The following is a 128632-nucleotide window of genomic DNA, read 5'->3' as shown; positions in this document are numbered from 1 at the left end:
TTTGTCTTTTGGAGGTTTGTAGAACACCCTCTAGCTCTATGTTGTAATCACTTTTAGGCTAGAACTTTGAGCCTCCTGCTCCAAAAGCCCTGGCCTCTGCCCTCTGAGCTAAAGGAAAATCTCCATTAGCTAACAGCAGCATATAGACCTATGACACACAGTTGAGTAGTCCCTGTTGCAGCCAGTAGATGTTAGTGGTGTATATGTGGTAACCCTGACCCTGGGACGAGCACAGGGGTGGGCAAACTTTTTGGGCTGAGTGCCACATCTGGGTATAGAAATTGTATGGCGGGCCATGAATGCTTACAAAATTGGGGTTGGGGTGTGGGAGGGGGGCGGTGAGGGCTCCGGCTGGGGGTGCAGGCTCTGGGGTGGGGCTGGGGATGAGGGGTTTGGGGTGCAGGAGGGTGCTCCACGCTGGGACTGAGGGGTTCGGAGGGTGGGAGGGGGATCAGGGCTGGGGCAGAGAGTTGGGGTGCAGGGGGTGGGTGGTGGCTCAGGGGTGCAGGCTCCAGGCGGTGCTTACCTCAAGCAGCTCCTGGTAGCAGCAGCATGTCCTGCTCTGGTTCCTATGCAGAGGCACGGCACTGGCCAGGCAGCTCAGTGCGCTGCCCTGTCCGCAGGTGCCACCCCTGCAGCTCCCAGCCAATGGGGCCGGGGCAGTGTGTGGAGCCCAATGGCTGCCCCTACACGTAGGAGCCGGAGAGGGGACATGCTGCTGTGTCCGGAAGCCACATGGAAAGCCCCTGAGTCCGACCCTGTTCCCCAGCGGGAGCTTGAGGGATGTATTAAAAATTCTGACGGGCCAGACAGGGCCCGCAGGCCATAGTTTGCCCACACCTGGACTAGCATGTGATGCAGCAGAACAGAATGCTGTCCTGGGGAGAGACAAACAGCCAATGAGGGCAACTGGAGCTGGAGAGCTGGGAAGGCACCCGAAGGGGGCAGTTGGAAAAAACCTGTTAGAGATGGAGAAGTCCTGCCTTGAGTGCAGGGGACTGGACTAGAAGACCTCTGCAGGTCCCTTCCAGTCCTACGATTCTATAGGAATCTAGATGCTGAGCTATCGGACGAACTGAAGTCTGGATAGGAGGTGAGGTCATAAAAGAACAGGAGAATGAAAGGAGGGGACTGGGAAGTGAAAAGGAGGAAAGCAGAAAAATAGGAAAGCCTTCAGGTCAGGAGAAGCAGAAACAAAAACAAACCAGGGTATGTGAGCAAACACTATTAGAGAAGGGAAGTAAAGGGAAATAAAATCTACAGATGTACCAGAGAGAGAGTATCAAGGAAAAAAAAACGGAAAGGAAATATAATTGGTGAAAAAGGGACTTGATCAGAGAGCCATGTTAGATTAAAACAGATCCTGAAATCAGTAAACAAGACGCCCACTTACAAAGGATCTAAAGCAGTGATTCTCAACCAGGGGCCCCTGGGGGCCGCCAGCAGGTTTCAGGGGGTCTGCCAAGCAAGGCCAGCATTAGACTTGCTGGGGCCCAGGGCAGAAAGCCGAAGCCCCACTGCATGGGGCTGAAGCCCAGGGCCCTGCGCCCTGCCACTCAGGGCTGAAGCCAAAGCTGAGTAACTTAGCCCCACTGTGGCACGGGGACCCGGCAGCTGCCCTGCTTGCTACCCCCGTTGTTGGTCCTGGCTTTTATATGTAGAATATATATGTATAATAGTTGTTGTGGCACACGTGGGCCGTGGAGTTTTTGTAGCAAGTTGGGTGGGCCTCAGAAAGCAAAAGGTTGAGAACCCCTGGTCTAAAGTGTATGAACAGAGAGAATGACCGAGTGAACAGCTATTGAAGAAACACTGTTCAAAGGTGCCTAATGGACAAGTGAGGGTCCACAAGGTGAAGAAACCCTGTTTGTGGATAAACTCGATGAAAAGAGGTACAGCCTCAGGAACATTGAATCTAAGGAGCACTTCAAGCCAAAGCAAGCAAAGAACAGGACAGCAAAGAGTGGAGCTGGACGTACAGCCCAGAAGAGGAAAAGTTGATTATTCGCTGAAGTGACACAGTATGTTGTTAAGTAATCTCCTTTGTTCTTGTTAATAGTGCATTTGGTATTAACGGCACAGAGTAAGGAAGAGTAGCATGTACGAGCTCCCAATGTGTTGGTAATCTATAGTTTATTATGATAAGGAGTGAGTACTTGGTAATATTCTATATTATTTATGCTCCTGGTACAGTATTTGAGTTTTCCCTTACAAAGTTCTAAAAAAACAAATTAAAAGGATCCCTTTTGTATTGGTTTGCCTCTGCCTCTCCTCACAGTTAGCAGAGCCTAGCCTAGCCAGGTCACCACAGTCCCTCCATAGTTACAGTGTGGATAATAATACTTGCTTTCTCCATAGATAGCAGAATAATGAGGGGAGTAGTTGAAGTGCGACAAGAAAGTGGAGGCAAAGGAGTAATTGGAGGAAGTGGTGGGGAGTCTGCATGGTTTGTCAAAGTCCCTTCCAGTGACAGAAAAGGTGCGGGTGGTCCCCTGTCTTCATTTTTCTGAATCAAGTTATTTTTTTGTCATGTCAGTGGGGACAGTGTTTTATGTAACATGTTCTGCATAATATCAGGAAAGGCCTCCACGCTTGTGAAACTAACCTGGCTCTTTTATTAAGAGAATTATTTACAGAGATGCCACATTTGCAACTAGTATTCCAGCCATGTGCACACAGACTGATTCCCTGGGGTCTCCTCCAAACTCTTCCCCCTTGCAACCTGTGCACCTCCCTCCAAGTTCCATGCAGGTTGTCACATCTCTCTTTTTTAATCGTTGTTGTGTCTGTTGTGCAAGCTTTGGCTGACTTGGGGAGTTCAGAGATTATTAGGACATAAACCACCCCAGGGGACATGGCCCTTAGTGACAGCCCATTGCAGTCTGGTAGTTCTCAGAGTCCTTCAAGTGTGACCCCCCGCCCTTCTTGTTCGTGTTCTCGCAGCTGGCGGAGTAGTTGCTGACTTCTGATGGGTGGCATCCTGTTGCTCCCCTGTAGTGCTCATGTTCCGTGTTTCTTCTGAATCTCCTACATCAGGCCAGCCGATGCTGAGGCTCTTTCTAAGTCCTCCTGGTCCTGACTTTGGCACCATCTGTCTGGGCATGCCGGCTGCCTGCCACTGCTCTGCAGTTCGGCTCCATCACTGTGCCGAGTCCGTAGCTACCTCATGTGACCTGTGTGCCGCTGCAGCTGAGACTGTTGCCTCTCGCCGTTGCGTTGTCTGGCTGTTTGATGGTTGGGCCCAGACCTGCTCAGCTATGGGTAGTGGCCTCCGGTTCTGGCTCCTTTGCTGTAGCAAATGCCTCCTTGCTTGGCATTAACTGTTTCTGTGTCCTGCCCATCATTTCTCCTTTGGGGGAATGGGCAGCGCAGGGGTGGAGCCTCGTGGGACAGGTGGCACAGGGGGCAGGGCCACGGGTCCGGCTCCAGCGGCTCCTCCATTTTTAAGGAGCTTCCGTGGTTCCTGCCTCCTCCTGTAGCACGTTAGGGCTGCGGCCTTGCTTAGGGTTGTTTTTACGCTTTCCGATGCCTGCTCTTGGGTCTCTCACCATTCCCACATTGCATCATTGCGTGTTAACTGTCTCCAGGGCTCACGGGCTTCTGACAGGTGCGCCCAGAGTCTGAAAAACTCGCCTGTCTAACTCGCTGGACTCCCTCCATAGTCTCGACTCTGATCATTTCCTTACTGCCTCTCAGTGTCTGGCCAGGTTTCAGAGTAACAGCCGTGTTAGTCTGTATTCGCAAAAAGAAAAGGAGTACTTGTGGCATCTTAGAGACTAACCAATTTATTTGAGCATGAGCTTTCGTGAGCTACAGCTCACTTCATCGGATGCAACTGGCCAGAGTCCTTCAGAGGACAACAGATGGCTGATGGAGGGCACCTCAGTTTGTTTCAGCTTGTTGGCATTCAGACTGGTACCCTGCTCCCGGCACCCATTTAGGAGCTGTCCCAGCTTGGTATCAAGGTCCTGGATTGCCTCTTCCTTGGCATCTTCTCCTACAATAAGAATGACAATCTTGGTTGTCCCTCTAGTGCTTGGCTCAGTTTATACTGAAACACCTCTGGGCCGGGCTGATGCCCACAGGTGTTTGTACCCAGCAGTACCTGCCAAAGGACGGGGCAAAGGGTGGCCGTGTGGCTGATCCAGCTCAATACACCAGCCGTCACAAACACTGACCACGTTTGCCTTGGCTAGATCGGGCAGCGTGTCCTCCATCCTTAACGGGCAGCGACTTCTTTTCAGTGCTCTGTGCAGATCCTCAGTTCTCACCGCTGCTGACCCTTTTGGTGCTAGGTTCCACAGGTGTAATGGTGCCTCTTCTTTGCAGGCTTGCCTGTTCCTTCTTCAGTGGGACCGGGGCTAATGGACCTCAGTGTTTCACTAGTCACATGGGCTGCACTTGGGGGTCTGTTTCTACTTTCAGCTTGCCCCCTCCTCGAAATATGCCATTATGTTCTGTGAGAATACCAGACAGGGCCCACAGTGACTATTGTCATGTTGTCAGATCCAGAGCATGTGCTGCCCTTGTGTCTTGGCAGCTATAACTTAAATGTACTTTGGAGCCCGGGGACTGGAACGTGGGTCTCCCATCTCCCCGGGAGAGCCCTAACCACTAAGCTAGAGGCAGATTCTCTCTGACCCCAGGTATAGTTCAGTATTTATACCCCGTGGAACTGCTTCGGGGGCAGGGAATTGAGCACAGCCACTGGATTGAGGCCCAAAGGCAATTTATGTGGGGGAGGAATGCCTAGTTTGTGAATCCCAGAGGCTTAGAGGTGAGCTAGGCACTGCCTTGTTGGGCGGTGCCAGGATGTAGGTGGCTGTGCACACACCCACCAGCTGAAATGGAGGAGCCTTGGGAACTTTAATGGCAGAAATTTAGGCACTCCCAGGGCTAGGTAGCAGCTGAGCAGGAATTTTGTGAATGCCTGAGGTTCTTAAAGGTTGGACGTAGGTACCTAAATATCTTTGTGAATGTAGCCCATGGCGTGATTATTAGAGGGGTGTTTGGGGCTCTTCAGTCTCCATAAAGACAATACTTTAGAAGGTCTTAGCCAAAGACAAATGCCAGCTCTGTTTGCAGCTACTGCTTAGTGGCGATGCCTCAAATAGGGGTGGCGGGGCAGACGCATTGATTCTTGGGCAGCAGATATCCCGACCTTGGTTCCTTCATCCTTCTCCACCCCCAGAGCATCATCCTCCAACCAGGCTGTCTTGCTTCTTGCACTTGGTGCAGTCAATAGCTTCTAACTGTTTGTTTATAGTGTCCCTGCATTGGCCTGGTATTCAGCACAGAGGTGTCTAGGATAAAAGTCTGTTTCCTAGGGCTGGCTGAGAGCCGTTTCCTGTACACACTTGTATTGTTCATATGCAGGAGAATTAAGACAATGAAAAGACTGAGTCATCCTTATTAGCTCTCAAGTTTAGTTGTAAATGACCCATGTCTATACTCTGTCTATACTTGAAGGAAAAGGGGTGTTCTAACCCAGGTTAAACTAATAATGATGTCAGACTTTTAACTTGAGTTAGCGGCTTGACTTAAAGCCTAAAGGCATTGTACAGGAGCGGCTAACCTGACAAAAGCCAAGTTGCTGTGTCTTCATTGCTATTTTAGCTCAGGTTATCTAACCCTAGATAACACCCTTTTTTTGCAGTGTAGACACGCTCAGTGGTGGGACTTCTAATGGGCCCCAATGATTGGAAGATGAGTTTGAAGTTGTAGTTTTTGCCTTCCTGAACCCACATAAGTCAAGTGGGCCGGTCTTGTGGTTAAAACCCTGGGTTGAGGTCAGGCAGTCTAGATTCAATTCCCTGCTCTGCCGCAAACTCCGTGGGGGACCTTGAACAAGTCCTTGAATCTCTGGGCTTAAGGCCAAGGTTACACTGGAAATGTATGTTTGTCAGGGGTGTGACTTGTTGTATATTGGCAAAAACCCTAGCATGGGATCTGCTAATGGAGATGCAGCTTATATCCCCACAAGAGTGCTTTTGCCAGAATAGCTTATTTCATTGGCCGCACTGATATAAGCTGTACCGGCAAAAGCACCCCGTTACCCGTATAAGCGGCATCTCCACTATAACGATATTAGCAACTCCGGCAAACCTTCTCTAGGCTTAAATTCCCCCTCTGTAAAAGGGGGATAATGACAGTTCTCTGCCTCCCAGGGATGTAGAGAAGATAAATCCACAAACAGCTGTACGCTGCCCAAGTCACAGCACCCTGGGCCGTGAGTATTTTCCACCTCGCATGGACGAGTTTACAGAAGGCCGCGACCATCTAACCACAAAGGAGTCTTAGGAATCAAGTCCCTGCTATTCAACCATTCCAATCACTGATTGAAAACAACATGCTGCCTCTTCTGTACATTTTCGTCTCTTTATCCTAGTGCGTAGTTACTTATTTATTAAGTTACACAGAGCCTTGCTAGCCACCAAGCTCTTTAAAGACTTAGGCCCAGTTCCTCAAAGGTATTTAGGCTCCCAACAGGAGTTAGGCACCCAAATACCTTTGGGGATCTGGGTCTTTCAGACTACACAGGGGTCACTTCATCATCTAAATGCAGCCATCCTGAAGTGGAAGTGTAGCAGTGCTGTCTATGCTTGCTGCTGCCTCAGTTTCCCCTCAGGTTGGATTCCCCCAAATGTTCCAGTCTTGTTTGGTTGCTGCAGTGACTTGGCTTTCCAGCTAAGTCATTAAGGGGGGAAAAAGCCAACCCCCTTCCAGGATATGCAAAACAAACACAGAAGAATCTCCCATCCCACATCTCAAGCTAGGCACAGACCCTCCTCCTTCCTAATGGTCAGTTGGTCTTTCTACCTGTCTGTCTAAGTTTTAGGCACTCTTCACCCCACTCTCTGGGTTCTGCTTTCCAGGCTCTGCTGCTGCTCAGTCTTGCTGCTGTGGGTCACACCTTGCTCTGTATTGAGCAGCAGCTTCCTGGAATCTTCCTACTCGCCTCTGGCTTGCTACAGGCTTCTGTTTTATCTCCCCTGCCAAGCCCTGCCTGCCATGTGGCCTTGTTCGCTTTCTCCACCTGGGGAGCTAAGCTAAGAGCTTTGCAGGTAGGGCTGGACCCATCTCCCCTTAAAGGGACAGTCACTCAGTGATAGGAGGGGAGCAGGCAACAAGCAAAGGCAAATAAAATTAGAGAAAGGCCCAGATCCTTAAAGGTGTTTAGGCGCCTAACTCCCATTTGTGATCTGGGCCGAATGTTTCCCGGCACGGACCCTGTCTTATGATCTGTTTTTACAGTGCCCCCACCCTGATGGGGGTTTCTGGGAGCCATCCCAATTCGAATAGCCCAGAAATAACTCTGCCGGACCCTTTGACCCAGCCACTTCAATCCAGAATGCATCTGCTGAAGAAAGCCAGACAGTCTTTGTATTAAAGGTGACCTGGCCAAACAAACAAACAAACAAAAACGGTTTGTGCCCTTTTTTATTGCTTCATGAGGGTTAAAGGCAGCCTGACTTTTATTTATTTATTTATTTCAAGGAAAAATAAGTTTCTGCCTGTCCCTCCCCACCCCCTTAAAAATCCAGGTCTTGTTTACCCTGGAAGTTTCGGTGGAAGACCAGAGAACAGGTAGGGTTAGAACATCAGCTGGGCTAAGGTTACAGAACTTGATTAACTGAGAGAGGAAATGATTCCCCCCACCCCCCCCCCCCGACTTTTTAAAACACTGCTTTTTGTTGTTAACAGAAAACACTTGGAAGAAAACACCTCTTTAAGTATGCAACACCCGCAACCTCTGTTATTAATACTGCAGGAAAGCTTAATGCTAGACAAAGGGGGATAGACTAAATGACCCCCTCCAACCCTACGATTCTAAGAACCCCAATCAAGGGTTTGAATTCCCATTGTGCTAGGGGCTGTACAGATAAATAAGAAAGGAGACAATCTGGGCCCCAGAGAGCTGACAATCTATAGTTCATACACACATTATGGTGCAAGGGCTGGAGAAAATGTCTTACAATAAGAGATTTAAAGAGCTCAAGCTGACTGAGAGGTGGCTTGAATATGGCGGTGGAGGAAGGTAGAACAAGACCCAATGGCTAGGAGCTGAAGCCAGACACATTCAGGGTTGAAATTGGGCCTAAACATTTACCAGTGAGGGAGAGTAACCACTGGAACAAACTCCCAAGAGAAGTGGTGGATTTTCCATCTCTTGAGTGTTTCAGATCAAGACTGGATGCCTTTCTGGAAGATGCTTTTGCCCAACACAGGTTGCTGGGCTCAATACAGGGGTAAGGGGCAAATTTAGTGGCCTGCGCTATACAGGAGGTCAGACTAGAAGATCTAATGATCCCTTCTGGCCTGAAACTCTGTGAATAGAGCACCTGGATTCAGGGCGGGAGAATGAGAGTACAATCAAGACAACAGATTTTAGCAAGCCAATGAAGTGCTGAAAACCCTCCTAGGCTGCATTGTCGCTAGAAATGGCTTCCAGACATTGGATTGTGTTAGTCTGCTAGACTGAAGAGACCGTGATGGAATATTTGTTCCCCATGTAGGTGCTGATAGATTAGGATCAAGTCTTCTCTTTGTTTAGCTAAGTAGATTGAGCTCCTTAAGTCTATCACTGCTAGGCAGGTTTTCTAACCCTTTGATCATCCCTGTGCCTCTTCTCTGACCCGTCTCCGATTTATCAACATCCTTCTTGAATGGTGGGCACCAGAACTGGACACAGGATCCCAGCAGCGGTCGCACCAGGGCCAAATACAGTACGCGAGATTCCCTCTGCTCCTACTTGGGATTCCTCTGTTTATGGAGCCAAGGATGGCAGTCCCACCCGCTCCCCTGGAGCCGTACTCGGGTGCTACCCTGAGCTGCCACCATGCTGCCTGGGCCACATTGCTGTTTTTAGGTATTAGCTTGAGCAGAGTGTAGACACTGGCACCGACTTTCCAAAGTACCAGGGGATGCTTGACCCCCAGCTGCCCTAGGCCCCACCCCCATTCCACCCCTTCGCTAAGGCCTCACCCAAGCCTTGCCTCTTCCTTCCCCGCTCCACCCCTGCCCCACCTCTTCCCGCCAGTTCCACCCCCTCCCCTAAGCGTGCCATGTCCTCACTCCTCCCCCCTCCCTCCCAGCTTCCTGCATGCCGCAAAACAGCTGATCGCGGTGGGTGGGAGCCGCGGGGAGGGAGGGGGAGCTACTGATCTGCGGGGCCTGCTGGTGGGCAGGAGGCACTGGGGGTGGGGTGGGAGGGCTGCCGCATTTTTTCCCCATGGGTGCTCCAGCTCTGGAGCACCCATGGAATATCAGTGCCTATAAATGTACCCTATAAGGCTTGTTTTCCACTCCTTTAATCATAGTCCTGGCTCTCCTCTGAGTCCATTCCAATTCTGATTAGACTTTGGTAGCCTTTTTGTTTGCAAAATCCACGATCGGGGCCTGACACAGGTAATTTACGTGTAGCTCTGTGTGTTTATAGAAATTCCGCCCCCCGAAGAAACGTTTCCCTGAAGGTTTTCAAACTTTCCTCGCCTGCTCTGGAACGAATCCCGAGCCACCTCTCCGGTCTCCAGGGTAATGATGTAATTATGTGGGTGTTTTTCAGAAGCGTGTTCAGTGCCCGGCAAAATGAAACTGTGCTGATCTATCGTGTTATGTCATTAGGATGCCCGTTATCTATATTAAGAATCTACATGAATAGTCACGACACATTTACACAGTGCACACTCGGCAGGAAGGTTTGCAGACCCCGCTGTCTCGCCGGAAGCCAAAAGCTGGAAGGCCTGGGGCTGGAACCATGACTCCCTCCCAGGTTTTCAACCAAAGCAGGATTTAAGTCCTGGCTCCACGGCTGATTCTGAACAACCCGCTAATCTGAGCTGAAAACCAGCATGGGGACTTTTTTTCTTGTGTAAGTGGGTACCTGCGTGTGAAAACTCTGATATTGTGCATTTCTCTATCCCCTTTCATCCAGGAATTTCCAGGCCCTGGCCTCTAGTCTCCCCTGCAACCTCCTCAGCAGGTTTAACCAGTTTAACTCAGCAGGTTTAACCAGTACTCACAGCACCAGAGCATAGGCGCCAACTCTGTGGGTGTTCCAAGGCTCAGCACCCACCAGCCACCCCCCGATCAGCTGTTCGGCGGTGGGTGGGAAGTGCTGTGGGGAGGGGGCGAGGTGGGGTCAGGGTCTTGAGGGAGGAGGTGCAGCGGGGATGGGAAGGGGTGGAGTGGCGGTGGGGCACCCACCCAGAAAGAAGAACATTGGTGCCTGTGCACCAGAGCCTTGTCTATATTAGGACACCGAGCAGGAGCATTGGTGGGAATCGTAGGTGCCAACTCCGTGGGACTGGCAGCCAGCTCCCCGCCAGTGCCTCCAGTCTGCCGGTGGCCCCACCACTCAACTCCTCCCCCTCCCTCCCAGCACTTCCCACCCACCACAATCAGCTGTTTCACGGCATGCTGGAGGCACTGGGAGGGAGGGGGAGGAGCGGGGATGGGGTGCACTCAGGGGAGGGAGAGGAAGAGGTGGGGAGGGGGCGGAGCATGGGTGGGAAGAAGTGGGGCTGGGGTGGGGGCTTACGGGAAGGGGTACAGTGGGGGCAGGCCTGGGGCTGAGCAGGCATTGAGCACCCCTGGGCAAAGGAAAAGGCCAGCGCTTATGGTGGAAATCTTTCTAAAATTCCTCCAACGTAGACACAGTGTAAAGGAACAAATATTATTTCCCTAAGATACACAGACACAGGCTTCCACTGCTCTGGAAGAAAGAGGAAGAGCCCTCAAAAAAGCTATAAAAGTTACCTTCCAGGCCATGGTGCCTAGCAGTTAGGGCACAGGGCTAGATATTGGGAACTGTGGGTTTGAATGCCCTGCCACCAGTCCAATGCGTGGCCTTCCCATCTTTGTGCCACACATTTCCATCTTTAAAATGGGGATAATACCTCTTAGCTCAGGAATCAAATCATGCGGTAACAGGGGGGGCCCCAAAATGCAGGACAAATACCTGACAACCTGCCCCCGAGTCCCAGCCGGTGGCGCAGCAGGGATCAGGCAGGCAGGCTGCCTGCATACCATGGCTGGTGGCCCCACGCTGCTCCCGGAAGCGGCCGGCTGCTGGCATGTCTCTGTGTGCCCCTGGCGGGCTGGGAGGAAGCAGCTCCGCCCCCGCCCTGAGCGCTGACTCTGCCGCTCCCATTGGCCAGGAATTGCAGCCAACGGGAACTGCGGGGGCGGCAGCCGTGCACAGAGACCTCCTTCTCCAACCCCCCCCGCAGGAGCCGCTGCTGGAGGGAGGGGTGTGCCAGTCGCTTTGGGAGCCATGCCACCCGAGATAAGTGCCATCCCCCTGCCTGCCTCCTGCACCCCAATCCCTTGCCCCAGCCCACAGCCTGCAGCCAGCACCCAAATTTCCTCCCAGAGCCCACTCTCCACACCCCTCCCGCACCCCAACACCCTGCCCCAATCAAGGTACCTTTTTTAATTTTCATTTATTTCCCATTACTTATAATGAGGAGGATGAAGAAAAAAAGAATGAAAAACAGGGGGGAGATAAGAGAGAATGTTGGGTCCCGAGGGGGCCCCCGACAATGAAGCTGTGCACAGGGCCCCACTAACTCGAAATCCGCCACTGTCTTCACTGCTGTAACATGGCTTGAAATTCTCAGATGAAAGATCAAGTGTGATTACTACCTAATATACCAGCTCCCTGCACGTGAGTCACAGCTACTGTCTTCGTTCCTGGGCTCCACTTTCAGCATTTGCTCCGGAAATCTTTTGTTTATAGCTGAAATAATGATTACTCCTAACATACACAAACAAGTGTTAGGACACTGTAGCTTTTTCCAGGACCAGCTATTTAAAGAGACCAGCTCTAGGAATGGCTTTTTCTTCTCAACTAGATCGTCTTCCACCTTGAGGGTCAGGCATTGAATAGCTGCTTGGCCCTTTTCTCCCATCAGTCACTGCTTCCTCAACCAAGCCCACCTCCTGGATGAATGGACAAGATCTAATCCACAAGAGGCAATGCTGTGTTGCAGGACCCGTTTCCATAAACTTGGCCATTTCTTCCGCAGCCTCCTCCTGCCCATCTGGACCAGGGCTGGCGGCTCGGACTCCCATTATAAAGGAGGCAAATCCCATCTTTATTTTCCTTTAACTAGAGCAATAGAGACTTTTCCTTTCCCTTTGCTCCCTGTAACCCACTCAACACTACCAAACCTGAGGTCTAGCAACTTTTCTTCTCCCAGCCTGGAGAAATCATTAAGGCCCACAGAGGAGTTAGCTGTCTAAATAATTTAGAACGTAAGAGTGGCCATATCAAGCCAGATCATGATCCATCTTGCCCAGTTTCTTGTCTCTGACAGTGTGCCGTACCAGAGTTTCAGGGGGAATGTACAGAATGGTAATTATGGAGCGATCCACCCATCTTCCTCTCCTGGCTTCTTGGCAGTCAGAGGGTTAGGGTCACCTCGAGCATGAGGTTGCGTTCCTGACCGTCTTGGCTAATAGCTACTAATGGACCTGTCCTCCATGAACGTATCCAGTTCTTTTTTTAACATAGTTGTACTTTTGGCCAAGCCAACATCCATTGGCAATGAGTTCCACAGGTTAGCTGTACATTGTGAAAAAGTATGTCCTCTTGTTTGTATTAAACATGCTGCCTATTAGTTTCTTTGGATGACCTCTAGTTTTTGTGTTGTAGGAAAGGATAAATATCACTTCTCTATCCACTTTCACCACACTACTCATAATTTTGTAGACCTCGTCATATCCCCCCTTTGTTATCTCTTTTCAAAGCTGATCAGCCCTAATCTTTTTAGTCTCTCCTCAAACGACCTTTGAAGATCTGGGCCCAGGGGTCCATCCAAGGGAACAACCTAAAGCCAGCATAACCTATTGGATAGGGTGATGGACCAGGAATCAAGAGTCACTTACTTTACCTCTGTTTCTTCTCCTACCCTTTGTCTGTCTTATCTGTTTAGATCATAAATTCTTCGAGACAGGGAGTCTCTCACTATGGTTTGATCTACATATAGATTTTGTCCCAGTATAACTATGAGAAGAATGGAAGACGTGTTGTGATCGGTGCAATCTATATGAGGATCGATCAAGGTGAAGGTGATAACTATGTCTATTAATGACAGGTTTCAGAGGAGCAGCCGTGTTAGTCTGTATTCACAAAAAGAAAAGGAGGACTTGTGGCACCTTAGAGACTAACCAATTTATTTGAGCATAAGCTTTTGTGAAGTGAGCTGTAGCTCACGAAAGCTTATGCTCAAATAAATTGGTCAGTCTCTAAGGTGCCACAAGTACTCCTTTTCTTTTTATGTCTATTAAGGATGTGATTTTTTTTTTTTAAACTTTGTTGTTTCGGGTTGGGCATAAGCATCACCATTCATTCAGGGTGAATGTAAAGAAGTGCCTGGAATAATAGTAAAGGAGGACTTGTGGCACCTTAGAGACTAACCAATTTATTTGAGCATAAGCTTTCGTGAGCTACAGCTCACTTCATCGGATGCATGTGTCTCCGCCCAAAACAAAAGGCAAATGCAAGGCTGCCTAGAAATGTGGGTGGCTTGATATCGTTTGGTCTCCTGAGCCCCTCTCTGGTGCTTTCTCCAGTAGGCCACACTGCCTCCATCTCCCCCCCACCCTGGGGTTCTGCTCTCTCTGGTGTCTCATTAATGTAAAACCTGCCCCAGTGCTAAATCTGGATCACACACACCTTCCCTGAGAGATGAGTCCTTCCTCAAATGAGCGGGGGGAGGAGGTTCCCTCACCTCACAGGACTTGAAAGGGAAGGGAGAAAAAGGTGTAGGGCCAGATGCAAAAGCTAAGAGGTCTGCAGTGGGCTATTACAACCCATAGTGCTAGGGCAGGGGTTCTCAAACTGGGGGTCATGACCCCTCAGGGGGTTGCGAGGTTATTATGGGGGGTTGTTGTGACCTGTCAGCCCCAGTGCATGCTGGAGCTGACAACCCCTGCCCTTTGGAGCTGGATGGCTGGAGAGCAGGGGCTGCTGGCTGGGCACTCAGCTCTGAAGTCAGCACTGCCCCCAGCAGCAGCGCAGAAGTAAGAGTGGCGTGGTATGGGGGATGTTGTCACTTTTTTCTGGGGGTTGTCACAGCCTGAAATATTTCCAAAGGGGGTCCCAGCAAAAAAAATTTGAGAAGCCCTGGATTATTGACAGGTTTCAGAGTAACAGCCATGTTAGTCTGTATTCGCAAAAAGAAAAGGAGGACTTGTGGCACCTTAGAGACTAACCAATTTATTTGAGCATAAGCTTTTGTGAGCTACAGCTCACTTCATCGGATGCATTCTGTGGAAAATACAGAAGATGTTTTTATACACACAAACCGTGAAAAAATGGGTGTTTATCACTACAAAAGGTTTTCTCTCCCCCCACCCCACTCTCCTACTGGTAATAGCTTATCTAAAGTGATCACTCTCTGGATTATTGAGTGATCCATCCCGTTAGCCAGTCCCAGCTTCTGGCAGTCAGAGGTTTAGGAATACCCTGAGCATGAGGTTGTGTCCCTCACCATCTTGGCTAATAGCCATTGATGGACCTATGCTCCAGGAACTTATCTTATTATTTTTTTAAACCACTTACACTTTGGGCCTTCACAACGTCCCCTGGCAATGAGTTCCACAGGTTTGCAGTGCGTTGAGTGAAGCACTTCCTTTTGTTTGTTTTAAACCTACTACCTGTTAATTTCATTGGGCGATCCCCTGGTTTGTGTATTATATGAAAGGGTAAATAACCCTTCCCTAGTCACTTTCTCCACACCATTCATGATTTTAGAGACCTCTATCATATCCCCCCTTAGTCGTCTCTTTTCTAAGTCGAACAGTCCCAGGCTTTTCAATCTCTTCTCACATGGAAGCTGTTCCATACCCCCCTAGTAATTTTTGTTGTCCTCTGTAGATTTTGAATTCGAATATATCTTTCTTGAGAGGGGGGTACCAGAACTGCACGCAGTAGTCAAGGTGTGGGTGTACCATGGCTTTATACAGTGGCATTATGAAATTTTCTGTTTCATAATTTAGCCCTTTCCTAATGGTTCCTCACATCCTGTTAGTTTTTTTGACTGCCGCTGCACAGCGAGCCGAGGCTTTCAGAGAACTAGCCATGAGGACTCCAAGATTTCTTCCTTGAGTGGTTACACAGCTAATTCAGACCCCCTCATTGTGTATGTAGAGCTGGAATGATGTTTTCCATGGGACCCTAAGCATGTGGCATGAGGGGTGCGTGGGGTGGGGAGGCATACATGGGTGTGGGGGAGCGCGTGTGGGGTGTGCATAGGTGTGGGGGGGTATTTGTGGGGGGTGTGCAGGGATGGAGTGGGGGGCATGTGTGGGGTGTGCACGGCAGTGGGGGAGTGTGCGTGGGGTGCACACGGGGGGGTGGGCAGGAATGGAGTGGGGGGGCACGTGTGGGGTGTGCACGGGGGGGGTGGGGGCAAGCGTGGGGGAATATGTGGGAGTCCTGGGCAATGGGGGAGAGGCGTGGGGCAGGCGCTGGGGTGCGGTCACGCATGGGGCTAGAGGGGCGTGCGTGAAGGGGGGGTCACGCGTGGGAGCGTGCGTGGGGCGGGAGGAGGGGTGTGGCCGCGCGTGGTGCAGCCAGCTCAGACCCGGCGGCCCCCCGCGCGCGCGCGCGCGCGCGCGCACCCCGGCCTCCCTCGCGTCGCGCGCACGCCGACGCGCCTCGCGCTGCCGGAGCCCGCGGCCCCGCCCCCTGCTGCCCGCCCGCCCGCCCGCGCGCGCCCGCCCGCTCGCTCGCTCCCGCGGCGGCGGAGTCTGAGGGGAGGAGGAAGGAGTCGCGGCAGCCGCCGCCATTACAGGCCGAGCCCGCCCCGAGAGGGACTCGCGCCCCCCCCTCCCCGCCAGCCGCCGCCGCCAGACCCCACCGCCGCCCGGGGAGAAACATGGCGCCGCCGCCGCCACCGCCCCCTCCCGCAGTCCCGGGCCGGACCCGCCGCCGCCAGGGTAGGTATCGCCCCCCCCCTTGCGCCGCCGGGAACAATGGGGCCGGGCCCCACCCCCTGCCGCGGCCTGAGGGGGGAGCCGCCCCCCCCCCCACCGTGGCATGTGGGGAGCGCCCCCCCCTTTCCTGGCATGGGGGGTGGGGAGGGACCCCACACCCACCCCGGCATGTGTGTGTGGGGGGAGCCTGGGGAGCGACCACCCCCCCCCACACACACCGTGGCTTTCGGGGGGGTAGAGAACAGGGAATGACCCCCCCCCCCATCCTCACCCTGCTGTGGGGAGCGGCCCCTTCTCCTGGCATGGGGCGGGGGGCGGGGAGAGTGACCCGCCCCCCTTTCTAGCCCCCTGGGGCCTGAGTGGGGAGGATGGAGCGTGGCTGTCCTCGTCTCTCAGGCCCCGGGAGTGGGGGGGAGGGGAGGGGGACACCCCCCCCGGTCATGGGGGCAGGCGGGCGGTGAACTGCCCCCCCGCCCCTCCACCTGGGCGCCTTGTGGCGCGGGGGGAGTGAGGAGCGGCCTCCTTCAGCCGCCGCCCCCCTGCTTAGCGTGGGGAAATGTGGCCTCGTGTCCTGACCCCCGACCAGGGGCCAGGAAGCAGCCCCCTAGCCCTCGTTGTGGCCCTCGGGGGGGGGGGTTAAATGGGGGAGCCCCCCAGGGCCAGGGAACATCGATCCTCTCACTTCCTTCTAGGTGGCTGTTGCGTCAGTCCCCACCCTCCTGCCAAGGGTTTTCTCCCATCCTTTTTCGCCTGTGTCAAGGGATAGCCCCCTCTCCTGTGCCAGCCGGAGGATGAGGAAGTATCTGTTTGCTGCCAGGGAATATTGTTCACTGTTCCCAGGGTTTTCTCCTAACACCCCTTTACCTCACTCCTCCCATGTCCTAGGGTGGTCTGCTCGACCCTCAGGGCCAGGAGATTTCAAGATCTGTCCCCCTCCTCAGGCACAGTGCTGCAGATTTTAGGCCTCGCCCTCTTTGCTTTGTGCTTTCTAGGGGAGGGGTCCAGAGTAAATTTACCCTCTCTCTTTCAATTATAAATAATTTCTCTGAGCCTGGGGAGGGGAAGGGAAGACCCCTCGTCCCCACAAAAAGAGACCTGATTTTTCCTCTCTTGGCTCCCAGTATCCCCATGCAGATGGAGAATTCTGATTTCCCAGTCGCTGGAATCTCTGGGTTTTGTGACTGGTACTGTAGAGACTCTCTCCTGTCATTTGCCATCGCTGCCCCTCTCCTGTTCATGTGTCTCTTCACGAGTTCGTCTGAGAGCTTGGCCACCTTCGAGCTTCACCCCATAAAATAAGTTTTGTGGTGGGTTAGCGTATGCAGTTGAATGACAAGTGATGGGCACCAGTTTGTCATACCTTCTGTTCTACTAGTCACTGCCCACCATCTCCTACAGAACAAGGGGTCTATCCAGTTCGAGGGCAAAATTTGAGGATCAGAGAGTCCCAGTTGTCTCAGTGAGCTTGTAGTATCCACAGTTAATTGGGAAGCATCAGGCACTAGCTGGTAAAGTGGGGCAGTTGTCCCAAAGGGATTGGAAACTGCAGCTTTAAATGCTTCTCTACATTAAAATAGAATAAATTGACTTTCTTGGAGGGTCATCTCTCTTTATCTGTCCGTTCAGTGCAGACACATATATCCATTTTAGCACATCCTTTGGGGGGTATCAAGCTGAATATGTTTGTAATAACCCTTCCCATAATCAGTTACTAAGGTCCAGTCCTGCTCATATTGAAGTCAACTGGAAACTTATTGACTTCTGTGGCAGCAGGATTGGACCACAGCTCTGAGGGAGCAGTTGTGTGAAGGGCTAGCAAGATTACACTTATCAACATTTGTTTTATCGTCTGCTACTTAGATTAGAAATCAAATCGTGTATGTGTGTATATAATCCTGTGTATCACTGATACATAGTCATGGAATAAAAACATTCCTGTGTGATGTAAATCAAAATAACTTCAGTGATCAGTAGGACAGTCATGAGTTTTTAATTCTAAATGGTGTCAAGGAACATTTAGAAAAGACTGTGAGACAGAAAACACAGTTTCTTTTAGCCAGTTAATTATAATCAGGAAGTTAATATGATCTGCAGTTTCTAAAAGGCCCTTTAGTTTCATTTGCACTCTAGGGCAGAGTTGTGCACCATTTTTGTCTCAGGAATTCAGGTTTATTCTCTTAAAGTGTGAGTCTGTGAGGTCTGAAAATATAGCTAAATGTGGCTTTCCGGAGTGTGGCAGTAAATATTTTCTTAGCATGGTGAACTAAAGGTTTGGACCTGTTTTTTTTGTTTTTTTGTTTTTTTTTACCATCATTCACATTCTTACTTGAAAAAGAAACATTTGTGTATGTTTTTGTGCTTCATTTACATAACAGAATGAGCAGACAGATTTACTAGGGAGCTGATTTTTTTCCCTACTTGCTTGAGCTGATAACTGATTTTGTAAAGACTGTGGGGTGCTGTGAGCTGACATTGAAGGAGGGAAATCAAAGCAAATGATATATTTATATCTGCTTTTGTTCATGTATTGATGGCTTCAAGAATCTGTGGTGGTAACATTTTCTGTGATAGTTACGTGTACCCGTTGGTGTAAGGTGGTGTGTTTTCTGCATAGATTCTGCATTTCTCATCACTGGAACCCCTTTAGTAGAGGTAAAGCTGGGTTAGTGAGGACATTCTATCCAAGGAGTAGGTGATGAAGGTGTGTTCCTAACCATTATTTCTGTGAAAGGAGCTGGGAATTACCAGACCTCTTTGAAAGGCAGCAATAGCCATGTTGATAATTTCTGGTTTTCCTGAATTGTAAAGCTGTTTAGTGTCACATTCTGATTTAAAGTTACTTTTATTTTTTCCAGTCTAGCTTGGACCTCACTTTGTAACACCCAAAGTGCTCAACTCCCAAAGGTGGTGTTGGATAATGAAGGGGGTGGCAGTTTATGTACAATACTGAATGTAAAGTTCTTGTTTTTAATCTGTGTTTTGGTTGCACAGTTCTTGTTTGCATTGAACAGGTGAAATAAAGCACAAACATGCCCTGTTTCATTTTTTTAAGTCATTCAAATGGAAATTAATTCATATTTGGGGGGGAAGGGAAATCCACACTTTTTTGCCTTTGTAATTAAGACTACACATTTTTAAAAAAGACTTAACTTTTCATGCTGAGTCATTGTTGACCCAGTGCTCCAATAGCAAAAATCTGAATGAATGGCTTGAATTACTGCAATTTGTTTCTATATCAATATTCCTGAAAGTGCACAGCCCTCCCTACTTTTTAATGATTATATTCGGAATGTTCATTCTGGAGTTTTGCACGCTTATTATGGAAGATATGTTTTACATTTCACTTGTTCTTCTGTAAACTTAGCAGCTTTCTGTTTCTTGATTATGGAGGGTGGTGGGATTATTGTCAACATTAACGTATTCTCTTGAGCTGTGTGTTAACAGAATTATTGCTTAAAATACTGTGCTCTTCCCATTCTGTTTTCTCCACATGCTACCTTTTGTTAAATTTGGATTCCTTTTCTCTAAATTATCAAGAAATGTTAAAACTACAACTGGCCCTGTTTACCCTAGGATTTTAAAATGTGTTATCTATAACATTTTGAAAACACAGCTTTTTCCTTGTGTATGTCTGGCCTTGGAGACTGCATTTGTAGTGTTGGGTGCACTCCATTGTAGGAACTTGTAGTATTAGGTTTTTTTTCTCAGTGGAAAGCGCAGTGTCTGTCCGGGGGGAAGGCATGGGGAGTTGAGTACAAGGGGAGATAATTTTTGGTAGCCAGAAGACAACACGTTGGACTTCAGACAACCAATCCGAGCACCAAGTTGAACTGCATTTTGAATACATGGCCACTATCCCAAAATACAAGTTGCCATATTGATGCAATCTTTATTTGGACTCTTCTGCAAAGTGAATATAGTGTATTCGGCAAGCATCAGGTCTCTGTGCAACAAAGAAGGGAATAAAATGAGGAGTACTTGTGGCTCCTTAGAGACTAACAAATTTGTTTGGGCATAAGCTTTTGTTTCCACTGCATGCATCCGATGAAGTGGGTTTTAGCCCACGAAAGCTTATGCCCAAATAAATTTGTTAATCTCTAGGGTGCCACAAGTACTCCTTGGTTTTTTTGTGCTGATACAGACTAACACGGCTACCACTCTGAAAGAGAAGAATGAATGTCCCGTCATATGCTCATACCCTGCATTCTAAAAGGCCTAAATGTTTTCCTGCTACAGTTGGTGGTTTGTTTCATATTATAAATTTTTCTGAACAGGCTGTAGTAATTTTTTTAATTTAAGACCTTCCAAAATCTTTTTCTTTAGATAAGCAGTACACCTCTCTAATCACTTGACAGTGTTCCTTTAAATATGAAGGATTATTTCTCCCTTTGGGGACACTGCAGTCATTTTACAGCATCAGATTTTCAGAGATACACTGTACAGTCCACAATATACACCATATCCTGAGTTATGTACTTTGAAAATTAGTCTAACTGATATATAAGTTGACCATGACCAAAACCAATAAGTTTCTTTGTTGCATATTAAAGCAGCATGTTGGAATTGTATTGATTGATTTTTAAATTTTGTTGTAATGACCCTCTAAGAAAACCTTAAAATCCCAGTTTTTCCTTCTCCATAGAAGGTCAATGATGTATAGTTTCATAATCTATTGGAACCTCTGCATGTACTGACACATGGCAGCTGTGTGAGTGATCACACTTTACAGGAATAAAACGAGAAAAATCATTACCATTAATTGCCATAGGCAATTAAAAAGACCTCTTGGTAATTGTTTACAAATGAAAGTGGATAATATGTTACATATGAGATTATTAGACTACCCTCAATGATTCCTAAATCAGGATTTTTAGACAAATAGGGGCTTTTATATCTAGGTAGTGATTTTATGCGGGATAGGATACCTAAATGGACTAGTGATAATTGGCATTTTAATCTGGCCAGATAGAGTTTGGAATGGATGCTTGCTTAGACGGTAGGTGGACTGCTGGCTGATGCTGCTATTGTGATGTAATTTTTAATGGCCTGGATTCATTGATTTATTTCTTTAGCCTGCTGACTGATGTGAGATTCAAGCACTGATTAGTCAGTAAAAGAATGCAAATGAACCCATTTGATAAATGTAAAAAAAAAAAAAACTGCTGTGAGGACTAGCAGTGGGCCTGTGAAATTGGCATTTGCCCAGTAAACAGTCATTGAATACAAATGCTTAGAAGGTGGTGGGTTTAGCTCCAGTGGCCAGTGAATTTGAGGTCTGCATGACTGAGGTTAGTGTCTTTGTCTTGTTTATGCCCAGATCAGTTTGCAGTGTGACAAGGTGATGTTTACCTTTGTCATATGTAATAGTTTGAAGTTTTATACAACAGTGTCCTCTGGGTTCTAATTCAAGGTCTGTCTTCTAGTGGCATATGGTACTGGAATGAGAAAAGTGTTGTAATAAATATGCTTACAGAACAGTATATGTTATTACTTGTACTTTGATTCTTGTGTTTGTTTTTCTCTGTCCTGATTTTTTTTTTTAAATTATTTTCTCCTGATCTGGATTATCCAAATTTTTGGTGGTTTCAATTTTTTGAGTCCATTGGAAGTTGTTGAAAATAAACTAAAATCTGATTTTTTTTGGCCTACCACAATCCAGAGTGCTTGTTATCAAATATGATGGTGCACATCTAGTGCCCTTGGTTATGCTATCACAGTTGCTTTTTTTTAAACCCCCCCCCACCCCCCCACTCCTCGAGGTGTAGTGTGTGGAAATATGTGCCTATGGATTTGTGAGCAAGATTAAGACCATAATCCAATCAAATGGCCTTAATCTCTGATATTTTGGTAAAGTACTCTTTTTAGCCATCGGGGTCATCCACATTCTTGATGAAACCATGATGATTCTTCATTTCCCCTTCTTTTATTGCTGCTGTCTCTTGGCCCTGCATCTCAGTTTCCATCTTTCTGCAAATAGCAGGACAGGATGACTACCCCCTCCCCCCCAATCCATCAGTGCTGCTCAATTGGCTGGAGGGGTCACAGTTTAGCAATGCTTTGCATATTCCTTTCTCTCCCCTCCCAGGAGCAGTCTGCTGCCTCTGAAGTGCTTCCAGCGTTTGTCTCTCACATAGCAGTGCAAAGCTGTTTTATTAGATCTTTGAGCCAGCCGTACTTATTTCTGACCCTTACCTGTCGCTTTTTTGCTGCTACCCTCTTAATCTTGATGACAATTTTCCAAGTGTTTTCTTAAGAGTTTTTTAATATCCTTTTGAATCCTCATCTGATTAGGATGAAATTTTAATATCAGTTTTGTCTGTCGACTATTTAATACATTGGCATTTGTTCTTCATAGTTGTAATGTGCCCTAATTTTAGTTATTTGTGAAAGGGTGAGGACAAAATGTGGTGACAGGAGATTGGAAGGAGTAAGGCTGTAATGGAACAGTTCACTAAAGATCTGACACCCTGGAATATTGCTCTTGATGCTGCTAGATCTAGTTTTTATTCTAATTTTTACGTCTTTTTTTTTGGGGTGCGTGTGTGTGGGGTGGGGGGGTTAATGTTACATTTCTATTTGCAAACAAAAGCCCTGCCTTCACATTTCTCTACTGTGATTGGCTCTGACTGCAGTCTGACATTTCACTCTTGATTATTAGAGAATTTTTCTCTTTCCTAATGAATGTATTCGATGGGCACCATGCATTCAGTAACTTGTCCCTTGGATCCCTGCTCTTTTAAACTCGTTAAGGATTTTCACATTTAATTGGTACCTGGTACTCATATTCTTCTTTTATCTTGCCTTTCAAAAGTTGGTTATACTTTTAAAGAAATTTTCCTTGCAGTCTGGGATTTCTAATTTTAGGACAGTGTCACCCAGGCTTTTCTTAGCTAATCAGTCACTGGTCCATTTATCTCAATTCCTTTGATGTGTCCAGTGTGATTTTAGAGCGGGCCTATAGTAGTGAAGCTGCGTTGGTCCACAGAGTTAATGCTCTTACATGGCTGTGGTTTCAGGGTAGGCTGTAGTAATGAAGCTGCGTTCCTCCTCTCTGCTAATGCTCTTACATGCACCGATAACAGGGCTGTATCTATAATTTCTTTTGGATATTTCAGAAGCCTTTGATATGCTGCTTTGACCATGACACTTTGTCAGCTTGCCTTGAATCCTATGTGCTGGTTACTGGGGATGCAACAGTGTGATCTAATATATAGGGGATAACAGGCAGTCTGGTAGCAGACTGAGGTGAAGCTGATCATCTTGGTAAAAATAGCAGACTGTTGTTTGAATTAAACAGTATATCGGGGTACAGGGGAAACTTACAAATTACTCATCTACCCAAGTATCAGGAAAACCAGTAAGTTGACTACCAAAAGTTGCTGCTGGGTAGTATATACTAGACTTTTGAGCTATGAACCTGGGATCTGTTATGCCTTATAATTTTATTTCTAACAATATTTTCAATGTATTCAGGTTTTAATTGTCCTCTTACAGATAACTGCTGGGGCCTTCTGCATTCTCTTTCACTTTACTTCTATGTACTATTCTGTAACCCTTGCCTGTCTTTCAGTTTACATGTTGCTGTGCGTTTAGTTCAAATCTTTGGTTCTAATAATGCTATGCCTGTTTTCCTGTTGTCATCAGACATGCGTAGAAATGTGAAAATTGCTCATTTCCAGTATAATGGTTGTGCTGTTTCAAGGTCTTGCCATTAGTTCTGGAAAAACCTCTTCCTATTGACAGTAACATTTTCGTGTCTTGGTCTCTTTACAAGATTCCTGTCTTCAGTAAACCCTTCCCACTTTGTATCTGAGTGTACCTTCGTCTTGGAAGCAGAGCTAGAATATATTGTCCTCTGTTGAAGCTGTGACCCAGACACACACACTGGTGTATCTTTCATTATTGATTATCAGGTAAATGGTCTAAAATTTGAAATGATACTGTTCTGTCCCACGCACATCAGGAGGTATATTTGAACTAAAATAGCTTATTTTAGGACTTGCTTTGCCATGCTGACCCCATTAACTTGTGACTTCAGACTTTCTTTGCTAGAGCGGAGAAACGGGTGTCTTGGGTCTCTGACTATCTTTCTGCCATGAGATGCACAGAATAGTTACAGTTGCTAGTTCAGAATAGTTACAGTTGCTAGTTCATTTTTATCATCTGTCCCAGGAGTGATCTTGAACTCTTATTCTAGTTGCAGGTAGAGGGGGAGAATGTGCTTTTTTTCTTCTATAAGGGCTTACTTCCCTTCCAGATACTTCCATTCACTTCAACAGGAGTTGGATCAGGCCCTAAGCTGTTAACACACAGAGCCTAATTCTGCTCCCTGCATACAGCGCTTTTGTTAGAATGCAGGGGAGTTCCACTTGCTGAGGAATTGCAGAATAGGGTAGGACCCGCAATAATTTGCTAAATATAATGCTTTTTTTTTCAAGGTGAGAGAGAGCTATCACTTAAGGAGGCAGAGGGTGTACCTATGGGTGGATGGCCAGATCAGATGCTGGGGACACCAGGTGATCTTCATGGTGACACCTTTCCCACAATTTCCCATAGCAGAACAGTAATACTTATGCTTTCATCTGTGCACTGACACACACTCCTTTTGAATATTAAAAGGGAAGTAACCTAGACAACCCTAGATATTACACTGGAAAAAAGGAACCAGATATATCAAAATCTATGCCTCTTCGTTTGATTATTTTATTTGTTAACCTTTGGAGTCTATTATATTTTTGAGCAAATATTAGACTATTGAATGCTTTAGGACAAATTAGATTGTCAGCTTGCTACGATTGAATCTCTAATGTTCATGTTGTAGAAGTATAAACATGTCATGGTAAACAGTAGATGTTTCAATAGTTTTTTCAATAGATGTTATAGTAAGGTATTTATCTGTTAAATTAATATTCGAGTAATGCAGGTAGTATCCTGTAGGTATTCTGACCTTACTTTGCTATAAAAGATGCTAGCTTTTAGGTCCCACAAAAACAGTCACAACAAGATAACTTAATACTAAGAGAGCCTGCAAAGGCCAATGAATTAAAAGTATTTGTTAAATTAACCTCTTTCCCTCTCTCCCCCTTTTGGACTTCTGGGTGTATAACGGTAAACAGAACATATGTGTTCTGATAGGCAGTAGTGTCCAGTGACGAGCTCATGTTCCGGATAACATCCCTTTCTAGACAGATGCTAAACTGGAGTTGAGGACATCAGTCAAGTGGTGTAAACAAATTATCTGCTTCTGTGTACATAGCTTGTTGGTGTCAGATTTGAAATGCCTGCATTTCTTGGAGACATAGTTTTGAATTCCATCGGGGTGACCATTTAGCTTCCCATATGTTTTGTGGGTTGGTTTTTTTTTGTGAAACCTGAATAACTAAGGTCCCATCAGTACTGGTGGACATTAAAGACTTTTTTTGGACTTTTTTTTGTAAGAGATGGGGTTGCCTCTGCCTTTTCTCCCTCTACTTCCAAATGTTGCTTTGTGTTGTGTGCACCTACTGGCTGCTGCTCTACACCACAAGGTGACTGTTTCAGTGCTGTTCATATATTTTTTAAAGAACTTTGGGATCTGTCAGGTTGAAAGGTGCTACGGAGAGGTTTCTCAAACATTTACAGAGTGGCATGTACTTTAATAGCATGTTTTCCTTCTCATTCACAGTCAAGCGGACCACTTCCCTTATGATTCAGGGTCACTTACTATCTCTGTAGAAAATTCAACAATTTTTTACATAAAACAAATTAGAAAAGTGATTAATACATTTTTAGTTTTTTTTTAATGAGATTTAGAATTTGAAATGAGGAAGAGAGGGCAACACAGGCTGACCGCCAACTCTTCAAGGGCTACCAATGGTCTGTGTGCCATACTTCGGAAACCTGTGCACTGTGGAATAATGTAGTATGGCTGTAAATGTGTTTTAAAGACCAGTATACTACGTAGGTTCCAAAGTCTCTTAGAAGGTTCTACTGAACTTTGATTTACTTTCTAATATTCCCAGAACCTCACCCAAAATCTTATTTAATTGATGTTCCCACAGATATAGCCTAAAATGAGCATGTGATCTGTAGTTCAGAAGTTGGTATCTCTCATGGTGGCAGCGGAAAAAACAGTCAATGGTGGACAGATACATGGAGTTATTGAAATTATCCTTCTATTTTGGACACAATGTAATCTCTGGTGTGGCTTGGCAGGCCTTTTAATTTTGTTTTCTTGATCTTCATATGGAATTGATATGTTAGGGTGAGTGTTCCTGTAGGCCTTGATTGGCGCAGAATTACACACACAATAGAGCAGCTCAGTGATGTACAAGACAAAATAAATCTACTAATAAAATTGTATACATCACTACTAAGTGTTCCCAAGTCTGAAGAGCAGCTTTTTTAGAAGTAAAGTTTGTCTATCCTGTTAAGTTTTAAGTAAGGATTCTTTGCTTGTGTATTGATCTGTGGGAATTTCAGTGACTAACAAAAACAGCACTCTAGACGTGTAGCAAATGGTGGTTAGATGTAGAAAGTGGCAGGTATGGTTATGAAGACTTCACACGTACTGGTGGAAAATATGGAATGTGCAAAGTCAAACTTTGCTTCCATTTGAAATAAGTGTTTCTACTTTCTTTCGAGCACTGTGAACAAACAGTAATCCCAAGGATTTGTATAAATTATCAGTAGGATAGTTGAGAGAAAGGGGATTCTCTCTCTCCTTCGGTGTTGAGTTCCTGGATTTATTCAGCCTCCAAGTTGGGGCAGGGACTGTAGAAGTCCTACAGGGAGTGAACATCCACAGTTAGGATGATTACCCTGATTTTGGCTGAACAGCAGTGTGCTGTGTACTGTTCAGAGCATGGTGGGAATTCCATCTGTTTACTGTCCGAGACTTCATCGCTCTCGTGCAACCAGATGCCTTTCTTGGCCACATGCACTCTAGAAAGTCAAATTCTGCTGTCTTTGACTGGTAGAGATCTGGAGTTACCCATAAGTTTGGTGATACTCTGAATTTACATTGGACAGAATTTTGTTCTTTCAGTTTGGGACCCCCATTGTATTTTCTCCTCTAAAACAAGTCTGAATTTACCTAAGCTAAATAGACGATAGAAGCAACTGAATGGTTTCAGACATTTGAAAAGAAGTTGAAACACTTATCATAAATCTATATCTAAGTTTTGTGGATAGCTCATAATGTGATGAGAGCTGGGGGCAGGGTTACAAGTGGTTTGTTCATAACGTATAGGGTTCTAATGACATCCCCCCACCTCTGGGGGGAGATATAGTTACAATCTTAACACTCAGATTTTTTCATTTGGGAATTCTTTACATAGAAATTTTTGTCTAATGTTAAAGTGAGGTGTTACAAAAGCCATGGCTTAAAGTAGCAGTTTTGTTTACATTGTGTAATGAGCATTGTCGCTCTTCTTCCTTATAATTTAAGGTGAATCAGGCTAGATTCAAATGCATCCCTATAAGAGATGAAGTAGGGGCTTTTCATGTAGCTGGTATAATTTGAAGTTTAATTTCTACAGTGCGTTTCTGTAAAAAGATTAACTGGCACTGAGAGGAGAGAAAGAATGGCTTTGAGGAGAAGGGGGGATGACAATAGGGTTCAGAAACATCAGAGTAGAGCAGAACATAAGTTTTGCTGTACAATGGTTTGCTTAAGTGTCCATAAGCCAGTCTGGAAGTCACAACCCAGATATGGTCAGGCTGTCAACTGGTATAATGGGAATTTCTGCATTATTTTACAAGCATCTATCTCTGGATCTTTGATACTAAAGCATAGTAACATTAGCAGATAAACTAATTTCGAGCTGCCACTTTTCAGTTTTGGTTTTGGGAAGCCCATTTTTATAAAACCTCTCATTTAAATAGATGCTGTGATTAAAGTTGAGCTAAATGAGCAAATAGACTGAGGTGAGAAATGGGTGGTAATCCCATTAAGCTTTAATTTTCTACTGCCGCATGTTCCCTTCCCTTAAAACCTCCATCTACCTTTAACATAAGCCATATCTCCACTGGGACTGAAACTTAGTTAACTATGTTTAACTCAGGTCCAACTAAATTGGTATTTAACACAGTATGACTGGCCAGCATGGATGAGGCTAAATTATTAGTATGACACTGTTTTCTTTTTTAAAAAACGTGATTCTTATGCAATTTTGCCTCATCCTTGCTGACTCATGAAAGCATGTTAGGAAATAGTTTGTTGAATTTTGCTTTAAACTTGAGTCATAGGTAGGAATCTTAAATCCAGTTTAAGGGAATATAGATAATGGAAAAGTTTCTAAGCTGAAACCAAATTAAAAAGTTAAAAATGCTTTTCTTCATTTTTGGTGAAATGGCAATACCAGAAGAGGGATACCACCCTCATAATGGAGAACTTCATGCTTAATCCTGAGAAGTAACTTGTTGGTTTGTGTTCTGAATCATTAGGTTTGAAATCCCTTATGCATTTTTAGAACACCTTGTGCCTGTAGGATACTCTAGTTACCCCAAACCCAGGGTAAACAAATCTGGAGGTGAAATAGCCGTTTTATTCCCTTCATCGTTCAAATGCAGGTACAACTCACTTGAATCAAAATTCTTGGAGCACATTCACTTATTCTGTGAGTCCAAGAAGCAACACTAACTTGAGCTTTTTGCTAGTCTGTAATCTTACAGACATCAAAGGCTTCCAAGAGGAGCTGATAGAGTGGTGAGTTTCACAAGACTCATTGTCCTGAGAGACTTCAGCATCAATATGGACACTCCCTCTGATATGATAAGTCCCAAAACTCCAGTCTGAACACTGCACCCTGGGTGTTTCTAATGTGTTTATAATTTTCTGTAAACTCATCATCAAGCCCTCCATGGGATTGGCCCAAGCTATTTGTGAGATCTCTACTCCCTTCACAAGAACACCCACAAGAATGATATGCCACTGCAGTAATGAAACTATCAGCCAGTAGGGAGAGGCTTGAGGGTATGGGAGACAGAATGTTCACAGGAGCTTTACCTGTGCTATGGAGCTCTTGCAAGTGATGACAATGACCAGAGAACTGGCCACTCGGACATAATTGCAAAATTCATGTCTTCAGTTAAGCTTTCCTTCAGTTTTCTCATACCTACGCATACAACACACTTATTCATGCAAACCTAAACAAGCAGAAAAACTCCAAACGAAATCTATAAACTAATCAAGCTACTTTTGCTTGCATTGTTTCTGTACTTAGCTCTTTGAGAGTTGCTTAGGTGCCACAGAGATGGGGACAATGCATTGTTGTTAACTGTTTTGCGTATAGTATAAATGTCCAAAGCTTTTGTGAATCCTGATATACTCTTGGCCAATGTCTTGTGGCCTGGGATTACTGAGTGTTTTTTTTAAATCCTTTTATCAGTTTCAAATTTGTTACGTTACAACTCTGTTTGGTATCCCCTTGTTCTTGTATTAGGAGGGTAAATGGAGTGTGTGATAAGCCTGTTAACCATTCGTTATTTTTTAAGAAGTGCTAAGATAAAATTTTCAAAAGCACGAAAGTTCTATGAGAGCTAAGCAAGATTTAAGCTCCTCAGTGCATGTCACTTTTGAAAATGGGACAAAGTCAGGCTCTTTAAAAAATGTTACCCCATATCTTTATATCTTTCGTCTACAGAAGTCTTTCTCTTCTGCTAATCACTTTTTGTGATCGCTCTCTGGACCTGTTCAGTTTCTGCTGAGTTCTTTTTGGAACAGGTGACCATAACTGAACGCAGTATGCAAGCCGAGGGAGTACCATTTGATTTATATAATGCAGTTATACCTCAAGTATTCTCCATTTCTTAACAGAAAGAAATGTTTGTTTGGTTTGTAACCATTGAGACTGTTATGTCCTATTCCCTTCCCCATCCTGTAGTCTCAAGGAAACCCTGATTCTCTAAAGTGAAATGTAACCCTGATAACTGAATACAAACTCCAGAAGTACTTGGGTGTTACTGTGATGGATATGTTAGCAATACCTAGCTTGGAGTAAATGTAATGTGTGCAAATGTCTTTCATGTTGTGTAGTTTTTAATGTGAAACGTAAGTGACAATTACACATTGGGGGCTGACCTCTGGGAGGGGCACTGACATACTTGTTTTTTACATTAATGCAAAACATGCCCTTCTAGTGACATAAGATACTGTTGAAATGAATCTCCTGCCTGAAAGTTTTGTTAGCTTTAGTGGCTTCTACCTTAAATATATTGCATCTAGTGGATTGTTTTCTTACAGCCTAAATGTTTGTTGCCTGTACTGATGAAAGCTTCAGAAGATTCTTTTTGTATGAAAGAAAATGTCTCTAGCCACTTGTCAATTGCTCAGTTCCTGTTCCTGCTAGCAGAGCTTTTCTGTAGCTCAGCTATTAAATTTATGGCTGTCGGTTCAGTAGCTAAAACCTGGTCATTATCTATGTGATTATAGTTGCAGGGGTCTTAAGTAATCATTAGGAACAATAGACTTACCTGTCTCCTTGAGGAACATCTTTGTCCTGTGAACAAACTGGTGGAGGTGCAGCTTCCAGATTGAGAGATACTGCTTAACTAGAGCCTGTTTTCTTCCCTTCAGAGAATTTTAATGACCCAGCCAGGGGAGGAGTCCAGGCCGCTTGGCTGTTGTCCGAGTATTCCACGATCTGAGTTGTGAGATATTATATGGCACTTAGATATCACAGTGATAGGGTCCTTAGAAATGCCTGAGATAGCTAGCTAGTAGCAGAATACCTCAAATTATTTGGTGGTGCTGTGACTTCTAAATGTTTAGGGCATGATTCTGCCACTCTTACATACCTTACCCTGCAATTAGTCCCATTAGAGTCAATGGGACACCTTGCAGTTAAATATTACTCAAAATGACTAAAAGTGGCAGAATGGGCTCTTCATTTTAAGTGTTCAGCTTGCTTGTTAGTATGTTTTGAAGTAGAAATCAGGGCTTCTGTTATCAGTTGCAAACAGCAGGTTCACTTACAATTTTTTTTTCAAAAGTCTAGAGTAAAGAATCTGAGTCTGTTGTGCAATCTGACATTTTATTTGGCAGCCATGTAGATGCAGACCCTTCAATAACAAGGTCATTTCTGAAGAATATTTAGGGGCTGAAAATTTGGGACGTTTTCTTGTTTGGTAATGCATATAGTTTTGCAGCAGCTTTGTTTAAAATGTAACTTTTGGTCTGTAATGGAAACAAAATTCTAATTTACTGTTACGTTAGATTGCAACACTGGACTTAGTGTGACTAGAGACTGGAACACTGCAAAGCTCTAGCTATTTGTACATTTTTCGATGCTGCGCATTGGAAGGTGTTTTTGTTTGTTTGTTGAGTTTTAGGGGAAGGCTTGATAGTTAAATGTATTTAATCCACTTAATGACAGGCCGGAATCCTTATATCCCTCCCCTTGTTTTCATAGCTCTGGAATGTGGACAGATGACTTCCAAAGTTCAGGTAATAATTTATAATGATGCTGCTAGCATGATTTAACAGGGTTTAACTTTTTTAAAAAAAATCCCTCAATATATGAGAATGGAAAACGAGATATGAAGTTTCAGTGTTTTCAAAGCACTTAATCAAGGTGACTTAACTGGTTCAAAAGCAGAACCAAGGTGAATTATTCATTCCTTAATGCTATGTTAATTTTAGGGTTCTTTTCATTTAAAACAACCACTTTGTTCAAAGGCAGCTAGGTTTATAATTAGATTTCATATCTTTTATACAAATTAAAACAATATTAACTGAGTAGATGTTGGGTGAAGTTCTGGTATTGGTGAAAGCCCCATTGCCTTGGTCATTAAAAATTATACTGCACAAAGTATTCTAGGTAATAGTCTTGTATGGGCCAGAGAGTGTGGGGCGAACAAGAGTCAATCTAGATGACTTAAGAGGTTTCTTTTATCTTTTTATTTCTATAATACTCATAACTGCCAAAAATATAATGAAGGTACTGTTCATTCATATCTGATAATGAAATCCATCAATAGATACTCGGAATTTGAAGGACTCTTCTTAAATTTCAGCTGTGTGTTGCCCCCGTAATAGCTTAATAAACTTTTAAAGTGAAAGTAGTTCAAAACTACACTAACATGTTTAAAGGCAAATAGAACAGGAGTGCTTTTGGTACCTTAGACTAACAGATTTATTTGAGCATAAGCTTTCGTGGGTTATAGCCCACTTCATCAGATGCATAGAATGGAACATATAGTAAGAAGATATATATACCTACAGAGAACATGAAAAGCTGGAACTTGCCATACCAACTCTAAGAGGCTAATTAATTAAGATGAGCTATTATCAGCAGGAGAAAAAAAACTTTTGTAGTGTTAATCAAGATGGCCCATTTCGGACAGTTGACAAGAAGGTGTGAGGATACTTAACATGGGGAAATAGATTCAATTTGTGTAATGACCCAGCCACTCCCAGTCTTTATTCAAGCCCAAGTTAATGGTATCTAGTTTGGAAATTAATTCAAGTTCAGCAGTTTCTCGTTGGAGTCTGCTTCTTATTATATGTTCCATTCTATGCATCTAATGAAGTGGGCTGTAGTCCACGAAAGCTTATGCTCAAATAATTTGTTAGTCTCTAAGGTGCCACAAGTACTCCTGTTCTTTTTGTGGATACAGACTAACACGGCTGCTACTCTGAAACCTGTCACTGTGTTTAAAGGCCTGGTTTTTGTGTTACTGTTTTCATGTTTAGCATGTACACAAGGGTTGAAAGCAACATGGCAGGGCTTGGTCATAGTTGTGCCCAAATATACAAAGATAACCTAATAGCATTGTGAGATGGGAAAAGTGGTTTTCTGCACTGGAGTGGGGCATCTGTGCCTCTTGGAAGCTGAGGCCACTGTAGAAGTACTGTGGCCAGCCACCCCTCTGTGAAGGCATTTTTGCTGTATAGGAAATAGCCTATTACTGTCTTGGTGTGTGGCTGTTGAAAGAGAAATTATATCAATACAGTCATTTTTAGACTGCTGATTAATTTTGTTCCTTTTGGAATATGATGGCTTTTGTGCAGAATTGCCTGTGCTTGTGTGCTTTTATTTGAAATTAGAGTTAACTCTTAATTCACTTTTGTCACTTTTTCCACTTCATATCTCCTGCAGTCTTTTAATAAAATTGGAACTAGTCAAACTCAGAGCTCAGGTTTTGGGTCCAGTAGAGGCTGGGAACACTGTGGAGGAAGCAAGGCTATGTTTTTTGGAGAAGGAAGTGCCTCCTTTCAATCTATAGCTGTACCACCAGTGCCCAGGCTGGGTACTGTGGGAATCAAGTACAGCCTAATGCAGACTTTGGGGAGGTGATATTGTATTAAATTGAGCTCCCATAGATTGCAATTGCAGGCTGATCTCCAACTTTGTCTAGCCAAAATCATTGAAAAGTGGTGTGTAAGCTCCAGCACCTAACCTGCTGACCTAGTAGGACCTTCACTAAGCTGTCATGGGAAAAGAGGGAAGGTTCGCTCATGGATTGGTAACTGGTTAAAAGATAGGAAACAAAGGGTAGGTATAAATGGTCAGTTTTCAGAATGGAGAGAGGTAAATGGTGGTGTCCCCTAGGGTCTGTACTGGGACCTGTCCTATTCAACATATTCATAAATGATCTGGAAAAAGGGGTAAACAGTGAGGTGGCAAAATTTGCAGATGATACAAAACTACTCAAGATAGTTAAGTCCCGGGCAGAGTGCAAAGAGCTACAAAAGGATCTCTCAAAACTGGGTGACTGGGCAACAAAATGGCAGATGAAATTCAGTGCTGATAAATGCAAAGCAATGCACACTGGAAAACATAATCCCAAGTATACATATAAAATGTTGGGGTCTAAATTAGCTGTTACCACTCAAGAAAGAGATCTTGGAGTCATTGTGGGTAGTTCTCTGAAAACATCCACCCAATGTGCATTGGCAGTCAAAAAAGTGAACAGAATGTTGGGCATCATTAAGAAAGGGAGAGATAATAAGCCAGAAAATATCATATTGCCTCTTTATAAATCCATGGTACGCCCACATCTTGAATACTGCGTGCAGATTTGGTTGCCCCATTTCAAAAAGGATATATTGGAATTCGAAAAGGTTCAGAAAAGGGCAACAAAAATTATTAGGGGTATGGAATGGCTTCTGTATGAGGAGAGATTAATAAAACTGGGACTTTTCAGCTTGGAAAAGAGACAACTAAGGGCGTCTATAAAATCATGACTGGTGTGGTGAAAGTAAATAAGGAAGTGTTGTTTACTCGTTCTCATAACACAAGAACTAGGGGTCACCAAATGAAATGAATAGGCAGCGGGTTTAAAACAAACAAAAGGAAGTATTTCGTCATATAACGCACAGTCAACCTGTGGAACTTCTTGCCAGAGGATGTTGTGAAGGCCAGGACTATAACAGGGTTCAAAAAATGACTGAGTTCATGGAGGATAGGTCCATCAATGGCTATTAGCCAGGATGGGCAGGGATGGTGTCCCGAGCCTCTGTTTGCCAGAAGCTGGGACTGGGTGATTGGGGGATGGATCACTTGATGATTACCGGTTCTGTTCATTCACTCTGAAGCACCTGACATTGCCATTGTTGGAAGACAGGATAGACGGACCTTTGGTCTGACCCTGTATGGCCATTCTTAAGTTCTTAAGTTTCAGGCAAGGGTATGACACAGCTTTGGGTGGTGGCACTGGACAACCGCTATGGATAAGATGAGAAACTTTGACAATCATACTACATTCTGTCTACTGTGGATCATAAGGAGTGCCTGCTTTCTGAATGACCATGCTGGGGTGGATGGAGCAGTAGTGAACTGCCTTCAGTCATTCCCTTCAGACTAATACCAAAGAACTGTGGTGGGCAGATGTCCCTTGTTTTGAAGGACCATTATGTGTGGAGTCCCACAGGATTGAGCCTGGGTCATTGCCCTTCCCCCACACTCATATTCATTGGGACCTCTCGAAGATGTGGGTGATGGCAAGGGCTCTAATGCACTAATATGCTGGTGACACCCAGCTGTACGTCTCCTTTTAGTGGACACACACTGCACTGTTACTACTCGGCTGCTGGCGGAAGAGGGAACTTTATTGATTGAGGAACAGAGCATCTGGGCAGTGTCCCAGCTACTAGTCTGAGACTTTGCAGCCGGCAAGGAAAAATTCCCTCTCTTCCTCCAAGAATCTATCAGGGAATACAGATCTGTGACTGACTTGGGAGTGCAGATGAGAGTCAGACTTTAAGGCCAGAAGGGACCACCAGATCATCTAATCTGACCTTTGGTATATCACAGGCCACCAACACCATCAAACACCTGAAATTAGACCAAAGCATTAGAGCCCTCAGGGAGACTTAAACTTCTGTGCCACAGGCAGCGAATAGAAGGAACCAAGGCACACCAATATCAAAACCTTTCTGCCTGTGTGTATGTGTGTGTGGGGGGGATAATGAGCAAGATCTGAGGAAATTGAACAGGGCTGTTGACTGACTAGACTACCACTTGTGGAGGGGGATTGAATGGCTCCAGGGAGGGACAGCGGTAGGGAACTAACTGCCTTACCTGGTGGGGGCTGCAGCATGTGTCCTTCAATTGCTCCTCCCCTATTGTCTTAGCGGGAGTCACCAGTGGGAAGGAAGCAAGCCCCAGACAGGTTTCAGAGTAGCAGCCGTGTTAGTCTGTATCTGCAAAAAGAAAAGGAGGACTTGTGGCACCTTAGAGACTAACAAATTTATTTGAGCATAAGTTTTTGTGAGCTATAGCTCACTTCATCGGATGCATGCAGTGGAAAATACAGCCCCAGACAGTGATCCCAGCTTGATGCTGCTTCAGATAATCAAAAAGCATCCACCCACTCGTGGTGTCCGTACACTACTGTTGAGAAGGAGTTGCCCGATCACTCCTTCAGGCTTGTAGCCCAGTCACTTGTGGGACAGTGTCTCCCTTCTGCTTCTCTTGAGATGGATCCCTGGAGGGAGTAATAGAACACTTGTTATCTGCTGCATGTTTGTTTGTGGTGCCCATGTAAACAAGAATGACCCTTGCTCTGTCTGCAATCAAAAACCCAGGGGTATGTGTATGAAAATGGTTGGTTGGTTAGTTTTGTTACTTTAAATTCATGTTTTAGTACATAAACCCTGTATTTTAATTGTGGCTTCAGGGTAGCATGTGGGGGAAGTTGGTAGACTTTAATTGGGTAGATGGCTGGCTATTGAGGTTTTGCAGATGCTGCTTTCCCCTCCAATATTTCAGTGATTTTTTTCACTTGCCTGTATTTAGTCTGGTGTCTGGATTAGAGCCTTAACTCTTCTTTTAAGTAATGTGTTATCTCTCAATGGGCTTTTCTTTGTAACATGAAAACTTAACCTTTCGTGCAGGAATGTATGCAGGACAGACAAATTTGTTCCATAAACTGCAAGTGCCATAATGAGCTGTTACATTCCACTGGGTCGCTAATCTGCAAACAAGATGTACCTAGTAGATGAGAGAGCAGCAGTTCTTTAAACTGTGTCTACATTAGACTTTGTTTCCTTTACATTTCCCACTGGGGCAGTTTTCGGGTACTAGTGCTTGTGTAGACCATCTGCTATCATTTTAACGTGTCATCTAATATTGCTCACAGTAGGTCTAGACTGGGGGTTCTCAACCTTTTTCTCTCTGAGGCGCCCCCTCCACCCAACATGCTATAAAAACTCCACGGCCCACCAATGTCACAACAACTGTTTTTCTGCATATAAAAGTCAGGGCCAGCATTACGGGGTAGCAAGCAAGGTGATTGCCGAGGGCCCCATGCCACAGGGGTCACCACAAAGCTAAGTTCCTCAGGCTTCGGCTTTGGATCCAGATGGTAGGGGCTGGGAGCCCTGGGCATCAGTCCCACACTGCGAGGCTTCAGCTTTCTGCCCTGGGCCCCAGCAAATCTAATACTGGCCCTGCTTGGCACCCCCCCTTAAACCTGCTCATGGCCCCTTAGTTGAGAACCAGTCGTCTAGACAACAAGGTGGCAGCAATGCCAGAAATCACCAGTGCCTTGTCTATGCAAGTTTTCCCACTCCTGCTACCTTTTGTGGTATTTGCGGTGAGAAATCTTGAGAGGTGGAAGGGTGGTGTGGGATCCATGATTATCTGTTGCATCACAAACCCATGTTTTTAGAAAAGTACATTAATGTGTATGTTATTGAAGACTGTGTGTTCTTTGAAACAGGGAATCTCTTCATCTACATGTTTGTGCTGCATTTAGCACACCAGGGACTTGATCCTGACTGGGCCTCTGAGCTACTGTAGCACAAAGCATATTAACTTTGAAATCCAGCACAGTGGTGGAGGTTGACTGAGTTTCTATCTAAAAGCTGGTCACTCTTTTTGTTACAGGCACAGAGTCCTTCAAAATTAAGGGTCAGATCTTCAGCTAGTGCAGAGGTTTTCAAACTTCATTGCGCTGTGACCCCCTTCTGACAACAAAATTTCTACATGACCCGCGTAGTGGGAGTGGGGCTGGAGCCTGAGCCTGCGTGGGGGTTGAGCTTGGGCTTCAGCCCTGCGTCTCAGCAAGTATAATGTTGGCACTGGCAACCCCATTAAAATGGGGTCCCGATCCACTTTGGGGTCCTGATCTACAGTTTGAGAACTGCTGAGCTAGTGTAAATCAGTGCAGTCTCCTTGACTTGAGTGAAGCTCACAGATTTACATCAGTTGAGAATCTGGCCCTAAAACTTTTACATCACAACCTAGGTAAATTTGTATAAATACCTTGACTAGACAATTGTAATAAATATATGTTTAAATGAGGTTTATTCTGTATTAACTACAGCAGTTTGAGTTCTGTGAGAAGGTGTATGTTTTATAACTACATAAAGGGTTAAATATGCTATGAGGAAGTTCAGAGACCAGAAAACTGTGAAACAAATGGACAAAAGCCAGGGGTATTAGTGTTGTCTTTGAATTTCCTCTCTTTTGTAGGTTAGAATCATAACCTTGAAGTTCTTTTCAATGCAGTGTATTGTCAGTGAAGTTAGTCGATGAGCAGGTTGTTAGGTACTCTTATCCCCTGTGAATAGAACCTGGCTGATGGGAAGGGCAGTTGTTGCTCTGTTTCTTAGTAACCTTTATGTGCAACATCAGGTGCATAAGATTTGTATGGTTTTCATAGTTTTCGTGAAACTGTTTAATTGTTCATATTGTTAATTCCATGGCTGCTGTAGCAATATGCCACAAACATGGTGTGTGTTAGATTAGGCACCTTGGGTGTTCTGTGAAGCTGAAGGTTGAGTGCCTCCAGGCACCCAAGCACATCAGTACCCTACCACTGCATATGTTGGTGTGCTTAATGTTGTTCCTTAATTTCAGAATTTTTGTAATACAACAACAACAACAAAATACTGGGTGTGTGTGAGAGTTGGCTTTCTATATATCTTTCTGCTGTGAAAGTGAGTTTATAGGGAGAAGGGTTAGAAATGCCTTTTCTCTATTTTGAGCCTATAGTTCACTGAACTGAATTATTTGAGTTCCTTGTCCTGCCTCCTGTTCCTTATTAGGAACATCTTGTGGCCTAAATGCTACTCATAACTTGCTTTCTGTTATAAATCAAAACGAAATAGGGATTAATGACAAGCTTCTAACTTAGTTTTTATGGCAGAAAATGAAAGTTGTTCTCTGGTCACTTATTGCCTGCTATTTAGCTGGGGTCCTGGGGAAGGGAGAAGGGAAAATAGAAACCTGCACTCACCCCCACCCCTCTCTTTGCCAGAGGAGATAGTATTACTTGAAAATGTAAAAAGATCAGGGTGGATAAAAATCAACAATTTTTTTTAAAAAATCACATTTTTTATTTAAATCGGATTTTTTTATAAAAAGCATGTTATCTAAAGATAGTTTTAATTAAGATACATTATAGCTCAAAGATATCTCCTAATGGAATAGGGATTATACATTTTAATTCTATAGTATGAGACAATATATTCTTGTAAGGTTTTTAAGAAAAGTTTTGTAAATGAATTCCAATAGTTCATGGATTAGGGACCCAATCTTATGGGGTTCCAGGGACTTCTGTATAGATTATTTAGGTTAATCTTTCTATCTACCCAATGGGATTCAGTGCTCAGTCTAGCAGATACCATCAGAGATGCTTAGTTTTGTAGTTCTCAAACTGTGGATTTCTCTCTCCAGAGATAACATGCTTGTTAACAGAAAAAATGTTTTAAAATAGATAATATATATAGGTGAGAAATAATAGACCTCAACCCTATTGTCCCTCTGCAAATTTGTGTACACAGAGTCAATCCCTTACCTCTCTCTAAAAGTGCAAAGTTTCAAAAAGTTCAATGAATAGAAGATTGTTGGGGGTGGAATAGATCTGGACAAGGAGAAGTCTGGAGATAAATGTGAGAAGGAAGGGACAGGCAGTAGAAACAAAAATGAAACTGTTTGAGCAGCATATTCCAGAAGTCTTGAGGTCTTTCTGAGTGTAACCTTCATTGATTTGAGATCTACCATACCATTCTCTCACTAGAAGGGAAAACCTATAATGGCAGCAGGCTGTAAAAGAGACCCAGTTTGGAAATAAGAACCATTCAAGGAATATATGTTTGCTGACGATGTTTTAAAGAAAGTCACACCAGTGAACTGGTGGAAGTCACTTAAGCACTTGAATTCAGAGACTGTTAAAGAAATAATCTCACTTTTAACAGCAGTAGCTTCTTCTGCCGGTGTAGAAAGAGTATTTTCTTCCTTTGGACTAATTCATTCCAAATTGAGAAATCGTGTGGGACCCAGCAGGAAAGCTTGTTTTTCTTTTCCAGATTATGAACAAACAGGAAAATGAAGGTGAGCACGACTGAGTTAGCTGCAGAAGCCAATATTTTAAGGTTTCAGAGTAACAGCCGTGTTAGTCTCTATCCGCAAAAAGAAAAGGGAGACTTGTGGCTCCTTAGAGACTAACAGATTTATTTGAGCATAAGCTTTAAGTTTCTCGTGTCGACCTGGCTCACTTAGGGTATGTCTACACTACATGCTGGATCGATGGCGGCGGGCAGCGATCGATTCAGCGGGGGTTGATTTATCGCGTCTAGTCTAGAGGCGATAAATCGACCCCCGAGCTCTCTCCTGTTGACTCCTGTTCGCCGCCGCCGCAAGAGGCGCAGGCAGACTCGACAGGGGAGTGGCAGCAGTCAACTCACCGCGGTGAAGACACCACGGTAAGTCGATCTAAGTACGTCGACTTCAACTACGTTATTCAAGTAGCTGAAGTTGAGTAACTTAGGTCGATTTCCCCCTACCCCCCCCAGTGTAGACCAGCCTTAGTTGATTTAATTTTTATTTTTTTTAAAAAATATATTTCGTTTAACTATTTTAGTTAAAAACAATTTTAGCAAAAACAAACCTCATTTTAAAAAACCTGAATGTTTAACTAAATTCAAAAATTCATATGCTTGTTCTGTTAAAATATTATGTTTGCTGTTGAAGAAAAAAATCCAGAATGCATAACATTGTTTTAGTTAAAACAATTTAAATGTCTGTCTGATGATGATCTCCTCCTAATACAGCATAGCAAGAAAATTCTCCAAAAATTAATGATTAATCTGTTGAATTGGAGATAGTTCACCTCCCAATGACTTCATAAGTATCCGCTTCAATTACCTTTGGTAAATGAAACAACCAAACAATCATTCATTTTCTGATATAGTTGTAAAACTAATCTGAAAAGTTTTCAAAATAAATCACTTTAAAAATGCACCTTCTAATAATGAAACCTACATCTGAGTTGTGAAGAATACTTATTAAGGTTATAACCAACAAGATTGCACTTTTATGTAGAAATTCATGATTAAATCGAGTCTTCCTGACTAGTGATTTAAATCGTGATTTAAATCAATTTGATTTGAATCAAATCCACCCTGAAAAAGATACACTTTATCAGGCTGTTCTGTGAGCTTCAATATATGTCCTCTTCAGAGTGAGGTGATAAGGTTTTTATCTTTAATGGCACCCTAGATTTAGACCACAAACTAAAATACATGTATCAACACAAGTTACAAATATATTTAAAACAATGTATTTTGAAAATCATTTCCTCATCTGTCGAGACCTGTGTTCAGGATTCTCTTGCTGACATCTCTCGTTTAGGGTAATAGACACAGCATCCTGCTCTGTTTTAGGTGTTAGTCATGATGTCAGCCCTTGCTACAGAGAGCCCTCTGAAAGCAGATTTGGGGCAAGTAAAAGTAAAGTGGTTTTTTTTAAAAAATGTTATATATTTACAATTGTAAGGCTACACGTGTATGTTAATGATCTTAGATCTTAAATAGGATTTGCAATGACTTCTCATCCCTGGGCTAGCAAAACTATGGTATAGGTGGCTAGAAAGAATGTCATAGTCGTTCTTGAACCTTTTAAAATCAACTTTTATGTAATTGCGCTTCTGAAATCCATGTTTTCATCTTCAGTGTATTAAAAATCTAATTTTCAAAGAATATGAAGTGGATCTGATTTTGTGGGGGAGAGAGAATGGCAGAGGTATTTGCCGTTTTTTTTACCTTCATTGTAATAAAGTATATATCTTATGATTTAGCCCTTATCTTTTTTCTTTTTTAAATTAGAATAATATAATTTTATTTGGAAACATCATTTGTGACATGTTTGCCTATTTGAAAATATTCTTCGGTATCAGAACTTTTTGCCAGAGTAAGAAGTGTTTATCTTATCAACTGTTTATTTTTGTAAAAGCAGGAGTATTAAATTTAAGGAAGTACTTAAGAAGTCACCATTGGAATTTGCTTTCATTCTCAGAACAACTTGCTTTTGGAAATGTTAATTTTATGACCAGCCTCTTTATTTCTGAATGCCTAAAAAATGAGATTTCTCAGTGAAAAATTAGCCCCTTTTTACAACTAGCAAGACAAAGGTGAAGAGTGGAATCCTGTTCTGGTTTCTGCATCTGTTACCAGGGAACAATCCAAATGCCTGGAGATTGGGTCATGTTTGCTGTATCAGTGAAGTTGGATTTGCTATATTAAGAACTGAGTTGGTTCAGGATAAATGATGAAGGAACACTCACGGTTGCCCTTCTTTTTGCTGTTGATTAAGGCTTAGTACATTCCTCCCTTTATTCATTTCAGATTTAAAACATGGCACTTAGCCAAATAATTTCTGAAATTGATCCTCACATACAGTTCTGAAACTTAGTTGTGTTGCTGACATTCTTTTGTGGAGTGGTAAGGAAGCGGACTTCTGTGCAGGCCTATAAGAGGAACCACAGTGATTTTTGTGGGGGAGGGTGGTCAGTGAGGGGGTGCTGCATAGCATGTGTGGCTTGTAGGCTGCAAGCATGCCCTTTGCCTAAGAATAGCCCGTCTGTTGCGTGAGATTAAGCATTTCAAATCCAGATGGTTAAAAGCTTAAATCAGTCTTTCCTAAGATACAAATGGCCCATTTCAGAGACTTTCTACACTTGGGCCACTGTGATGCAGTGAGAAAATTTACAACTCTGTGAGGAAATCCTTCCACACTGATGCACCTACAATATGTTCAGCATCAGTGTAATGGCATCCTTTAGTGCCATACTCAAGGGTCATTTGGAGTTTCCTTTATAAACTCTGATTTCCTACAGCATGTAATTATGCACATTACAGCTGGCATACAAACTGTCATTCCTTATTCCAAAAACACCCCTTAAATTGGGTTAATTTGTGATCAGTTTTAAAAAGAACGGTTAGGGAGGATATTTTTATATTAGTTTTGTATAAATACGCTATCCCGTATAACTTCATTTAGGGTGTAGGAATACAGAATCCAGTTCTACTATAACAGTGTGGGAGCAATACTTCAGCATTCAGTTTGAAGTAACTGTCAAGATTGACAAGTACCTTGTCCTTCCAGAAAGCTTGAAATGTGCCTGTATCAAAACTTGGGTCCAGGAAACTGATGGAATGCCTTTCTACTAAGAGTCTTATGACATAAAAATTAATATGTAGAAAAGTTCTAGGTGCAGGCTAGTAAAATCTTAATTGTCCAGCAACTCAGGACAAACAGACAATCCTGTCTTGACACGTGTAATGTAGTTACTTGTTGTTTACCTGCACTTACATTGTTGGGTGTGTTTAATGACTGACACATCTGATTTGGGGCTGTTATTGAGAACAAAGGCCCTACAATGTAGTTGTCCTTGTAAATTTTCCTGTTTGGTATAATTTGATTTGCCTGTCTGACCTGCCTCTTTGCTAAATTTTTCCTTTGGCTTAGCCCCACATATACTTTGAGGTGAGCACGCACAAAACACTATATGTTTCTCCAATCAGTGTAACCAGGATTTTAAAGATCATGTCCGCAGTTCCCAGGAGGGAGCGACATATGATGTAACAATTTTAAAAAGTTACCCTTTTTGGATACCAAATGCATGTATAATATAAAAATACAAATTTGGACAATAATGTGTAGCTTCAGATGAAGGTTTTTCAAAAGTGACTTGTGACTTTGAGTGCCTCAATTTTTGAGTGCCCAACTTGATGCTCTAAAGGGACCTGATTTTTCAGATGGTGGATACTCAGAACTCTGAAAATCAGGTCCTATAAGATGTACCTGAAATCAGTGATCACTCTTGAAAATCTTAGCCCAGTATATTATTGTTTGACCTAATTTATACCAGAAGTTATATAGAAAATGCAATGTTTCAGAGTAGCAGCCGTGTTAGTCTGTATCCGCAAAAAGGAAAGGAGGACTTGGGGCACCTTAGAGACTAACAAATTTATTTGAGCATAAGCTTTCGTGAGCTACAGCTCACTTCATCAGATGCATGCAATGTGACTGTTAATGGTGTTGACAAACTTTTGTAGCACTCCTTGTCAATCCAATACCTGTGCAAATCACTCAGGATGTTTCCTAGATTTCAGCAGTAACTTTAACATTTCGTATTTCCCCCTGTTCCCAAAGTTAGGGCATCTGGGGAGAGACAGGGAAACCACTGAGATGCCCAGATAAAGACTTAAGCTTACTGGAAACATTCTGTTCAGAGACAAATCTGCTTGCTTAATCTGTATTTTCTAGATTTCCCTTCTCTCTTGAACCTGAGGCCTGGGCTAAACATGAAGTTGCACCAGTTTATCTAAAAGTGTGTTTGTAAACTGATTTAGTTATCCCTGTGTGGATGCTCTCTTATGTTGATCTTCCTTGCATTGGTGAATTCATAGGCGTAAGCCAAAGCCATTTTAAACAGAATATGTTCACACAGGTTAAAAACACACCTTAAGGTAAACTGGCATAATTTAGGTAAACTGGCATACCTTGGGATCTTTGTTAGGTAGCTAGCTGAGCCAGATTTGTTCCCTACCTGAAGTTGACATTTTCAGAGACGTTAATTGGTGGAAATGTCAGAAGATTGACAAGGATTGGAAAATAAGCAGGTGTAGCAGATAAGCTCCTAGAGAGCCTCTTTACATGCATGTATTCTCATTAATAGATGAGAGGATTGCCCCCTTTCCCCCTGAAAATAACATTCAAGCAAAATTTTTCTGAACCAGTAATATGCTGAGCTTTTCTGGAGGTATCAGATCTTTAAATTTAATGTTAAGAGTAGCGGTTCAAAATAATAATAATAAAATTTGGACAGAACAGCAGCTCAGCAGAATAGTTTACATCATACAATACTATGGACTCTCATCTTTAAGAGTGAAGTATGGTACCTACAAATATAGAGATCTTCATCCCTCAGCCATATCCGGTCTTTGAGCAGCTAAAGATACTAAGGAGAAAATCTCCAGATTTGATCTCTAAGGATCCTGTCATCACTCCTGGTACCTGACTGCCACGGTGTATGTTCATTGCTTTTGTTGCTTTTAGATAATATAGCCTGGTGACTCAGCTAATTTTAACCACCTTTTAAAGAATTTGAATGTGCTTAAGATCAAGTGTTAAGATTGCCTTCTCAAACTCAAATGTACAATACCATTTTCAGATTTACGGCAGCCTTTGTCTATTGTGTAATTCAATCCAACTGAAGAACTTGCAAAACTGTATTATCCAGACATCAAAGCAAGGAAAATATTTTATACTAGCTGCATATCCAAAGTTCACACGGCTTGGCAACTGACACAGGCAACTGGCAACTTACTATGAAGACCAACAGTGTTACCAGTATACCAGTTATTTTTTCTGTCTCGTTTTAAAAAGCTTAACACATCAATATCATTCTGAGGTTTTTTTTTAAGCAACTCCCCTCTCTCACTTCTGCTATTTAAACATATCGCCATACTGAAAAATAGTGTAATTGGAACCGTTCCTTCATAAGGCATTAGTTTAAGAGGACTTCCTTGTTTTAGTATATAAATCTTGGTTAAGTATATGGAAATTATATTCCGTTTTATGGGGTTTACTTAGAACTTTTCATTCTCTAAACTACTATGATCCTATTAGATTGAGTCTGTTCCCCTACAAGTGCAGGAGATAATCCTCCTGGTAGAGGACATATCAGATATTAAACTAGTACCATACTTCTTAGCTGGAAGGCAAACAGAAGACTTTACATTCTGCTGCTCTAGGAATTATTTTCAATATGTTAAACAGAAATACATATGCAGTGTTTCGTCTCCTTTCCTCTCCTCTCCTCCCCTCCCCCCTTCCTTTGGGGGTGGTTGGGCTTTCTCCTGTCTCCAGAACTGACTCTTATGTCTACCCTTCAAGTCTCTGTGTCAGGCTGACTCATTTTTCCTGCGGAGTACTTGCTCCCAGGCTTTCTAGGGTGGGTTACTCCCTTCTCTAGCCCTCACCCTAAGGCCTTGTGCAAACTACAACTTTTAGCTGAGTTTGTAACCTTTAGTGACATGGCTGACATATGGTTTGTGCCCACACACCACAAGATATAGCAGTTATAATGATGGCTGGTAAGTAGCGTCCATCGTGGCTAGGCTAGTGCGTGGTTAGTAACCATGAAAGTTAAGTGTTTTGTCCTTGCCAGAGGCCTAGGCTGGCACATGTCATCCTGTAATCAGTCTGTCACAGCTTTTTGAACTGGAAGCAGGACCCTCACCTGTGTCTGTGTAACTGGTTTGGGTGGTCCTCCCTCCTTCCAGTTGGTGTGGTTGCCTCTTACGCTTATCTTTGTGCATGTTCTCCAGGCACTCAAACCCCTGCTGAGTCAAGAAGGAGAACTGTCAAGTGCACTGTTACAAACTGGATTAGGCGCATGGTAGGTGCAGATACACAAACGTAAATGTGATGAAAGAAAAATTGCTGCCTGGAGTGGATGCAAACTGACCTGTAACTTGTAAGTGGCTGAGATGACCTCCTTCTAACTGATTACAAAACTCATGGCTGAGGTGGTAGCTTTGGTCAGAGTACCTCTCCTAGCCTAGTATTGCCATTTGTTTGGGTGACCAAACATATCCAGCTAAGCAGTGGGACTTCTGGGAGATGGCAAATGAATGTGAAAGTCAGAATTATAAGATTGAGACACTGCATTGGTAAAATATTTTAAGGAACAGTTTACAACTAGTTGCCATTTGTGTTTGTGATTAAATGCAATGTATTAAACTGTACTGACAGTCTTTCTTGAGTTCAGTTCTATTCGTACGATAATTTCAGAGCTGTAATACTGATTATTCTTTTCTTTTTCCTAGGGGGAAATGCAGGCTATCCAATTATGAGAATCAGTGAGAACTGAGCTGCTGCTGGTGCATACGGTATGGGAACAGCAAACTTCATTGCCCTGGCAGTCCGCCTGGATTGATAACTGTCACCCCTCCTCCAGCAAGCTTTGAAATTGCACAGGGTACTGGAAACACTAATCCTCTTGGAAGCAGTTGACTGTGGCAGGATGTGTGGATGATGATGATGGCAAGAAAGCAAGATGTTCGCATTCCCACCTACAACATTAATGTGGTGGGATTGTCTGGGACAGAGAAAGAGAAGGGGCAGTGTGGCATTGGGAAGTCTTGCCTCTGCAATCGGTTTGTGCGTCCTAGTGCAGATGACTTTCATTTGGACCACACTTCAGTTCTCAGCACCAGTGACTTTGGAGGAAGGGTTGTCAATAATGATCACTTTCTTTACTGGGGGGAAGTTGTGCGTTCCCTGGAGGATTGCGTGGAATGTAAAATGCATATTGTGGAACAGACTGAATTTATTGATGACCAGACTTTTCAGCCACATCGTAGCACGGCCCTGCAGCCCTATATCAAAAGGGCTGCTGCAACCAAACTTGCATCAGCTGAAAAGCTCATGTACTTTTGCACTGATCAGCTAGGGCTGGAACAGGACTTTGAACAAAAACAAATGCCAGATGGAAAGCTGCTGATCGATGGCTTTCTTCTCTGCATCGATGTGAGTAGGGGTATGAACAGGAACTTTGATGATCAACTTAAGTTTATTTCAAATCTTTACAATCAACTAGCAAAAACAAAAAAGCCCATTGTGGTGGTCCTGACAAAGTGTGATGAAGGAGTGGAGCGGTACATTAGAGATGCACATACTTTTGCCTTAAGCAAAAAGAACCTCCAGGTTGTGGAGACGTCTGCTAGATCCAATGTGAACGTTGACCTGGCTTTCAGCACTTTAGTGCAGCTAATTGATAAAAGTAGGGGGAAGACTAAAATTATCCCCTACTTCGAAGCTTTGAAACAGCAGAGCCAACAGATAGCGGCATCAAAAGATAAATATGAATGGCTGGTTAGCCGCATTGTCAAAAACCACAATGAAACATGGTCGAATGTCAGCCGAAAGATGCAGGCCTCTCCAGAATATCAGGACTACGTGTATTTGGAAGGAACACAGAAAGCCAAGAAGCTGTTCCTACAACATGTCTATCGCCTCAAGCAGGAGCATATAGAGCGGAGAAGAAAGATGTATCTTGCTGCTCTTCCTCTAGCATTTGATGCTCTTATTCCTAATCTGGATGAAATAGATCACCTAAGCTGCATAAAAGTAGAGAAGTTATTGGAGACTAAGCCAGATTTCTTAAAATGGTTTGTTGTTCTTGATGAGACCCCTTGGGATGCTACTAGCCATATAGACAACATGGAAAATGAATGCATTCCTTTTGACCTGATGGAGACTCTGCCTGCAGAGCAACTTTATGAAGCTCACTTAGAAAAGCTGAGAAATGAGAGGAAAAGATCAGAAATGAGAAGGGCTTTCAAAGAAAATCTGGAAACTTCCCCTTTCATAACACCTGGAAAACCATGGGAAGAGGCTCGTAGTTTTATTATGAATGAGGAATTTTATATGTGGCTGGAGGAATTTGTCTATATGGATATCTACAGCAAACACCAAAAACAAATTATAGAAAAGGCAAAGGAGGAGTTTCAGGAACTGCTTCTGGAGTATTCAGAATTGTTTTATGAGCTGGAGCTTGATGCTAAACCTAGCAAAGAGAAAATGGGTGTCATTCAAGAGGTTTTAGGTGAAGAGCAAAGATTTAAAGCTTTACAAAAGCTGCAAGCTGAGCGAGACGCCCTTATTTTGAAGCACATTCATTTTGTGTATCACCCAACTAAGGAAACTTGTCCTAGCTGCCCCGTTTGTATAGACTCTAAAATCGAGCACATGATCAGTTCCAGGTTTATAAGACCATCTGAGCGCAATCAGAAAAACTTGCTTTCTGATTCCAATATAGATAGGATCAATCTAGTTATTCTTGGCAAAGATGGCCTAGCACGTGAACTGGCAAATGAAATTCGAGCTCTGTGTACAAATGATGACAAGTATGTGATAGATGGTAAAATGTATGAACTTTCCTTGAGACCAATTGAGGGTAATGTCCGACTTCCTGTTAATTCTTTTCAGACACCCACATTTCAGCCACACGGTTGTCTCTGCCTTTATAATTCAAAGGAATCTCTATCTTACGTTGTGGAAAGTATTGAAAAGAGTAGGGAGTCCACCCTTGGCAGAAGGGACAATCACTTGGTTCATCTTCCTCTGACACTAATACTGGTTAACAAGAGAGGGGATACCAGTGGAGAAACACTGCATAGCTTAATACAGCAAGGTCAACAGATTGCCAGTAAACTACAGTGTGTCTTTCTTGATCCTGCTTCTGCTGGCATTGGGTATGGACGTAACATTAATGAAAAGCAAATCAGTCAAGTTTTGAAAGGATTACTGGACTCGAAGCGGAACTTAAATCTTGTAAGTTCTACATCTAGCATAAAAGATTTAGCAGATGTGGACCTTCGAATTGTTATGTGTTTGTTGTGTGGAGATCCTTTTAATGCAGATGACATCCTTCTACCTATCCTCCAGTCCCAAACCTGCAGACCTTCCCAGTGTGGCAGTAGTAACTCAGTACTACTTGAACTACCAATAGGACCACACAAAAGACGGATAGAACTGTCCATCCTTTCATACCATTCCTCATTCAGCATTAGGAAAAGCCGGTTAGTCCATGGGTACATTGTGTTTTTTTCAGCAAAACGTAAGGCATCCTTGGCTATGTTACGTGCCTTTCTTTGTGAAGTGCAGGATATTATCCCCATTCAAATTGTGGCACTCACAGATGGCTCAATAGACATACTAGACAATGACTTAAGTCGAGAACAGCTGACCGAGGGACAGGAGATTGCCCAAGAAATTGATGGAAAGTTTACGACAATACCCTGTAGCCCGCCTCAACACAAACTTGAGGTCTTTCACTCATTTTTTAAAGATGTGGTGGAGAAAAAAAATATAATTGAAGCCACTCATATGTATGATAATGCTGCTGAAGCATGCAGCACGACAGAAGAAGTGTTTAATTCACCTCGGGCTGGCTCACCTCATTGTAATTCAAACCTTCAGGATTCAGAAGAAGACACTGAGCCACCATCTTACAGCCCATTTAGAGAGGACACGTCCTTGCCCACTTTGCCCAAAGATCATTCTAAACTTTCAATGGAACTGGAGGAGAATGATAGTCTGTCTGTCTTTTCCGTTATGAGCACTTTTGAAAGCAAGCTGAACAACAAAGTACCTCCTCCAGTGAAACCAAAGCCCCCTGTACACTTTGACATTACAAAGGGGGATCTGTCTTATTTGGAACAAGGGCATAGAGATGGACAGAGGAAGTCTGTGTCATCTAGTAGTTGGCTGCCTACGGATGGTTTTGACCCTTCTGATTATGCAGAACCTATGGATGCTGTGGTCAAACCAAGGAATGAGGAGGAAAATATATACTCTGTGCCTCATGACAGCACTCAAGGCAAAATCATCACCATTCGTAATATTAACAAAACTCAGTCTAATGGCAGTGGTAATGGTTCAGACAGTGAAATGGACACAAGCTCTCTGGAACGTGGTCGAAAGGTTTCTGTTGTTAGTAAACCTGTGTTGTATCGGACAAGATGTGCAAGACTTGGGAGATTTGCCAGTTACAGAACCAGTTTCAGTGTAGGAAGCGATGATGAGTTGGGGCCCATTAGGAAGAAAGAGGAAGACCAGACATCCCAAGGATATAAGGGGGATAATGCTGTTATTCCATATGAAAGTGCAGATGGAGAAGATCCAAGGAGAAGGAACATTTTACGAAGCTTGAGAAGGACAACAAAGGTAAGATGCTAATTTTTGGCTTCAGAGTTTATGGGACTTAAAATATATCTTGGATTGTAGAAGTCTTTTTCCTCCATGAGAAAAAAGCATACACTTTCTAAGAACAGAGTGGTTGGGGAACTGTTTACTTGGCATCAACCTCACAGATTGGACAACCCAATAGTATGAGCGTTAAAAACTGGGCTCAGAATGACTTTTTAACAGTCATTTGTATATTTCATATATTTTTAAATTGCCCCTACACATGTTCTTAATTTGTAATTTCTGACTAGTTCTCTGTGCACGGGGGATGAGGGGGAAGATAGCAGAGGATGGGAAAGGAAGGAAGATGATAGTAAGTAGTTCACCACCAAGGAACATCTCTCTTGTGTAGAGAGATCCTTGTATTGCACTTAGGTAAAAAATATTGTTCCTAATAAGTGTTATTTTCTTTAGTCTTAATAAAGTTTCTTGCAGAATACTCTTGGGTTACTTCCTTAGGTTGAATGTTACAATCTAATGTGATTGAAGCAAGAAATCGTTTAACAGTAATAATGTTGTGCCAAAGAAAACCTAAAGCATTTGTTTTACTGTAGCAAAAGTGGTTGTCAAACATGATTGCCATACTTATTCCGTACAGTTCTTGGGATAAGTGTGCTCCCGGCCCTCAAATCTTTGAGAGCAGTGTCACTTGGAACCATTTTTCACCTTAACCCTCCCCCCACATAGCTTATTCTCATGTAGGTTTCTGAGGGTGTAGAACAGAGGTGGGCAAACTACGGCCCGCGGGCCACATCCGGCCCATGGGACCGTCCTGCCCAGCCCTTGAGCTCACGGTTGGGGAGGCTAGCCCCCGGCCCCTCCCCTGCTGTTCTCCCTCCCCTGCAGCCTCACCTTGCCGTGCCGCCAGCGCTCTGGCCTGCTGCTCCTTCCGGGCAGCGTGGCTTGCTCCAGCTGGGAGGCAGGGCTGCAAGCTCCTGCTGCTCTGAGCAGCATGGTAAGGGGATGGGGAGTCCTGGGGGGCAGTCAGGGGACATGGAGCAGGGGGCGGTTGGATGGGGGAGAGGTCAGGGAGCAGTTGGATAGGCATGGGAGTCCCGGGGCGGGGGGGGCTGTCAGGGGGTGTGGATAGGCGTCGGGGCAGTCAGGGGACAGGGAGCAGTGGGGGGGTTGGATGGGTCGGGTGTTCTGAGGGGGACAGTCAGGGGGTGGGAAGTGGGAGGGAGCAGATGGGGGGGCAGGCTGTTTGCGAGGCACAGCCTTCCCTACCCAGCCCTCCATACAGTTTTGCAACCCTGATATGGCCCTTGGGCCAAAAAGTTTGCCCACCCCTGGTATAGAAGGGTGAGTGGTCCCAGCTGCCCAGTAGTTACTTTTGTCCACTGAAAACGGAGCGAGCTCAGAGCATACTGTTTCTTGGTGCTTCCCTCACCCTGTGTGTGTTTTTGGGCTGTATAATTGACTGGTTTGAAGATTCAGAGCTTGGGTACCAGAGGCCCACTTTTCCCAAGAGTGTGGGGATTGTTGCAGGCACCTCTGTAAAGGGAAGGGATGAACACCTTGTTATATGTTATGTTGCATGGTGATCCTTTCCTTGAACTTACTGTGGGGAAATGCCAAAGAGTACAGAATCAGTAATGATGGAAGATGTAATCTTTGGCTTGAATACATCTTCATATATATAGAATAAATGGCAACGATAGATTTTACGGTGCATGAAAAGGAGGCAGGAGGCTTTGGTGACTACATAACAATTGGTGTCAAATTGAGTCCTTAAAAGCACCTTGCTAGCAACTTCTACAGCCTTGTTTTTAACTTAATTTAGTCATACAGGAATAAAAAATTAAATTCTAACTCCCTCCTCTGTCTATTTGTCTCCACCTGAAAGTATCCTTATCCATGGATATAATCCTACAATCATGGGATATTATTACATGAACGCTTTGAGATTTTTTTTTTTACACAATAGTGCTGTTAAACAGTTTTATCAGTATATTTTTCTGTTAAAAAAGGAACGCTGACAAGCTTAACATATATAGTAATGAGAGGTTAACATGAAACTATTATACTTTGATACATTGCCAACAATTTTGTGCAAATACATTGGAATTAGTATAGTATGTCATGGTTAGAACTAGCCGCACCTGTGTCCACCTTCTGTTCTCTTTCAATGAACCCCTTCAGGTGTCATGTCTCATGCTTTTACCTATCCCAGGGTGGAATTCTGCAATTCTTCTACTCTTAGACTGGGCCCTAGGCTACAGTATCCTGTCTATCCAGCATTCTTACCCAGCAGGTCTGACTGAATTCGGGTAACCTGTGGTTCCTCATTTTAGGAGTCTGTGACCAATGGTATACAATGATCAGACATGCTTCAGAGAACCAAATAATTGTTTGTTTTAACATAAAAACAAAATATTTTAAAATAGTCTGCATCGATGTCTAGCTTAGCTAAATGTATAGCGTTCCCTGATAGTAACTTAGGTCTCCTAGCTTCTTCAGACACCCTTAATTGGGTGTCATCTCAGTCTGTTTTCCCTGAACAACTACTTGCCTCCTGAGAGAGAATTCCTTTTTAAACCTGCCAGAGTTCTTTTGATCTCATGTGTTCTCAGGCCTTTTCCTGTCCTGATTAATACTAGTTTTGTAGGTTAGTTGGAGAAGAGGCAAAATCTTCAAAGATAATAGCCCTGGTATTGTTCCTTTACCACCCTCAAGTGTTTGGGAAGAGGTGGCTTATCTTGAGCAATTCTTTCCCATCCTGCCTGTTTTTTCAGACAGTCTCCTGTTGCACTAAGTCAATACACTCAAACAGAAAACACTTTCGTCACCAGTAAATCAAGTCATAAATTATTATGGAGGGCTCTGAATGAATCACAAAGTACACTTAACTGAAATCAAGAAGGAACCCCTCTATGGCTCAAAAACTGAAACGGGAGAATAAACAAATGCAGAGGAAGATAAGTCTTGAACCCAGAGAGACCCTAGAACTGAGAGTTCTAGATTAGGCAAGCAGATGCTGTAGGAATGGTTCTTCAATATTCCTTTTTAAAAAAATAGTCTAAGGTGCTTTACTTTTTCTCTGTTATACTGACAACACTAGGCACAGCCATTGCAATCAGATTTACTCTTTTCCAGGGCATCTCCCCACTGAGAGACCGAGAGTCAGTGTTTGCTGCCAGACTCCTTTGGCAGCGAACATCGATCTTGTTTCCACCAACTGTCATGTTTTTGGCAGTCAAAATTCCTCCCCCATATTTTTATTCATATAGGCAGGGGATGTTGGGAGTATCTGTTAGTGAGTGAAATTCTCCATTGCCCCAGGAACGATGTCTTTGATTTTGTTGTGCTGTATGTCTCAGGCAAATTAGCAGGAAGTTGAGAGACTGGGAAACTAATACTTCAAAGTTCTTAAATCTACTAACAGAAAATATCACTGAAGCAGCATGGCTGTACACCTATTCAGTTGAAACCAATCTGCAAAATTGCCAAATTCCTTTACTGAATTAGACAATAAATTGTCTTTTGGACTTCTGGCTTGCTGGAGCACAGGTTTCTTGTAATGGCCCTATGACTAGTTTTTTAATATATCGATTTAATATCTATCTTATTCAAAAGAACTTAAGGTGGGATTTTCTGAAGTACCGTATTTGTCGTAAGGTAATTAATTGTCAGCATTGGAAACTGAAATATTTTATCAATAGAACAGGTAGAACTGAAATAATTGAAGAGTGCCACATAGCCTTGTATGTCCACTTTACCTCAACGCTGGTTTGGAGGGGGTTACCTGTGAGGGCATTGGTGGAGTTCAGTCTCTTCTGCACTCTCCTTTTGAGTCTGAAATCATCTCACTTATGACAGAGATCTACTCAGAATTTGTCTGAGACCCTCAAACTCACTTTGCATATTGGAAAGGCATTGTATTCCATGCAAATCAGGAGTTTATGAGGTGAACGGTGCTGTAACCGATTTTGTAATCTTTTATATGCAATTATAGGGGTTTTTTTTGTTAGAGGTGCTTGTTGCAACTCCATAGGTAAGGCTGAGTTCCAATTTGCACTTAAAGTAGGATTTCAGTTGTTTTGATTTGTAAGTAAAATGTGTTTTTACTTTCCTGGTTCTTGTCACACAGACAGCAAACAGCAAAAGACCAGAAGTCCGAAGTGCAGACAATGCGATGTTTATTGGGGTTAGTTTCTAAGCAAGCATATTCCAAAGCCCTTCACACCAGTTGGGCTTATCTCTGTATGCCGATAGTCTGTTTCCCAATGTTCTGCTCCCAGGTCTGACGCCGCAGAGCATTTACCCCGTGTCCCCCTTCCCAGCTCTGATGCCGCAGAGCCTTGCCTGTGTCCCTATTCCCGTTCCCCCCAACCTTAGCAACCATGATTCCAATTTCACAATATCTTCCCCAAGCTAGCAGCACTAACTCTGAGTACACTATGAATTTTCTGAGAATTTACAAGTAAATTCATTGATTAATTTTGAGCTACAGTTAGTTAATTTGAGTCCATTAAGAAATTTAACACCTGTAAGTCATCTTTGTTTCAAATGATCTTAACAATGAAATAGCACACTTCAAACTTCCCATGTAGTTAAAATTAATTGAAATCATGGACACAGGCTATATTTGAAGAAATTAAATTGTAATTAAGATAAGTTATTAACATTTATGATACAGATTACAGACAGGCTCAGGTAACTGTAAATGGGGCCATTGTGATGTTAGATTACTCAACCAGTTGCCACCTTTCCTCCACAGCTGATTTTCATCCAGCATTTCTATTGCATATAATGACTCATTGATTTGAGGCTCCCTGGTCTCTAGTCAAGAATTCTCATCCATAGATTATGTGGTCCAACCAGCACTGCTCTTTAAAGATTCCATGGTGGCATACTAGCGTGAGCCATCAGAGTTTGTAAGGCTCCCCATGCACGGCTTTCTCGACTCCACTGTGCATTCAGAAAGTACTGATGAACTGAGGCAGGAGTGCAGGGGAAGCTTTCAAAGCACAGACATGTTGGGATTTACAGATGGGGCTCTCCTTTTTCTCCCTTTCCACAGCACTGATCTCTGCCACACAGCCTTCTAAACCAAAAAGGACATTGCAGATTAAGGGATAGATTCAGCAGTACACTTTGGCAGCTTTGTGTTATGCAAAGCTGCTGTTAAACCCATATCCACGGGCTGGTGAACTTTGGGTACATTGCACTGTTTTCGTATGCCAGTGAATCTGCCCTTTAAAAGTCAAAATTAAAACAAAAAAATGTAAGGTTGATACTACATATCTTGAAATAAATAGAAATCTTGCATGGTAGAATTCTCTTTAGGCTTCTTTTTTAGTCTTTGTGTATGACGTTTTAAATTTTAAAACTAAGGAAATTCCCGGAAACGCGATCTACATTAAGAGGCTAAGATTCATAGTATGTCTCAGTAATGTAAGGGTAAGAAATGTTGTTGTAATGCTGCTGTAAATATCCAAAAATAAAGTATTGTAGACCCAAGAAATTAAGAATTACGGCAATATTTAAAAGAAATCAAAACATGTTAAAGAAAGAAATGCGTAATTAAGGCACCTAAACAGCCTTAGCTCTGGTCTGTAGTAAAGCTGTGATAGGTAAGAAATATGAAAATACAAACAAACTTAATCTAATCTGGGATCACACACCCTAAAAATGCCTTAATCATAATCAGAGACAAGGTGGGTGAGGTAATATCTTTTACTGGACCACCTTCTGTTTGTAAGAGACAAGCTTTTGAGTTTACACAGAGTTGCTCTTCTTTTTTCCCACAAAGGTCAATTGTAGACTGATCACTATCAGTCCTCATCCTCAAAGGAAACCTGCACAATACTTTCAAAAGACAAGCCTGGGAACTTAAATTTATAACTTTGCAAGATACTAAAAATCATGGTCTTAATAATATTATTTTAGAACAATCTGTAATACACTAACTCCCCTTTTTGTCCTGTGACTACAGGAATGTTAAAGGGTCACTTCATCTTGAATGGTCTTTTAGAATATGTGTGAACTACTTACGCTACGCTATCTGTTCAACCTTGTATTTAGCTGTGACACTGAGTATCTTTCCCAGACCCATGGAAGAGCTGGTTGGTGCAATTAAAGATATTACCTCCCCCACTTTGTCTCTCTAATATCCTGGGACTGACATGGCTACAACAATACTGCATACAAAGATAGAAATGTATCCCAGAAAGCTACATTGCTACTTCTAATAATATGTAGATCCCAAAATTGAGACTTAACCCTTTATCTTCCTCCTTCAGGCTTCCACTTTCCTCATAATTTGAGTAACATATCATTTAGTAATTAGACATGTAGGATAATGTACCCAGGAGCTGAGACTTTTGTCTCTGCATTGCAGCTTCATGGGTTTAACATTGGCAGTATGATATCCTATTAAAACATATGCCTGTACAATCAGTGTAAAAAGCACAGAACTTTATAAGCACAGCAGAAAGCAGTGGATTACTTTTTTTAGAGTCTGGAACACCTTAGGGACAAATAATTTGCAATTAAAATTTCTCAGACTTAAACTTCCTCATCCCAGGAGTGTTGCCAGTGAGCATGCAATATTAAAACGAATCAGTTTTCAGTTAATTGTTCCACATCTTTGAGAAAAATTAAATATAAGCGTGGTCCAGATCTGGTATTGTGCCATAAATCAATAGGCCCTTGAATACTACAGTATAGAAATGCCTGTAAATAAATGGTGGAGTATCTTTTGCGGGCATGTTGTGGAGTGAGGGGAAGAATAGAGAAGCGGAGACCATGTAATTTAAAATGCTGATTTGAAGGAGTAGTGTAAGCATAAGTGATGAAAGTCCACTGTGTAGCTAAAAGAGTTGGTATTTCCCAGCGCCCAGGTCAAGAGGTCAAAGGACTTGGTGTAAGAATAGCAGATCTAGCAGTAGAGCACCCTGTGCAGAATGCTAATGGGGGAAAGGGCAGGAAATTCTGACTTCTCAGCTAATTTACTAGTTGCTGTGAAGCTGTGAAATTTACGTACCAGGTATTGGTTTCGCTGCAGATATCTTAATTGCCTTTCTAATGAATCTACCATGGAAGTCATATCTGGGTGTGTTTGTCATGATTTCATTTAATTCTTTCTGAGCTATTTTGAAATCAGCCTGTTGTCTGCTATATCTACTTGATTTCAAAATGAAGTGTGTACATTTCAGGACAACTCATGAGGGCAGTGATGCTGAAAGTCTCTCCGTGCGCCGCCTTCCCCCTCCTCCCAGTGTGTTTTAAAGATCGTTCATCAGAGGAGCTGTGCAATTGATTTTCAGAAAATACTGGTGACCTAGAAGAAAAGGAGTACTTGTGGCACCTTAGAGACTAACACATTTATTTGAGCATAAGCTTTCGTGAGCAGCTTATGCTCAAATAAATTTGTTAGTCTCTAAGGTGCCACAAGTACTCCTTTTCTTTTTGCGAATACAGACTAACGGCTGCTACTCTGAAACCTGTCATGGTGAGCTAGAGAAACTGTTCTCCCAATATTCCTTTGGAAATCCAGATGCATGTCATTGTTAGCCTTGCTTGTATGCTCTTGCCAATAGTACCTCATCGTTAGGATGAGTCAGATGCTCTTCTTTGAGTGAGAAAGCATAATATGTCTCGCTGCCTACCTATGTGCCCTTATTCTATAAGGGTGGAAAATGTGGAGTTAGTCCTGAAATAAAAGACCCCCCTCTCCCCCCGAATTTTCATATTTTCATGTGGAGATTTGTGTGTGAATTATGAGTAAACAGCAGCTGGTGAACACTCAGATTTCCCTGCCCTTCAAAAGACGGTGAATTTTGACAGACAAGTTGAATGGTATGAAATTTTAACCTTGTGTAATCTTACAGTATGGAAAAAACATTTTTGTTGTAAGGAACTATAGTGGTTTGCAGTGTAAACACCCTCTCTCACCAATTGGACTACAGTTTTGTTTCAGTAAGGTGAAATTCTTGAGAAGGCTATTCAGCGATTATATAAGGTCAGTGCTGCTCCTTGCTTCAAATTGAGCTTTTCACACAGGTTTTGCCAACTTGGGCTGTAGAAGATTGTTCCTTACAATGAACAATAATAATAGCTACTAAAGGGAAGGATATTCTCATTCTTTCATCCTTAAACTCTTGTCTTCTTAAACACTGTTGCTACTGCTTTGCAAAACAGTGGTGATTTCATACTTGCAGCAGCTGTCCCTTGGCAAGCAGGGTAGGGTGGTCTACTTCTTTTCATTGGCATTGGAACGCTCTTCCTGAAAAACAGAGGAGAGCTGAATTGGTAGAAGTCTTGTACAGTCTGAGGAATTGTTTTGAAGTGGAGAGGTTTTTGCAATTTTTAAACCTTTATGTATTGTGCACTTACTTTGAATTATAAAAATAGAATGTCTTAAAAAATCTGTCAGAGCTTAACACCATTGGGAATTAAATAAGAATAAGAAAAGGCCTATTTTTAGAAAATTATATTTTCTATTCTAAGACCCTCAATGGCAAGGAGAGCTCTGACAAGAAACCAAGTTTTAATTAAAAAGGAGGTGAACTTCCATCAGTTCTTGACCCGTAAGGTGAGACAGTCTTAACTGGGTGGAAACAATCTCTGAGGTGCATGAGAAATGCTGATACAGAGAGCTCCTTTCTATAGGAAAGACACATAATCATAGACCTGCTAAACTGTGCATTGGTTTAAAGGGACACATTTTAGTAATTTAGGTGCAGAACTCTGTGCTTAAATATTGTGCGATAAGTGCTGTAAAAATCGATCACAGCTGAAAATTTGAAGTATTTTTTAACTGAAAGATCACAGGACAGGGGAAATCTTCAAAACCCATTGCTTATTGAATACCTGGATTAAAAAAAGGTTTTGTGATTGGCTATTTCAGAGCCAGCAGAGGGAACACAAGTTAATTGCCAAACATAATTACTAGATCTTGATGTTGATGCACAAACAATTAAGTAAATTGAAAGGCTTTGTTAATTTCAAGCTCCATTGGAAACACATGGAGATAACCTAAAATATTTGCCAAATAGAAAACGGAAAGAATTAATAATTTTTATAATAATGACAAATAATCTTTCAAGCTCCTCAGAGGGAATAAATAATAGAGTAAAAATACTTGTTCTGGTGTCCCTTTTTTAGTTGCTTAACGATTAAACTTCAAATTTTAAGCTGCAATAGCATGTTACCCTGAGGAATTCCTGAGCTGGCACCAGTCAGTGCTCTGATTCTTTGAGTCAAAAAAAATACCTCAACTCATCAGTCTGTTGAACTCATTCTTTGTCAGATAAGGGCGGTATTCTGGCAATTATTTTCCTGAGGTCAGCTCACCTGCATTAGATAGGTACACTTGGTGGATGTAGCAGGTATGTGCGTAGATTTTTACGGGCAGAAGGGCCCACTGTGTTCATGTAGTCTGACCTCTCGCATAACACACGCCATAGAATTTTATCCTGTGCTTCCTGCATCCAGTGGTGAGTTGTTCCAGTGGTTAACTACTCTGTTTAAAAAAAAATAAAATAAATAAAAATGGTGCCTCATTTTCAGGTTTGGATTTATCTAGAACTTTCGGCCATTAGATATTGTTGTGTCTTTGCTTGACTAAAGAGCCTTCTACTCAGATATTATCTGACTGTGTGGAAGTGCTTATAGAACATGACATAGGTGCCTCTTAGCTTTCTCGGTAAGCTAACTACAGCTTATTAAATCTCTCTGTAAGTCATGATTTCTTGTGGTTCTCTGGTCCATTGTTTATGCAGTTAGTAACTATATTATCCTCCTTTTACAGATGGGGGTAAATTAGGCACAGAGGTTATGGCTTGCCCAAGGTCACGTAGCTAGTCGTCGTCATTTTGTTTTCCTGGTCTTAAAACTAACATAATAACACTTACACACTCATTGCTTTGTATAGATGTAAAATGAAGGTTAATACTCCACGTTTTCTAATCTGCTGAAAGATCTGTATAGATATGTTGCAAAATCCATTAACTATCCCTGAAGAATTGATTGAATCTGGCAAATAGAAAATAGGAAAAGTTCAGTTAAGGCATTATGACCTCCATCTTCAAAGAGCAAGCTGCTAATAAGAGGATCCAGTTCCCTCTAATCTTTAAGTAACTCATCTGATACTAGAGTTTGTTGCAGGGCAATTTTGCTCATTTCTTTGGGCTAAAAAATTAATTTTCTCCCTCAGGTCTAAAATGTGAGCTCTGGTCAGAAAGTTAACTTATTTTAAGACTCAAATGATATAATAGAGCAAAATATACACTGGCACTAAATCCAAGACAGGGATGGATAGAGGAGAGTGTTCAGCAGCTTTTAGAATTTAAGTTTGGTAAGAGGCAAATTGTGCTTGGCATTTTAATTGGTTCTGCAAGTTTTGTGTTTTAACATATTCCTGTTTTGTCCTGACAGCTTTTTGTTAGTAGCCTTCCACACTCTATTCAGTGCTATCTGCTTGCTGCTGTAAAAGGCAAAGATCCCTCCAGGTATGTGGGAGAAGACTGTTGGCTCATGAAATCCAAGCTCCAGGCATCACAAGGGGCTTGATTACGCCATTTCAGTTTCAGAGTAACAGCCGCGTTAGTCTGTATTCACAAAAGAAAAGGAGTACTTGTGGCACCTTAGCGACTAACCAATTTATTTGAGCATAAGCTTTTGTGAGCTACAGCTCACTTCATCGGATGCATACTGTGGAAAGTGCAGAAGATCTTTTTATACACACAAAGCATGAAGGTATTTTTTCATGCTTTGTGTGTATAAAAAGATCTTCTACACTTTCCACAGTGTGCATCCAATGAAGTGAGCTGTAGCTCACAAAAGCTTATGCTCAGATAAATTGGTTAGTCTCTAAGGTGCCACAAGTACTCCTTTTCTTTTTACCATTTCAATTCTATATTTTCATGAATGTTCACAGTGGCCTTGGAGACAGTATGCCTAATATAATCCATGCAATAGTGCATTACTTAAAGCATATGGCATCTGCACCTTCATGAGGCCAACTCTCAGAGTAACGTGTCCAGTGTGGGCTTCTACTAGCCTTTCAGGCACTTTTATTTTCATGATAAATTTCTTTTCTCACCATCTTCCATAGTCTGCAAGCTTTCTGTAGCTGATTCAGTACTTTGACTGATCACAGCTAGTAAGAGATGATGTAATTTAGTTCCAGCTACCTTGTTTTAATGCAACAGAACTTTAACTCTGTAGATTACTGGTTTGAATCCAGCACAGGATGTTAGGAAATTTAGCATATTCCAACTTCAGTCATCCATATGAAACAAACAAATGGACTTTTGGTCCAGCCCCAAACAAGGATGTGCATCCATATTTCACAAATCATCATCACTGTTGTCACTAATTGCCCTGCAAATTGGCAGTCTCATTGGAAGCCAAGGATTGAATGACACACCGAAGCTGAACAACCTTTCTGAATGCTAGAAATAGTTTATTCATATTAGGTTTGAGACAGTCACAGAAGTTGGATTGTCTTACTGCTGTCTGTACTGTAAGTAGAAAACTTCAGTCTCCAATATTACCAATCCAACACCTTTCACCAGCATTAAATTCACTTAAAAAAATACAATTATTTATTATCTGTATTATTGTAGTGCCTAGAAATCCCAGTCATGGACCAGGACCCCAGTGTGCTAGACACTGTACAAACATAGAACAAAAAGACGGCTGACTTTTTTGCTTAGTAAGAAAGTATTAGTATGCCTTTTCCTCATCTTTCGGTTTCAGGCTGGCATATGTGGAGTTGAGTAGCCCCATTTGCCTACACTGGAACAGTGCCTAGATTGATTAGGATTAAACATGCCAATTTTATTCTCATTTGGTGTATCAGGTAACGCATATCAGCACTGGTGAGTGGTACCGGTAACCAGATTCCAGCATCAGTTCCTCACAGATGTGTAGTGGGAAAAGGTAGCTCTGCTTGTGACCTCCTTACAAGTTCGTTGTGATTGCGAGTTGAAAAAAGCTGCCAGCATACTTCTAGTCATTGCTGAACCCACCCTTCAGTCCTCATTTACATTTTTCTCCATTTTCTTTCGTCTTTAATCTTGTCTTGTAATTGAGTAGCTAAAACCTCATCCCAGAACATAAGTCTTGTCCAAGTGAATTGCCTAAAGTTTTGCCTGATATGGGTTAGATGCAGAGAGGCCATCATCTGTGTGATGCTTCTTCGCAGTTAACCATCAGAATCGGCAGCTTTTGCCCTTAACCATCAGGCCTCCCTTCTCTGGGCTGCTGTTAGAATTCTCTCCATGTTTTGGCCATTGAAGCCATGCCGTTGTGTCAGTGTATCACTCTGTGCAATCTGGTCAAACCCTTGGACGCGCTGTGGCTTTTCCTTTGCAGTGCAGCTCAATTGAGTAGAAATACTATTTTTTGCCAAGTTCCAACAGATCAATGAGCTACTTCAAGAATGCAAAGATACGAATAGTTCTGGCTCTCACGGTAGTTCTGTTCTCTGAACAGCGACCAGACTCTGCTTTATTGCTTTAAGAAAAAATAAACACAACCTCATATGCCATTTTGTCAGCTGTGTACCATACTGTTGTCCAAAGCATAATACATTAGCATTTATTCAGCACTCTGTGGTTTCGTGTTCTGCACAGCTGTTAATTAATCCATCCTCACACCTCTGAGAGAGCTAAATAGTTCCTCCACTTTACAGATTAAATATTTTTAAAATAAAGATAGCTATGCTTTTAAGTCTGTGTGGAGAACTCTCAGCAGGATCATGATATAATTGCTTCATTAAGAGGGAGTACAAAGCATAAACTTTGAAGCTTTTTGGCAGTTACCCACTTCTAGTTCCTCGTCCTTTCTCTGGTTTCCACTTCCTTTCACTCTGAAGCCATTCTCTACTTTACCTGTTACGGCAACTTGCAGAGCTTCTGTTTTGAGAGGAGAACAACAATGAAAAATGAGCTGCTTCATGCGGTGCTCAGCAGTGGGTTCTGGAGCCCTTCCTCGGAAAGCAAGAGTATTGTCATTGCTGCTGCTTTATTCCTTGTCTCCCACCCTTTTCTGGTCTCCAGAAGCCAAGAAGTTGGAGTCCTGGAGCAGATTCCAAGTGAGTCTCCTACGTAGCAGTGCGGGCATAAATTACAAACATCCCTGTATGTAGGCAGGCCTTTGTTTCTGGCAAGGTTCTTAATGCTGAGACCCAGCCAAGACACCTGCTGTTTTTATAGAAACTGTCAGCATGCCTGAAGTACTGTGAAGAGTCCTTGCCCTTTTAAAGACCAAACAATTATATTCTCTCTGAGCAGGAGAAGTGTGGGGCAGGCAGTTCTGTTGTATGAACTGGACATGCTTTTTGTAAGTACAATTCTTGGTGATTTTTCTTAGTGAATTCTAGGTGTTTAAAAAATAGGTAGCACTGACATGCGTCTATCTTTCTAAAGACTTGATTTATCTATTTTGTAGAGGCTTTCAGTCGGATTTGCTAACTGAGAATTAGCTGCTGTAAATGAAGATGGATGTTGGGATGGTGTTGCTTTCTTCTTGCTGAGTGCCTGCTGCTGCCCTGTAACCCTTTTAATGATTCCCTAAAGAGTGACACATGTCTAGCTAAGGGCAGGGGACTGTCCATTAGACATCTGGCAGGTGGCACCGAAGGGTGACATTTCCAGCTGAAATTTACACAGTAACGCTTTTATTGCCTGAAGTTCTAGAAGGGTTTTAGTGTGGCTTTCTACATATGTTGTAGCCTCAAATTTCCTTGATGCCCTGACTTTGGTGCACACTGCATCTAGTCACAGGAGGCTAGAGATAGAGCTACAGGTTACCAAGCATTCTATTGCCTTTCGGACGAGTCTAAGGCCTTGTCTACATTGCCACTTTACAGTGCTGTGACTTTCTTGCTCAGGGGTGTGAAAACACCCCCTCACCTCCCCCTTCAGAGTGCTGCAAGTACCAGTGCTGTAAAGTGGCAGTGTAGACGGTGCACCAGCGCTGGGAGCTACTCCCCTCCTGGAGGTGGCTTTTTTACAGTGCTGGGAGAGCTCTCTCCCAGTGCTGGTACTGCGACTACACAGCCACGTTTAACATTGCTAGTGAAGACATACCCTCACAAACTTTTTTAGAAATCTGCTAGGTCATCAGAATTTTCTTCCTGTAAACATTTATCAGCAGTTTCTTTCCCCTTTATGGTTCATCCAGCTACTACTTGTGAGGAAGAAAGAGAGAGATTCATAGTTCTAGTATTTGTATTCCGCCATCATCCTGCTGTACTATAGATCAGTGGTTCTCAGCCGGGAGTCCAGGGCCCACAGGGATCCGTGAGCAGATTTCAGGGGGTCCGCCAAGCAGGGCTGGCATTAGACCTGCTGGGGCCTATGGCAGAAAGCTGAAGTCCCCACCACCTGAGGCTGAAGACCGGGGCTCGCAAGTCCCGCCACCTGGGGCTGAAGCCGGAGTGTGAGCAACTTAACTTTGCGGGGGCCCCCTGTGACACGGGGCACCAGGGAATTGCCTTGTTTCCTAACCCCTAACGCTGGCCCTGGCTTTTATATGCAGAAAAACAGTTGTGGCACAGTTGGACCATGGAGTTTTTATAGGATGTTGGGGGAGGGGGGGGCCTCGAAAAGGAAAAGGTTGGGAACCCCTGCTATAGATGATTAAAATGATGTACAATGTGAAAGCTTTCTAGTGATTGGAGTCATCCCAGTTACAACTTCCTGTCGTCTCACTGTTGGATCTCTGACTGAAACACTGATTGCAAACTTCTTCTGCGTTGAAGAGGTCTCTCTTGTCTGTTAGCTCTGTCCAAGCACAGTGTGCTGTACTTCATAGGGTTAGTTACGACAGATGAGGATTTTGTCGTCTTGGCAGTTGTACGTGATGAAATTTGTATTGAATTTCAGTAGATCTGTGATCTAGAACTATGGCAACATTATTTTAGGCAGCCTCCCAAAAGGGGTCTGCTGAGGTTTTTCAAATCTGAGAGGGCAGTGTCTCTTTTTCACCTGTTAATTTATTGCACAGAGCAAGCATGCACATAGCAAAGGGGCATGTGGCAAATTGCTCATCACAGACATAGTAGGTGTGGCAAGGGATTGATATTAGGATTGAGAACTGTAAACTACATATATTAGAAAGGTGGAAATAAGTGTCTCCCTGTACTGATCTGCCCACTTTTTCCTCACTTTCTGTACGCAGGACCAGCACACAGAGGTACATGTAGTAGGTTACATTACAATTGTTGTGTGGGTTTAGCTTTAGATGTGGACAAGGTTTTCGTTCCTTTTTTCACCACTTTTTTCCTACTAGATTTGTCACGTGATACCTATTCTAAATTTGCTGTTTGCTTTTATTGGCACAAACAAGATGCTGTGCCTGTTGCACAAAAATAAACATTTCCCTCATTATTGCAAACTCAGTATTGTTCTAATGTGTCCATGTGTGTCACCACTGCTATGCAGGAGGAAGTTTTATAGAAACGCAGACTAAACAGGAAGTGATCTGTTCCAGCGGGGTGGGGATATAGACAATGTGGGGTGTATGTGTGAGAGTTTCTTTGAGTCACATGGCCCAGCATCTGGATAGCAGTTCTCTCTAGGGAGGTTTGTTCATGCAGCCGTATACAGTTATTAGGCTTCTGGAATTACAGTTCTATGACATTGCAGGTCAGGAGTTTGAGTAAGAATAATCAACTCACCAGGTCTCAAAATAAATCTGGACACCTGCTCTCATAAGTTATTTTTGTCAAACTAGAAACTGTATGGAAATTGAGCCACCACAGATTAATATTGTCCAACACGTCAACAGCTGTGTCTTCCGCTAGATCTCCTACCATCTACCTCATCTGGAGGGACTGTTAATGCTTATTTTGTGAATTGATACCTACTGAAAAGTGTTTGACTATCCAGCTTACCTATTGAAAAGTGTTTGACTAGCCAACTTTTATTCTTTAGATGTATGAGCATTTAAAAAACCATTAAATACATACAATGCCCAAAATAAGTTGCAGAGAACTTCTTCACTCAACCAAAACCACCCTCTCAGAGCTACCCACTTAAGAAAAAGACTGAGTGTATGTGTGTGTTTATGTGTGTGTGTGGGGGAGGGGGGCAGGACAAAAAATTGATAGAGATGGAAGAAATTCCGGTGGATAAGGGGCTCTTCATTTAGAGTGCCCTTCTTGTGGTCCACTGATCTATAAATCTATGGACAGTAAACTCAGATAGCCCTGTTGATCTCCGCTATTTGCAGCATCACTCAAAGAATGGAGATAGTTTCATAGATAACTATAGCCCAAACTATAAAGATGAGAACTATTACTTCGAGTGTGTCTAGAAACATCTGTGCGCTAGAACTGCACAGGCGTAATGTGCTACCTATGCAGAACAACACTAAATAAATGGGCAGCCACCGTCTGAACTAGCTGAAGTTTCCAAGTGGTTTTAGGGTATGTATACACTTCAATTAGATAGCATTGCTCGCCTATGCCAGCTGACTAGGACTCACAGGGCTCGAGCTTATGGGGCTGTTTAATTGCGATTATAGATTCATAGATACGAAGGTCAGAAGGGACCATTATGATCATCTAGTCTGACCTCCTGCACAACGCAGGCCACAGAATCTCACCCACCCACTCCTGTGAAAAACCTCTCACCTATGTCTGAGCTATTGAAGTCCTCAAATCGTGGTTTAAAGACTTGAAGGAGCAGAGAATCCTCCAGCAAGTGACCCGTGCCCCATGCTACAGAGGAAGGCGAAAAACCTCCAGGGTCTCTTCCAATCTGCCCTGGAGGAAAATTCCTCCTTCCCAACCCCAGATATGGTGATCAGCTAAACCCTGAGCATATGGGCAAGATTCACCAACCAGAATACTACAGAAAATTCTTTCCTGGGTAACTCAGATCCCACCCCATCTAACATCCCATCACAGGCCATTAGGCCTATTTACCATGAATAATTAAAGATCAATTAATTACCAAAATCATGTTATCCCATCATACCATCTCCTCCATAAACTTATCGAGTTTAATCTTAAAGCCAGATAGATCTTTTGCCCCCACTGCTTCCCTTGGAAGGCTATTCCAAAACTTCACTCCTCTGATGGTTAGAAACCTTCGTCTAATTTCAAGTCTCAACTTCCTGGTGGCCAGTTTATATCCATTTGTTCTTGTGTCCACATTGGTACTTATGTGTCCACATAGATGTTTGGGCTTGGGCAGGACCCTCTGATCTCGCAGGGTCCTAGAGTTTATTATCCTATGTATGTTGTGGTATTTTTCTCGTTATATTAATTCAAGGATATTCTCTTCTACAGAAACCAAAGCCAAAGCCTCGGCCGTCCATCACAAAGACTCAGTGGGAAAGTAATTATTTTGGGGTGCCTTTGTCCACTGTAGTGACTCCAGAAAAGCCTATTCCCATCTTTATCGAGCGATGTATTGAGTACATTGAAGCAACAGGTAAGAATTTCTCTTGGGGCAAGCAAGAGTAAAAGTGTCCACTGGGAGCTTGGTGCAAAAGTCATATGTTTTAGTTTGTTAGGAAGTCCAGGATCATATTACCCTTGAGGGAGAGAGGCTTATAAAAATGTTTGTATGCAGATGCCTTTTTATATATTGGAAGACTGGAATTACATTTTCCTTAAGCTTCCTGCACTTAACCCTTTAAGTAAGCCAGGTTGCACTGCACTTTTTGGGGGGGGGGGGGGAACCAACAGGTTGTATACAAAAATCTGCATTACAAGCAGTCTGATAGGTTAAATTGAAATGCTGAATACAATACAGTATTTAGGTTGTGAACTTGAATCCCCATTCCTTGCAATTTCAGCTTCCCTGATTTGTATAAGTAATTGACAAATCATTTGTATTTCATGAGATTAGAAAATGAGATAATTTGCTTTGTTGGGTTAAAGATGAACTTTATTTTGGTGCCAATGTGGGCTTGGTCTTGTGCCTCAATCGTGCTACACTGAAATTGCATCCAGATGCTGTAGAACTGCGCACTTTGCTGTTTCGTGTCAACAATAAAAACTCATTTAATTTCATTCTGTTTGGCAAATGTATTAAGGTTTGTAATGCACTGAAGATGTAAAGTGCCATTCTTGTGATTTCAGAAGTTTGCCAAATACTTACTAGCCACAGAAATAAATGTGGTAGCCAGAGAGTAATATGAAAATACCACTCACTGCGCCCCCCCCCGGGATAACTCAGTATCCCATTCTTCAGTATTAGTGAGTGTTCTTATTTGGCTTTTCCCTTCCCTGTGTTAATACAAGAGGCCCTGAGATTATTCCTGATTCTGACACTTGATATCAATCTGTTTTCTAGGGATAGAGAGTTCCCATACCTAGTTCTAGTTCCATTTCTGGGGGAGTGACTTCTAAACCTTTCAACCTGAAAACATACATTATTTTGGGCCTACTTGTACATTTCCCCGTTTGCTTGTTCTATACCTGAAGTGCAATGCAAGGATGTAATTTTGGAAGTTTATTTAATGGTTAAAGATTATCCTTGAATTCTGAAGCTAGGGTTGAATTGTACTGAAAGTCATCACAAGATTCAGTTCTGCCACAACTTCTGTCTCAAAATTCTTTAAGTAGCAAAGAATTCTAGATGTCCTAACTATATCTGGATGGTTTACTTAATTCTGTTTGAAATACACTTTTTTGTGTTTCAGAGTAGCAGCCGTGTTAGTCTGTATCCACAAAAAGAAAAGGAGGACTTTTGGCACCTTAGAGACTAACAAATTTATTTGCGCATAAACTTTCGTGAGCTACAGCTCACTTCATCAGATGCATTCAGTGGAAAATACAGTGGGGAGATTTATATACACAGAGAACATGAAACAATGGGTGTTACCATACACACTGTAACGAGTGTGATCAGGTAAGGTGAGCTATTGCCAGCAGGAGAGGGGGCGGGGGGACCTCTTGTAGTGATAATCAAGGTGGGCCATTTCCAGCAGTTGACAAGAACGTCTGAGGAACAGCAGGGGTGGGGGAAATAAACATGGGGAAATAGTTTTACTTTGTGTAATGACCCATCCGCTCCCAGTCTTTATTCAAGCCTAAGTTAATTATATCCAGTTTGCAAATTAATTCCAATTCAGCAGTCTCTCGGAGTCTGTTTTTGAAGATTTTTTGTTGAAGAATTGCCACTTTTAGGTCTGTAAATGGGTGACCAAAGAGATAGAAGTGTTCTCCGACTGGTTTTTGAATGTTATAATTCTTGACGTCTGATTTGTGTCCATTTATTATCCACTTCAATCTCTTTATTATAATAATAGCTCACCTTAACTGATCACTCTCGTTACAGTGTGTATGGTAACACCCATTGTTTCATGTTCTCTGTCTATATAAATCTCTCCACTGAATGCATCCAGTGAAGTGAGCTGTAGCTCATGAAAGCTTATGCTCAAATAAATTTGTTAGTCTCTAAGGTTCCACAAGTCCTCCTTTACTTTTTTGTGTGTGCTTGACAGTATTTTTGATCCTTTTTTTGCCCTCCTCTGGTTTTCATTGCTGCTTTCAAAGCCTTGATAGCATTTGAGGTGGGAGGTGCTCTTAGTCTCTAGTAATGCAAATTCTTCTTCAGTAATAGCTATGCTCAAGATTACAGGCTTAAACTAATGTGTTAGTAGCCCAACACGGTCAGGCTGCGGATTACAGTCTCTTTACGCCTGGATTTATTCCCTCTAATCCAAGTGTAATCAGTAATGATTAAGTATCATTAAGTGTGGACAGATTGCCTCAGCCTGCTATTAACCCTGATAGCAACATCTGGAGTTGAGTAATGGAGTTAACACTCTCACTATTTGAAACTTCATGACAAGGGGGAAAATACACTGACTTCTAATCTTTCAAGGTCTGGGTCAAATGAAGCCTAGACAACAGTCCAAAAAGTCAATTTTAAAGTGTGGTATACTGATTTAGTTCCAATTAAATAACTCTTCAATGTAAGTCTGTATTCTATATTTGAAAATGCTTCTTTAGACAAGGACTCTCTTCTGTTTGATCTAGTTGTAAAATGCCAGCAAAGCTTTGCTGGAGTGCTAAAGGACATAAATCTTTGGTGTCCTATCCCCACCTTCTCAAAAGTCATACAACAGGGTACTGTGTACAGACAAAATAAAGCTAGTGACATATATGTCAGTTTTCAGACTTCATTTAAAATGAAAATGTCTTACATATACAGAACCTGCTTTTAGAATAGGTGTAGGTAGCACCCCTATTGCTTTTACTGGTCCCTTCCATTATGCTGTTCCTTTGTTAAAGGTCTTGGGGTTTGATGCAATGTGTAGATGGAACTTAATCTTCAGCTACCCTTCTGTATCCTCTTCAGATACTGAGTTTGTAATGCTCTGAACTGGAAGGTGAAGACCTGACACAGATATTGAAAATCCAGTCGCTGATATTTCATTTTCACTGATTTTTTCTCCAGTAGGTGTGATTTATGAGCCTATCCCCTAATCCATATTGGGCTTCTGAGATGTCCTAATACCTAAACTGCCTTCTCTGAAGAGCAGCTTTTTGCTAGAGACAGTTGCATTTTGGTCCCCATCTGTTCTCATTTTTTCAAAGTGGCTCCTCAGATCTGTGTGGTATTTAAATTGCTGTCAGGATTCAGTTGTTGGAGTCTTTGCTTTGACCAATGGAAGATTTTCTCTTGCTTGGTGATAAGTCCGTTTATCTTGAGGGAATTGCCATTTTCTCCTGAAGATCTTTGATCCTACAGCTGTGGCCTTGAATGGTCATTTTCTCTTGGGGGCTCTAAATTTTTCTATATGTTTCAGCTTTACTGCCTTATGGCTCATATGAGGGGAAAAATGGGACAGCATCTTTGTTGCTTTGATGGTATAATTCAGGCATTTGCAACACTGGTGACCAAGACATCTGTAAAGACCCAAGAATTTATTTTTCCAGCCAGAGCTAAATTCAAATAGTTCTGTTGCCTGCTCAACACCCAAAACAGCAGGATATTCCTGAAGAGATTCTCTAGTCTGAAACCTGAAGTATTCTGCATCATTGGAATTTCCTAGGTTTCAGTTTTTGTGTGTTTGTACAGGGGAACATCTTTTGTCATTGCAGTCCAGCTCTGTTCACTTAAAGTTCATGAGGGAAAAGATAATCTCTTCTTGAAACACTTCCTAAAACATGCTTTCTATCCATTGCATGTGCCTATTAATTTCCCTATCAGTGATACAAGTTCTAATGTTTTTAATTTATTCACCATATATCTTTGACAGTTTGTTTATACTGCAAAAATTAAAGGGAAAAAAATTATCTGTGGACAAGTGGTCAGTCATTTCAGTTACAAATGATTGAGTTCTTTTGGTGGTGGCGGTGGTTGTTCTTACTATAGTACTGCAGTAGTGCTTATGAGTTCCAAACAGCGATCAAGGTCCCCTTGTGCTTGGCACTGTACAAATGTATAGCAGAGATGGATGGTCCTTGTCCCCAAAAGCTTACAATCTAAGTTGTAGACAGATTTTAAAAGTTGCTGTACAATCTGCTTTGGCTTGGCTGGAAAATTAAACTAGTTTCTTATTTTTCTGGGAAAGGGTAACTGCTCTTGACCTACCTGACTATTTTGATCTACCAGAGTAGCTGAAAAACCCAGGCTCTATCTCTTCCCAGTCACCATACACCTGTGATCAGACAGCTAAGTCAATACATTCAAACTAATGTTCATCACCTCCCCATCTTCCGTCTCTCACCAGAATAGCAACTCAGTTCCGTTCTGTTTAGCCTCTTCTCTCCTTACCCCAGAGGCAGCTCAGTTCTCTTTGCTCCCATTCCATGTGGCCCCACTCTTTCACCATCCCCTGATTGATGTCACTCATTCTGCCCCAGCCTCATCGATGGCCTCTTTTTGGCAGGTAGGAAACCTGACACATTTATTTGCCCAGATATTATTTCTACTTTTCCTGAGCTTCTGGGTACTGGTTTAGTTAAATTGGTGCAAGCTTGTGTGCACACGTTCTGGTTTCAGTTTAAGAATGTCTACACACAAACAACTGTCAGGCATGGCACAGGTAAACTTAGTCCTGCCTCAGTGCAGGGGGCTGGACTTGATGACCTTCAGTTGTGATTCTAAACTTGCACTGTCTACACACAAACTTGCACTAGCAAACTAAATCAGTTAAAAAACATACCCTTAGTTAAACTGGTGCAACCCTGTGTGTGTAGACAAAACTTAGAGTATTTTACTCCTTGGGTATGTTGGACTGGGTTTTTATGTGCACAGCTACACTGAGGTATCTGTATATAAATTGGTTTAATTTTTGTATATTTGCTTTAGGAATAATCAATATGTCATATTTACTGGCAGTTATGGCTTATTTTCATGTGTGTTTAAATATGCGCATTTCTTTAATTGTAATGGGAGTTTCTTTTGGAAAAGCCAGTAGCTTTAATTTCCTGAATAGTGGTCAGAAGTTGGCTTGATATAAAAGGAAATGCTTTGCTTAAGGACTTATAGCTGCCCTGTTTGCTAATCATTTAATACACTGGAGGAATGGGTTATACTGTTCTCTCAACTGGCAGTTCAAGCACGCGCAGTCAGTTGTCTCAGCACGTACAGACTCCTGTAGAAGAGTCTGAGACTTTTTGGCCATCAAAATACAAAGACTGTTACCTGGTCTTTCTCCATGGGTTAACATGAACTAAGTGCGCTGCAGAGGCTTGTAAGAGATCTTGAGTTGTAAAATTAAACATATGCACTTAAAGGGGAAGTTGGATTTGCATGGTAAGAGATATAGCGGGGGTGGGTGGTGGCTAGTTAATCAGAACTCCACTAAATGATAATTATTGCAATATCAGGTCTCATAAATGTGTTCTAATATGTGAAGGGAGGAGGACAACCCCAAGTTCTTTGTTTTCTGAGAAATATGGCAGTGAGCTTATATTAACTGTATGTAACCAGTTCTCACCAAACTCAGAAGAGCCAAAAAGGGATAGTTCTCTTTCCCCTGTTTACACCTCTCTTTGTGGCGTGTACAAAAAATGTGCAGAAGTCATTGATTTACTAATCATCAAAGATTTGTTCCAAAGAAGATTCTCTTTTATAGATTTGATAGGAAGGGCCCTTAATGTTTTGGTAAGAGTTTGGAAAAGTGATTATTTGTTCTGCTTGAATTAGTCAAAAGTGAGGGTGAAGGCCAATAGGTTGTTGCTAGTAGAGGTCAAGGGCTGCATGAGGAAGGCAAGGGGGGACTAAATGGTGTAGGGGGTTGGTAATCGGATATAGAGCCTCTCCCCTCTGGGTCACTAGTTCAAATCAAACTGGTATCAGTAGGGACTGAAAGTTAGCATCTGACAGCTGTTCATTGGCCTGCCTGAAAGGAGGTCTGGTGGTCCTAGAAAATAGAGGATCTCCTTTTGTCACTAAGTTCTGCAGTCAAAATTGACACACAGCCACTAACTAACATTATTTGGGTTCTTTGGACTCAAAAAGGGGTTTTTTTTTGTTTGTTTTTTGTTTTTTAAAGAACTGAAGTTAACATTCACAAGAGGCATCAGAGAGATGTTCTGAACATAATACAGATCTTTTAAACCTAAACAATTGGACAATGTTGATTTTTTTTTTTAAAGTAAGCATGGTATTCTGCTCGCAGATTAGCGCTTACAATAGAGAGAGAAATATCTTAGTGCTTCACAAGTATTTTTAAGGCTGTAATTGCTGTGCTAGGTTTTTATCGTAAAGCTGTCTTTGCTTCAGCAGCCTAAAGATGAATAAAATGCAAAGTGCTGTGGTGGTTTTGCTTCCTGATATCATGCCAGAGGTTCCGACTGCTGATTCTTCTACTTACTTTTTGCACATCTTCTTTTGGTTGCTGCCAAAACGTAAATTATTTTCTTTTGAACATGTAACTAAAGTGTAATAATCTGCAGGTAGTAGCATTTTCAGGCATAGAACAACCAGCGACTTTGTAATACAATCCTGTCGAGCTTTCGTTTTGTCAGAAGTAATCCTGTTCTAGAATTTAGGACTGCTTTCAGATTACCTCTAATCTCTGGCTGTTGTATTCTGGTAGAACTGCATAATATAAGGCCATTTTTCTCTGGAACACTTTAAGTGTAACTTCTGTTTATATTGTTCAGTGGGAAGGAAGAGCTTTGAATGAGATCTTTTTCAAAATAGAAACTATAAAATTCCTCCCAGGAATGTTGGAATATAGCAATAGGGAGCCAGATCTTGTTCCTGCTGTCATTATGCTATGCTTCCTTATGAATAGATTGCTTCTTATTTACGCTTGCTCTTTTCTCTGAGCCTTTTGATCCATTTGCAGCCATTCTGTGTGAGAGATTGGTTTGTACTCTGAAATGGCCGGTGTGTAGAAAACAGTCCTCTAGGATTCTGTTTGCAGACATTTTTAATATTGCAAAAACACAATAGTCTGTCCCTCACAATAGAAAAACCTCTTTTTCTTTAGTGTACTAATGAGATATTAGGCTTTCAGTCTGTCAGTGCAAATCGCTCACCGTCAGATAGAGCAGGTTCATTGGCATAGCTGAAATGAGGTATCCCATTAGCCCACTTGCTGTTGTATCAGCAGGTCAGGGAAGCTTTAACCACTGGTTAACACACACATCCACTTCTCACGAAGGAAACTGCACAAAGGAAACTGGCTGACAAGGTTACATGTCACGGCTGCTGCCTAACCAGTAAGTAGTTCCACGCCTTGCATGAACATCCGACTTCCTTGGTGAAAGGAGAGATGAGTATCTTCAATTAGGGCTGTTGCATATTGCAGCATTGACATTAGAACAACCAGCTGTAACGATGTCCACCCTAGCATGGACTTGCAAAACACTTTTCACAACTATTACAACTTCCACATGACCTTTCTAGGAATCAGTTCAGATGTGTTGGGTGAAACGTGGAATCATGCTTATGCTGTGCTGCGCTGTAATAGACACAGAGGTGTGTGTATTTTCTTGATGGTTTAGAGCCTTGTGATATGGCTTTACTAATACAGTTCTACAGCAGGCTCTGAAGCCCTGTTCACACTGTAACTAAACCAGCTAAAGCTAAAATGTCCAGTGGTGCTGTCTCAGGCTATTTCTCTAGCAGGGTTTGAACACAGGTGCAAAATGTTTTTTATTAAAAAAAAAAAAAAAATGGTAAGGTGACATGCTCTAATCATGTTGACCATTCAGTGATAAATCATGTGGTTTTTCTTGTAGCATGTTCAAAGTTCGTAATGCATCAGAACCGCAACTAGTCCTCACTAGGTCCTCCCACTGTGTTACAAATAGCTAGGGGAATGATTTTATGTGCAAGGCTGCGTCTATCAGCTTTACATCTGTAGCTATAATGTATTCAGACAGTACTGTATAAATAGCTATCAGGGCAAGGTTTTTGTTAGTGCGTCTGTAGCTCATTTTGCCCCAGTGGGATGAATAATACCCTGCAGTTAGCAGCCAGAATTCTCCCTCAGATAATGGAGTGCTCTGAGTATTGTTAATCTTTTTCTTAGTTTGGTAGATCAGTTAGAGGCTGAGAGCCCTTTGGGCAGACCAAGTGTTGGTTGGTTGTATGTGTTGATAGTGTGCTGTGCCCTTTGTCATATTGCTGACACCCTTTATGATGGATATGCTGAGAGTGCAGGTCTAACCTGCTCCGAAATGGGCAGAATCAGCACATACAATAGATCTCTAGCTGGTGTGTTAGAAGAGGGATTTTGTTCTGTATGTGAAGTGGAATGGCAGTGATCAGCCACTGATAATCTCCAAAGTGAAACCTAAATGGTGTCACCTGAAGATGCTTTAAATCAGTGGGGTTGACCATTTAGTTTTTTCTTTTACTATGAAAATCTGTTCATTTGTTTTACCTTTCATGGTACAACACTAAGCACCATTTGAAAGATTATCTTGCTTCAGGGTATTTCTCTGGTCCTGATTTGGCAGGGATTTGAGTACATATACATCATAATGCCCAATACAAAATATATATTTGATTCCAGCAGGTTTTGAACTCATTCTCCTGGTGATCATGTGCTTCTGCTTTGATTAACTCTATAGCATGAGCAGGGGGAATCCATGTTTTATCAGATTCTACCAATTAGTGTAATTGAAGGTTTTAGGTTTTTTTTGTTTGAGGGCTCATAACTTTCATCAATGTTTGCTCTGAGTTTAAACTTCATGTACAAGAGGCATTTCCTAGAGGAGCCTTAATCTGTATAGTAGAGGAAAAAGTAATTGTAATGAGGAAAATAGTTAGCAAGTTAGCCAAAAGGGAAAAAAACTTGTGAATGTAGGGAGGTAGGAAGGCCAAGAGTTCAATTCTGTCAATGTTTGGCAACTTGGCCACTCTGTGCCTTTATTAGCACAGCTTTAACACTGTTTATTTAACAAAAAACAAAAATAAGCCCACAAAAAGCAAAACAAAACCCTAGAACTTAATTGAAAACCAGAAGCAATGCAGTTCGCTCTGATATCTTGGAAGGTAGGTTGTACTGTGTGTTTTTTTTTTAATCTAACAGCTATGAGCTATTGACAAATGAAACTGCATTATGTTGGTTTCTCTCAGTCAAAAGACTAAATCCAATTCACTAGTTACAATCTTGCCCTGTGTATGTGTTGGTCCTCCAAACTTCACTCTTCATCAGTTCATCTCTGCAGCATTAATAATTGAAGTAATGTGAATAACTGTTGAAGTTCAAACGGAATATAGATTCTTTTTATCCCTTATAGCAATGGTGGATGAAACGGGATAATATCTGTGAACCATTTTAATATTTAATTTTAGCCAGGTTGATCTTGATGCCTTAAAATAAATCCCTGCATGTTTGTCCCCCTAGGAAAACTAGTCTGTGAACCTTGGATCTAAAACTGAAGATCAGATTTTCTAAGTGAAGTAACTTCTCTCTTACTCTCAGTGAAAAGAGTAAAGCTTCCAGGTTGCTTGCTATGTGGGCTAGAGTAATCACTTCTGCATACTCTCTCACCATCCCACCTCCTGCATGAGGGTGATATTACCTGGAGTTTCACCTTGTGGTATTTCACATGTGGGATTCAGTGATTACTTGTTGAAACAATTAATTTCCCAGTGGTTAGCTCAGTGTTTAATAACCCAAAGGTCTTAGCAGCAATGCTGCTGATGAAGCTTTGATATTAAATACAAGAGGTCCTTGTGGGGGAGGGAATATCAGTAGGTGTTCTTGTTAATGCAGCATTGCAAGAGGGTGAATCTTCAGCATAACTCCCTGGATGAAAGATCCATCAGCATTACCTAGCTCTAAAAGAAAAATTGCCTCAAGCTATAGAATTGGAACTAGAGAGAGATGAAGAGTATCTCCATTACCTGGAAATATTCTTTCAGGGAGAACATTAAAACCTGCAGCTGTGGATTCGTGGCTGCATTAGATCAGATTGTGCGCGTCATTCGGAGTTCACATGTCAGCCTCAGCTCTTTGGTTGCAGTTGAAAGCTCTAAATAAAAACGGACTTTTGATTTTTGTATGGATGGTTGTGACCACCGCCACTGTTCGCTAGGCTGACTGAATAAATGAGCAGAGTGCTTTTTGTGGAAGAACATATTTAAATTTTATCTTTTAATTTCTGATGGTTTCTTCAGGAAAGCAACTTCTTGTTAGATCAAGAGACCTTTAGAAAACAGATTCTCAAAGATTATTCTGGGAGACAGATATGTATCTTATGACAAGCAGAACTGCAGAAAAATGTCTTCCAAAAAGTGGGGAGTCTTATACAAATTCCAAAAGGATATGTTGTATGTTATCCTAGCCCTAATGACTATTTATTGCTGGGTATGACGAAGTGGGAATTTTCTGTAATGTTTCTGAGACTCCTGTGTATGCCTCAGTTTCCCTTATTTTTTGCATGTTACTGGGAGAGGCAGGACTGTTTGCTTTCAGGGCAGGCTGGGAGACATAGATATGAATGTTACTTAGCTCTCTGAGCCTGAATGGGATGTTAAAAATGACTGGCCGAGGCTGACCCCATATCAGTGGAAAATCTGAGAAGATGGCAAATCCAGTCACCAGTACACTGATGTCTAGCAACCAAGGTCCGAGAGAAAGATGGTGTTTACCACCTTTCAGCAGAAAAGCTGAGCAAAATCTCCCAGCTCGAAAATAAAAGACTGGGGAAGATGTGAGGTGGGAGGACAAGAGTTGGCTGCTACAGGGAGTCATGGGCTCTCACCTAGGAACTGACAAGGAGATGAGACAGAGAGAAATGGAGTGTGGACGTGAGGGTTTCACTACGGCTTGGCTGGGGGCTCTGGGCTAACCAGAATGGTCTATGCCTTAACCTTCATTTCTCTGTGCTAACATAAGGACTTCCTGTGTTGTGTGCCAGTTGACTAATAAACCCTACTGTTTTGACAACACCATTTGAGTGTCACTGCAAATGCTTGGTGAGGTACATTAATCCCTGAAGAATGTATAAGTCTCCACCAGGAGCATGTCTCAGGTGGACTTACTGAACAGAGCTCATGGTATGAAGCAGGAGTGCTGAAGCAGCAGAGGTTCAGCCTCAGGAGAAAATGAGGCCATGTCGCCTATCCTGTAGGAAGAGAGAATCCCCTTGGGGGTCTGGCATAGTGAAGGGGTTCCTCTAAGAGACTGCTCCAGAGCTGGGGGCGTAGGACCGATACTGTGGATCAGTGACCTTGATGTCCTAAATATAGTCTCCACTTTGAGACCCAGCTGCTCACATATTATCCTCTGTGGTTTGATTTGCAGGTAGGTTTCAGCATTAGATAACTGAATCGTATTTAGCCAAGCAGAGGTGGCATGTGTTAGTGTGGTATTTCTAGTCTCTAAAGGTCACTTCTCCCTTCCTTTCCCCAGGTGTAGGTGGAATTTGTAATCTTGGAATTTGTCCTTATATGTTGTAATACCTGTGTGGGGAATAAGACTATGTTATAACTTCAGAGCCATATCTTTTCCGGTTATTGTCCTGTGACACTTTAGCTTTTTTCTACACCAAGTTTAGACTTGCAAGCTCTTCGGGGCATTGTCTGTCTATAAGGTGCCATGCGGATTTATACCACTACTGAAATGTCAGCCCTCTCCACCTTTTTATTTTCCTCTTGGGAGCCTATATTTTATACTGTAGTAAGGAGGAGTGAAATTCTTATAAACATACCAAATCTTCTTTTCTGTTGGAGTCCATGACTACTCTTCCTTCTTGGGTTGAGAGTACCGTGGTTCTGGTACTAGAAGGGGTACTTACAACAGCATATGTTTATTTATAACACAGGGAGCAGAGAGTTATTTTTAGATAAAATTCACCTAAAATTTTTGACTTTAACAGCTGTTTGGTGCCTTATTGTCGTATTTTGGTAGGTGCAATTAAATAAATGCAGACAGCTATCAGGGACTCGATTTATTTTTTGCTAAATGGCAAACTTGTGCCTGGCAATATCAACGTGGAGGAAGATTTAGTCTCTGCCCCAAGGAGTTTATAACTTACTTCATTAACTAAGATTGCATCTAACATTGTAAAGACTTGGACTCTCCAGTACTTTAACATTTGCCATTTACATCTGTTACCCATGATCTTTTACTTGCATTCTCTTGACCCTTCAGTAAAATCTGTCTTGCACTCCTGTCCTTTATTGCATAGTATTCTGTAATGTAAAGAATGATGTTCTCAGTGCTGAAAATAGAGCACAACAATGATCCTGCACTATAAATACTAAATGGAGACTAGCTTTGATTGTAAAGACAGAAAATCATTTTGAAATCTGCATTAATCTGCATTTATGTACACAGCATGTTCAGGCGAGATGTGGACTGGTTAAGTCATGTGGTATAGCAAAATATCATTGTCTTGAACTCAGATTTTCCAGCTGTCTCTGCTGCCCACATGGTTGATTTGTGGGTGATCCCAATTGGTGGAAATCAGGTTCTAGAAGAGTGCTGTGAAAACTCTCCAGTAATATCTTTTTTTTTTAAAAAAAAAAAAGGTGGGGGAGTTTTATGACCAGATACCTGAGTTTAAGCTGTTTTTTCTATTTTCTCCTGTTGTGGTAATTTTCTAGACCTGCGCTCAGCCAATAGTTTATTCCTGAAACTTTGACCTCAGTGCTTTGGCTTCAGTACCTTTCACATGTTCACCTGGGCCAGCTGGTTCCCAGTCACCAGCATACAAACCTATGCTAGTAGTTGAGACTTGTGCCAAGTATATATGCCCCTTCCTCCACATCGTGTCTCCTTCTCTTGTTCTTGTTTTAACTTAGACTGTAAATTCTTCAGATTGGAGACTCCCGTTTTCATTTTCTATACTTTATGCTGGTGTAGTACAGTATATCTAAGTTCCCTATAAGCTGTGTGGCCACGCAGCAACCTATTTAGTGCTGCATAGGCACTCGGGACTCGCCCATCTGTGACCTGCTGCAGCTGGGGGAGGGGCAGCCCGAACCCAACCCCAGCCTGGACCTGCTGTGGCTGGGGCACCGCTCCCCTGGCCTAGACCTGCTGCGGCCGGGAGTGGGGCACCTATCCCATGACCCCAGCCCTGGAGCTGCCGCATCAGGGAGAGAGCTGGGGGAAGCCCCACCGCAGAGCCTGCACCCCCAGCCAGAGCCCTCACCCCACCCCTACCCCCATACTCCAACCCTGTGCCCAGCCCTGAGCCCCTCATCCCTGGCCCCACACTGGAGCCCTCACCCCTCCCCACCCCAACCCTGTGCCCCAGCCCTGAGCCCCCTCCCACACTCCGAACCCCTCCACCCATGTGACCCATGTGTCACGCATCACTTCCATATTGGTGCACATAACATAATTCATTCCGCACATGGGTGGGAAAAATTAGAGGGAACACTGCAGTATATACATAGGTGCACCCAGTTGATTGCTGAACCTGTGTTGGTTTTGAAGCAGCTCAAGCTCCAATTGTGGGATCCTGAGGAGCCTAAACCATTGCAAAATGTCCATAATAAATGGGAGGTGGTGGGCACTGTCGAGGTCTTATTCTGGTAAAGTGGTGATGGTGGTGGTGTCTGAAAAAGTTGGAAACTGCTGTTTTAAGCTACCAGTCATCAATTTTAGGGAACTTTCTTCTGACATTGGTGTCTCCCCGAACCCTATGTCCTGCAGGAAGCGTTTGCTTGCCTCTGACAACAAGCAGAGCCTCTCCTGGCTCTTTTCTTTCTCCTGGCTCTGAAATTCTAGAAGCCATTTGAAGAGCTTGGTAGTCAATGAAGCAGTTTGAACAATGATTTGAAAGTGGTTTTGTGTGAATAAGAAATACATGGCAAATGAATGATTCATGGCAATCCAGACAAAACCTCTCCTCTAATGATAGTGTTAGGCTGGGTTTGGCAGCAGACCGCCAAATCAACTGTATTGTTTTAGATCAAAACACTGAGATCTGTCATTTGTAGAGATGAGAAATTTACATATCTGGTTTGCTCTGTGCAGTCCTTTATTTCACTAAACAGATCTCTTTCGGCCTCTAGAGAGCTCAGTGAATGAAACTTGCACTTGAGGTCTCAATAATGTGTCATTCGTTTGATAGGTAATTGGGTTAAATCCGAATGGCTCTGTGGCCATGGGACAGTCACCATGCTAATATCCTACTGCAGTTACCACTGTTTTCCCACACAGAGAGGGGCTTTTTGACTTTGCACAGCTACTTTGCACAGCTACTTTGCACAGCTAATTTGAAATATTTCAAATGAATGACAATTTTTTGACTTCCCTCCCCCACGTTTAAAATGTTTCCTCCATTTCTGGATGATGGAAACATTATGATTTTGCTTAAATGTGAAGACTGATGCATTCATTTAAATGTGCTACTTGTGTGGAATTAAGGTGGTGAGGAAATGGAATCTTTTCCAAGTGCCAAAGATGTAAGGAGGTCTCAGACACCTCAGGCATCCGGCAGCTTCTGGTGACATTGGATTATGGGTGCCTGCTCCCAAGTTTGAGGTTTGTGGTGTCCTAGGCAGCTAGGAAAGCATGGAGATGGGAGGTTGACGAAGGGAGGGAGGTACACAGGTGGCTGGGTCTTCCCAGGAAAGGCACAACAACCAGTAGCAAGTTTGCATAAATAAAGAGGCAAATTTCTTTTGTAGGTTTTAGTAACTGATTCTACAGACGTTTTAAACTGTGGCCTAATGGAGCCTGAATAGATGACTAGTTCTGAGGAAAGGTGTGCATACTTCTAGGTCAATGACAGATGGCTGTTGTAACTGTCTATTAGAGATTCTACTCAGTTTACTGTACGGTGATTATTCAGGAAGTTTAAAACCAAGACTGTTGCTTGATCAGAGTGACAATGGCAGTTCGAGAATTATGAAGTTAAATACCTAACAATGCAAGGCTTTTAGCCAGTAAATGTTTCAGTGAATACTCTCACAGTGGGGGTCTTGTGATAACATCAGGGCTACAGAGATTTGTCTTCAGTGTTGTTCAGTGTCAGAGCTTATTCTGAAAGACTTCTAATTCATTACAGTCCTGTTGATACTGGCTGGGGAAAAGTTAACCCTTCTAGTGAGCAGTGGCTTTTAAAAACATTGTTCTTGCTTGAAAATGGCTCACAAGTTTTGACTATTAGTGCACCCAAGCAATGTGAATTCCTTCTTGTAGCGATGCTGTGAGAGGAAAAATATTAAAAGAAATTATTTAAAAATCAGTTTCACTGTCACTAAAATGCCTCCTTAATTATGCACGACATTACTACAGGGCAGAGTTAAGGTTGTTTGGTTGTCTTAACTGTGCATTTCTTACATCTTATAGTAACATGTTCGGATTTCTTTTAAGTATAACCTTAACTTTGAATTTCCTGGGTTTATAATGCCTGGTTCTAGGAGAATTACAGCAGCTTTGTCATATTTTTTACCTTTAAATTATTGATAATACTCTTTGCCTTAATGTATAATCGGAAATTATATACTGTTTAAAATCTGGTTTCATTCCAAGCAATGAAACTTGTTTTTAGTGTATTTAATGTAGCCAAAACCTGCTGCAGTTCTTCTCAAACGGATTAAAAATAATGTCCACCTCCATGTATAGGAAGTGAAATGTTCTATGAACCATCTCAGAGAGTGCTAGTACAATTTCTCTATGTGGAAGTGAAGAGGGAATTAAACAAGCTGTTAGCTTCCTCAGACATTTCTTAACAGGAGAGCCTTTATCCAGCATGATCCTTTTCAAATGGATGAAAACATAGAAAGATTAATGTAAATTCTAAAGAGATACGTACACAAAGCTCAAAAAGATGTCATCTTACCGTCACTGACACATCATGAAAAAATGTCTAAATCCATTTAGAGACAATTCTGCAGATTATAGTGTTCAGCAGCAACTTGGAGTTGAGGTAGCACTTTCATTCTAAACCTCCATTTACAGGCATTTGGGGTTTGTTTGTTTGTTTGTTTTTTGAAAAATTGACTGGTCAGGCTGATATTTCCCATGTTCGTTCTCTGTTTAACACATGGATTTTTTCAAGTGTGTGTAGAATATTTGTTGAAATTCCCCTCTGTTTTCAGATCATTCAAAATGTTCATTAAAACTTCAGCTTTGCTAAGAGCATACATAGTCCTCTGTGAGGAAAAGTGCCTATAACAGCCTTGAAGAATTGTCCTTTATAAATCAAATTGTGGATTAGAGTAATGGATATTCTCTTTGTAGCTTTTTATAAGTAAGTGTGTGTGTATAAATCTTCTGTCTCCAGGGTTTTTTCACCCCTATATACCTTGAATGATACAAAGAGCACATAACTTGGAATTGTGCATATCTGTATCTACATTTTGTTTTAAATTCAGGAGAACCTATTTAAGGGTCTCCTCTGTGTATACCCATGTCTCAGTTAAACAAGAATCCCATGTAAACGGTTTGTTTATACAGTACTGAATTTTACCACTCATTTCATTTGGCTGAAGCCTGATTACAATTAATGTACATTTTATTAGTGCATAAAACAGATTCACTTTTAATTTAAAATACAAAATTAGTAAAATGAACATAGCCAGTGCATTTCTGGCCCTTTCCTGATTGTCATTATAAGACATGCAGAGAATTAAGCCGCAAGCATTTTGTGACTTTTAACTGCCGCGTTCACACTTGTAATTGTAATTGACAGTGTTTTAAGCTGAAAATCACCACGACAACATGGATTGAGCAATTAGTCGTCCTGTTAAGTGACAAAACACTTATTCTGTTTAATGAGAGAAAAATCAGTTATTTGAGGATTGGCGTATTAAAATTGGCTTTCTTGGTTATCCATGCCTTGTTAGGAAAATAGGAATTGCCAGACTGGATCAGACCCATGATCGATCTAGTGTGGTGTCCTGTCTCTGACAGTGCTTACCACCGTAAGTTCAGAAGATAGTGCAAGAATTCACACAGTAGGCAGATAGTGAGTGATCTGCACCTCATTAAGGTCCCTCCCTAATTGTCAAATTGGTTTAATCTCGAAGCATGAGATTTTATATCCCTTCCAATACTTATTACCATTAACTATGGATATTCTTGTTATACAAGTTTCAGAGTAACAGCCGTGTTAGTCTGTATTCACAAAAAGAAAAGGATTACTTGTGGCGCCTTAGAGACTAACCAATTTATTTGAGCATAAGTGTTCAATTCACCTTTGGATTTTGCTAATTCTTGGCCTCAGTGATGCCCTTTGGCAATGAGTTCCACAGCCTAATCATGCATTATTTTTAATATTAATTATGCAACTTTTGTTTGTTTTCATCAAAAAGGTGAGCAGTGATTGGGCAACTAATGTAGTGAACATCGGTGTAAGTGACATGAGATCTGAGGCTAAAATAGGGAAAGAACGAGTTAAGAATTATTTAGGGCTTGCCTACACTAGAAAATTGTGTCGCTCAGGGGTTTGAAAAATCCACAACCCTGGGTGACATAGTAAAGCTGACCTAAATCCCTGGTAGACAATGGCAGTTCAGTGGACAAATTCTTCTGTCGACCTAGCTATCCCCTCTTAGGGATGTGGATTATCTCTGCTGATGGAAGAACTACCTGGCATAGGTAGTGTCTACACTGAGGCTACGTCTACACTACCGCCTGTGTTGGCAAAACTTACGTTGCTCTGGGCATAAATATTCCACCCTCTTGAAGTTACACTGATGTAAGCACTGGTGTGCCGAGTGTTATGTTGATGGCAGAGCTTCTCCTACCGACACAGCTGATGCTGCTCACAGGGATGGTTTTTTATGCCGACAGGAGAGCTCTCTCCCATCCGCATAGTGTCTTCACTGCAGCACTGTAAGTCTAGACATGCCCTGAGTGGTACAGTGGTGCAGCTGTGCTGCTGACGCGTTGTAAGTGAAGACAAGCCCTTAGACAAATTAGGTGTCTTCAGGTTGGCACCTTACAATACTTAAGGAACTGGCTGAAGAGATCTCTGAGGCATTAGTGATTATCTTTGAGAACTCATAGAGGACAGGAGAGATCGCGGAGGACTGGAAAAGGGCAAATATAATACTTACCTATAAAAAAGGGGAATAGGGACAACCCACAGAATTATAGGCCAATCAACTTAATTTTGATACTTGGAAAGAAGTAGAAGTAAATAATCAAGCAATCAGTTTGTAAGCACCTAGAAGATAGTAAGGTGATAAGTAACAATCAACATGGATTTGTCAAGAACAAATCAAGTCAGACTAACCCAGTGGTCCCCTAACTGGGACGTGCTTCCGTACAGAGGAACGTCCGGAGGGGTACAGCGGGGCCTGGGCCAGCCCCCATGAGGGAGCGTCACCCAACTCTACTTTGGCCCTGGCCCCAGTTGTGGCTGTGGCCTGGCTCTTGCTTTTCCCCTCCGGTCCGTCCTCAACTCCGCTTGGGGGTTGGGGCGGGGGGTGACTGGGAGAGGAGGCGCGGACACATTCTATTACTGGTAAGGGAGGCGTGAGAGGAAAAGTTTGAGGACCACTGAACTAACCTAATATCCTCCTTTGACAGGGTAACGCCTGGTACTGGTCTTCAGGTGTACTCACAATGTAAATAACAATTGTGGTAGGTGTTGCACGTATACATAGTAAGAGATGATCCACCATTAGTAATCTTTATCCTTCCTTAATGTGTACAAAGGAAAAGGTAGTTTTGGGTATTGGCAAGTTAAAAAATTTGATGCCTCTGTATCTTGTATTGTGCCCAAGATGACCAGGATGTTCAGACAGTCTTTCACACTGCCAGCATTGGCAATTTTTTAAGAACCCATTTTCTGAAATTTTCCTGTAATTGCCAAAATCTTATAAACATAAAATGGCTGTCAGGTTTTGGAATAATAGAACTGAATTTGGAATCATAGAGCTGTGACCTGATGATAAGGTAACGGAAACCAAAAGACCAAACTGTGTGTGCACTAAGACAGGCAGATAACTTTATACATCTGTCTTCAAATTTCAGGATTACATAATCCAGTTGGGTCTCTTAAAACAGGACCAAATTCATCCTTTGTGTAACTCCATTTATTTTAGTGGAGTTACAGTAGGAATGAATTTAGTCCGTAGTCTCTGTTCACAGCAATGTCTTTTCTATGGGTGTACGGAATTCTGGGATGAATAACAGAAGAAATGGTAGGAGGGCTCACAGTTGTGTTGTCACTAGCCAGATTACATGTTTTTCATATGATGACCATGTCTTGGCAACATTGTACTGCCTGTGATTGCTCAGTCTGTGCTAGAATTCAGCAGAAACTTAACACAATCCTAAAGTACTACTTCACACTCTTCCAAGAGCTCTGCTCCAATTCAGACCTGTTTGAGATTGCTACTCAGAGAGAATACAGTAACTTTCATGCCATAGTCTCAATTTCTTTGCTACGTTTAATCTAATTTTTAGTGGTCACCATTGTTTAGAGATCAAAGTGTATTAGAAGGAGGTCATTTTTTTAGTTTAAAGAAAATTGGTCTTGTGGTAAAGCCACTTGATTGGGACTTGGCAGACCTGTGTTCGGTATGAGGGCTTGGCTACACTTGCACGTTATACCGCAATAAAGCCGCCCAGAGCACTATACCTCACTCCCCGTCCACACTGGCAAGGCACGTAGAGTGCTCTGACTCCCTGGCTAGAGCGCTGCTGGTACTCCACCTCCCCGAGAGGGATAACATTTGCTGCTGCGTATTGGATGAGACGCTGCAGCGTCAGTGTGAACGAGGAGTTACATTAACAGAGCTCTGAATGACCTCCGGAAACGTCCCATAATCCCCTTAAATCAAGTGGCCTCTCTTCTCATTGTTGTGAAATGGGCAGGAATGCGGAAGTGCCCTTTCAAAGCTCTGTTTCAGACAGCAGGCTGCTTATCTGGTCCGAGAAAAAACAAGTGTGGGGCTGGGGGAGAGGTCTGAATGTACAAGACAGCACGCTGACACACTCTCAGCACCCCAAAAACCCACTCTCTGTCTCCCCCCCACATATACACACAACGCACTCCACCCCACCTTCTCCCCATTTGAAAAGCATGTTGCAGCCACTTGAACGCTGGGATAGCTGCCCATAATGCACCGCTCCCAATGCAGCTGCAAGTGCCGCAAATGTGGCCGTGCCGCAAATGTGGCCATGCCACTGCGCTGTCAGCTGTCAGTGTCTACAGATTGCAGCGCTTTCCCTACTGTGCTGTACGAAAGCTGGTTTAACCCAAAGTGCTCTATATCTGCAAGTGTAGCCATACCCTGAAACTCTACCAGACTTCCTGTGTGATCTGAAGAAAATCATTTAACCTCTCTAGGGTCAGTTCCCAATTTGTAAAATGAGGATAATAGCTCCTTTGTTTGTAAGCTCTTGGGGGCAGGGACTTCCTCGTACTTTGTCTGTACAGCACTCATCAAAACAAGCTCTTGGTCTCAGTTGGGGCCTCTAAGGTGATACCATAATACAAATAAATAAAATTTAGGATAGTTCCACTCTGGCAGTTTGCCTTTTAATAGATCAAGTATAAGTGATTGAATTAGCAAGACTTGTATAAACTGTTGTTGCATTTTTCTAATGGTGGTGAAAAAAGGGGTATTAAAATACATAGTTCTTTTCAGTATTCTGCATTTTAATGAGCTTATTCATGTTGGTGCCTCTTTTGAGTGATCTTGATAGTTCTAGATTTATCAGTAGGTCTTTCCTCCATCTTCCAAATATCAGCAAAAGCCTTTTTTTATTCAGACACTCATCCTTTTTCCAACCTTTGAATACTTCATGCTAACTCTACCTCTTCCTTTACAAGACAATGTTCTACAGTAGAGGTGAAACAAAACTGTCTTACAATAGTAGTATTGCAGCATTAAGAGTATTTTTATACAGTATGTTCCAAAAATGCGTTAGCAATATGGATAAATCGATCGATTTGCTGCTATTGGCCATTCTAGATAAGCCAGGTATGTTTAACTAGTGATGATGCATGGCTAACGGATTTCCAGTGGACGCTGTGTCCTACTACAGTAGCCCTTTTTGATAAGTGTGCCTGGCGTTCAAAGGCCAGAGAGAGAGAGCTTGGTTAGGAAAAGCCAAGGATGAGAGCTCTCTCAAAAACACTGAAATATAATTTGAGATAAAACATGGAATTAAGGTGAGTGGAAAAACGTCAGTCACGTTGACATAACATGTAGCTCTTTTTCTGTGGTTTTAAGGTATGGTTTAAATGATACTTTGAGATATGCTCAGGTGTAATTAAGAAAAGATCAAATTAGCCTTAATATAATACTCGGAAAAATTCCTAATAGTGAGATCTATTAATTTGTGGAATATTCTCCCATGAGAAATGATCAATGGCCCATCGCTTGTGGAAACCTCACTTTAGACAGGAGCAATCCTGCTTTGGTCTCAGAGCATTGCATTGTATGCAACTATGAAGTCCTTGATGTGGTAAGCCACTTTCTATGGAGACCAGTATTTGGAATAGATCAGAGGGTCTCAAACTGTGGTCTGCAGACCACCAGTGGTCCACAAGCTCCATTCAGGTGGTCCGCAGATAGTTCCCTCTTGGGTGTATGCCTGGGCGGCCACACACGAGAGAATGAAGGGCCACCCACCTAATTAGTGGAGCAGCGCAGGCGTGGCTCCACTAATTAGGTGCCTGGCCCCTGTAGGAGACGCACATGTAAGGTGAGGTGGTGGCCTTGGGGGGGAATATGGGGTAGGTGGGAGGGGGCAGTGGGGTGAGAAGAGAGGGTGGGGGGAGTTTGGGACGTGCAGGGCTGCAGTGGCCAGAGAAAGAGGCGAGGTTCCCCAGCTCCAGGGCTGTGGCTGCCGGGGAGAGACGGCCCTCTTTCCCAGCCCCAGCTCTGTGGCTGCCGCGGCAGGGGAGGGAGGGTACATCCATTGCGTTAGAAAGGTAAGACTACTGATATTCAAATATGAGTTGTATGCTTTTATTTGTAGAACAAAAAAATATTTTTTTTTTTAATATAGCACTTTTATCCAAAGCACTTTACAATAGTTAACTAACGGTACAAACAACATTTGGAAAGATCATGAAGTGGTCCGTTGAGACCCTCAGCAATTTTCATGTGGTCTGCGAAAAAAAAAGTTTGAGAACCACTGGAATAGATAATTCTTTTGAGTAGATGCAGCTGTGTATTCCACTTAGGCGTGTGTGGAGAATTTTGCCCAGCAGGGGCAGTGTTCCCACCTCATGGCCATAGCCTTAGTACCCATTTAGTGTTAGAGTTAGTTAAGTTTTTAAACATTGTTATGTGGAGGGCCAGTTCCTAACAACAGTACGCACGTGCGGTGCTTGCTGTGCTTGGGCAAGGCTGAGAGTGCTGGCGTTTCACCCTCTGGAGCCGACGCGCTCTGAAGAGAGGGAAGAGCCATTCCCCATTGAATGCACTGAGAAAAAGGTCACATAAGACCAGTCAAGACTGTGATAAGCCAGTGTCTGTGGAGACCAGTATTTGGAATACATAATACTACAGTAGAACCTCAAAGATACGAACACCACAGTTACAGACTGGGCAACCAGACATCATGTGAAACCGGGAGTAACCAATCAGGCAGAAGCAGAGGTTTTTGTTTTGTTTTGTTTTTAAAGCAAATACTGTACTATGCCTGTATTGCATCTTAAAGATAGGCACATCTGGGCTGCCCGTGCCCACCCCACCCCCAGCCACACTCGCAGAGCAGCCACTTACAGCAAGACACTGGGGCTGAGCCAGCAGAGCAGGAGCAGCACTGGGGTCTGTGCAGCTTTCACCCCTCCAGCCCCCAACCGGGAAGAGGATGCACTGTTCTCCCCGGCCAGGAGGGCAGGGCTGGGGCAAGGATATTTTGCGCCCTAGGCGAACCTTCCACCTTGCACCCCCCCCCCTCCCCCTCCACAACCTCTGAAAACTAGTAAACTTACCCATTCTGACAGGCTGTTTATAATGCTAACGGCTGTTGTAATGTTTCTTTTTTACCTTTAAGGCGTTTCAGTTGTTTGCCATTGCCTCTGATGGTGTCCCATTCAAAGTCTTACTGTTGTGGAAAGCTAAACAATTGAGCCTTGCATTGCATCGCTAGTCAGGTTAGGCAGGGTGACAAATCCCCCTTGCCCCAAAGGGCCATTATCCCCTGGTGACTAAGTTCTACTCCAAGTCTGTAAAGCAGACTTTTAAGGTAAATACATTATTCCTTCACTATTACCCATGCACACATCTCACAAAGATTCTCACTCTTGACAAGTTACCAGCCTTGTGTAGATCCCTTCCACGTTCCTCTTTGTGAGTAAGTGCCCTGTAAGACGCGTGTGGGGTGCAGTGAGTCTGTCAGGCCTGTGGTGATAGCTGTTTGTGAAGATCAGGGGGCCCTTTGCCAAGGGGTACTGGTGTCACAGTGAGCTTGGGGTGGCTGACAGTATGGGGCAGGGCACTGAGGCTGGTGGGGCAGGTAACACTCACTGGGCTGGGGGACAGGCGGTGCCAGGATGGGGCAGGGGCAGGTACCTGTCAGTCTCCAGCGCTCGAGCTGCGCCAGGGCCAGCAGCCTCTTCACCTCGGAGTCTCCCCTGCTCTGATACTTGTTAATGAAATGTTGTTAATGTATTAAACTTTGGTTCATTAGTGCCGCTGCTTGTGTCTGAATGAGAACATTGCAGAGGTCAACCTCCTTGAGTCAGGAAGGGTCTTGCAGCATACACTTGCATCTCTCGTGGTTTGTTGTGGAGACAGAATAGCAGTCAGCCCTCTCTTTCAGAGGGTGAATATAGAGTGTTGTAGAGAAAGGGCGAAGAGTACTGATGAGGAAATAAAATCTTTATGGGCATTCTAACAAGTTCACACGTTAGGATTCAGTGTCTTTCACATACTTGGCAGACTGTTTACTCCCAGCTGCTTTTACACTTCATCACTCAGGGCTTGTCTTCACTTGAAACACTACAGTGGCACAGCTACATCACTATAGCACTTCAGAGTAGACCACTGGTGTAGACAACCACGCACCCCCCTGCTGGAGCCCAGAGGCCACTACCCCCCAGCACGGTCGCCTGCCCCAGGCTAGTGCGCCGGGAGGCCAGGCAGCATGGCCTCAGCCTTTCCAATTCTGGAGCGCCAGGAGGACAAGTGGTGTGGCCCCAGCCTGAGCTGGGGCCACCACACAGGAGGAGCTGCAGAGGAGTTCTGGTGGTGAAACATGGGCAGGGCCATGCCTGCCTATTTTGGGGGGCACAGCCTCCCCTAGCCTATGATACCTGCCGCCTATGCTACCTGTATGCCAACGGGAGGGGTTCTTCTGTTGGCATAGATAATCCACTTCCCTTGCAGGTGGTAGCTAGTCAACAGAAGAATTCTTCTGTTGACGTACCGCTGTCTACCCAAGGATTGGGTTGGCTTAACGATGTTGCTGATTTTTCACACCCCAGAGCAATGTAGCTGGGTCAGCCTAACTTTTTAGTGTAGACTAGGCCTTAGTCTCTTTTATTACTTTGATATCTGTATCTGTTCATTTAAATACTTTAATTCTTGAATCAACAGAGCCATAACAAATGGTGTTGAAATAGTAGAGATGATATAGTCCAAGAAAAATGTTCTATACCAGGAAAAAGTGCAGAGCAGAAATACTCAGGATGACAGCATGCAGATCTGGTTTATCTAGGGCGTGCTTATGGCTTATCTATACTTGGAAGCTTACCAAAATAGCCATTCTGGAATGTTTATTCCAGAATAGCTATTTCAGTAAATTTTGTAAGTGTAGACAAGTTCGGTGCTATAGAAATGGATGCTGTGATAGAAAGAGATTTGGTAATGTAGGTATTTTAAAAATGTCTGAAGATGTACATTTCCATACTAACTGCGGAGATCACTGAAACTGTTTCTGGTTTGGACCAGGACATGTGTTCAGAAACTCCCCAGCATATATTATCTGTAATGGGAGGCACAGAAAGAACCAACCAAATGTCAAATCCATATGATGCCACAGACATGGTGTGATGTTTGCACCTCTCCTCTTCCAAACCTAGCGATTTATGACACAGCTGGCTGTGTACACAATGCCTTTTCTAATTTATAGAGAGACAGCATCTGGTTGCCTGGCTGGCAGTCATCAAGATTGTCATAACAGACTGAGTAGATATCGCAAGTCCATGTTTCAGTGAAAGAAGGCGGCGTATTGCCAGAAGTTGACACACGTACGCTTTAGAGAGATCTTTGCTGCCAAAGAGAAATACCCAGTAAAAATGCAGGGCTAGAGTCTCCTGAGCTGTCTGTCTGACACCTTTCTCTAGCACTAAGTCCACTCAGAATTTAGAGGAGAAATATGAATTGTGTGCAGAATTTCTGCCTGTGTAAAGGGCGAGGGGTGAAAATCCTTTAAATAAGGATGCTGGCAAACTTATTTGATGCAGCCAGTTATAAAGCACCGATTAATGTAAATAAAAATGACAAAAGGTAATGGATGGTGAGGAGAATAAATCTGGCCTGCTCCGGATGACTCTTTGGAGGATGATTTAATACCAGAGCAGAATATTTTTCTTGTCAGCTCCTGATATTCTATATTTAAAACCACTTTGTTAATAAAAGTTGATTGGGATAGGTCATGTAAACTTAAAAAATAAAATGTGGGACGCATTCTTGTTTTGTGTGTTGTGGCTTATATATAGAATGTGTATAAATATGGGCAGATAGTCATAACGGTTTAAAAAAGAAACCGCAGATTGTCACGGAAAATACTGGAGTTAAAATTGAGAAAGTATGAGTAGCTTACAGGAAAAATATAAATATTCCCTTTGTTCTTCTCTTAGGCGTCCAATTCAGACCAGGTGTAACTCCATTGATTCTCATGACCTGTTACCCAAGGACTGAATTTAGCCCTGTATTTCTAAAACTCTGGTCTTTTCTAGAGTTTCATCTGTACTGTATTGAGTTTATTCCTTTTTCTGTTTGTCTTGTGGGTGAGACCCTTTTTTCTTTCTGAATATTGTATTTTCATAGAATCATAGAATATCAGGGTTGGAAGGGACCTCAGGAGGTCATCTAGTCCAACCCCCTGCTCAAAGCAGGACCAATCCCCAACTAAATCATCCCAGCCAGGGCTTTGTCAAGCCTGACCTTAAAAACCTCTAAGGAAGGAGATTCCACCACCTCCCTAGGTAACCCATTCCAGTGCTTCACCACCCTCCTAGTGAAAAAGTTTTTCCTGATATCCAACCTAAACCTCCCCCACTGCAACTTGAGACCATTACTCCTCGTTCTGTCATCTGCTACCACTGAGAGCAGTCTAGATCCATCCTCTTTGGAACCCCCTTTCAGATAGTTGAAAGCAGCTATCAAATCCCCCCTCATTCTTCTCTTCCGCAGACTAAACAATCCCAGTTCCCTCAGCCTCTCCTCATAAATCATGTGTTCCGGTCCACTAATCATTTTTGTTGCCCTCTGTTGGATGCTTTCCAGTTTTTCCTCATCCTTGTAGTGTGGGGCCCAAAACTGGACACAGTACTCCAGATGAGGCCTCACCAATAGAGGGGAAAGATCACTTCCTTCGATCTACTGGCAATGCCCCTACTTATACATCCCAAAATGCCATTGGCCTTCTTGGCAACAAGGGCACACTGTTGACTCATATCCAGCTTCTCGTCCACTGTAACCCCTAGGTCCTTTTCTGCAGAACTGCTGCCTAGCCATTCGGTCCCTAGTCTGTAGCGGTGCATGGGATTCTTCCGTCCTAATGGCAAAAAGGCTGACTGTGCGTTCATTTGGTGACCCCTAGTTCTTGTGTTATGAGAAGGAGTAAACAACACTTCCTTATTTATTTTCTCAACACCTGTCATGATTTTATAGACCTCAATTATATACCCCTTAGTCATTTATTTTCCAGGCTGAAAAGTCCCAGTCTTTTTGATCTCTCCTGCCCCTATTAACCTCTCCTTCAGACAATGGATAGTTACTTCAGGAGACTTAGTCAACACACAATCTAGACAATTTCAGCAAATGAGTTTCAGGTGGTCCACCATGTTCTGAACCCTGTACCAATTTTATTTTATGGTTTTGTAATCACAGTTCCTATTTAATTAAAAAAAAAAAAAAAAGCTCCCTGGTTGTTGTGTAATGGAACCATACAAACATGGGAAACAGTGGAAAACACTGTTCAAATTGCTATCAAATACATTAAGTATATTTAAAATCATAGAGAAATATGTTTTTAGAAATGAGATGAATGCTTGTATGAAATTTGTATGGATGCTATTAGTTTGTAGTAATAGGAGGCTTAAAATCATGGAAGTTTTATTTTTTTTAAAGCAGATTATAAAAATATTTTTAAAACTAAAAGGAAATATTGCTTTCACACTTTATATCCTAGAGATTTTGAATGTGAGTTTATAATTTAAAGAAGAGCTCTGTGTAAGCCCAAAACTTCTCTCTCAGCAACTGAAGTTGGTCCAATAAAAGATATTACCTCACCCACCTTGCCTCTCTAATATCCTGGGACTGACATGGCTAGGACAACACTGCTTATGAAAAAAACCAGCTCATTGCTAATGCACAGAACTAGATATCTGCAAATAGCTAGATCTTAATTCAGGTGACTTGCATTTTCAGTATAAGTCTTTTTAATGTTTTGTAAAACCAAAATTTCAGAAAAGAAACTAAATGTAGAATATGGTGGTGAAGTTACAGGTTTGGATCTAACCGCAAAAACAAGGAAATCCCTTGAGACACAAGCTTTAGTGTTTATGGTGATTACAACTTGCCTGGCAGGAAAGAATGAGGAGTGTGTGATTCCTCAAGTGATTGCCTGTATGGATTCCACTCTTGGTGTACTTGAGCCTAAGACTGGATTGTTTTGGCCAGTAGTGTCTGTGCCAGTGCCCTTGATGACCTCATGCCCCACCACCCGAGGACATAAACTATGGAGAAAGTCCTTGTTTCCTTTTTATCGTTCTTGAAAGAATCCCTGCGGTGTCTGCCTGCTTCTCTGCACTCTGTGCTAGTGTTAGTTATTGGTATTGTTAATTAGTTAGTCTTAGTCTCTCTGCCCTTTGGCACAAAAAATCTTTAGTTAGTTTACAGTCTAAACTCCCTGCCCCTCCCATGACCCCCACCATAGGGGCTCTAGCAATGCAAAAGTGAAATCCCTAGAGTTCAAACCCTGCACCTCATATGAAGCTGCAATTATGCTTAATGTCAAGCGCTGCAGGTGCCTTTTTGTTCAGAAATATGAACTCTCCTAAGCAACGTTCTGTATGTCACTCCTTTTCTAAGTGGACTCAAAGCTAGAGGTTCATCTAAAATTTTTCCTCATGAAGCGCTCTTTGCTCTATCACAGGAACAAGAGGAATTTAAAGTGACTACTGAGGGACAGATAATAGCCCACATTTCCCTGCATATGGCACTGGATGCATTGAACACAGCGGCGTGTATTATGGCCACATCTGTGGAAGAACATCCTCCTAGCTCCAGTCCTCTCGGATTCCCAGGGAAGTCCAAACCACAGCTGAGGACCTTCCCATTAAGGCTAATGAACTTAATTCCAAAATGGATCAGGTTCTCCATTTGCTGAAGGTACTTCGAGAAAACTTTGCATTCTTTGGGACTATGCAATCCAGCCCCAAGAAGAAAGCAACTAAGACCACAGTGTTCCTTCTGCCCGTTGCTATCGTCAGCCTCAGAAGACTTTGGAGCCACTGAGAGAGGAGCAGACTTTCTTCCAACAGTAACTCTTCTGCCTCTTCACAGTCTGCATCTTCTGCCAGGCAGCCAAAACTGGCAGGTTTGATGCCAGTGTCAAAGCCTGACAGAACCTCTTGAGGATCTCTTCCTTTCCACCCCTCTTTGGCTTTTTATTTTTGGGAAGCCTGGACTCGGATCACTTCAGACCAGTGCATCTTGGAAATTGTCAACAAGGAGTATTCTATCCACTTCCAGTCCCTTCCTACCCTCCTTCCCTGTCCCCTTTCAGGGATCTCATGAAATACTGTTGAAAGAAATGGACTTCTGTCTACAGCTTGGATCTCTAGAGAAGGAGGTGCTGTTAGAGTGCAGGAGCAGCAGGAGTTTTTTTACCCATTATTTTCTCATCCCAAAGAAGAAAGGGAGTTGTTGGCATCCCATTCTGGACTTTCAACATCTTGGCAAATTCATCCATCGTTTCAAGTTCAGGATGGTGACTTTGGTCTCCGTAATTCTTTTGGTAGACCCTCAAAACTGGTTCACGGCTCTTGACCTTCAGCATGCTGATTTTCATACGTCCATTCATCCAACTCACAGGAAACGCTTCAGATTCTTGATCGGAACATCTCTCTGCTGGTACAGGATCCTGCCCACTTTGGTCTTTCCACAGCATTGAGGATATTTCACCAAGTGTTTGGCAGTTATGGCAGCTTGTCTAAGGAAGCATAGGAACCAGGTCTGTCCATGTCTCAACTTCTGGCTGATCTGAGGATGGTCACGCTAGCAGGTGACCAACTTGATTCACATGACTGTAAGGCTCTTCAGTGCACTGGGTCTCAAAGTCAATATTGAAAAATACATTTATTTCAACTCAAAACATAGAGTTTTATAGGAACTGAGTTAGATTCCATGTCAGTACAAGTTTACCTTCCATAAGAGAGATTCCAAACTATAACGAACCTCATCAACCAACTTCAGTCTCTCACAGAAATCATAAGAGCATACCTTAGACTTCTGGATGAAAGGCCTCATGCACCTGTGTGAAGCAGTTTGCGAGGCTTCACCTTCATTCCTTACAAAGGTTAAAATCAGCGTATCTATCCAGAAGGCACCACATGGATATATGATGGTCACAGTCCTGCAAGAAGTCTCTCCTTGCTAAACTGGTGAAAATACCCTCTTCAGGTGTGCAAGGGAGTACCCTTCTCTGCAATTCTTCCAACCAAGACACTGGTGACGGATGCCTCCACTGAGGAATAGGGGTCTCAGCCTGAACTCCTTCAAATGCGGGGGATGTGATCCTTCAGGAAGCTAGTCTGTACGTAAATGTCCTGGAACTCAGAGCCATTCATTTGGTATGCAAAGCATTTCTACCTTTCCTCCAGGGATCCACATGCAACACCACAGCTGTACATTATGTCTACAGGCAGGGAGTAGCCAGATCACCAGCTCTCTGTCAGGAGACCAGTCAGCTCTGAACTTGGTGTATTTATCATGCTGAAGGCCCTGCGTCTTCCAGCTTTCAGACTTACTAACAGGTTATGTCAGCAGACAATTCCCAGACAACTGTAAGCGGTTGCATAAGGACCCAGTGTTGCAGACCATCTTGGTTGGTTGGGCCTGCTCCATCCTTCGGGTGAGGGATGTGAGGATGTCTAGAGCACAGGTTTGTCCCAACAGACTCTGTTGACTAAAACATCTGATCATGTGTGAGTGGGGCGCACAAACACCAAGAGTTGAGTCTGTGTGGACAATGCATGTTGAAGAACTGTAGTTACTGTAAGGTAAGTAATAGTTCTTTTATCTTTATAGTGTGTTTACTGCTTTTTGGTGACTTTGAAACCCAGAAATTGTCAACCCCTGAAGCTGCTCTAGCAATCTGTTTCTAATTGCTCACAAGCCCTAGTTGGGTTCTCCGACCAGTCCAGTGTCATCGTAGCTCATTCTTTTTAGTTCTGAAAATCACTCACCAAGTGCGTTTTGTATTTGTTCTCATTTATGTTGTTTCGTGCTGCTATATTTTTTCAGAACTAATTTAACTTGAATTTTGTTTGATTTTTCTCTCCAAGGCTGGATTAAGGGCTCTAGAGACCCTAAATGTCATGAACCTTGCCTTGATGCTATCCTACATATGTAGTATGTTTTTCCCCCTTAAATTGTATTATGTATATAATTGTCCTCTGTTTTTGTGCTCCTTTTCCTGATTCTACAAACACATCTGTACTAGTGCTGCTTGCGTGGTGCAACTTTGCTATAATTTTTCTAGTCGCTAACTAATATGCCTAATGCCTTGTTTTTTCTTTGAGTGATGATCTGGAGAAGAAGAGGTTCTGTCACAGGGGTACATTTCAGATATATAGTAAGGCCTAAACTTCTGGGAAGCCTTCCCAGATTGAGAAACCAAATTTATTTCTAGTTACCTGGATTATTAAAGTTTTCTTTCATATTTAACGTGTCCTGCTAAAAAACCTAGATTGTAATGGAATATTATCACCATGAATGTCACAAAATTTATGGAGGTCTCCAGTGAGTCATTTGATTCTTGGTAGCTAGTGTATTGTATGTGAATCTTATTTTCTGGTTGTAGAAATGTCAGCTGGAAGAATTAAGTGCTTTAGAGGAGCAAGGTATATTTGCATATTTATCCAAAATTCTTTTGTGAAACAGATTAAGGTTCTACCTTAATTAACTTTTCCCACCGCTTGATTCTAAGATTTGGCTCATGTAATAAAAGATCTTTTATCGAGAATGGACAAATCTCTTTGGAAAGCCCAACCAGCTTTTTTCTTTGGAATTCATTAGCTGGGCCTCTGGTTAAGGACTACGTTGAAAATAACGGCTGTCTTTCTCTTCTTGTTCTTGCTGATGGGAATGCCACTTAGGCAATGTTAAAGTCCTTTCTACTGGAGGGCTCTCAGCAGCCAGTCTGTGGTAGGTGTAACCACACAAGATATCCCAGTGTAGCCACATTGGGCTCATTATATATCTTTGTCATCAGATGTTACTGATGAGAATCTGACAGCAAGAGTGAGAAACCCAGCTGTTCCTACTTCTTAGTATTTCAGGATGTTGGTCATTTTGTATTCTCACCTTACTTCCATTATCCGTGCACTTTCTTACAGCTATTGACAAAAACTAATGGGGAGCAAGTGTATAAGTGAGGTTATACATGAATTGTGCTGTTGAAAACACTACAGCACATATCTTTTAATCTTGTCACTCACTGCCCTGACTAGATTTTAACCTGTGAAAGTCGTGTTGCCACTTACATGAATTACCAGAGGTCACCAGTTGGCGCTGCTGGAGCATACCTTCGGCATTGTTAGGAGCAATAAGGTGGGTGACCCAGAGATCGTCTGATTGCTGAGAAGAAGGCAAGCGCAGAAGGCAGGTAGCATTAGAAACCTTTGATGAATTTGGACCCTGTAATGATCAAGTTGGTTATAGTACTGTTGTTCTACCTTTTCTGGTGATCTCCCTTAAAAAATCTTTACCTTTTTATCATAGAAACCCCATGCTGGATTTATATCCCCATTATTCAGGTACCCATTCATTCTGTGTGTTTCATTTAAAAATGAATGGCTTGATCCTCTCCTCATGCAGTGGGTACATACATATCTTGGGAAATCTATTGCCTTTGTATGCAGGCAGGTTCTTTTGATTCTTCACAGAATTCATGTCCATATGTCTGAGAATAAATCTTACTGCTTTTTTGCACATTTAGGTTCCAGTAATTCTGTCAAATGCAAGCCCTGTCTTACGCTGCTTTAGCGTAGCTACTCAGGGGATTTGCATGTATGTGTCGCTCCACTGGTGCAAAAATCCCTCACACAGACAAGTCCTTGGTGGTGGTGTTCCCCAAGATTGTGCATTCCTGAAGGTTGCATGCAGGTCTCACCCTACAGAGATCTGCACATGCCCACTTCCAGTACGTCTGGTCAAGAGTGCCCTCTGTACAGTACACACCACACCTAAGAGTCTTGCAATCGTGACATGGAGAAGAGTTAGAGAAATTTTGTAGCCTGAGACCATGTTTTCCCTTACTGCCCAAGACTGAAATACTAAACTAAAGTAGCATGGGTAGTAAGCAGAAATTCAGTGTATGATGATGCTCCCAGATACGGTTCTTCTGTAGTTATTTCTCTGTAGTTTATTTAACTCCATATTGAATAAACTGTGGATTTCCTTAGTGTTGTCTCTCCAGTTCAGCCCTATCTACACATATGTTTGCAAGGTTGGGGACCCTAGTGGGAAGGAAAGGAATAGTTTGGAGTTTTAATGCTACAGTAGGGCACAAGAAAAATCTGGGTTTTAGTCTCAGCTGTGCCACAGACGTTGTCTGTGACATCGGGCAGATCATTTAATCTCTCTCTACCTTAGTTCCTTATCTGTAAAATAATGATCCTCCCCATCTCTGAGGTATTGTTAGAATAAATTGTGAAGTTTACTTGGGTATTTCAGTGATGAGCAACATTATTATTATTTGTATTATCGTAGCATCTATGAACTCCAATTATGGACCAGGACTCCATTGTGCTAGGCACTGTACAAACACAAAACAAAAAAGATGGTCCCTGTCACAGGGAGAAACATATAAATAAACTATTGTAGGCAGACTGCTAGAATTGTCACTGATTTAAGCATTGCGTTGACTAGCCCTGCTCTGGCAGGTGTTACTTAACATAATGCTTAAAACACTGCTTGCAGCCAGTGGCCCTTCTGTGCTAGGGCTCCCAACATTGCCAAAACTGATGGAGTTGCACCCATGTTAGCAATGATGTAGACAGGGCTTTGTTTTTTAAAGTCAAGTTACTCCTTGCAGCTTCTTCCTAGGTTTTGTTTCTGCTTATATGAAATTAGTGGTTGATATTAATCAGTTCAGTTCAGGTCAAATGATGTTTAGCCTGTCTTGATGCTACAGCTTTGTAATGTCTGTGTGGCTGGTGTAAAACAGGATTTCGTAAAATAAACATGGAAGTGGATTGCAGGAAATATTAAGTCAGTTATTAAATACTGATGAGACATGGTGGATGAGGTCATATCTTTTATTTGACCAACTTCTTTTGGTGAGAGAGAAGCTTTTGAGCTTACCCAGAGCTTTTCTTCAGGTCTGGGAAATGTACTCAGTGCCATATCGAAGTACAGGTGGAACAGATTGTTTAGCATAAGCCGTAAATCCAATGTCTCTCTTGAGTCCATGGTTTTTCGTATCTAGCAAAGTTATGAATTTAAGCTCCCAAGCTCATCTTTTGCCGGTGTCATGCAGGTTTCCGTTGAGGACTGTGATGTCAGATATAGAGTGATCGCTTTGTCAGAAGTGTTCACCCCAAATGATACTGTTTTTATCTTCTATTAATTTTTTTGTGAGAGTTCATCAAGAGCATAGTAGCAGTGGAAGTGTGGCTACAGATTTTACATGGGCTGTTTTGGCAGGATCTGGTGCTGCTTTGAGTTAGTGGTCCTGGTCTATGGGGCATTTGCTTTTGATGACGAGCTTGGAGAGCATGGGGGGTTGTTTGAAGACCAGAAGAGTCCTCATCCTCAAAGGAAGCCCACATAATACCTTCAAAAGATGATCCTGTGAGCTTAAATCCATACTGGTGCTTAGGTCGGTGTGACTTATTCACACACCTGAATGACATAAATTATTCTGAAGTAAGTGGGAGTGTAGTGTAGACCTGGCATGAGTGTATTTCCCAGACCTGAAGAAAAGCTCCGTGTAAGCTCGAAAGCTTCTCTCTCTCTCCAACAGAAGTTGGTCCAATAAACGATATTATCTCACCCACCTTGTCTCTCTCATTTCCTAGGACCAACACAGCTACACCACTGCCTATATTAAATATTGGTGTTGCTCAGTCATGAAGGGGGATGGTTTGAATTTACAAGTTATGTTTGTTTCAAATTATATATGTTGTCAGCATTATGCCTCTCATTTAAGCTACTGGTAATTAATTTGCCATTTCCTCTTATTAGCGGCTATGGTGGACGATCATTAAGAGAAGGAATTACTCCTCTTTCTTTGTGCTGAGTGGTTATGTTCTGTCAGAAAAAATTAATTGGGGAACAATTGTGGAGCCATCTGCAGTCTTCGCAGTCCGATAGTGTCTATTCCCTTTCCATCTACATGTCTGAGCAACGAGTCTTGGGGTGGGAGGGGAGAAAGAAAGAAATTGCCAGAATGTCTGTGCTCTGATGTTCCTTTTGTTTCGTGCATTCATTGCTTAGTATTGCTGTAAGGTTTGACAGTACTAGTGTTACTTAAGGCAAGAATGATGCTGGCTTTATGTGAGTTTGGTGTGACAGAAATGATTGAGGTCAGATTTGCTAACAGGAGCTAGGGCGCATGTAGACTTTTAATGACCATACTAAGCTTTTAAACAGCTCTTCATATTTTCACTGCTTTCTTTTTCCAGTTTGCACATACCTGCTTTGATTTCTCTGTGGCTCTCCAACTTTATATGACAATGGAACTAGGACTGGGGTCCCTGACTAGACTGCCTCTTTCTTGGGAACATGGTGCTGTAGACGCAATAGTTCACCGTGGGCTGGAGGTTGTAACAAAACACGAGAAGCAGAGCACAATAATCTTTGGGGAAAGTGCATCTCCTGGGGAACACTTAATGTGAACAATATTTTATAGCACGGCAAAGCCCAGAAACAAATCTTAAGAACTAGTTACTGTCAATTTTAAGTCCTCTTTGGACAGTTTGGGTATGTCCATCATTAGTGAGTCAAACTGAGGCTACGTCTACACTACCGCGGGATCGACACTCCAGTGATCGATGCACCAGGGGTCGATTTAGTGGGTCTCGTGAAGACCTGCTAAATCGATGGCAGAGCGCTCTCCAGTCAACCCCTGTACTCCACCAGGAATGAGAGGAGTAAGGTAAGTCAACGGGAGAGTGTCTCCCGTCAACCCAGCATGGTGTAGACCCCACAGTAAGTCTACCTAAGCTACATCGACTTCAGCTGGAGTTGCGTAACTTAGGTCGACTTACTGCGGTAGTGTAGACATAGCCTGAGAAAAGTGTAAGCAAGGACCAGAAAAGCAGAGCTTCCGATTAAAGGCAGAGAGATGGGGCTCTGTCTTTTCTTGCTGTATGTGTACATTAAACAGGTACTTGCCTTAATAAGCCCTGTTGTCTAATGGCAAGCTTGTTTTGAATTTGGGCCGCAGGGAGACGCATGGTGGCAGCTGCTCCTGTTTTTCTTTCCAAGTGCACAGACACTGATTCTTTTGTGTCCAGCCCTGAATTTTATGGTCTTCTGGGCTGGTCTATTAACCCAGTTTTCTTTTCTGATGAGGTGAGTTGCTTTCTGTGAAATGAGACCCTGATACAGTCCACTTCTTTAGCAATTAAAAGCTTTTAAATTGTCCAGTTGATGACCTGTATATTGAATAAATCCTTTGCACTTCAGATTCAAATACTATTAATGTACTGTGTATCATAAGACAGGTTCTTTTTTATCTCACTGAACGTGGGCTTCTCAGAAAGCATCAATTAAAATGATGGCTAAATTGAGACATTTGTTTTCCCTGCTCATAGATTCACTGCAAGAGTTGCATATCCTTCTAGTTGCATTGCAAGTGATCACCCTCGCCCTCTTGTGTCCAATTGCTTCTGTATATAATGAGGTTACTGCAACAGAACTGAATGAGCTCTATGTATACAGGCATTTGTCCTTGGGATGGTAGTAAGGAAAGGAGCAATGAAGGGTAGCTTCTTCCTTTAGCCAGATTCCAAATACCTGTGAACATATTGCTCGTTCTAAGGAATAAAAGTTGTGCGCCACTTTCCAGTTCTTGTGACATGGGAGTCACTGATTCATTCATTCCCCTCCTTGTAGACAGAGAATTCTGTTCCATCCAGATAACACTTCCACAGAGTTGCACCCTTCTGATTCCAGTCCTTGCACTGACTTTTTGTTTCCTTGTTGTTTCACTAGGATTGAATACTGAAGGCATCTATCGTGTGAGCGGAAACAAGTCTGAGATGGAGAGTCTGCAGAGACAGTTTGATCAAGGTAATGTCTGTTCCTATTGCTGTAATTGGGCAAAGGGGTTTCGTCTGTGGCAGTAGCATGGGAAATATTTTTTTTAATTTACTTAGCATCATCTAGTCTAGTCCAGATCAAAATGATTTATTTTTGTACAGTCTGTTTTGATTCCAGGTCCGGGCCTCTGTAATCACCTTTTAAACTATTACTGGCATTTGGACTGAAAGCTGAGAGGTCTGAATGTGACCATGAGTTTAATTCAGATTAGATGTAATGGGCACAGCTTTCTTTAATATTTGTTCATTGACTGATTGAGAATTTGCTCTAATTTCTTAAACCTGAGCAATCAGATTGTGATAATCAGCCAAATTATCAGCCAGTGCTGCTGTAACTGTTGTTATGCTGTGTTGGTACTCTGTTCTTCCCAAAATATTTAGGCTATGTCTGCTCTGTTGAAATAATCAGGGTCCTGTGTGTGCTGCGCTTCCCCAGCTGTAGAACTTGCCACACAATCCACCCCCTTAAAGCAGACTTGTGCTCTAGAATAAAAGGGATGATGGTGCTCTAGACTACCAGGGCTAGAGATGGTGTCCCTTGCCCCTGTTTGCCAGAAGCTGGGAATGGGCAAGAGGGGATGGATTACTTGATGATCACCTGTTCTATTCATTCCCTCTGAAGCACCTGGCATTGGCCACTATTGGAAGGCCTTTGTTCTGACCCAGTATGGCCATTCTTATGTTTTTATTTCATTTTTTAAAAAGATGTTTCTAGACCTCGTGGATGTGAAACAAGTGTGAATCGATGCAAGGTTCTATTTTCTGGCTTTGCAAACTGCCCTCTGGCCTTGTCTAGTCTACAGGTAAAAGGTGTATTTTAAATCATGTCTGTTAACATGATTTGAAATTCTATTTTATACCCAAAAAGAAAAGGAGTAATTGTGGTACCTTAGAGACTAACCAATTTATTTGAGCATAAGCTTTCGTGAGCTACAGCTCGGATGCTCAAATAAATTGGTTAGTCTCTAAGGTGCCACAAGTCCTCCTTTTCTTTTTGCGAATACAGACTAACACGGCTGCTACTCTGAAACCTATTTTATACCCAGTGTAGAAATAGTTTTAATGCCATTAACACCCTACAGTTAATTAGGTACCAGCTAACATGGTTTTAAAGGTATTAAACTATATCTAGGCTATGTGGTAAGTGATTTCAAACTATGATGATTAATTTAGCTTTAAAAACACTTTTGCATAGGGTACAATCTGGAACTGGAATAACCAATCTGTTTTAATTCACACCCTCATTTATTTTGACTCAAGTCTGTGGGTGCACACTTCTTTTGGATTAATCAAAATAGAACATTCTTAAGCTGAAATAAGTGTGTCCACATGCAGATTTGCACCAAAATAGATGAGGGTGTGAGTTAAAACAGACTGATATTTTGGTTCCAGGTTGTGTAAACAAACCTATAATCTAGACAAGACCTCAGAGGTGTGAGCTGCTCAGTTATCTTAATAGGGGTTAACTCTGAAACACAAAGCAAAATAATTTTAAACTACAGTTTCACTGCTTGGGTCTGATAATTTTAGTAGAAACATCCAGCTGTTTTTAGCCCACAATCCCAAACTGCCTCCCATGTCTTCCCATATGCCAGAAGCCCCACCTGTTGTTTACCCAACTCCCATCGGTCCCAGACACCTATTGCGATCCAGTTTTGTATTGTCAGTGCACACATTTTCAGCACATTCAAAACTTAAACTGTTGATACAACATAAAATAAATTTATTATCAAAACAATTATCATGGAGACTAGCATACTGATTGTTATTTGTGTTCATATTTAACTAAACTTCCATGTTTAAATTTAGATGGGGATGCCAGAGTACCGCACAGACTTTAGGTCCTTGAAAATAACCATTTATTTTTTTAATTTTCTCTCTTCTGTTGCTATGTGGAAGACCCACAGATAGCTGGGAAACTAACTTCAGGGGAAACAGTGAAACTGAATAGAAGCAATGTGCTGTCAAATGCATAAAGTAAGCAAAGTGAAAAACACAATGAGAAATATCTTTTCTCTAATCTTTCAATGACAGTAATCATAGGTATTACTTGGAACAGTTGTAGGGGAAAGGTTGTCAGTAATATGAGTTTTAAGTTAGCTATGTCCCTTCAAACAGAGCAAGTCTTTTCTGATGGCACAAGTGAGGCGAAAACGTGTTATAACATGTTTGGGTGACAACCAGATTTAACTGCAGTTATTTTTGTAGCGTAGGCAGAATTGATATTCATGACCTTGCAATTCCTGCCTTAGTTTTTAAATTCCTGGCATCACAATATGTACCATAATGCTTGAAAATAGGATTTTTCTGGCTCTGGGACATCAAAAGCCTGTACATTTGGCAGTTTTTATGGTGTGTCTTTGTTGTTCCTGGCCTCTGTAGACCATCTTGTCTGATACTTTCCCTTTGCCCTTATCTAAGTCTCTCCCTTTCTTTCTACACTGTTCTGTGAGTGATTCAGTTGTTAGTAATTAATGACAGGTTTCAGAGTAACAGCCGTGTTAGTCTGTATTCGCAAAAAGAAAAGGAGTACTTGTGGCACCTTAGAGACTAACCAATTTATTTGAGCATAAACTTTCGTGAGCTACAGCTCACGATGAAGTGAGCTGTAGCTCACGAAAGCTTATGCTCAAATAAATTGGTTAGTCTCTAAGGTGCCACAAGTACTCCTTTTCTTTTTAGTAATTAATGTATTCACATGAGGTTTTGCCACTCTGTGTAGGAGTTCTTGTTTGACGTGTTCCTTCAACAAAGTGTTTAAGAGATTGATTTAGTGCAGATAAATGAAACAACTAATTCCTGTGTACCAGTGTTTAAATTTCCAGTGTTTTTGGAAGTCCTACCGTTTTGTTCTTCCAGGTCCCTTGCTGACCGTTGGGATTTTGTTTATTTCCCGGCTGGGGACATTGTCTGAAAAAGCAAATTAGGACTTTAAACATGATAAAGTGTCTTAAAACTGAATAAATGTAGCTCTAGTCATATGAAAAGTTTAGGGATTCAAACGAGCTTTACGATGATGTCTGCTATAGGGTGACATGATAGAGCAAAACTCTTATAATCTCACCTTGCATGATTGTTAACATTTTAAAGGTGTCTACAGACATTAACTGCAATGATGTCACATTTGAATTTCTTCATCGGTAGCTGCTTTGAGGGCGGGATCTGTAAGAAGATAGATAAATTAGCAGAAAAGAATTTACAAACTGCAGGTGGCTTTGAAAAATAGGACAAAGCAGGAATATTAGTAATCTCATTAGCCAGATCCAAAAGGTTCATGGCAGGCAGTATTCGCTACTGGGTAGGGTAAGACTGGAAGTCAGGACTCGTTTATCCCTTTTCTGGACCTGTCAAATTAATTGCCCCCTCAGAGCTTCTGTTTAGCTAGCAGTCAAATGGGCGTCATCTTAAAGGATTGGAGTTTTGCATAAGAGCAGGGGATGGTTACTCTGTGTTCTGTGCAAGACATGTGTTTTAGCTGTTTGTCACATAGGCCCTCTACATTCAGCACTTTCTCTAAGTCTCATTTTTAGCCCGCCAAGTGATTTCTATCTCTTCCCTGTCAGGATCTCATGTATGTCATTTGCTTCACTGCAGCAGCTGCATGTCTTGTGTTTGCTGAGATTTAACTGTTAAATGCTTTCATTGTAGATCACAATCTAGACCTGGCAGAGAAGGACTTTACAGTGAATACTGTGGCTGGTGCCATGAAAAGCTTCTTCTCAGAACTGCCCGATCCCCTGGTACCGTACAATATGCAGATTGAACTGGTGGAGGCCCACAGTGAGTATGCACAAGGCAATGGGTGACACCATTGTTTCAAAGCATAAAGAATCCAAATTCTTCTGTCCATCTGGCATTATAGGAAACTGCTTTCTCCTGACTGAAATACATCAATATAGTGGCAGAGCACGTAGTGCCGGCAGTGTGTTGGCTTTAATTGCAAATTTTCTAACTTTAATTGACTTAGGCTGTATTGTGTTTTGTCATCATGACAACAGTAATAATTGTCTCCGCTTGTAGAACTTAGAGCAAGAACTGAGCTGAGACATTTGTAGTGCTTTCCTAATCATACTGTTCTATCCTCTGCCTAGAACATCACGTTCTTTAGGACGTGGATTGCAAGACACAAATGCAGAACTTGGGCACATCTGGAAATTTGTTTGTTCCAATTATATTGCCCTGGGGTCCTGAAGTCAGCATTGTTTGGGCAGGTATATACAAAATTGCAGCCAGTTTCCTTGGACCTCAGCAGGGTGAATCCTTTGTCTCTCAGCTTGCTAAACTGCCTGGAGCTTAGCCCCTGCACAAGTTTTTCCTCCCCTTTTTTATTTCTTTTTCTAGCTGCTTGTCGGGGGCATTGACCCACTGCTTTCGCATGCCAAAAAGGCAGCTGCTACCTTTTAGGGCTGAGCAAGGCTTTCAGTCTAGCTGCCCGGTCAATACACGATCTCTATCAGCAGGCAAGCCCTGATCTATCCAAAGTAGTCTTCTCACAGCAGAACCCACGCTGCCACAATTAATACATTATAGCGGTTGGTATCTCATGTGCCAGGCCTGCAGCCCAACCCAGTGATTTTATATCTGGTTCTAGTTGCCCTGTATGAGCTGGGTCTGATGATACACACTCCTAAAGGATGGTTCTTGACAGTCAGTTGGGTCTTTAGAACATGTTCCTGTTTGCCACAAATAGAGGGAGATAGGCAGTGGCTGTGTATTACACTGTTAATGTCTCAATGTTCCATAGATAGCTTTTCTTCCTGGATCAGCTGGAGTTTATAAATGCTTTCAATGCTGAACTTGGGTTTCCAGACACTAGTTGGCAGTCCAGTGGGCTGAAAGTTTCCGTAAATGGGTTAATGTCAGGGAAGAGAACTCCATCACCAGTGGTTGAGGGCATTAATGCTAGCAGTGGACATCATGCTGAGGAAAGGATTAAATGGACACAGTGAGTCTGTCCCCCCACAGAGTATAGTTGCCTCCTTCAGTACACTTCTTTTCCTCCTCCCCTATCCTTAAGATGAAGCTGTGAGGGGTTGTTAATATGACCAGTGCCCTTAGAGAAAGAGCCTTTGGAATAATGCATATTAATTAAGCTAGGAAAGCCATAGATTCAGCTGGAAAATGGATCTCTCCTGGCAGTTATCTTTAAGGTCTCTCAGCCTGCTGGAAGCAAATAGGTCTGTTAGGGATAGCCTTGCCATGGCGCCATCTAGAGGCAGAAAAGATAAAGACGTGCTAAAAATTCCATTGTGTGAGGGAATTGCTGACACAGCATCTTTTGTTTGCATTTTTTTTTTACTTAAGAAATCTTGGCAAGAAAAATCAAGCAATTCTTGTGCAGCAGCCTTTCTAAAACACGCATATCCTCCTAGTTGATTCTGCTGTGAAGACAGCACATTAAAACAGCAAGAGCCTGGGGTGGATTTAATTTCCCTTTTCGTTAAGTGTCCTCCTTATTGCTACCACCCTTTCACAGATATTCACAGCATCTTTAAGTGTGTTAGAGGCACAGCCCTGTGCATTTTAACTTGTGATACATCTACCCAAGGGCTAAGCAGAGCAATTAAATGAGGTATGCAAGACAAACGTACACACACAAACAGGAATTTATATATACAATTCGATGGAGGGGAAAATGCAAATAAAATATTAAGGCTGAGAATTTAAATGAATAATACAGATTCTCATTAACTCAGTTCCCTTCTGTATATTTCATATTTATTTTAATTACAATCTCCATATCCAGGCACCTGACAGTATTAATGGATTATCCTGATAGTCCCTGTGAAGGGGAGGGGACTTTTGTTACCTGGTACTGCTGAATCACTTTTAACAGCAATGGGATACTTTTGTTCCAGAATCTTAGTACACAAACAGCCACAGTTGGAATAGTAAATACATAACCAGAACAGTGTTTGACAGGCCTCATTGGCTTCAAGGAAGGAGCCAGGTACAGCCAAATGTTACCCTTCATGGATATTTAAAAGCAGCATGTGGTCTACCTTTGAGGAAAACCATAAAACACTCGTCCATGTGAAATTTGATAAACATTCAGGTATTGAGCTGGGCTTGGTGGGGGAGTCCAGGGAACACCATTGTCAGTTAACAGTTCAGTGTAGTGGAAGATCATATTTTCCTTCCATTTAATTATTTTTGAAAGAGTTTTTTAGCGAAGGCCGATGGTTTGGAGAGAGAATTCTCCAAATCACCAACAGCTTGTGTACATGCAGAGTAGCATGTACTCATGTGGTTTTACAGGTGTGATTCTAAAGCAATTTAGTTAAACTGGTGCAAAAGATGGGACATGCTTATTTCAGTTTAAACCTCTCTTCACCAACCTTTGCTCCCAAGGACCAGTTCTTTCCCTCTTCCAGCCTAATGCTCAACTACTGCCCATTCTGGTTTCATTGGTTTCAAACCATCCTGCCTTCCGATAGTGGTTCCCAGTCCCATATAGGTTGGCTGGGTTGGAATCATATGCTAGAGATCAGGGACAGTTACTGGCAGTGAGGAGCACAACTTGCTCCTATCTAGAGTCCTGCCTGTCTCCTTGCTGCAGGGATTAGTACTAGTGCCCCTAACCCTCCCTTAAAGCCAGCCAGTTCCTAGGTAAGCTATCCATCCGGGAACTAACCAGGTTCAAAGTGTTCAGCCACATCATCTGGCTTGTTGTTAGGTGCCTTTACTCTTCAACACCAGAGCAGGATCTTCTGAAACAAGTGGAAAAGACTGATGATTTGTAGCAGCAATGGGTGACTGCTCATATCTGAAACTTCAGGTTGATTGTAGAGGATGAGGTTATACCTAGAGTGGGATAAATATGGGTATCCTGTAAATCCTCTCTTCCCCTTAATTGTGTTGTATAATGGCAAAGGGGTGCAGAAGGGGAGGTAGGCTCAAGCTATCCCCTTTATTCTGAAGAGCTACATGTACATTATGGATGATCAAATATGGTGGAGGTGCCAATCACTGCCCTGTCCTTGAAGGAGAGTGAGAGCACTGGAGACCTGTTCAGGATGCTCAGGAGCAGGGTAGGGAAGTACATAGTACCAGTGCTGCTTTCCCTCCCCGTTTCAGAATGGTGGCCTAGAGCCAGAAGGGTACAAGGCCAGATCTTGATGCCTTCAAAAGATGGAGATCATTGCTTGTGTTGTCAGCCTCCAGGCTTATTCCAGCTTGCAGCGCCCTCCCCACCCTCCCGGCTTCTCTGGGCGTGTCTAAGTTAGACACCCAGAGCTGTAGCAGCCTTCTGTATCAATCTATGGTCTGATGTGCAGAAGGAGACTTACACAGTTGTAACAAGGACTACTTTTCTTACATGTGCTTGATATCAAAAATACCAGCCTGGTGCTCAAGTTTTCATCCCTGTTCATCCAGTGTTGGGATGCCAATCTTATCTGACTGTGCCTGGTGTTTGTCTTTGATAATGCTTTACTCGAAGGTACATACACAGCTCTCTTTGACTGCTTTTCTAGGCCATGTACTGGATGGAAAAGGAAGATACAAAGGTGGTAATTATGTTCCCCAAGGGCATTACAGCAGTATATCAAGGATGATGTATTCTTAATAGGGAAGTCTTATTAATTGAGCTATGAATCTGCTCCCTCACTGTTGCACCCTGGAGGTCATGGAACCAAGTGGGATGTAGCACTTCTCCGTATGTGGTGATATTTGCGTTTAAAGGGTGAATCTATCCTACACCATCTGTGGCATGACAATTAAGTACACGTGGCTTTAGGGTTAGCTGCTGATGGTAAACTTTTGGATTGAACAGTAGGATGCCATTTGTCTGAACAGATTCCCTGAGATGCTTGGCTCTTTGGAGAAGACCCAGTGGGATTCACATCCATATGTTTGAGCAGGTTCTCTTTGCTGCTGGCGGCCTTTGAGTTGTATTTAATCAGCTCATCAAAGGCTCATGAGCATTTCACTTCCTCAGAAATTCCTGATTCTCATCGCTTTTTTCCTTTTGACAGAAATTAATGACAGAGAGCAGAAACTACATGCGCTCAAAGAGGTGCTGAAGAAATTTCCCAAGGAGAACTATGAGGTCTTCAAATATGTCATCTCTCATTTGAACAAGTATGTACAAGATCTCTTCCTTCTGTATGACCATGGATAGCGGTTGGATACATAGATTGTCCCTTTTATTCCATGAGCAGCTTCTTAACATAAGCTGTGTACAAAGCATTGGAACAATATTAAGCTAATGTTGACTTATTTAGCAGCTGTAATAGAGTAGGGAAGCAGCCTGGAGTGGATTTGTTCCTTGGCAGTTGTCCCAATTAGGCGGGCATGTCATTTATCAGGGGGGCTAATTAAGTTCCATAAATGTTGCTACATCAAAGCTAGCAGACTTCTGTGGGGAAAACCTACATTAGAGCCACATCTCTCCAACTCCTTTAGTTTCTGCTCAGGATGTCACTTGCCTCTGGATGTGTAGGGTCACTTCTGGTGCTGCAGAGTTTAGAAGTCAGCAGGGAGCCTGCATTCATCCGTTCTGCACTACCCATGGGAGGGAAGCAGGAGAGCTCTCCCAGGAGGTACATGACGATAGCTTGGGTGTGTTTTTGAGCATGGTTTCCTAGTCCACCGGAATTTGGATAATGCTGTAAAGGGGACGAGTTGGATGCCAACTGATTACTCCCTGTACCCTTCACATCCTAGATATGTGAGCGTTCTTCCTGTTGTGAACAGACTGTGCTCACGGCCTCTCTCTGTTGTCTGTTGCAGGGTCAGTCACAACAACAGAATGAATCTGATGACGAGCGAGAACCTCTCCATCTGCTTCTGGCCCACCTTGATGAGACCTGACTTCAGCACTATGGACGCTCTCACTGCAACTCGCACCTATCAGACAATCATTGAACTCTTCATCCAGCAGTGCCCCTTCTTTTTCTACAATCGACCAATTATCGAGCCCCCCAGTGCTACACCCAGTTCTCCGTCAGCGGTTCCTGCCAGCACACCTTTCTTATCCAGCACACCTGTGATGACTCAGCCGTCCCCACCACAGACTCCTCCTCCATCACCACAGTCTCCTCTCCAGCCTCTTCTCCCACCCCAGCTTCAAGCAGAGCAGCACACACTGTGAACTGGTGTGGGAGAAAGGAGATTTGGTCTTTTCTCACACAGCGTGGAGATTGGAAAGAAAACCCAGGGTTCTGCTGTCCCCCTCTCTCTACCACCCTGTTGCAAACTTCAGCTGTGTTGGCAGTCTGAGAAAGCAGGAACAAGTTGGGGCATCAGGCACAAACTTTGAGCGTTCCAGACTGGTGCCTGGGGCTGGGTTGAAGAGGACATTGGACCTTTCTCTTGTTTGTAGGGGTTGGGGGGGGGGCACTTTTGAGTGTGATTGGTTCTGATCCAAGCCAGCCTATATTCATGATAACACTACCGAGTTGAGTCTAGGGCTCTGTGATCTATTGCTTCTGTCCACTTGGCTGCTTGTACAGAACATGTCCTTTGACTGACTCTTCGCAACACCCTCAGCCTGTGCACGGGAAAGATCCTGCCAGAGTGCAGAGCCACAGAAACACGCAGACACGTTCCACAGGATATGGTTGAGGCTCATCCAACACTTTTTTAAAAAAAAAAAAAAAGAAAGAGCGAGAATTCACTGATCATGGGGACCATCACTCAGAACAATCTCACTGCTAGGAGATCAGCGTAGCTACTCTGAAAGCTGCATCGCCACAGGTCTGGACCCGGTATCTCTATAAAAAGTACAGCTTTGTGTTTGGACAAAGCTAGAATGTAACTTTCTCTGACTTAACTGATGACCAGGGTGGGAAGTGAGAGGAATCTCCCTTCAGAACAAAGGAACACTGGAAAACGAACATGTTCCCACCATCCACTGGTTTTAATCAAGAGCTGAGAGATGTGGCACAGATCAATGGCCCCTTTTCCTTGGAAGCAGAACTACTGTGCAGAAGGTTCCTTAGGAGAGTTCAGGCTTGTGCGGCTGCCCTTGATTTAGCTTAGCCTTGCCTTTTCCTTGACAAATCACTACATATCTCTCACCCTGGTAGAATTTGGCATTAGCACTTACAGGACGAGAGGTTTGGAAACACAGTAGATGTTTACTATCAGACAAGCTGGATTTTGATTCCTTTACAACACTATTGTTACTGAAACTCTTTTGTTAAACTGTGTATGGGGAGGGTGGGGGGCAGGTGGTGGGACTAGAACACTTATTTCTTTTGTCGGTGGAAAGGTTTTTCAGTCCAGCACTTATTGTGCAATGAAGTGGTGAGGGAAGCGTGTGTCTGCAGTGTGTCACAGGGCTCCGAAGGCACGGACAGCATTGCAGCTAACTGGTCCATGGCAGGGACTGCAGTAGTAAGACACTCGTAGCAGCCCACAATTGGGTGGCTGCTGAAGCCTCTGTAAACCTTGAGGACATTCTGGCTTTGTGGGTAACACTCGGTGCGAGTATCCCCGCTAAACGGGGAGGGTGGAGTACGTTACTGGTGTCCCCTCAAGGCTCTGATTTTGTTTGCTTAAAAAAAAAAAATGTAGCCAGCCTGATGGCATCGTGGGAGAGGGATGACCTTCCAGGCCCTCCTTGTATCTCCAGCTGGTAGCAGTTAGGTGACACACTTTGGCTTTTTGACAAAGTGTGGCGGCCATTCACTGCATTAACACCTGCTGCTGGTTGATGCCACAAAATTAGTAAGAAAGGTAGGGCGTGAATGTTGAAGGGGAGTTGGTGGGGGAAAAAAGCTGTGCATGAGTGAAAAGGATGGTAGGTTCTCAAGGCTCCCTCTTGGACCTGCCTGCAGGATCTGTACTTGGATCCCTGGTATGGTGCCACCACAGAAAAGCATGTGCAGGCTTAACTAGTGCTATGTGACATGCAAAGTGCTAATTTGGCACCTGAACTGCTGTACCTGCTGTCCTCTCCCTCACCTCCATTTGCATGTGCTGTGTGCGTGTCGTTCGGTCCTGCCCACAGCCCTACCGTCCTATCCCCGGCCCCTCTAGACTGTCGTGTGCGCATGTCACCTTCCTCCTCCTCCTTTCCCACACGTACGCTGCTGTGTGTGCGAATCACCTCTTAAACCTGTGTTATCTCCCCATCTCCTCTCTCTGTGTGGCCTCCCTAATCCTCAGTAACATAGGGCAGTTTTTAACTGGAGTTTCTATGGTACCAATGGGAGAAATCCCTACAAAGATCCTCCTGTGTCTCCTCGCACTTTAGTATGGGATCTGTGGTTTATCACTATCTTTTATCTTTCAAGGATGTTTGAGTCCCTATATCTAGGCAATTAAAAACAAAATTAAAAACAAACATAGCCTCAAAGCACGCCCTGCCCTCCTTATGCCCTTCGGCATGCAGAGCCAGCTCTCAGTGAATTGAATCCCTCCTATAAATAAGCTGGGTTATTTATGTACTGACAAAACTGCATTTAAAGTTATACCTATGACAGAATAATGTGCTTGAAAGTACTTCTTATAGCATTCCTCCGAGTTTTATATTCTCATGCTTTAAAAGAAAAGCTTTTATGTAAATACTGGATGATGGTTTTTTAGAACGTGAACCCGCTCCCTTCCCCAAAAGCCCTTAGGTTGTGCATGTATGATGCTAACGTTCTGAGTGGAGGAGATTTGAACCCCAAGGTTGATTCCTTTCAAACCTTTCACCATAAAATAAGGACCCATCTGTGCTCTGTTGGACTCTCTTGCTTCTCTGTAGGCAGTAGGGTGGGAAAGGTTTTTTTTTGGTGTTCTTCCTTTCGATTCTTTGGGGTCATTTTGCTTTGTGTAAAAAGGTTTGTTTCCGTGCCTTTCTGTAGGTCTGATGCTAAACTTCTCTCTAGACAGCTTTTTGGTACCTCTTTCCAAAGCCTGCTCAGAACAGAGCCGTCCTGTCTGAGGATGTTGGGAGGATAGGACCCCTTCCTTCACCAAAAAAAAAAAAAAAAAAATCCCATTCCCTGCAGAGCAGTAGTGCATTCTTCCCCCGAGACACTGATCAGTTCTTGTTGTTCTGCCTGAGAATTAAAGCAATTAGTCTCAGGAACTCCCATCCTGGATTCCTCTACTGTGCAGAGGCTGGTTCTACCCAGTCACCCATCTGTGGCCTTGAGATTTTGTCCTCAATTTGTGTATATTGCTGACTGAAGCAGCGAGGTGTGGGGGGTGTAGGAAGGGCTCAGCCATTGTAATTGTACTGATCTAGTCTGAGGTTCTAGATGCAGAAGGGGAGCCTGCTTTTGCCCATAGGATGGAAATAATGTACCTCATTTTTAAAAAACAAACACACTGCTGATTGATTTCCTACGGGATTTGCTAACTACTTCTGTTCTACCCTGAAAGACCCTGGAGTTGCCTGCTGTGAAGATAGACTAGCAGGCCCACCCTAAGGGAAAGAGATGTATTTTTGCAGAACGTATTGTCTCCAATCACCTGGCATATACCTGTTTGCAAAGCACCTGATTGGTTGCTTCTCATTGACAGGCGTTAACCGTCTGTCCCTCCCGGAGCAGTAACGTTCTGCCTGTACCTCACACACTAAGTTTTTCACGTCCTTTTCATGCAACCTGTGCTTTACAAATGGTCAAGACTTCTCTGTGTTCTGGGGAATGTGGTTTTTCTGTACAGTGGAGACAACGGCTCTAGAGCAGACAAGAAGTGCATGTTTGGCTTCATCACGCATGTGGTACTCCTGGGGGAATTCTGCGCCAAAAAAATTAAAAATTCTGCTCACAATATTTTAAAATTCTGCATATTTTATTTGTCAAAATAACATAATATAATCACATCAGTTTCAATTATTTTGGTAATTTATTTCAAAATACCGCAAGTATGTCTGTAACAATACAGATAACAAAAAGACTGAAGAAATGTTTTTTGACAAATAGATTCCTTACTAGACGTATAAATACAGAACTTTGAGTAATCATTCATTTACACTACAATACAGAAATCTGTTTCCCGAACCCCTCAGAAGCAGTGCAAAGACTTGGGGGAGTCCAGGCAAATGGAGGAGCTGAGGGAGAGGGAAGTAATTGTGGGGAAGGAGCCTGGATATGAACTTGGGGAATTGTTGGATGTGGGTGGGAAAAGTATGGAATGGGGTTTGGGGTTTTTTTGTGGGAGGGAGAGGGATTTTTGGGGAGCCTCCCACATGTGGACGCTGGCTGACACCTAGCCTGTCTCATTCAGTTAGGCACATCTGGCCTGTCCCCATATGTCGCTGTCACCCACCTCTTCTCCCCCATGTGTCCCTGTACCCTCATCACCCCTCCCAGTCTCCATGTGTCACTGCATCTCCCCTCCCATTCAGCCTCTGCCCCAGTCTGTCCCCCCGCTAGCCCTTTTGAACTCCAATCTATGACCCCCCAGAACCCCCATGTGCCCCACACTGTCCGTCCCCCAATATCCTGTGCCTCTTGACCTGGCCCCATGGGCAGGGCACTGTGAAGAATGCCGCTTCTCCTCTTCCTTAGCAGCAGCTGGGGTTGCTCCTGCCCAGGAGTGGCACAGCAACAGTGACCCCTGGTGGGAGAAAGGCGTAACTGCAGAATTTGTCCACAGAATGTATTTTCTGCTGAGACAAAACATTCTGCATGACACATGAATTCTGCGTGTGCACAGTGGCGCAGAATTCCCCCTGGAGTAATGTGGTTGTGTTCCATGAACAGCATTGTTCCTACTGCAGGCGGGAAGGGTGCGGAGGAAAAGTAGGCACCGAAGGGTGGAAATTTGAAAAGTCTTTAGCTTCTAGTTGCATTTTGAAAACTATCTTGGCTGTGTGCTCACCACGTGGCTAAATCAGCAATCCAGTGTGCAGCTTATCTCCCTAGGAGAGTGTTCTGCTAGAGGCTGGAAATGTGTCTGCTTCCCTGCCCATGTAGTCTATGGTACCTATCATAGAGATAGTGGTAAAATTCTTCCAAAGTGTTCATTTGTTTTGTCAGGCAAATGGATGTTTTCTTCATGTGTTTTTTGGAAGCGCTTAGGACCTGCTTCATTAATCCAGTGCTCTCCAGCTTTTCTGTGATTCTGTTTTTCCTTTCTTGTGTAACTCGGAGCATCCATGATCCTTGCTATTCTGTGTTATTTTAAAGTAAAATTTAACCCTTTTAAATAGATTACAGGCAGCTGAGGTTTAAGTCACTTGTTTAAAAGAACCCGATTGAAGAAGATTGGAGAAGGATGCTTATCGGACACTAGGGAGCGTTTCCGGACATGTAGCCAGCTCTTCGTTTCAGCTGTGCTCGGCTCTTATACTTGGCAATTACATTTCATCAGTGATTATACCTGTAACATTTCATAGTTGTTAAACAGTCATCGGAGTGGTATAATGAATTTTTTAACCACTTCCACTTTAATTGCTGTGCTGATTATTCGTCTTTAATTTCAGTGACTCAGCAACTGTGGTCCAGAGTCTGATTTTTTTGTACAGTCACGTACAGTTTGTTTCCCTAAATCATTTCCTCATTCAAGTATGTGTCATTCAGTCTGTCTGTCACTCTAACCCAGAGCGCTGCATTGATTTGCAGAGCTCCCACTGTTTTTTTTCTCCCCTCTTCCTGTGTAATAGGTCCTAGTTTTTATTGCTAGGTTTAAAAACCCTTTTTGTAAAATTGAAATACAATAGGAATATTGTATTTTAAATTTAGTTTAAGGCAGGACATAAGTTATTGTTTAAATAAAAAAATCCTTAATTTTTTCCCTGTGTACATTTTAAAAACAAAAATCTGTCTCTTAAATTGTATGGGAATAAAACTTGTCCTGAAAAGTTGGATTAGTACTGCACCCAGCTTATTTTTCTGGTACTTGTATTTTCACATGTAAAATGATCTCTATATATGTTGAATTAACAAATATTTTGAGTTCAAGAAGAAGAAAAAAAAAACGTATTAATGGTATTAAAATGTGTTAGTAGTTCCAGCTAAGTATGTGCCCGAAACAAGTTTTTTGCAGGAAAAAAAAAAGTGAAGATCTGTATGTAAAGAAAAGTATAACGGTTATTTCTTTGTATTTTTAGGGGCCTAACAGCTACATCCTTTAGTTATTGGTGATAGAATATATTTCCTTTTACGCTTCTTTTAAGGACATTTTTAACAATTTGTGGTATTTTCCAGGGCCAATCCAATTAGTGCATGATAATGTTTAAAGCTCTGGGCCAAAGGGCCCGTTTTCTGCTGAGTTAAAAAAAAAAAAAATCATGTATTTGCTACAGAGTATTGTAATTGTCTCAATGGGAATGGTGTAAAAACTTAAAGGCCTTACGTGATATGTATCATAGTTAATAAATCAATCTTGTAAAAAAAAAAAAAAAAAAAGAGAGATCCCTCCAAAACCAACCCATGCGGCAGTTTCTTCTGGTGGCTTCCCCTCTTTGTCTTGTTTCTCTTTGTCTGCTCTGGAGGGTAGGCAGTGTCGCTGCAGGCTGTCCAACAGTCCACCAAGGCAGGCTTCATGGTGCAGGCATAGGGAAGTTAAATGTCTATCAGAAACAAATCACCGACGGGGGGACAGGGTAGTTATTTGGTCAGTCCTGGAGAAACCTGTCCTTTGTATTTGAGTATCACGGTACTGGTGTGCTATGGTAGGGGGGAAAACCACACTGTCCGGAGCTGGCGTGTCAAACTCCTGAGCTGCTTGCTGTATTTATCAGCTCCTCTGAAGAAGAGAATCTCACACTGGATAGTAAGCTTTTTCTTCAGAAACAGATGTAGCCCTTGTGTACATTGTGAAGATAACAGTCCAACTCTGAAGTGAAGGAGTGCTGGTAAAAACAGCCTGAGCACAGCTCTGAGATGTGAGAACTGGCCCATTCGTCTGTGGGGAGTGTTGACCATGGAGACTAATGACTCTGTGGGCCAGGTTTTCAAAATGATTTAGGCCCAACTGCACATGCCACTGCTGTACACAGATGGCTATGTAACCAAAGGGCAGAAATAACTGGTCCTAAAAGTTCCCCACGTCATTGGTTTTTGCTGCTGAGTGGATCAGTAACTTTACTAACTAGAACTTGGTGTAATTTTCAAAAGCTCCTAAGTCCCATTTTCAAGCGATTTAAGGTTTAGGCTCCTAAGTCATATAAGCAATTTAGAAAATTTTACCTGTCGTTACTACATATAGAGGTGGCTGTATTCTTCCCTTGAGCCTAGTGCAAACCTTCCAGTGTCACTAAAAGGAAGCTCTGCTGGGGATCTGGGTTGGTAAATGACGCTAATTAAAATATTAAACGTGTTCACCTTTTTATTCTTCCTTCCACCAATGGTTTAACCCTTACATTGCTGCAGGTGCATGGGTATCAATCTGCAGCCGTTAATTTATCTTCATGTTCCGAAAAGAGTCGCCTTATGCCTGCCTCTGCTCTCTGCCACTGGTTCCTTCCTTGGGAGGGAGACAAGCACTCCAGTTCCTAATCCTATGCTGCACCCAGTGCTGGGAGCCCGTTGAGCGGGACTTGCTAAGGAACATCTTCCACCCCATGGAACAGTGGGGATGAGTTGGGGCGGGGTGCTGGCTGGTAGGGCTTTTCAGGTGCGAGAGGTGTATTTAGCATGATCTCATCTGAGGGGTCAGTGCCTCTAGGTGCATGTATCCCCCTTCCTTAGAACACTTATTGCCACCCGATCCTCCGGGTAGGGGATGGGGGCGGCTCTGCGTTGTAAAGTCTAACTGGAACCCTGCAAAGTGAAAGGTAGTTTCTCCCAGGAAGAAAAAAATGAAGGAAACTGGCAATGGGAGGCTTGTCTCTCTTAATACACAAACTTTGTCATGAAGCAGTTACACCGCATACCTGATTCACAAGCAAGGGTGTGAAAAGTTATGCCACTAACAGTCCGTAATCCCTAGTCACCTGGAGGCGTACGCCTTACCGTAACACCCAAGGCAACCTTAGCTGTCCCCCTTTAACTTTCCCTTCTCCACAAATCCTTTTATCAACTACCCACTGCCATTACTGCTGCTTTCAGGGGAGTTGAGTCAGGTATGTTATGCGTAGCACAGCTAAGTATTTTTGTATATTAATTTCCAAAGCTTTTTTTTTTTTTAAGGATCAAGCTGGGTTTTGGCATTGCACAAGGGCTGGACAGAAACAGAGGTGTGGTAGGTGTAAATGTAACTGCTAATGGAGAAGTCTTTATCCACCATTAGCTACTGACGCACATGTGCTCGTGTGATAGGAGCTGCACATAAAGAGTGTATCCATCAGCATCCTGTTGGGGCTTAAACTTTTTTGTTTTGGATGAAAAACTCGTATTACCAGAAATACATTTTTTCGTCAAAGTTATTGTACTAAATCTATTTGGGATACATGTCTCTATCTAATTTTGGTAGAAATACTTGCAGACCAGGGTATTGAACCCACATCTCCACAGGCATGGACTCTCACATATTTACAGTGCTGTGGCTATGGGTGGGACAGAACTGGCAATGAAGCCTCTACCTGACAATGCTCCTTGTTCCATCTCCATTGCTTCACCCAAGGGGTCTGGTCCATTATGGGTTTTGTTGACATTTCAGAGGAAAAGTGAGGAAGTGGCCACGGAAGCAGCAGCAGGGGAAAGGAGGTATGATCCGGCATGGGCTATCCTCAGCAGGGTGGCTCTGTGGCCCACCTGGAATGTGCGAGGGCAGGATCTTGCAGTTGTTTCTTTGTAAGGGAACAGAACGTGAGCACGACAAGGTGGGTGAGGTAATATCTTCTACTGGACCAACTTCAGTTGGTGGAAGGTACAAGCGTTCTAGCTACACAGAACTCCTCTTCCCTCCTGGGAAAGGAAATCAAAAGTTTCTAAGCCTATATGGATGGGGTGTCTCTGTGTGTGAGAGAGAGAGAGTGAGTGTGTGTGTGTGTGTGTGTGTGTGTGTATCCTTGCTGCCTTCTGCTGCATGGAATCATACCTGCAGCCAACATGATATAAACTCCAGCTGGCTGAAAATTGGCCAATGGAACGTTTTGCTGCTGGAAAATGGCTTGTGGAAACTGGGATGTTTCCTGGGAATGTTTCAATGCTGAGGATATTTTCAGTTTTTTAGGGGAGGAGAGGAGACCCTGAAACATTTTGATGGTACCAGAAGGCTGCAATGAACAAAGGGTCTCTGCAGCACCCCAAATCCTGAAACTGGTCTCAGCTGTGCTCAGTTATTGAGCGTGAGCACCTAGAGGCCAAGCAGCTTAGTAAGGCAGTATTAAAGGAGCGGCTACGATGCTGGATCCAATTGAAACGGCATGAGGAAGGAAAGGAGAATGGAATCGCCTGCATTGGAATTGACCACTCTGTCCTCAGGGAGAAAGTGAGCTTGGGTGTTCAGTGGGCATCCAGAGCCCTGGATTAGTTCTTCCAATGCACTCCTAGCCCCTGTTGTCACAATACCCGAAGACACTGACTGAGAAGATGGGGCCATCTACTGAACCACCAGCACTAGTTCCTGCAGCTGAGTTTTCCCCTAGGGATGTCCTAGACTCAAGTCTAACACGTCTTTCATTTGAGCTCTGAAAGGATCATAATGCAGAGCAACCTTAGCTAAAAGCCACAAATATTTGCTTTAAATGGAGTAAACGAACACTTCTTTTTTTGAGTGATGGTCCCAATGGATAGTCACTGGGGGTGTGTGTGTGTGTGCTCTGTCTGCCTGAGACCAGGCGATTTTTCAATAACGTTGTCTGGTCTCACAATGCCTCCTTGTGCTCTGAACCGTGGGCAATAGGGGGCAGTGTGGACTGACTGCCTCTCATGGTCTGAGATGGAACCCCTCCGTGTCCACAGCTTTTCCTAGAGTTCCTGCTCAAAACACACAGTTATTGGAAATAGATTTTTCTTGTTAGATAATTTTTGGGTGTCGTCCCCCCTCCCCATTACTCCCACCATCTGGGGCACCTGGTATGCCCAAAATACCAGGCTTCAAACCTTGCCCTTGGGTCTTTCCCAGGCAGTGATCCACACCACAGCTGCTTGTGCAGCCTCAGGGTATCGTGCGTTCCATCTATGGGCGAGATCTGTCGTTCTGTTCCTCCTGCCCCCCTCCACACACACCCCCAGCCCCACCATGCTCAGACTAGACAGTCTCATGACTCCTGGCTTTGCGGACACTCAGTGGCTCTTTCCGCAAGGCCCCGATCCTGGGCCTTCACATTCTCTGGCACATCGACTGCAGCCACTGAGTATTGTCCCTCTGGCAGTGGTGCTCCCTAGCTCTGGCTCCTAAGAGGTCAGATCCAAGGCCCCGTCTGAGAAGGGTAAGGGTAAAGGGCAAATACTCCCAGAAGAAGCAGGATTAATCACCTTCTAAGACCTCTAAGGAAATGACTTCTGTCCCCTTGCCCTCTGGACTGAGTGAGACTCCCTACCCTGGTAGGGTGTGTCTGGAGCTCATGGAGAGCCTGGATGTGGTACCGCACTGAAGAAGTCCTCCTTGGCAGTCCCGACGCTCTCGGCCCAACCCAAACCTCCATTATCGGATCAACCCCGAGACAAAGGTCCCCCTCCTCCCCCAACTCTCCGCCAGCTAGGCCTGAGTATTCCATTGTCAAAGTCCTGGCAATCTACGCTCATCCAGAGTCGTAAGAATGGCTGTACGGGGTCAGACCAATGGTCCGTCCAGCCCAGTATCCTGACAGTGGCCTATGACAGATGCTTCAGGGGGAATGAACAGAACAGGGCAATCGCCAAGTCAACAATTCTTTTGGACATTCCCGCACCCATGCTAAGTCCTTCGCCAGTTCCAAGTACCAGCTGACTGTTCCACCGGCAACACATTCTTCCTCCTCAGATTCCCCTGGACGAAACTCAGGACTCACAAGTGTTTGGACATCCTCCAAACTACAGGCCCTAGCAAAGTGGTGCTTCCGAATAATGAGGCCGTATTAGAACCTGCTAAGGTGTTCTGGCGCTCTCTTGCTATGTGTTCTCAGAGTCCAAAAAGGGCTGAGAAAAAGTACTTCACATGGTCCAAAGGGGAAGAATATCTATTTTCTAACCCCAGTCCTAACTACCTGTTGATCCAGGCGGTCATGGCCTGTAAGAGGATGCACCAACCTTGGTCCACTCCTTTGGACAAGGATGCCAAAGAGACTGCATCTTGCTGGCAGAAAAAATTTCTCATCGGCCAGTCTACTATTCTGCATAGCAAACTACCAGGCATTAATGTCCAAGTATGACTTTATAATGTCCAACAAATTGCTGGAATTCAACTAACAAGCTGCCACAGGAGCTCAGGCTGCAGTTCCAGACCATCCTTGACAAAGGAAAATTGTTAGCCAGATCATCTCTCCAAGCGTTATTGGATGCAGCCGATGCAGCTTCCCGCTCCATGGCGACATCAGCTGGATTCCTGGCTGCTATCCTCTGGGTTCCCCAGAGAGGTCCTAGCAACGCTAACTCTCCCTTTGGGGATAACTTTTTGAGCGAGAAAACAGATGAATCACTTCATTCCCTTATGGATGCTCATGCAGAACCTCTGCTCCTTGGGGATGTACACCCCAGCACCTCGGAGGAAGTACTCCCAAGCCACCTTGTTTATACGTACTGTCCTGTTCCCAGCCCTGTCTTCACCAGAGTGTGTGTATGTCTGTCTGTCTCTCTCTCTCACACACACCATTCCTATCCTGGAAATGGCCTTTGCCAGGATGTCACTTTGGCGGGACGTTCGAGAACTGCCAACCAGTCTCCACACCACGGGTTATCCCCACACCCTTGGCCAGTTTTCTCCCAAATGTGGCAGCATATTGCGTCGAACAAACGGGTCCTAGATATCCTGTCCACTGGTTACATTTCTCTCTGCTTCTACCCTGAAAGCCCACTTCCCATCCCTCTTCACGGACCCCTCTCACAAGAGGAGGTGGATTCTCTGATCCAGCTTGGGACGATAGATCCATTGCCACCTCAGTGCAGGCCTTCTATTCCAGATCTTTCCTTGTCCTCAACCAAAAAAAGAGGTATGGGCTGGAGACCCATCCTGGACCTCAGACAACTGAATATCTTCATACACCAGTCAGGATGACAACTTGGCCTCCACGAGTTCCTCCCTGGGGCCCAGAGAGCAACTGGTTTGCTTCTCTAAATCTGAAGGTTGCCTGTTTTCATACAGTCATTCGTCTAGTGCATGGGAATTCCTGCACTTTGCCATGGGCCTAGAGTACGTTCCATATGGACCGCTCCCCTTCAGCCCCTCAGCAGCCCCAAGAGTTTTCACGTAAGTACTGACCGTGGTACCAGGGTACCCACGTTGCCACGGCAGCCTGGTTCATCTTACCTCCACGACTGGCTCTCGAGAGATGATTGTATCAGGAGGTTCAAACAGCGGGGCCTCGACTTCTTTCACTCATCAGGATTGCAGGTAGATCTAGAAAAGTCCACTTTCTAACCCCTCCGCAGGCTGTAGACTTTATCGGCACAAATCTGAACTGGGTTTCAGCAAAAGCACGATTATCGTAGGACAGATTCCTGGTGGCGAGAAACCTCATCGGCCGCCTGAGCTCTCAGGAATGGTCGGACCATTGTCTGGTCCTTCTAGGTCATATGGCCTCTTGGATTATCATGGTACCCTTTGTGAGACTCCACCTCCAGTGCCTCCAGGCACAGTTGTAGATGCTGTACTGTAATTATTGGGGTTACTTTGTACCCAAACCCCTAGGGTGCCAGTAGTGTGCCCAGTGTACCATGTCATGGAGGAAAGCACTGTGTAGGTGGTTTTGCAGCCTAGCCTTGTAGTCACTAGCCCTGGCGGGTCCCAGTAATTACTCACACATGAACATAACAACAGCCATACTAGGTCAGACCAAAGGGTTAGTTTGTATGTATATTTGGGATTGTTTTCCGTGGCTAAGGGAAACGTTTTTACTAGGGCTGGCAGGAAAGGGGGAAGGTTGTTGATATCGTCGGTACAGAGGCTTAAACAGTTCCAGTTCCAAGTGAACAACAGCATTTCCTGTTTGGGTCCCGGAGACAGTACAATCAAGACCTAGTGCTTGAGCTGTTCCTTCCAGTCCTGACTCTCCCCCAGCCAAGAAGCATTTGCAGGTCTCCAAGCCAGGCTCAGTTAGTGTTTCCCCTGGGCATTGGCTCCCTGCCCAGCCCGTGCTGACCTGCACCCAGCTGGCATGTCTGGCAGTCACAGCCTGTTCCACATGCAGCCCCGTGCACAGTTCCTGCAGCTTGCTCCAGCTCCCTGCTGCGATGGGGCTCCCAAACAAAGCCTGAGTTCAGGAGTGGACCTTTCCCCCACCCCCCACAGAGATGTCTCCCTTCCGGGCAGGGGAAACACACTTGGATGATCACACGGCTCAGGGCTCCAGACTGTACATCTGTCTCTTATGAAGTTTGCAGGAGGTTTCTACCCTTCATCCGTACTGCACGTGTCTAAGTTATGTCCAACAACGGGGACCAGAATATACAATACAAACAGACTAGGAAGAGCAGCATTTGTCCCAGTCGACGTGGAGGCGATCAAGCTTTGGAATTGGTGTATCTGACATCAGATCACCTTCTTGGGAATGCACTTACAGGGAGTAACAAACACCTGAGCGGACAGCCCCACAGCTCAGTGGTGGAGCACGTTTTCCAACCGTGTGGCTTCCCATCCTGGGCCCTCTTTGCAACCCAAGCGAACAAGAAGTATCCAGCCAACTGCTCCCAACCCGAGGGGCTCAATTCCAGAGGTGACGCCTTTCGGGTACAATGGCCAGAGTCACTAATGTACATCTGCCCTCCCATTCCCCTATTACCTCGTGTCCTCAGGGAGTCAAGCGGGACAAGGTGACAGTAATCCTGGCAGCGCCTTGGTGCCTGACACAATTCTGGGTCTTCACCATCCTCCTGCAGCTGCCTCTCACCTGTGCACATGCTACCTGTTTCAGAACAGGGTTAGGGCCAGCGTGACCTACTTTTTTGGATGGACAATGAACGTAGGGTTTGTCTACACAGCAACTAGACAATCGCGGCTAGCCCGGGCTGTTTCGTTGCTCTGTAGACTTCTGGGCTTGGACTGGAGCCCAGGCTCTAGGACCCTGTGAGGTGGGAAGGTCCCAGAGCATGGCCTGTGCCTGGAAGTTTACACAATGAAGCAATGAAACAGCGGGGCAATCTGAGCCCCACGAGCCTGAGTCGGCTGGCATGGGCCAGCCAGGGGTTTTTCTTTGCTGTGTAGACATACCCTCTGTCCCCAGAACTGCCCGGCTTGCCCAAGCACGAGCGTTCGTAGATTCCAAAGCCAGAAGGGACCACTGTGACCATCTAGTCTGGCCTCCTGACCTCCAGGTCAGAGGACTGCCCCCAAAATAATTCCTAGCGCAGATCTGTTAGAAAAACATCCCATCTTGATTTTAAAATTGTCAGAATCCTCCACAACCCTTAGTCATTTGTCCCAATGACTCTTGCTGTTATAATTTGCACCTTATTTCCCATCTGAATTTGTCTAGCTTCAGCTTCCAGACATTGGATAGATCTTTCTCTGCTAGATTAAAGAGCCAATGATTAAATATTTGGTCCCCATAGAGGTGCTTGCTAACTGTAATCAAGGGACCCCTTAACCTTTAAGCTGAATACATTGAGGTTTTGGGGTCTATCGCTATGAGGCAGGTTTTCTAATCCTTTAACCATTCTCGTGGCTCTTCTCTGACCCCTCTCCAATTTATCCATGTCCTTCTCGAATTGTGGGCACCAGAACTGGACACAGGATTCCAGCAGCAGTCGCACCAGTGCCAAACACAGAGGGGGGAAAATAACCTCTCTCCTTTGCTTGAGATTCCCCTGTTCATACATCTCAGGATCGCATGAGCCCTTTCAGCTCGGGTGTCGCATCGGGAGCTCCTGTTCCGCTGATTATCCACCACGACCCCCAAATCTTTTTCAGACTCCCTGCTTCCCAGGAGACAGTCCCCCATCATGTAAGTATGGCCTGCATTCTTTGTTCCTAGATGCATCCATTTACATTCAGCTGTACTAAATAGCATATTGTTTGCTTGCGCCCAAGTTACCAAGTGACTCAGATTGCTCTGGATCAGTGACCTGTCCTCTTCATTATTTACCACTCCTCCAACCATTGTGTCGTTTGCAAATTTTATCAGTGATGATTTTGTGTTTTCTTCCAGGTCATTGCTAACAATGTTAAATAGCGTAGGGCCAAGAACCAATCCCTGCGAGACCCCACTGGAAACAGATCCCCTCAATGTGTACAATTACAGTTCAGGCTCAGTCTAGACTGAACACATCCCTGGAGGACATGCTGTAGAGAGCAACACTGG

The 128632-nt window shown here is 43.2% G+C and overlaps 1 protein-coding gene across 2 annotated transcripts; it reads left to right on the top strand.

Moving 5' to 3' along the window:
- The first annotated feature begins 15715 nt into the window (after nucleotides 1-15715).
- Nucleotides 15716-119717, top strand: ARHGAP35 (Rho GTPase activating protein 35). Of its 2 annotated transcripts, none has more exons than XM_037884294.2 (7): nucleotides 15716-15948; nucleotides 46493-50396; nucleotides 67672-67816; nucleotides 104315-104392; nucleotides 108070-108201; nucleotides 112398-112503; nucleotides 113155-119717. In XM_037884294.2, the coding sequence occupies exons 2-7, from the start codon at nucleotides 46698-46700 to the stop codon at nucleotides 113513-113515; spliced, it is 4521 nt and encodes a 1506-aa protein (XP_037740222.1). In that variant the 5' UTR covers nucleotides 15716-15948; nucleotides 46493-46697; the 3' UTR covers nucleotides 113516-119717. The 2 variants fall into 2 exon arrangements, with proteins under 2 accessions (XP_037740222.1, XP_043390417.1); XM_043534482.1 differs by lacking the exon at nucleotides 15716-15948 and adding an exon at nucleotides 45991-46062.
- The last annotated feature ends 8915 nt before the right edge of the window (nucleotides 119718-128632 follow it).

This window comes from Chelonia mydas, chromosome 23, assembly GCF_015237465.2.
Source record: "Chelonia mydas isolate rCheMyd1 chromosome 23, rCheMyd1.pri.v2, whole genome shotgun sequence".
Lineage (NCBI taxonomy): Eukaryota > Metazoa > Chordata > Testudines > Cheloniidae > Chelonia > Chelonia mydas.
The sequence above is the reverse complement of the archived record's forward strand: the minus strand, read 5'-3'. Positions and strand labels throughout refer to the sequence as shown.

Bases quoted from the DNA above. Each gene is read 5' to 3' on its own strand.
- ARHGAP35 (XM_037884294.2), top strand. From the start codon at position 46,698: ATGATGATGATGGCAAGAAAGCAAGATGTTCGCATTCCCACCTACAAC. The intron at 50,397-67,671 runs GTAAGATGCTAA...TCTCTTCTACAG, and splicing joins GCTTGAGAAGGACAACAAAG to AAACCAAAGCCAAAGCCTCG. The intron at 108,202-112,397 runs GTGAGTATGCAC...TCCTTTTGACAG, and splicing joins TGAACTGGTGGAGGCCCACA to AAATTAATGACAGAGAGCAG.